This window comes from Stomoxys calcitrans, chromosome 3, assembly GCF_963082655.1.
Source record: "Stomoxys calcitrans chromosome 3, idStoCalc2.1, whole genome shotgun sequence".
In the NCBI taxonomy this organism is placed as follows: Eukaryota; Metazoa; Arthropoda; class Insecta; order Diptera; family Muscidae; genus Stomoxys; species Stomoxys calcitrans.
In genome coordinates this window covers 185,960,927-186,105,105 of record NC_081554.1, presented here as the reverse complement: position 1 = coordinate 186,105,105, position 144,179 = coordinate 185,960,927, and the positions used below count along the sequence as shown (strand labels likewise).

General features: G+C 39.1%; 1 protein-coding gene across 1 annotated transcript; it reads right to left on the bottom strand.

The window, feature by feature from the left end:
- Nucleotides 1-46,610: 46,610 nt before the first annotated feature.
- Nucleotides 46,611-130,080, bottom strand: LOC106085945 (protein obstructor-E). Its single transcript, XM_013250432.2, has 6 exons — nucleotides 130,029-130,080; nucleotides 129,773-129,827; nucleotides 98,849-99,035; nucleotides 83,071-83,189; nucleotides 48,205-48,601; nucleotides 46,611-47,007 (listed from the first exon to the last, which is right to left on the bottom strand). The coding sequence occupies exons 2-6, from the start codon at nucleotides 129,810-129,812 to the stop codon at nucleotides 46,857-46,859; spliced, it is 894 nt and encodes a 297-aa protein (XP_013105886.2). The 5' UTR covers nucleotides 129,813-129,827; nucleotides 130,029-130,080; the 3' UTR covers nucleotides 46,611-46,856.
- Nucleotides 130,081-144,179: the final 14,099 nt, after the last annotated feature.

Here is a 144,179-nt window from a genome sequence, read left to right as displayed (position 1 = left end):
AGGTATTCAAACTACCCTTTTCCAGGGGAAATTGTATTAATACTACCCTGCCCTACACGGTATTCTAGCTACCCTTTCCCTGTGGAAAGATTATTAAAACTACCCTTTCCCAGGGGAAAGGGTATTAAAACTACCTCTTCCCATGGGAAAGGGTACTAAAACTAATCTTTCCCATGGAAACGAGTTTAAAGCCACTCTTTTTCCAGGTGATGGTATAAAAACAACTTTTTCCCAGGGGAGAAAGGGTATTAAAACTACCCTTTTCCGTGGGAAGGGGTATTAAACTACTCTTTTCCAGGGGAAAGAGTATTAAAACTAATATTGCTACCTTGGGTAGCATTGATATGGAAACTACCTTTCCCAGTGGAAAGGGCATTAAAACTACAATTTTCCAGGGAAAGGTATTAAACTATTTTTTTCGGGGGAAAGGGGTACTGAACTACCCCTTTCCAGAAGAAGGGGTAATAAAACCATCCATTTTCGGGAATGGATACCTTTTCCAGGGGATGGGATGTTAAAAATACCCTTTTCCTTATCCAGGGGAAAAGGTACTAAAATTAGCCTATTCCAGGGAAAGGGTATTTAAACTACCCTTTCCCAGGAGAAGCTGTATTTAAGCTGCCCTTCCCCAGTGGAAAGACTATTAAAACTACCCTTTCCCCTGGGAATTTAAACTACCTTTTCCCATGGGAAAGGGTGTAAAAACTACTCTTTCGCAGGGAAACGAATTTAGAGCCACTCTTTTTCCAGGTGATAGGGTATAACAACCATCCTTTCAGAGGTGAGAGGGTATAAAAAAAATTCTTTCCTAGGGTAAGGGTATTAAACTACCCTTTTCCAGGGAAAAGGGTACTACTAAACTACCCTTTTCCAGGGGAAGGGAAATTAATACGACCTTTTCCTAGGGTAAGGGTATTAAGCTACCCTTCTCTGGGAGAAAGGGTAGCTTAATACCCTTTCTTACCCTTTCTTAATTGTAAGGGTATTTAAACTACCCGTTCGCATTGGAAAAGGTTTGGAACTACCCTTCACAGGAGAAAGGGTTTTAAACTTCCCTTTCCAAGGGAAAACTATGCTTTCCCATGGGCAGTAGAAGTTTTAATAATCTTTCCCTTGCGAAAGGGTAGTTTTAATATCCTTTCCCCTAAGAAAAGGTACTTTTAATACCCTTTCCCCTTGGGAAAGGGTAGTTGTAATACCATTTACCTGGGAAAGGGTAGTTTTCCCCTGCGAAAGGGTAGTTTTGAAACACTTTCCCCTGGGAAAGGGAATTAAACTGCCGAAGAGGATACTAAAACTTCCCTTTCCCAACTGGAAAGGGTATTAAAAGTACCTTTTCTTAGGGGAGAGGATATTAAAACTACCCTTTCGCAAGGGAAAGATTATTAAAACTTATATTTCCCATGGGAAAGCATATTTTTCCCCTGGAAAGGGAAGTTTTAAACCCTTTCTCCTGTGAAGGGTAGCTTAATACCCTTACCCTAGGAAAAGGTAGTTTTAAACCCCTTCTCCTGTTGTAGTTTCAATACCCTTTCCCGCATAGTTTCAATACCCTTTCCCGTGGGAAAGCATAGAAATGATATTGAAGCTACCATTTTCTATGGGAAAGGATATTGAGACTATCCTTTACCACGGGAAACGACATTGAAACCACCCTTTCCTAGGGTAAAGCGTATTAAATATAGCCCATCCCATATACAAGGGTATTAAAACTACACTTCCCCAAGGAAAAGGGACATCAAAAAGGACCCTTTTCAAAGGGAAAGTTCATTAAATTTACACTTTTCCTTTGGAAAGGGTACTAAAATCAATTTTCCAGGTGAAACTGTATTTACCGGAGGAAAGGGTAGAAACACTACCTTTTCCCTGAGGAAAGGGTAAAATCAATATGCTTTACTAAAGGAAAGAGTAAAAAGACAAGCATTTACCAGAGAAAAGGGTAAATAGACTACCCTTTACCAAAGGAAATCGTATTAATTCTACTTTTCACAGAGGAAATAGAATAGAGACTACTCTTTCCCTGAGAAAAGCGTATAGAGCCAACTCTTTCCCTGAGGAAAGTGTATAAAAGCTACACTTTCCGTAAAAAAAAGTGGTATAAACACTACCGCTTTCCTGAGGAAAGAGTACTTTTCCCCGAGGAAGTGGTATAGACACTACTCTTTTCTTAAGGCAAGATTATAGAGACTACGCTTTCCCTGAGGAAAGTCAAACGACCGTGCGAAGACAAACCCCCTTCAGAGTGCAATGGCAGTCCAAGCACACCTAAAAGGGAATCGGTCGACTCAAAGCAGTAAATATTTGGTATACCGCCTTAGGACCATAGCCCTATGGCTTTCACCCACGCACACTGGTGCATTGTGAAAGAGGAGATCGGTCACTTGCCATATACACCTGTATTAGTAACGACTTTCCCTCTCCCATCCTCAAGGAACCTGAGAATCCCATTGATAACATTGGTCAACTAAATGGACTTGGGTGCGTATGATTATAATTTGATAATTATGCTCACATGGCCATACGTCATACGCCACATTGGCCATCAATATCAAAATATTTGACAAATAATGGATTTGGTAATAATTATTTGCCAAAACAAGGCAATTAGGATATCCATAAGCATTACTTTAAATTTCAAAAAGCGTTACTAAAATTACAACCATTTTTTGGAGTTTAAATTTTCTTCAGTCATGAGAATTGTGTCAAGATTTTGAGAAATAAAAAATCGGAAAAAAGTTTGTTTACCGATGATGACATTTGCATTCTCCATTTTTATACCCCCCACCGAAGGATAGGGGTATATTCATTTTGTCATTCCGTTTGCAACACATCGAAATATCCATTTCCGACCCTATAAAGTATATATATATTCTTGATCAGCGTAAAAATCTAAGACGTTCTGAACATGTCCGTCCGTCTGTCCGTCTATCTGTTGAAATCACGCTACAGTCTTTAAAAATAGAGATATTGAGCTGAAATTTTGCACAGGTTCTTTTTTCGTCCATAAGCAGGTTAAGTTCGAAGATGGGCAATATCGGACTATATCTTCATATAGCCCCCATATAGACCGATCCTCCGATTTAGGGTCTTAGGCCCATAAAAGCCACATTTATTATCCGATTTTGCTGAAATTTGGGACAGTGAGTTGAGTTAGGCCCCTCAACATCCTTCGTCAATTTGGCCCAGATTGGTCCAGATTTGGATATAGCTGCCATATAGACCGATGCTCCAATTTAGGGTCTTAGGCCCATAAAAGCCACATTTATTATTCGATTTTGCTGAAATTTGTGACAGTGAGTTGTGTTAGGCCCTTCGACATCCTTCGTCTATTTGGCTCAGATCGGTCCAGATTTGGATATAGCTGCCATATAGACCGATCCTCCAATTTAGGGTTTTGGGCCCATAAAAGCCACATTTATTATCCGATTTTGCTGAAACTTGGGACAGTGAGTTGTCCTTGGCCCTCCGACATCTTTCTTTAATGTGGTCCTGATCGGTTCAGATTTGGATATAGCTGCCATATAGACCGATACGCCGATTTCAAGTTTGGGTCCCTTAAAAGGCGCATTTATTGTCCGATTTCGCCAAAATTTGCGACAGTGAGTTGCGTTATGCTCTTTAACAACTTTTTACAATTTGGCCCAGATCGGTTCACGTTTGGATATAGCTGCCATATAGACCGATCTCTCGATTTAAGGTTTTGGGCCCATAAAGATGCATTTAATATCCGATTTCGCCGAAATTTGGGACAGTGAGTTGTGTTGGGCCCTTCGACGGCCCTCTTCAATTTGGCCTAAGTCGGTTCAGATTTGGATATAGCTGCCATATAGACCGACCTCTCGATTTAAAGTCTTGGCCCCATAAAAGGCGCATTTATTGTCCGGTCTCGCCGAAATTTGGGAGAGTTAGTTAATTTATTCCGCTCGATATCATTCTGCAATATGGCACAGATCGGTTCAGATTTGGATATAGCTGCCATATAGACCGATATCTCGATTTAAGCTCTTGGGCCCATAAAAGGCAGTTAGTTGCGTTGGGTCCTTCGATATCCTTCTTCAATTTCGCCCAGATCGTTCTAGATTTTGATATATCTGCCATATAGATCGATCGCTCGATATAAAGTTTTGGGCCCATAAAAGGCGCATTTATTGTCCGATCTCGCCGAAATTTGGGACAGTTAGTTAATTTATTCCGCTCGATATCATTCTGCAATATGGCATAGATCGGTCCAGATTCGGATATAGCTGCCATATAGACCGATCTGTCGATTTAAGGTTTTGGGACCATAAAAGGCGCCTTTATTGTCCGATTTCGCCAAAATTTGGAACAGTGAGTTGTGTAAGGCCCTTCAACATTCTTCTTCAAATTTGGGTCGGATTCCAGATTTGGATATAGCTGCCATATAGACCGATCTCTCGGTTTAGGTTTTGGAGCCATAAAAAGCGCATTTATTGTCAGATGTTGCCGCAATTTGGGACAGTGAGTTGTGTTAGGCTATTCGAAATCCTTATTCAATTTCACTCAGATCGGTCCAGATTTGGATATAGCTGCCATATAGACCGATTGGTCTAGATCGATCAAGATTTGCATATAGCTGCCATATAGAGCGATATCTCGATTTGAAGTCTTGGCCCCAAAAAAGGCGCATTTATAATCCGATTTAACTGAAATTGACACATTTGGCGTTTTGGACATTTATGTTGTATGTGGTTTAGATCGGTTTATTTTTAGATAAAGCTACTAAAAAGACCAATTGAACAATGACAGTTAGTATTTGATCCAAATCGGATCATATTTCGATATAATTGCTATGGGACATAAGGTATGCATTTTTTACCGAATTTTGATGAAAGGTGGTTTACATATATTCCCGAGGTGGTGGGTACTCAAAGTTCGGGCCGGCCGAACTTAACGCCTTTTTACTTGTTTATTTTAAGTTTCATCATTTGGAGAAGTTTTGGGTAATTTTGTCTAAATTTTTGGGAACTAAATTCGTGCTGGCTGTCATTTTACAATGTACACAGACGTTAGTTGCTCCCCCATTGCCGGCACCTTTGGCAAGCAAATTCATTGTGTTTTTCTTCTCCTTCATTTATTATTGTGTTTTTGTGGGGCCAAAGGATTTTCTTGTCCTGGATTTCATGCAGTTTTTAGTGACTTAATGCATTTATTTGCTAGCGTTTTTTTTTTCTTTCTGCATATTTTATGACTTTGTAGTATGAAAGTAGAAATAAAATGACGTTAAGTCTTCTTATCCACTGCGAGTTATCAGAGTTGCTGCGTTGGCTGTTTGCTATCGTATGGTCGGAGGAAAAATGGCTTTTGACAGTTTCATTTTCTTCATATTATTTGAGTTGGAAAATAAAGGAGAACAGTTTTCATAGCCTCCACCATAGGATGGGGGTATACTAATTTCGTCACTCGGTTTGTAACACCTCGAAATATGCGTCTAAGACCCCATGAAGTATATATATTCTTGATCGTCGTGACATTTTAAGTCGAACTAGCCATGTCTGTCCGTCCGTCTGACCGTCCGTCTGACCGTCCGTCTGTCTGTCGAAAGCACGCTAACTTTTGAAGGAGTAGAGCTAGCCGCTTGAAGTTTTGTACAAATACTTCTTATTAGTGTAGGTCGGTTTGGGATTGTAAATGGGCCAAATCGGTCCATGTTTTGATATAGCTGCCATATAAACCGATCTTGGGTCTTGATTTCTTGAGCCTCTAGAGTGCGCAATTCTCGTCCGATTTGACTGAAATTTTGCACATATTGTTTTGATATCACTTCCAACAACTGTGCTACGTATGGTCGTAATCGGTCAATAACCTGATATAGCTGCCGTATAAACCGATCGTGGGACTTGACTTCTTGAGCCTCTAGAGTGCGCAATTCTCGTCCGATTTGACTGAAATTTCGCACATAGTGTTTTGATATCACTTCCAATAACTGTGCGAATTATGGTTTAAATCGGTCAATAACCTGATATAGCTGCCATATAAACCGATCTTGGGTCTTGACTTCTTGAGCCTCTAGAGGGCGCAATTCTTATCCGATTTGACTGAAATTTTGCACATAGTGTTTTGATATCACTTCCAACAACTGTGCTACGTATGGTCGTAATCGGTCAATAACCTGATATAGCTGCCGTATAAACCGATCGTGGGACTTGACTTCTTGAGCCTCTAGAGGGCGCAATTCTTATCCGATTTGACTGAAATTTTGCACATAGTCTTTTGATATCACTTCCAACAACTGTGTCAAGTGTGGTCCTAATCGGTTCATAACCTGATATAGCTGCCATATAAACCGATCTTGGGACTTGACTTCTTGAGCCTCTAGAGGGCGCAATTCTTATCCGATTTGACTGAAATTTCGCACATAGTGTTTTGATATCACTTCCAATAACTGTGCGAATTATGGTTTAAATCGGTCAATAACCTGATATAGCTGCCATATAAACCGATCTTGGGTCTTGACTTCTTGAGCCTCTAGAGGGCGCAATTCTTATCCGATTTGACTGAAATTTTGCACATAGTCTTTTGATATCACTTCCAACAACTGTGTCAAGTGTGGTCCTAATCGGTTCATAACCTGATATAGCTGCCATATAAACCGATCTTGGGTCTTGACTTCTTGAGCCTCTATAGGGCGCAATTCTCGTCCGATTTGAATGAAATTTTGCACATAGAGTTTTGATATCACTTCCAACAACTGTGCTTCGTATGGTCCTAATCGGTTCATAACCTGATATAGCTGCCATATAAATCGATCTTGGGTCTTGGTTCCTGAGCCTCTAGAGGGCGCAATTCTCGTCCGATTTGAATGAAATTTTGCATATAGTGTTTTGATATCACTTCCAATAACTGTGCGAAGTATGGTCCTAATCGGTCCATAACCTGATATAGCTGTCATATAAACCGATCTTGGGTCTTGGTTTCTTGAGCCTCTAGAGGGCGCAATTCTCGTCCGATTTGACTGAAATTTTGCATATAGTGTTTTGATATCACTTTCAACAACTGTGAGAAGTATGGTTCAAATCGGTTCATAACCTGATATAGTTGCCATATAAACCCATCTTGGGTCTTGACTTCTTGAGCCTCTAGAGGGCGCAATTTTCGTCCGATTTGACTGAAATTTTGCACATATTGTTTTGATATCACTTCCAACAACTGTGCGAAGTATGGTACTAATCGGTCCAAACCCTAATATAGCTGCCATATAAACCCATCTTCGGTCTTGACTTCTTGAGCCTCTAGAGAGCGCAATTCTCATTCGATTTGGCACAAATTTTGTACAACGGCTCCTCCCATGGCCTTCAACATACGTGTGCAATATGGTCGGAATCGATCTATAGCTTGATACAGCTCCCATATAAACCGATCTCCCGATTTCGCTTCTTGAGCCCCGAATCGGACTATAACTTGATACAGCTCCTCCTCTGTCCTTATTCATTATTTTTTGTTTGCCTAAAAACAGATACTGCGCAAAGAACGCGACAGATGCGACCATGATGGAGGGTTTATAAGATTCGGCCCGGCCGAACTTCGCACGCTCTTACATGTTTTTTCTTGTGTAGATATATGAGTGGAATGGAAATGTTAAGGAAATTTTAAAGAAATTTAAGAAAATATATCAAATTTGAACAAAAATCGAGGAAATTTGTTTTAAGAAAATGAGGAAAAATTTGACTTTTTAAAACATATTAATTTTTTAAACAAGTCACCTTACCATTAAAAAATGACAGTTCAATTATGACTTTTTTCTTAAAATTCCATAAAGATTTGTAGGTAAAATCGAAAAAATATTCGTTCCCATAAAAAAATAAGGCCATGTGTCATTTTCAAAGACCACCATGATCAATCAATGGTCTATTTGCTCATTGCATCCTTATACTCATTTACTTCACATATATTCTTGTGAAGTATAACTAGAATGCAAAACCTATTGCCCTTACCTACACACTTACACTCTGTTATACGTTTATTAAGGATACTTGACTAGAGTATGCTTTTCTTCAACATATGCTTATTTTGTGTGAAAGTAACTTGTCAAAATTTGTTTTCAGGGCATTTAAATTTTGGCTTGAGACCAACTCGATGTCAGTTTTTCAAAAAGAAAACTCTACGTAATGAAAGAAAACTCTAAAGAAGCAGTAAGCATAGTTTAAGAATAAAATCAAATTTATATTTTCGACATGTTTTTAAGGCCACATTGTGGTACTTACTTACTTTCCGTTAGGACAGTTTAGTGATGTGGCATAAAGTGCAGTAGCTGTGTCAGTCAACAAAAAGTATGGAAGCGTTACATAAGTCAAATTGGGGTCACATAAGTCAAATTCAATCAGCTCTTTATGACAATAAAATTATTTTCAGCTTACATCCCATTCAAGAATACAAGGGACGCTATTCCATTAGTGAGTGATAGCCGAAGCAAATCGGAACCAACCGAATGATAACTGAATCAAATCGGAAGCAAAGAAAAATTCATGAAATCTTTATTCGAATCGATAGTACGGTGCATATAATTTCGTGTTTTAAGATTATTTCATACAAATATTGACAGTGACTGTGTCTCAAAAGTCCCATTCGCATACTCTTTCCATCATTTCGGCCGGTATCCCACGAAAAAATGCATCAATGTGTCAATTCAGGCGGGTTTAACTGTATAGACACAAGCTTTAACATAGCCCAACAAAATAATCTAAATGCGTTAAGTCGCACTATCTGGGCTGCTAACTGACCTGTCCTCAACGTGAAATAAAATGTTCACCGAACTCGCCTCTCAACAAGTCGATTGTTGCGAGAGCTGTGTGGCATGTGGCACTGTCGTGTTGAAACCACATGTCATGCAAGTGAATCTTTTGCACTTTGGGCAAAAAAAGTTGGCTATCATCTTACGATAGCGCTCACCATTCACAGTTACGTTTCGATTCGCATTTTCTTTGAAGAAGTACGATCCAATGATGCCACCAACCCATAAACCGCACCGAACGGTTTGCATTGATGCATTGATAGCTCTTGCAATGCTTCTGGCTGATCTTCGCTCCAAAATCGACAACTCTACTTATTTACCATTTTCCATTGAGTAAAAAATGAGAAAAAACTAGTAACGAGTAAAAAGGCAATAAGTTCGGCCAGGCCGAACTTAGGACACCCACCTCGGGTATATATGTAAATCCCTTTTCGTCACAATCCGGTGAAAATTGGATAACTTTTTTTTTTTCCAAATTCGGCACGGACATTTAGTGGTCTAATATATATGTCACTATTCAATTTTTTAGAAAAAAAATATTGGTCTTTTTGGCAGATATATCCAATTTGAAACCGATCTGAACCATATTAAGGTCGGATATCGTGAGGCTCAGAAAAACTCACTGTTCCGCATTTCAGCGAAATCTGGTAATAACTAAAGCTTTTATGGGCTTCAGTCCCCTTATCGGCATGTTGGGAGGTCTTAACCTACTCACTGTTTCAAATTTCAGGGAAATCGGATAAAAAATAAAGCTTTTATGGTCTTCAGATCGTCTATCAGGAGAACGGTCCATATGGCAGCTATATCGAAATATAGTCCGATCTAAACCATATTTGGGTCAGATGTCGGGAGGCTCAAGATTACCAATTGTTTTGAATTTCAGCAAAATCGGGTAGTAAATAAAGCTTTTATGGCCTTAAGACCCTTTATCTGGAAATCGGTCTATATGGCAGCTATATCTAAATATAGTCCGATCTGAACCATATTTCGGTCAGATGTCGGGAGGCTTAAAATAACCCACTTTGGCAAATTTCAGCGAAATCGTGTAGTAAATAAAACTTTTATGGTTTTCAGACCCTTTATCGGGAGATCGGCCTATATGGTAGCTATATTTAAATATAGCCCGATCTGAACCATATTTACGTCGTTAGGCTTAAAATAACACACTGTTGCAAATTTGAGCGAAATCGGGTAGTAAATGAAGCTTTTATGGTCTTCAGACCCTTTATAGGAAGATCGGCCTATATGGTAGCTATATCCAAATATAGTCCGATCTGAACCATGGGTCAGTTATCGGGAAGCTTTAAACTACTCACTGTTTCAAATTTCAGTAAAATATGATGAAAAATAATGTTTTAGTGGGCATTAGACCCTTTATCGGCAGATCGGTCTATATAGCAGCTATATCCAAATATGGTCCGATTTGGCCGGTTCAAGAACTTTACCAGCGTGCATCAAATCTGTATCTGTGCCAAATTTCAGCTCAATGTCTCAATTTTTGAAGGCTCTAGAGTGATTATAACAGACGGACGGACAGACACATGGACATCGGTTAATCGTCTTAGAATTTTACGACGATCCAAAATATATATACTTCGATATTTCGATGTGTTGCAAACGGAATTACTAAATGAATATACCCCTTATCCTACGGTGGTGGGTATAATAACCCTTTATTTGTCATACGCATGGTAGTACCAAAAATTAATATCAGTCATACGCACTATGGCACTAACAATTAATATGAGTCATACGCACTAACGCACAGTACAAAGCCTATTTCCAATTTTTTAAACCATTTCTCTCAATGGCAGAAAATAAAGAGGCTTTACATCAATTCAATACTCAAAATCTTTAAAGTTTTTCAACATTTTTATGACCTTGAGCCAAACAAACCAAACAACCATTAAGAAAAGGCTTAAGTCGGGCACAGCCGACTATAGAATACCCTATATCACTGAGTCTACCTTATACTTTTAATGAAAAGAACCTGTGTCCTAATCTTATTAGAATTTAGTTCTGTATACATACTGACATAGCGAATAGAACAGCAAGATGTTTTTACAATAGGACCCAAATTCTGGCTACGGCGGTTTAAAAGACAAATATCGGCAAAAAATTTATATGAGAATTGCATATAATTATGAACCGATTTTAATGTAATTTATCACATGTATTGGGACGTCAAATAAAACACGATCGGACCAAAATTGTGGCTTCTACAGCCCTAGGGCCAAAAGTGTGGATACTAAAGGCATAAAAAGCCACATCGACCATATCTAAATCTGACCCGATTTTGCACAGGTATTAAGACGCCAAACGAAACACCTCTTGCTAAATTTTGTAAAGATCGAACCAAAATAGTGGATCGGGGAGATTTAAAAGGCCACATGGGGTGAAAGATATATATGTGAGCTATATCTAAATCTGAACAGATTCTGATATGGGATAGCGTTTGTCTTCGGACCAAAAATTTGCAAAATTTGTTGACAATCGGACAAAAAATGCGACCTGTACCTTGATTACAAGGAAACATGAACAGACAGACAGAGGGGCAGACGAACATAGCGAATCAGAGAGTGATTCTAAGCCCATCGGTAAACTTTTCGGTGGGTCTAGCTTTTCTCTTTCTTAGCATTGCAAACAAATACATAAAGTTAAAAAATCATGTACAAAAGTGGTGGTGTATGGTATAAAAAGGACTGAAGGACAAATAATTCGGAAAGAAAACACGGACATACGCAGATGGCTAAATCGTAAAGAATTCAGTTCGTTTTTTAATGATAAATCCCTGAATATCATTGAAGGTATTGAATATATACCTTACTTCCTTGCTTACTTAAAATGACTACTCCCACTAGGGTACTGGAGACTATTCTAGATATATATGACCCATTAAGTGCGAGGCAGCCACTACGGCTATGAGACTTAAGGCAATAGGAGAGTGGATTGAGGATAGGAGAGCTCATACAATCGCGGTATAATCTATGCGGCGATAGGAAAACTGGAAGGTATGCGAAAGGTTTCTAATCGGATACCTGAGAAGCCATTTAAGGTTGCGTGAGAGGCACTGGGGCACAGTCTTTAATTTCCATCTGGAAGATCATGTTAGATCTGCTAGAGAACAGAGTGAGCCTGGGGGTCTACATTGAGAACCCAAGGACCGAGTTCTGTTTTAGACTACCTGACCATATTAGGGTCCTGCGGAGATCCGTACGATCACAGAATGCGTGTGGTGGTATGTTGCTAACGCGAGGACGTCGAGTATGAACAGCTTTACGGAGAGTAAACATAAGGGCATTAACAACCAGGACGATAAGATCACGAACAGTCTTGGAATATAAGAAGGAGATTAACGCCTTCTCTGATAAAGCACAATCCGCATCGTTTTGATGCCTGGCCATAACGGAGTAAGGAGGAATGAAAGGGCATACGATTTGGCAGAGAAGACCAGACGACTGCCGTCAATAAACTTGGATAACACGAATCTTTTCGGGTCGACGCAGTCCGATTTAATGGCGTTGGCAACAAATGCGCAAGTAACACTGTGGAACAGCGAAACAGTCAGTAGGACGGCGAAAATCCTTTGGGGTGATCCGGGTTGTAAGAGGAAGAGGCTATTACTGAAAAAAAGTAAGAAGGAGGTCAGTATGGCTATTGGTATCATAACGAGACATATAGGACTACAAGCTCACTTATGTAAAATCGGTGCGGCAAGTGGTAGCATGTGTAGGGCATGCGAGGAAGATGATGAAACGTTGGAGCATTTCCTATGTCATTGCCTGGCTTTTGCGGCTAACAGATACCGCCACTTAGGTGGGGACACAATACCAGACATGAACCAACATAGGGGCGTGGCATGGAAAACAATGAAGAATTTTGTAAGTAGCAACTTAGATTTTCTCTTTCGAGGTTACTTTTTTTTAGTATTTAGAGCACACAACAAGCCGATTACTGGTTAAGGTGTACATCCATGTCATAGAGCGGATTAAAAGCTGCACCCTCTTTTCAACCTAATCTAACCTAATCAGGCCCTTAAGGACTACCAAATCTACAGCTGAAGTACATAGACGGGTCTGCCACTCGCCTAACCTATTCAAGACACCCCGTTCCACCCCTTAGTACTTAACCAGATCTCCCCGTTGAATGCGGAATAGTCGTTTGTCTCCATCTGCCTAACCCCAGCGAAGGGAGGAAACTCTTCGTTATAACTTTCAATAACCTGATATAGCTACCATATAAACTGACCTCCCGATTTGACATTTTCAGCCTTTGGAATTGTCGGCCGATTAGGCTGAAGTTTTTCTTGTAGCGTTTTATGATCCAACACCCATGGCAAGTATCGTCGAAATCGGTCTACACCCTGATATAGGTCCCATATAAACAGGTCTCTCAAAAAGTCTTCCACGAAACCATATGTCTATCTGTCTACCTAGCCTGCCTTTCTGTCTGGCTTTCTGTCCGTCTGTTTATCCGTCTGTCTGTTCATCTGTCTGTCTGCCATTCTATCTGTCTGTCCGTTTGCTTATCTTTCTCTCTATTTATCCCTCTGTCCGGCTGTATCTGAGCATTTCTGTTTTTCTGTGCGTCTGTCTGTCTGTCCGTCTTTCTATCTGTCTGTCGGCACGTTAATCGATCTCTCTGTTCATCTGTGTGAGGATCATTTTGCATGTCTTGCGGTATTCCTGTCTTTTTGCATGTCTGTCTGTCTGTTCGTCTCTCTATCCAGCGTTCTGGGAGTATTTCTGTCTTTCCGTGCGTCTATCTGCCAGTCTTCTGTCGGTTTTTAGGTCTGTCTGCCTGTTTTTCTATCCGTCTTTCTTTCTGCCTGTATTATTGTCTGTCTGTCCGTCAGTTTATCCGTCTGTCTGTTCATCTCTCTGTCAAGCTTTCTGTGCATATTTCTTTTTTTCTGTCCGTCTGTCTACCAGTCTTTCATTCTGTCTGTCTTTCGGTCTCTCTGTCTGTTTTCCTGTCTGTCCGTTTGTTTATCCATCTCTCTGCGCATTTTTGTTTTTCTGTGCATCTGTCTGTCCGCCTGTTTATCTGTGTGGGCGTCTTTCTGCCTGTCTGCCTGTCTTTATGACTGTCTGTCCGTCTGTCTGTTCATCTCGCTGTCCAGCTTTCTATGCGTATTTATATCTTTCTATGCGTCTGTCTGCATGTCTTTCTGTCTGTCCATTGGTTTATCTGTCTGTTCATCTCTCTACCTGTCTGTCTGTGCGTATTTCGGTCTTTCTGTGCGTCTATCTGTTTATACTAATTTGTGCATGTGTAACATGTCGAAAATGGTCAATAAAGCCTAAAAGTAGACAATATATTTTTTATGACAAAAAAGGTCTAACGAGAGAATGGTCAGATAGATATAAGAATGAAATCAAAAAGAACATTGGGACGGATTACAGACTACCGAATGATGGTGAGATGTGTGGTAAACATGTTTACGACAATTTTAATTTCCATATAATTATAAGATCGTGGTAAATATTTTGGCAGATAAGCAATCCGTTCAAAACTCCAAAATTGTTTTCTTGCCGACCATACCTCTCAAAGTTTTTCACCTTTCTCTTTAAAATACGTTATTTTAAACGACTTCTTTAAAACATCCATTTATCTCTTCAGATTTTTTTATCACTCAAACTTTTCTCTAATGTATGTTCAACTTAGAGGCTATGTTATTTGATTTTCACTTTCGATTTCATAAAATCCTTTGTTCCCCCTCCGCCTACACAAAGTCAAATTTGTCGAAATTCACCTACACAAAACACATATGGAAGTTATTTTAGGAAATTCATGGCCAAATTTTTTATTTCGTTTTTTTTACAGCCTCCTGTGTCACAGAAATTCAGCATGTTATTACTTTGTTTGTTTTGTTGATATCAAAGGACAATAAATATCTTCATCACCACAAAGGCGAGACTAATACGAAAGTGTGTGTGTGTGTGTGTGTGCTGCAAACCCCTGCCAAGATACTACCCTTGGGTATTTGCAGCCTAAATTTGAATAAATCCTAAGCACCTCTGTGGTGATTTAAATTTGGCCATTTGCCACAGATTACCAGGGTCTGGGCTCTGCAAACGGTTTTGATTTGAATTCCAAATAGTAGGAACAATGATATATTTAATGTGGAGATTTATGTCTCATTTGTAAGGTTGTGATTTGTGAGTTTTGTGTGTGTAAATACAGAAAAAAAAACACACTCACACTCAAAAACACACTCAAACACACACACACACACATCCAAATCAACAAAACAAATGAAAGTCCTTCTGTTAGAAATGGCATCAATGAAATTTATAGGCGGCCAAATATACTTCCCAGTCTCTCCCCTTGCTATGTGGCTAGACGAAATTTTCAGTAAGACACATAAAAAAGTCTGTGAATGTGTCTGCCATAGACACCTAAACTCTCCGCACACACACACACACACACATCTGCTGTACATATGAAAAACATCCTACATGTACCCTTATATTTCTGTGTTAAATATGTATTTGTATGTGTTTTGTAGTATTTACATATGAACAACAATTCTTGTGTTAAAGCTTCTGCCCTTTCTACTATGTTCCAGCGGAAAGGAAGATATGCTGCACAATGAATGCCAATAAACATGGAATAAAAATCATGACAAATTCATTTATTCCTTTGCCATTCTTAGCCGCTCTGTTGCATAGTCGCAATTTGAAAATGAATTCTATACAGCTATTCTTCGATTTGATTCCCCTTCTTGTATCATGGCAACCAATTGTAGGGTTGTCAATGAAAAATTTGATTTTTCAGACAAAAACTGGGTTGTTGTAAACAAAATGTAGTGGAAAAGTGATAACCAAAGAAAATTTCCCTTGAAACATGATTTTCTTAATCAATATCTTCGAAATGGTCAGATGGTTAGGTGGTTCGGTTAGGTTAGGTTGGAAGAGGATGATGCCAAGTTTTATGTCTTAGCATCCGTGTAGACTACATCATGTGACCCATTGAGATTCCTCGTGAACTCTACCTCTTCTATGATCATTAACAACCGCTTAAAGGAGACAGGTTTCAATGCTCGTTCTCGTTTGACTGGGTTAATGACTCTGAGTTCAACTACTGCCTGAAAGAATAAAGAACCAAGTATCTTATTTTTTTAATACTTTGGGATAAAGCAAGGCGGAGGCCACAGAGGTTAGCATGTCCGCCTATGACGCTGAACGCCTGGGTTCGAATCCTGGCGAGACCATCAGTAAAAATTTTTAGCTGTGGTTTTCCCCTCCTAATGCTGGGATCATTTGTGAGGTACTATGCCATGTAAAACTTCTCTCCAAAGAGGTGTGGCACTGCAGCACGCCGTTCGGACTCGGCCATAAAAAGGAGGTCCCTTATCATTGAGCTTAAACATGAATCGGATTGCACTCTTGATATGTGAGAAGTTTGCCCCTGTTCCTTAGTGGAATGTTCAAGGGCAAAAATTTGCAAAATTTGCAAATTTGATAGAGCAAGGCATTGACATAGGAAATGAAAGCTGTCCTCTGTAGCGTGTGTATCGTGACACCATCCGCAGATGCCATCATTTCCAACACCTATGAAAGACATGTGTCTACTTAACTTGTTTTGCCCAGTTATGATCCCAATGAATGCAGAAAAATGCATTTTCTCATTGACAAAAAAGCTGCTTCGAACGTTTGGCCCACGTCAACTTTGTTTGCTTTCAACCTTCACTCGCATTCCAGGGATTTAACCAAGTTTCTATGTAGCGCTCCTTGAGACTGATAACCAAACTGATAAACATCCATAACCTACCCAAGGGGGAGGCCAGATGCATAACCCTAAACCAACCTGGTGATGGTGTTCAGAGTAGCAGTAACCTGGCAGCAGGAACCGATGGTTCACCAGCTGAATTATTTCAGACCGAAAGTAACACAGCATGATGCGGATTAATATCCGCACTCTCTATTCAACCTAATCTAAGCTAACACTCTTTTTAGAAAAGGTTGCATCCAGTGTATTTGTCATGCGGTGATAGGATTTGGTTAGGTTAACATAGGTTTAAATGGCAGTCTGCCATCAGTCTCACGTTTTCGTCCATTGTAATACCACCGATGCCTGCCATCGTGACCCAAACCTTCGAGGCCCAAGGGTGAAGATAATGCATCTACCAACACCCCCACCTGTAGTAACCAGACGTGTTCACCTTCTTGATTAGGAGCGGAGCACTATCTAAAACTCCTACCGTTCTATGGGTCGCGGCACCCGGCTGAAAACGCAACTCCAAGCGGAGCTTGCTCTATATCTGCGGCGTGGATCCATGCCACAGCCACGCTGCTCACCACTGGGCCCTCACCATTGTCAGGCTGGAACAAAAGTTCCAAGGGCCCATGGCCAGTGCTGTTTTTTTTGGAAGTTTCCTACTAAAATTGGTTGGTTTGTGATACCAAAGATACCTGCCATCGTGGCCCAAGCCCTCGAGGCCCAAGAGTGAATATAATGTATCTACCTACGCCCCCACATGTAGTAACCGAACGTGTTCACCTCCTTGGCTAGGAGCGAAGCACTATCTAAAACTCCTTACGTTCTATGGGTCACGGCACCCGCTTGAAAACGGAACTCCAAGCCGAGCTTACGCACTACCCGCGATTTGGCTACAAACTACAGCTACAACGGTGCTCCTGGCAAAATTGGTAGGTTGTTATTCTCTTGGTAGGTTGGTATACCGACCTCAATTTTTGGTAGGTTTTCCAACATACCAAGTTATTTACCGAAAAAATTGCTGGGGTTGGCTTAAAATTAATTCACTTCGTGTTTTTTTCTGTGTATTCGTTAAGAGTGCAGAATTAAGGCAGGAATAGCGAGGGGCCAAGTTGGTCACAAAGGGTGTCATTGCTTCAAGAAAAAGGGCGTAAGTTCTGATTTTGACCGCGACTGCTGGTACGAGTGCTAAAGGATATCTACCAAGCTTCGAAAATTGATACAATATTCGATGTTCCAGTCAGTGTGGATTACACTCTACCAGAGCCGCTTTTTGATAAAAGTACTGTACCACTATTCCTGATAGAACCGATTGGAACTACGATGCCCCTGGTAACAGAAGTTACAAAGACTTCTATACGGATGGTTCCAAACTAAACGACCAGATGGGCTTTGGGGTGTACTCTAAAGATCTAGAACTGATCATATCGAAAATGTTACCCGACCACTGCAGTGTATATCAAGCGGAGTTCCTTGAAATTAAGAAAGCAGTGGAATGGCTAGGATATAATGCCATAACGACGATCGGCATAAATATCTTCTCAGACCACCAGGCAGCCATTAAAACCCTGGAGAACGTATTTCTGAACACAAAAACTGTCCCCGACTGTCCCAGATCTCTTAACGAGGTGGCTGAACAGTTCAAAACTCACCTGTTCTGGGTGCCGGGTCACAAAGATATCCCAGGGAATTGAAAAGCGGACGAGCTTGCGAGACTAGAAATTTCCCCACACATTCCAGGGACACAGGAATCTGTGGATAAGCCATTAGCGACATGTAAGGACCAGGCCCGAAGGACAACGAATGATAGATGGTCACAAAGTGGGAGCTGTGAGCATTCCAAAACTATGTGGCCTACTCTAAACTCGAAGAGGTCTACCGCCTTGCTGTCACTGACGTCTCAGTCATTGTGTCCGTCATATCTAATCGGAAAACATGCTGTCAGATTGAGGGTTGTCAGCAACGACACACAAGCTTCTTTCTGTGTGTGTGTCCCAGAAGGAGTTCCACTTTATGTTCTCATTTCTTTAAGAACCTGTCTGATTTAGCGGATGTGAACATTCGCAAGTTATTGGTCTTTATAAAGGGATCTGGATGGGTTAACGGTAGGAACTAGAAGGCATCTTCCTTCTTCTGTTGCTGTGATATCACAATGGACGAAAACGTCTGAGTGAGTCTGATGACAGACTGCCACATAAACCTAACCTAACCTAATCCTAGGGAGGCATGGAAAACAATTAAAGATGTTATAAGTAGCAACGAATTCCTAACTTAGATTTTCTTTTTTCGAGCTTACTTTTTTAGTATTTAGAGCGCACAACAAGCCTATTTCTGGCTTAGGTGTATGACCATAGTGGCATGGGAGCGGATTAATATCCCCAGCCTCTAACCTTGATTTCTCCAGAATATTTCATCTCTCTTCGAAACATTTAAGGCAATTTTTCAAACCGGCAACACTGATCACCCTGATACCATCATATCGCCCTAGCACACGTCATCGACAAGGAGATTCAATCCGCCACCAAAAACATTGCCTTATCATGTTGCAATGTTGTCGTTACAATTGCCGAGTAACAAATCACCATCAAGCACACAACTCATCCATATTCAGGATGGGGCCACAAATATTGCTGTTTGTTCCTTTGAGTTGAATGGGTCGCAGAGATTTTTGATATCAAATGTCTTCTTCCTTTTGCAAGAATGTGTATGCTGGAGAAGTACTAGTTAGCCTAAGTTTTCGTGTCTGTGTTTGTTCGTTTATCCTTGTGCCTTGCCTGTCTATGGTTTGTTGCTTTGGTATGCAATCATCGAAAACGAGAACGGCATGAATGTATTGCAATTCAATAATACTTGTACAACTATTGGGTTATTCCACTTTTCTTTCGTTAACATTTTCTTATATATACATTTTTTTTCAGCCGCTTTAGTGTGCTGAAGTTCTAGCGATTTTTTGCGATTTTTTTTTTTTGTTATTTTTTGCGACTTTTTTTTCTCAACTTTTTGCTTAGTGTGCATAAATTCAATTTATAGGGTAAAGCTAAGCATGTTGCCTCCCTAAAATATGCAACATTGTTGCTCAATAATGTGTGTGTGTGTGAGTTTGCACGATATTCACCACTCAATGTTTATTGGTTACACTCGAAGAAAAATGTTGACATATAGAGAAAGGGATATAAAAAATAAAAAAATTAGGCAAAAAATAAAAAATTAATAAAATAATAAAACAAAAATATAAAAAATTATATGAAAATATTTTTTTTAAATCAAAATAAAAAAAAATTGAAAAATAACCAAATAAAATAATAAAAAAAAATTTATTAGTAAATATTTTGTAAATCACAGAGTACAAAAAAAATTTAAAATTGTCTTACATGAAAAACTTATTTTTCTTGAGTGTATGTCCTTGCAAACCTCTTCTTTCTCGTTTTTTTCTCTCAGCAGACTTTTTTCGTTTCAACAATTTTTGATAAAGTTTCTTGGCCAATTTTCCCCAACATACTCTTCAATGTGTAACTAAACGATGACTTCGCTCCTCATCGAATTTGGTAAAGCGATGAAGAGAAGGAGGAGTACGTCTCCCTTTTTTCTGCTACACTAAAAATCAAAGCAACTATAGTTTATAGCTACTTTTTGCCAATACATGTTGTTGGTGGTGTTCGAAAATGGTTGAAAGACATGTTAACATTTCGTTGCACAATTTTTCATTCAAAAAGGCAAAGATAACAAAAAACAAAACCGTAGATAAACGCAACAACTAGCAACGTCTTAGTCCTCTACAGCTTCTCTAAGAGATTTTCATATTTATCGATAAAGCTGAAGTTTAGCAAGACATAAATAAAACTAAAAAACCCATAATAAAATGTGTTGAAAGACTTAAACTTCATGTGAAGCCAAAGCAAATCTACAACATAAAGAACTTTCCAAAAAAAAAACAAAAATGTAGAAAAAAAGAAAAGAGGACTAAAAAGTTCTAAGAAATGAGGAAAATGTATCAAATTTTATTACCGTTTCAATGAGTGCAACATTTATGAAGATCATGATTTTAGAAATAGAGGGATAGAGAAGGGGCTATGGTCAGAATAAGGAGTTCTTTGTAGCTGTCTTACCTTCGAGTTACCCAAAGATTTTGTTAAAGTTTTTTTCTAAACTTTTTTTTTTGCCAAAACTCATCTTTTAGTATTTAAAGGGTCTGAAAATTGTAGTTGAATAAACAAAAAAGACTTAAGAGCCATCTGAAGTTATTTTAAAAGTTGATTTTTTGTTGTTGCAAAAAATCGATTATTTTTCTAACCCATAGACAGTTCATTATGAGAGTTTATTATTAAATGAGATTAACCAACCATGCACAATAATGGACATTTTTATTTGTCCTATCTTTTCAAAGTAAATCAAATCATTTGTCAGGGATTGTTTTCTAAACTTTGTGATTCATATGGCCAAAATTGATTCATTTATAAATATGCCAATGAGTTATTGACATTAATGCAAATATTCTACGTATATATTGAGTAAACATTGGTATGTGTAGGAGACTGCATGCATATCGAATGGTAAATGGCATAAAATACCAAATGATATTTTGAACAACTAAAAAAGAAAAAGTTCAAGACCAAAAAAAAAAAAAAAACAAGAGGACCCACCACCATGGATCGCGTTTGTACATTTCTTTTCCCGGTATTTCTTTTAAGGCTAACAAAAGATAAAAGAAAAGATATGCTATGCTGAATTGAATTTTGAGAACTGTAGTAGACGTCATTGTGTTAAACTTCAGCCAATTCTAACAAGAATTCCGACCTTTAGGGGCTCAAGAAGTAAAATAGGGTGATCGGTTTATATGGGAGCTGTATCAGGCTATAGACCGATTCAAATCATATTTGGCACGTATGTTGAAGGTCTTGGGAGAAGCCATTCTACAAAATTTCTGCCAAATCGGATAATAATTGCACCCTCTATATGCTCAAGGAATCAAGATCCCAGATTGGTTTATATGGCAGCTATATCAGGTTATAGACCGATTTAAACCATTTTTGGCGTAATGGTTGAAAAATTAAAAATTTCAGCTAAATCGGATAAGAATTGCGTCCTCTAGAGGCTCAAGAAGTCGAGATCCTAGATCGGTTTATATGGCAGCTATATCAGGTTATAGACCGAATTAAACTATATTTGGCAAAATGGTTGAAAATCATGACAACACACGTCATGAAAAATGTCAGCTAAATCGGATAAGAATTGCGCCCTCTAGAGGCTCAAGAAGTCAAGACCCCAGATCGGTTTATGTGACAGATACATCAGGATATAGACTGATTTAAATCATACTTAGCACAGTTGTTGGAAGTCATAACAAAACACTTCATGTAAAATTTCAAAACTCCTTTTTACAGCCGAATCCGAACGGTGTACCGCAGTGTGACACCTCTTTAGGTAGAAGTTTTTACATGGCATAGTACCTCACAAATGTCGCCAGCTTTAGGAGGGGATAACCAACTCTGGAAAATTATTATCTTATGCTCTCGCCAGGATTCATACCCATGCGTTCAGCGTCGTAGGCGGACAATGTAACCTCTGCGCTAAGGTTTGAATGACGCACTCCACTCACAAATATCTATCACTTGATCTCCCATTATTTAAATGGGTCAAATAACCTATTTGAGGCGATTTTACGAGGTAGAGCACCACCTAGATGCTTGGACACAAAGTTTAATGTCATTTTTGTTATCTGCTACCAAATACCTTTCATTTGAGTCTCATATAGGTATGATCGAATAATTTTAACATTTGGGGGTGGGGCGACCCCCTATTACTTGGACCTAATTTTGTATGTCATATTCGTAGTCTACTCCCGAATATCCTGAAGCCTCTAGAGGGTGGAGCTCTTATACGTTACAAAGTACAGGCAGCAGTTTTTATCCGATCGATTTTTAGTAATACTGCAATAAAAAGGTCATTTGACAACCGATTCTCTCAAAATTTGGCAAGAAGGATTTTTGTATGACTCTGGACATTATTGATGAATTTCAAGGAAATTGGATCAGATTTATATATAGCTCTCATATATGTATATCGCCCGATTTTCACTCCTAGAGCCACTGCAAGCGCATTTATTGACCAATTACTCCAAAACTTAGTACAACGCTTTCCTTGACGACTATCACAGTATATGAGAAGTTTGCTCGAAATCGGTTCAGATTTAGATACAGCTCCCATAAATATGTTCGTCCGATTTGCAGTAATATTGCAATAAAATGTACTTTTTTTAAGCGATCGATCTCGAAATTTGGCAGGAAGGATTTTCTTATGACTCTCGACATTACTGGTGAATTTCATGGAAATCGGTTCAGATTTAGATATAGCTCTCATATATGTATATCGCATTATTTGACCAATCAAGCCAATATTTTGTACAACGCTTCCCTCGACGACCACCACATTATCTGAGAAGTTTGTTCGAAATCGGTTCAGAATTAGATATAGCCCACATATACATTTTTATTTTATTTTATTATACCCACCACCGAAGGATGGGGGTATAATCATTTTGTCATTCCGTTTGCATCGAAATATCCATTTCCGACCCTATAAAGTATATATATTCTTGATCAGCGTAAAAATCTAAGACGATGTAGACATGTTTGTCCGTCTGTCTGTTGAAATCACGCTACAGTCTTCAAAAATAGAGATATTGAGCTGAAATTTTGTACAAAGTGTTTTTTTTGTTCATAAGCAGGTTAAGTTCGAAGATGAGCTATATCGGACTATATCTTGATATAGCCCCCATATAGACCAATCCGCCGATTTAGGTTTTTTGGCCCACATTTATTATCCGATTTTGTTGAAATTTGAGACAGCGAGTTTTGTTAGGCCCTTCGACATCCTTCGTCAATTTGGCTCAGATCGGTCCAGATTTGGATATAGCTGCCATATAGACCGATCCTCCGATTTAGGGTTATAGGGCCATAAAAGCCACATTTATTATATTATTTTGCTAAAATTTGGGATAGAGAGTTGTCTTAGGCCCTTCGACTTCATTCTTCAATTTGGCCCAAATCGGTTCAGATTTGGATATAGCTGCGATATAGACCGATCTCTCGATTTAAGGTTTTGGCCCCATAAAAGTCCCATTTATTGTCCGATGTCGCCGAAATTTGGAACAGTGAGTTGTGTTAGGCCCTTCGACTTCATTCTTCAAATTGGGTCAGATCTGTCCAGATTTTGATGTAGCTCCCATATTGACCGATCTTTTGATTTAAGGTTTTGGGCCCATAAAAGACGCCCCTCGACATTTTTCTGCAATATGGCCTAGATCGGTCTAGATATGGATATAGCTGCCATATAGACCGATCTCTCGATTTAAGGTATTGGGCTCATAAAAGGCGCATTTATTGTCCGATTTTGCCAAAACTTGGGGCAGAGAGTTGTGTTAGGTCACTTGAAATTCTTCTTCAATTTGGCTCAGATCCGTCCAGATTTGGATATATCTGCCATATAGACCGATATCTCGATTTTTTTTTTGGGCCCATAAAAAGCGCATTTAGTGTCCGATTTTGCCTAAATTTTGGACAGTGAGTTGTGTTAGGCCACTTGCCATTCTTCTTTAATTTGGCCCAGACCCGTCCAGATTTGTATATAGCTGCCATATAGACCGATCTCTCGATTTAAGGACTTGGATCCACTTACTGTCCGATGTCGTCAAAATTTGGGACAGTGACTTATGTTAAGCTTTTCGACATCCGTATCCAATGTGTTTCAGATCGGTCTATATTTCGATATAGCTACTAAAAAGACCATTATTTGGTTATCAAAAAAATTGAACAATGACTTGTACTTATTAGATCACTCAATGTCCATGACGAATTCCGTGCAAATCGGACCATATTTCGATATAACTGCTCTGGGGACATAAATTATGCATTTTTCACCGGATTATTACGTTAGGTGGTTTATAACCCGAGGTGGCAGATATCCAAAGTTCGGCTAGGCCGATCTTAATGCCTTTTTACTAGTTTTATTTTATCGACTTAGCTCCTTTCCTTTTCATAGCCACAATGTATTGTAATGTCAGAATATGGGCAAAAAAATCTATAGCAAACAAACCATCATTGTAAGGAGAGTAGGAATATATCTGTGAATGGTTGAATATTTTGCCAATGCACGCCTTCACTTCGCCGCCAGTAATACAATTTAACCAATTTGTATGAATTGGATTTAACCTTGTTTACAATCAAACGAGTGCAAATGTCAGCGCGACTGACAGTGGCAAGTGAAAAACAGACACTGACATCAAGGATATGAGTATAACACACATATTTGTACATTTCATTAACTAAACACATATAGAATCACTCACACATTTACCCACACCAACACACACACTCAGACAATATCATGCATAAAGGATGTTAAATATCTGCGCTGTTAAATAGATTGCAATGTGCACTGTGGAGTAAAGGAGAGAAAAAGAAGCAACTGAGATAAAAAGGAAAATTTTAATGAAAAGAGAGTTTAAAGTTCGGCTGAACCAAAACCACCATCAGACATATTTCCAATTTTAAATACATAAATCTTTGAAACAAATATCGTAGACATAGGGATATGGTTTTCAGATTCAAAAATTTATTCGGAGAGTTAGTTCAGATGATCTTGCTAGATAGTTAGGTGTGATCTTGGACAGGAAACTGCATTGGAAGTGTCACATTCAGGAGCGTACTAAGAAGGCTCACAGATGATGGGCACTATGTGGGCGGGCCGTAGGCTCGAAATGGGGCCTGAATTAGAGTATAGCCCACTGGCCCTACAGGAGCGTAATTAGACCAAACTTACTTACGCCTCAGTAGTTTGGTGGACTGCGGTGGAGAAAAATTGCAACATGTTGTCTTGGCATAGGCGGAGCAATGAGGACCACGTTCACTAAGGCACTGGAGACTATTCTGGATATCCGACCCATTGACATACAGATTAATTGTGAGGCAGCAACTGCAGCTATGAGACTTAAGGCGATGGGAGAATGGATTGAGGATGGGAGCAGCTCATACCATCGCGGTATAATCGAGGCGACGATAGGAAACCTGGAAGAGGAGGAGGTGGTTAAGAGGTTTCTGATCGGATACCTGAGATGAACCTTGAAGTCGAGTGCGAGGCACTGCTGCCATCGGCACAGTCTTGGATTGACAGAACCCTAGTATTGCCATCTGGAAGATCATGTTACATGGATGGATCAAAGCTAGAGGACAGAGTGGGCCTGGGGGTCTACATTGAGAAAACAGGGACTGAGATCTGTTTTAAACTGCCTGACCATAATACGGTCCTGCAGGCGGAGATCCGGACAATCAGGGAGTGTCTGAAGTGGTGTGGTGCTAACGCGAGGACGTCGAGTGTGAACATCTTTACCGACAGTAAAATTGCCATAAGGGCAATAACAACCAGGACGGTAAGGTCGCGAACCGTCTTGCAGTGTAAGAAGGAGATTAACGACTTCTCTGAGTATGGCAAAATCCGCATCGTTTAGACGCCGGGCCACAACGGAGTAAGGGGAAATGAAAGAGCAGATGATTTGGCGGTGAAGGCCAGAGGACTGGACTGCCGTCAATAAACTTGGTTAACCCGAAGCCTATCGGGTCGACCGAGTCCGAGTTAAGGGAGTGGGAGACGAATGCGCATGCAACATTGTGGAACAGCGAAACGGTCGGTAGGAGGGATAGAGATCGTAAGAAGACGAGGCTATTACTGAAAGGAAGTAAGAAGGAGGTCAGTTTAGCTCTTGGTATCATATCACACATAGGACTACGAGCTGACTTATGAAAAATCAGTGCGGCAAGTGATAGCATGTGTAGGGTATGCGGGGAAGATGATGAGACGTTGGAGCATTTCCTTTGTCATTGGCCGGCTTTCGCGTCTAACAGATACCGGCACTTAGGTGGAGACACAATGAACCAACTTAGGGGAGTGGTATTGAATACAATTAAGGATTTTGTAAGTAGCACGGAATTCCTAACTTAAAATTTTCTTTTTAGAGGTTACTTTATAGTTTTTAGAGCGCACAACAAGCGGATTACTGGCTTGGCTTTTGGTTAAAAATGCGCATTTAATGAACTTTAGAAGTACTACAAAGTCCATGTGGCAGCTTTATTGAATATAATAGGTTTTAACCTGTAATTATCAAGGATTTCGATGAGTCTAAGTTCCAGTAAATTCTAGAAAAAATTTCGTCTTTTATGAGGTTAAGATGACAACTCGGCATATATTGGTAATATATCCAAAAGAGGTGTCACACTCGGCTACCGTAGCGCAGAGGTTAGCATGTCCGCCTATGACGCTGAACGCCAGGGTTCGAATCCTGGCGAGACCATCAGAAAAATTTTCAGCGGTGGTTTTCCCCTCCTAATGCTGGCAACATTTGTGAGGTACTTTGCCATTTAAAAATTTCACTCCAAAGAGTTGCCGATTATGAATTTTCTTTTTATTATGTTCGCTGTTATGCATTATCTTCGACCCACTGTATCTTATGTGTGGGGGGGGAGACATGTTGGCACTTTGTCGCATTTTGACGTAAAATGATTTAGAGTAATGAATGCGATTCATACGTTAAATAATGCAAAATCAGCTCAAATGTTAACCTCATCACATTGGCAACAACACTGAGCGGCGATAATCACGTTGTGAAGGATGATAACAACATTCATACACTAAACACACTCATAACACAAAGTACGAGTATGGTGATGAAATTGGTACAACGTTGATGCTTGGCATGCATGAATGTATCAATGAATGAATGGAGATTCTTTGCAAGACAGAGACGCCGACAAACGCAGACAAGGCGATGTTAAATGTCAATACATGTAAGCTAAAGTAATGTCCTTATGTTGGTTTAAGGATATGACATAGCATGTGAGGAATTAATGCCAATGGAGTTTTAGACGAAATATTTGGTTTGGACATATATGGTGCGGTTTGGACAGTTCAAGAACTTAATCTGCATATGGAAAAAGTATGGATCTGCGCCATATTTCAACTTAATATGTTTAATGACTGTAATGTGAAAACAACAAACGGAAGGACAGGACGTACGCGTTACGTTACCAACACACATCCACTACTTTGGTTGCATACCATAAAATGCAACCATGTTAATAGATGCATTTTATACCCTTCACCAGAGGATGGGGACATACTAATTTCGTCATTCCGTTTGCAACACATCGAAATATTAATCTGAGACCCAACAAGTAAAAGCGTCCTAAGTTCGACCGGGCCGTATCTTGGGAACCCACCACCATATATTCTGATAAAAATTTATACAAAATAAATCTATTTTATCAAACCAGCAAGAATGAAAGCTTCTAGGAACCGAATAAGGATGATCTGGATACCGGTTTAAATGGGAGCTATATCAGGTTATAAAACGATTTAGAGCGTATTTGGTACAAATTTTAGCCATCGTACAAATATTGCGGCTTGTAAGGGCTCAAGAAATCAAATCGGGAGATCGGTTTATATGGGAGCTATATCAGACTATAGACCGATTTGGACCGCACTCGGCGCAGTCATTGGAAGTCATAACAAAACACTACATGTCCAATTTCAGCTAAATCGGACAAAAATTGTGGCTGGTAAGGGCCCAAGAAATCAAATCGGGAGATCGGTTTATATGGGAGCTATAACAGTTTATAGACTGATTTAGACCGCATTTAGCACAGTTGTTGGAAGTCGTCACAGAAGACCGCATGCAAAATTTCAGGCAAAATCGGACGAAAATTGTGGCTTGTAAGGGCTCAAGAAGTCAAAACGGGAAATCGGATTATATGGAAACATCAAGAAGTCAAATCGGGAAATCGGTTTATATGGGACCTATATCATGTTATAGACAGTTGTTGGAAATCATAACAGAACACTATGTGCAAAATTTTAGCCAAATCGGACAAACATTGTGGCTTCCAGTGGCTCAAGAAGTCAAATCGGGAATTCGGTTTATATGGGAGCTATATATAAATCTGAACCGATATGGCCCAGTTGCAATTCCCAACGACCTACATCAATAGAAGGTTAGGTAAGGTTAGGTTGAAAAGCGGGTGCAGATATAAAGCCAATAATCGCATTGCTGTGCCCTCTAAAAATTAAAAAAAAAACAAGTAAAAGCGTGCTAAGTTCGGCCGGGCCGAATCTTATATACCCTCCACCATGGATCGCATTTGTCGACTTTTTTTCCCGGCATCTCTTCTTAGGCAAAAAAGGATATAAGAAAAGAGTTGCTCTGCTATTAAAACGATATCAAGATATGGTCCGGTTCGGACCACAATTAAATTATATGTTGGAGACCTGTGTAAAATTTCAGCCAATTCGTATAAGAATTGCGCCCATTGGGGCTCACGATGTAAAATAGATAGAACGATTTATATGGGATCTGTATCGGGCTATAGACCGATTCAGACCATAATAAACACGTCTGTTGATGGACACGAGAGGATCCATCGTACAAAATTTCAGCCAAATCGGATAGGAATTGCGCCCTCTAAAAGCTCAAGAAGTCAAATCCCCAGATCTGTTTATATGACAGCTATATCAGGTTATGGACCGATTTGAACCATACTTGGCACAGTTGTTGGATATCATAACGAAATACTTCGTGCAAAAATTTATTCAAATCGGATAAGAATTGTGCCCTCTAGAGGCTCAAGAAGTCAAGACCCAAGATCGGTTTATATGACAGCTATATCAGGTTATGAACCGATTTAAACCATACTTGGCACAGTTGTTGGGTATCATAACAAAACACGTCGTGCGAAATTCCATTCCAATCGGATAAGAATTGCGCCCTCTAGAGGCTCAAGAAGTCAAGACCCAAGATCGGTTTATATGGCAGCTATATCAAAACATGGACCAATATGGCCCATTTACAATACCAACCGACCTACACTAATAAGAAGTATTTGTGCAAAATTTCAAGCGGCTAGCTTTACTCCTTCGGAAGTTAGCGTGCTTTCGACAGACAGACAGACGGACGGACAGACGGACAGACGGACGGACATGGCTAGATCGACATAAAATGTCACGACGATCAAGAATATATATACTTTATGGGGTCTCAGACGAATATTTCGAGTAGTTACAAACAGAATGACGAAATTAGTATACCCCCCATCTTATGGTGGAGGGTATAAAAACAAACAAATATCGTCGAAAAAGATTTTTTTTAAGTAAGGAATTCCGTGCTTCTTACAAAATCCTTAATTGCTTTCCATATCAATCCCCTAAGTTGGTTCATGTCTGGTATTGTGTCCCCACCTAAATAACGGTGTCTGTTGGCCACGAAAGCCGGGTAATGACATAGTAAATGCTCCAACGTCTCATCATCTTCCCCACATGCTATCACTTGGCTATGACAGAACATTTGTTCCACTATCCGAGTGTTGAATAGCGTTCCAAGCGCCTCGATCTTCTGCGCTCATTCTAAAATCTGTGACACCAAGTTTCGAGATGTCTCCCACCACTTGATCTTTCCGTCGTGCTTTTGGTCTTCCCGGTTTTTGCCTTCAAAAGACTTCTTTGCTGGAGCTTCTTCATCCATTCTGACAACATGATCTAGCCAACGTAGACGTTGTATTTCGATACGTGTAACTATGCTATCGTCATCATATAGCTCATACGACGCCTTTATTCTCCATTAACGCAAACTGGTCCATACATTTTACGAAGAATCTTTCTCTCAAATACTCCAAGCACTGCCTCGTTTGCTTTCACAAGTACTCATGCCTCGGAACCATATAACAGCACTGGTAGTATAAGTGTCTTGTATAGAGTAATCTTCGTCTGTCGAGAGGTGGCCTTGTTTGTAAACTGCCAAAGTAGCATCTCTTTGCCAGCATTATTTTTCGCTTTATCTTAAAGCTAGTGTCATTCGTTTCGGTTACGGCGGCAGATAAAGTTGCTGACTATCTCAAAGTTGTGGTTCCCAATTTTATCAATTTTCTTTATCTGCTCGGTTGTAAACGGCGTTTTGGGAAACCATCCATTTCGTCTTATCTCCATTTATTACCAGATCCATTTTCACTGATTCTCTTTCAATTCTTTTAAAGGCTGCAGATACAACTTCCGGTGACCGACCTATGATATGATGTCGATGTCATCGGCATAGGCGAGTAGCATTTGTTGTCTTGTTAATAGTGTGCCATATCTATTCACATGTGCATCTCGTATAATCTGCTCCAGCAGGATATTAAAGAGATCATACAATAGGCTGTGTTCTTGTCTGATACCTCGTTTGAATTCGGTTCGGAGAGATTATTTCCTATTCTTACTGAGGAACGCGTATCATGCTATCACTTGATGCACTGATTTTGAATAAGTGAGCTCTTAGTCCTATGTGTCCCGTTATGACACGAAAAGTTATACTGACCTCCTTCTTATTTCCTTTCAGTAATAGCCTCGTCCACTCACTATCCGTAACACCCCATACGATTTTCGCCTACCAACCGACAGTTTCGCTGTTCCACAGTGTTGCATAAAGTTTATCGACGGTAGTTCTCTGGCCTTCACTAACAAATTGTCTGCCCTTTCATTCCCCTTTACTATGTTATGGACCGGCACCCAAACGATGTGGATCGTGCCATCCTCAGAGAAGGCGTTTATATCCTTCTTACAATGCAAGACTGTTCGTCCCCATACCCTCGTGGTTGTTATTGACCTTATGGCGATTTTACTGTCCGTAAAGAGGTTTACACTCGAGGTTCTCGCGATAGTACCACACCACTTCACGCATTCCGTGATCGCCCGGATCTCTGCCTGATGGACAGTGCTATGGTCAGGCAGTCTAAAACAGATCTCAGTCCCTGGTTTCTCAATGTAGACCCCCCGGCCCTCTTTGCCCCTAGCTTTGATCCATCCGTGTAACATGGTTTAACAGACGGCAATACTAGGGTACCGTCAATTCAAAACTGTGTCGCTGGCAGCAGTGTCTCGCACTCGACGCCAAGTTTCATCTCAGGTATCCGATCGAAAACTTCTTCCAGGTTCCTTCCAGGTTTCCTATTGTGGCCTCGATTATACCGCGATTGTATGAGCCTTAAGTCTCATAGCCGCAGTGGTTGCCTCATATTTAATCTGTATGTCAATGGGTCGGATATCTAGAATTGTCTCCAGTGCCCTAGTGGGCATGGTCCTCACTAGGGCACTGAAGACAATTCTAGATATCCGACCCATTGACATACAAATTAAATATCGCTCCGCCTATGCCAAAACAACATGTTCTCTGAATCTGTTGTATGGTCTTTATGTTGCACTTTTAATCCATAGCAGCACACCAAACTACTGAGACGTAAGTAAGAATTGGTCTAGTTACGCTCCAGTAGAACCAATAGACTATCCTTGGATTCAGACCCCATTTCGAGCCTACGCCTCATCTACATAGTGCCCAACACCTGTGAGCTTTATCGATGCGCAACTAAATGTGACACTTCCAAGATCACTCCTAAGTATTCGAAATCGTCCTATTCAGAAAACTTGGAGCTTCAAAGTGGCCCTCCTTCGTCTTCCTCGTGAATAGGCATATTTCAGACTTCTCTGAATTAACATTGAGACCCTTGGGTCTACCCCAGTCATATACCATATGCAAGACCCTTTTGCATAGCTGGTTCGTATCCTTTCCTTACATCAAAAGTAAGTATCTGGGTAAAATTTCAAGCGGTTAGTTTTACACTTTCGACCGCTATCATGATTTTGACAGACGGACGGACATGGCTAGATCTTCTTAAAATGTCGAGACGATCAAAAATATATAAAGGGTGATATTTTAGCAATTATCTTTTTGGCAACACTGGTTTTATCAGCTCCCGTACGTTTCGTGTTTTGTTTCACTGTCAAACATCTTAAGTTTGGTCTATAACATAACCATGAATCGTTTTAAGAAAGTTCATCACGCGCTTCTTCCATTCAGCGACGAAGCCCACTTTTGGATCAATGGGTACGTCAAGCAAAATTCTCAATTTGGGAGTGTACATCAGTCAGAAGTATTGCAAGAGCTACCAATGCATCCAGAAAAAGTCACAGTTTGGTGAGGTTTATGGGCTGGTGGCATCATTGGACTGTACTTCTTCGTAATGTAACTATGAATGATGAGCGTTATGGTGAGATCATACCCAACTTTTTTTGTGCCCAAAATGCAAGAGCCTGACTTGCATGAAATGTGGTTTCAATAAGGCGGTGCCACATGTCACACAGCAGGCGTATCAATGGAGTTAATGAGAGGCGAGTTTGGTGGACATTTTATTTCTAGTTCGGGACTGGTCAATTGGCCGCCTAGATCGTGCGATTTCACGTCTTTAGACTATTTTTTGTGGGAGGCCACCGTAGCGCAGAGGTTAGCATGTCCGCCTATGACGCTGAACGCCTGGGTTCGAATCCTGGCGAGACCATGAGAAAAAATTTTCAGTGGTGGTTTTCCCCTCCTAATGCTGGCAACATTTGTGAGGTACTATGCCATGGAAAACTTCTCTCCCAAGAGGTGTCGCACTGCGGCACGCCGTTCGGACTCGGCTATAAAAAGGAGGCGCCTTATCATTGAGCTTAAACTTGAATCGGACTTCACTTATTGCTATGTGAGAAGTTTGCCCCCGTATGAAATAATCTTCAAACAGGGGTAGGGTCTAAAATACATATATCGATGCATTGCTAACGGAATGACAAACGGAATATACCAACGACCTTCTGTGGTGCGTATAAAACAAAGCTTTAAAATAGGATATTTAAAATCAAGAGCCATCGCATAACCCACATTTTATGCCAAAACGAAAGTCCTATAAATTTGTCTTGCATTTCCTGCACTATGAATCAAAAAAATTTTTTATAAATCTCCTTTTGTTATAGAAACTCTATCCATATTCCTTGAAGGCACCACAGTGATGTATGATAATCGCCATATAATAATCCCTCCCTTGCAAAATTAATTGCACTGTTTTTTTGTACATAAAATTTTCAACTTCCAACTTTCCGAGAAAGCAAGAAACAGGCCATGTTGAAGGTCATCAGTCGCAGCTATATTTCGGCTAGCACCATTTATCATAAAACTCTGCATAGAAAAAAAGTGGTAGAAGCCAATTTCTAAATTGCCCATAAATTAATACCAACGGCGTTGAAGAACAAAATTGTTTTGAAAACTTTCGAGACATGGCGAAACGATTTTTTTTTTTTTTGGGCAAACTTAAGAAATTTTTCATAGCTTCAAAAAAAAAAAATACAAATCACTTTTAGATTCTTTGCACCATTAGCTTACAGAATAACAAAAAAAAGAATAGGCAAAACTTTAGCAAATGAAGCCTGCCAGCCACTACAGATGACACAATTCAAAAGTCAATAGACGATAGTAGGAAAAACGTGTTAGGTGACCAGTTTTTTGTTCTTGTCATGCACTTTTCATCCAATTAATTATGAATAAATGAAAATTTATGTCACTGGCTCAGTGAGTTAAAGAGGACATCAGGTCATAAGGACGAAAATTGACTTTGCAGTCACACAATGACCATGAAGCCAAAGAAAGAATAACATTGAGAGAACCTTAACTAGGAGGCATAGCTATTGGGTTGCCCAAAAATTAATTGCGGATTTTTCGGCGTTGACAAATTTTTTCACATTTTGCATTTACTTTCTTTTAAAAAATCCGCAATTACTTTTTGGGCAACCCAATACAACAAGTAAAAGCGTTCTGAGATCTATTATAGACTGCCTGACCATAAAACGGTCCTGCAGGCGAAGATCCGGGCGATCACCACTCGATGCGTGAGGTGGTGTGGTGCTAAGGACGACGAGTGTGAACATCCTTACCGACAGTAAAATTGCCTTAGGGGCAATAACAACCAGGAGGGTAAGGTCAGGAACAGTCTTGCAGTGTAAGAAGGAGATTAAAGCCTTCTCTGAGGTTGGCAAAATCCATATCGTTTGGGTGCCGGGCCATAACGGAGTAAGGAGGATTAAAAGGGGCAGACGATTTGTTAGTGAAGGCCACAGGATTGCCGTCAATAAACCTGGTTAACCCGAAGGCTTTTCGGACGATGCAGTCCCAGTTAAGAGAGTGGTCGATGAATGCGCTTGCAACCCTGTGGAACAGCTAAACAGTCGGTAGGACGCCGAAAATCCTATGGGAGGATCCAGATCGTAGGAAGATGAATCTAGGGTTGCCCAAAAAGTAATTGCGGATTTTTTAAATGAAAGTAAATGCATTTTTAATAAAACTTAGAATGAACTTTAATCAAATATACTTTTTTACACTTTTTTCTAAAGCAAGCTCAAAAGTAACAGCTGATAACTGACAGAAGAAAGAGTCACAAGCTGGGAAAAAATTGGCAACGCCGACTATATAAAAAATCCCCAATTACTTTTTGGGCAACCCAATATTACTGAAAGAAAGTAAGAAGGAGGCCAGTATGGCTTTTGGTATCATAAAGGGACACATAGGACTACGAGCTCACTTATGTAAAATCGGTGCGGAAAGTGATAGCATCTGTAGTTCATGCGGGGAAGATGATGAGACGTTGGAGCATTTCAAATGCAAATTTGCCCATGAATATTCCATTTAGGAACAGGAGAAAACTTCTCACATATCAATGAGTGCTGTTCGATTCAAGTTTTTTTTTTAAGCTCAATGATAAGGTGCCTCCTTTTTGATAGCCGAATCCGAGCACGGCATGATGCAGTGCGACACCTCTTTCTAGAGAAGTTTTTACATGGCTGCCATACCAAATGGCAGGCCACCGTAGCGCATAGGTTAGCATGCCCGCCTATGACGCTGAGTGCCTGAGTTCGAATCCTTGCGTGACCTTCAGAAAAAATTTTCAGCGGTGGTTTTCCTCTCCTAATGGTGGAGTACTATGCCATGTCAAACTTCTCTCCAAAGAGGTGTCGCACTGCGGCACGCCGTTCGGACTCGGCTATAAAAAGGAGGCCCCTTATCATTGAGCTTAAACTTGAATCGTACTGCACTCATTTAAATGTGAGAAGTTTGCCCCTGTTCCTTAGTGGAATGTTCATGGGCAAAATTTGCAATTTTGATCTACCGGAGGCCACCGTAGCACAGAGGTTAGCATGTCCGCCTATGACGCTGAACGCCTTAGTACGAATCCTGGCGAGACCATCGGAAAAAAAATTTAAGCGAACTTCGGACTCGGCTATAAAAAGGAGGCCCCTTATCATTGAGCTTAAACTTGAATCGTACTGCACTCATTGATATGTGAGAAGTTTGCCCCTGTTCCTAAGTGGAATGTTCATGGGCAAAATTTGCATTTGCCATACCAAATGGAGGTACTGTACCCGCCAAATGTCGCCAGCATTAGGAAGGGATAACCACTGCTGAAAATTTTCATGATATTCTCACCAGGATTCGAACCCAGGCGTTTAGAGTCATAGGCGAACATGCTAACCTTAGCGCTACGGGGGCCTCTTTGGAGCATTTTCTTTGTTTTTGCCCGGCTTTCGCCTCTAACAGATACCGGCACTTAGGTGGGGACACAATACCAGACATGAACCAACTTAGGGGCGTGGCATGGAACACAATTAAGGATTTTGTAAGTAGCACGGAATTCCTTCATAAATCTTTTTTCGAGGTTACTTTTTAGTTTTTAGAGCTCACAACAAGCCGATTACTGGCTTAGGTGTATGTCCATAGTGGCATGGGGCAGATTAATATCTGCACGCTCTTTTCAACCTAACCTAACCTCAAAATCGTTCTAAGTTCGGCCGGGCATATTCTTATATACCCTCCATCATAGACTGTATTCCTAATCGTCTCGACATTCTGAGCCGAACTAGCCATCGAACGCGAAAAGCTAGCCGCTTAAAATTGATGTAGGTCGGCAAATGGGCCACATCGGTTCAGATATGGATATAGCTCCCATATAAACCGATTTAACTTCTTGAGCCCCTGAAAGCCGCAATTTTTGTCCGATTTGGCTGAAGTTTTGCACATATTGTTCTGTAATGACTTCCAACAACGGTGCTTTGTACGTTCCAAATCGGTCCAGAACCTGATATAGCTCCTATATTTTAGCAGAATCCATGGTGGTGAGTACCCAAGATTCGGCCCGACCGAACTTAGCACGCTTTTACTTGTTTTATATGACCCAGGTCGGTCAAGGTTTACATATAACTGCCATATAGACCGATCTCCCGATTTATTGTTTTAGGCCCATAAAAGGTGATCTCATTAATCCATTTCGCTGAAATTAAGCACAATGAGTTCTATTAGGCCCTTCGACATTCGCACCGAGTATGGTCAAGTTGAGGTTATTTATACATATAGCAGCCATATGTGCCGATCTTGCAATTAAAGTTCTTGGAGCAATAATGTCACGTTTATTAGTCGATTTCGCTGAAACTTGACGCAGTGGGCTGTATTAGGCTCTCCGACATTCGTATTCAATATGGTTCAGATCGATCTATATTTCGATATAGCTTAAGTTCTTGGGCTAATTAGAGGTGCATTTTTTAACCGACGAATTTGGTACAATGAGTGTTTGACCCTAATATAGCCTTCCTGCATATGGTGGAAATCGGACTATATTCCGATGGGTTCACCATAGCGCAGAGGTAACTATGTCCGCTTATGATGCTTAACGTGTTGGTTCGAAACCTGGCTAAAACATCAGAAAATTTTTCAGTCAAGGTATCGCCGGACGATTCAGTCCCATCTCCATCTGGCCTGTGCCACTTACCCATTAACGAGGCGCCCTTTGCCACCAGTTTCCAATCCCAAATAACCAAATCCTCCGCCAAGGCATCTAAGCCATAGTCCTCTGCCGCCTCTAATTCCCTTCCATCCTCACCCGCAAGACCGCAGCCAGTAAAGTGTGATTGTAACAAATGAGTCAAGGTATCGCACGACGATTCAATCCCATCTCCATCTGGCCTGTGCAAATTTCCCATAAACGAGGCGTCCTTTGCCACCAGTTTCCTAAGCCTCCAAGTGTCTTTGACACTTGACAACTTGTCTATCAACCTTATAAAATACTCCATTTTGGACCTTCCCAATTCCTTCTTATAAGCCCTTAGTTTCTCCCTATATACCTTACATAGCTCCCTGCTGCCACTGCTATCGGCTGAATTGAATGCCTTTCTGGCATCCATTCGGAGTATTTTTAGATCCTTGTTCCACCATCTTTTATTCTTCCTCTTCCTGGGCCTTCTGGCCGTACAAGCCGCTTTATAATCGGATGTCATCCCAACCACAATGGTCTGGACCGATGTCCTCTGTACCCGAAATCTGGGCCGGACCGTAACGAATTTTTTACCAATCGCTGCATTAAACTTCTCTCAGTTCGTCCGACTTGGGTTTCTGTCCACACTAATTTCACGCGAAATCATATGTATCGACAAACTCGCCTTGTTTAGTACTTCCCACCCAAAGATTGAGTACCTCTGAATGTTGCCTAAGGTAAGGTCTAAAACCTCCTTTCTATTCGAAATCACAAAGGAGGCATCCACCCCTGCGTTATATGTAAACAAACGCTTCTCCAAAATTAACTCCAGAACACTTTTCCCTCTTAGTAGAGATGTGCGAGTAAGTGAATTTTCACTCACGCACGCTTACGAAAAGAAAAAAGTTACTCACGCACTACCTTTTTATGTCGACTAACCTTCACGATGAGCTTGTGAGCGTGCACAAGACAAAAATTTTTCTCACGAGCGTTTCGTGAGTGTCTCGTGAGTCGAGATTTTCTCATGAGTGGTGATTAGTGTCGCGAGCTTGATTTCACTCACTTACGCTCACGCACGAAGAATTTTAATTCAACCGCGGTCACGCACGATCACGTGATCACTCACGTGACATGTGATTTACGCGTGACACGATAACTCACGACTTACGTGCACATCGCTACCTCTTTGGTTCGTGTCCATACTACTCCAGAAATCATGATGAGCTTTGGCGTCACAACCCAGCACAAAAAAGTTATTGCTTTCCTTACAAAAACTTAATATTTTTGTAAATTTTTTTCCTTTAAAGGCTTTTATTCCCTCACTCACATTTAATTTTTTTTTGCTGTTTAAAACTCATTCCACATTTGCCAAAAACTAGCCAACAGCTATAAAATTTTTTTAAGATTATTTTTCTAAGAACTACAACAATTCGAGCATGTATGGTTTTCTATTAGGATTTTTATTTGATCATAGAGTAACGTGGTGATTGCAGCAAGTCATTGATGTGATTGTTGGTTGTTAGTTTTTTCTTCTTAGAGTGGAAATAGATTCTCCTTGAGGCGAATGGCATACAAGTTCAGGTTAGTTTTAGTCTTTACTTTAAAATTCAATAACATTAGGGAAGTCTGGTGCGGAAGGAGTGCAACAACAACTACTAAGAAGATATGGTTGTTTTTGTAAGCATTCCGTACGATAAGCAGCCAATATATCGTATGACGTAAATTCGTTTTATACATTGGGTATTCGAAAAAGTCAGGGTAGGGAGATTGTTCCAATAAGTCGAAGGAATCATAAGTGAAGCATACTTTTAGGGGCATGATAGCGAAACAATTACATTAAAAACAATTAAATTAACAAAATAAATAAAATAAAATAAAATAAAATAAAATAAAATAAAATAAAATAAAATAAAATAAAATGAAATAAAATAAAATAAAATAAAATAAAATAAAATAAAATAAAATAAAATAAAATAAAATAAAATAAAATAAAATAAAATAAAATAAAATAAAATAAAATAAAATAAAATAAAATATAATATAATATAATATAATAAAATGAAATAAAATAAAATAAAATAAAATAAAATAAAACATAACAAAATAAAATAAAATAATAGAAAATAAAACAAATTAAAAAACAACAACTAATCCATTCCATTTCTCTACCTGAAAATACCATACAAAGGTTTTTAAAATCTTTGCTTATCTACCTACCCTGCCCCTTAAGAATCAACTTTCCCTGAACAGCAATAATAACAAAATCTTCACATAAAAATTCTACAAACCTAGTTAAGGCTATACCATATTTTCCCCTCTCTCTTCCCTTATTCAAACCCCCCATTCCTGTTTCTGCTCTAAAATAATCTTTAACATAACGAAAATTTCCTTCCAGAGAGATGTATTGCCAATGGGAGAAAAAAAACCCTCATCTAAAGTAATGAAAAGATGAAAAAACCCAAACGAAACGATAACAATTTCTTTTGCTGTTAGAGGGATGATGCGAAGAGTAAACGTTTTGAATGGTGAAAGTAGGAATACAGGACGCCAACAAGCTTATCGGTGTAGAAATTGCTAAAGCGTTATTGTGAGTGCGTGCAAAATAGCAAACAGTTGCAGTAGCAGCAATAACAACAACAATAACAACAATAATAACTAGAAGGAGGGGGAAAGCAACAAGCTTGAAATACTGCTGAAGTAATGCAACAACAGCAAGAACACACAGCTGCTCCCTTTGTCAGTCAGCAGAGTAAGCAACGATATACGGCATAGAGCAACTGCATTTTGTGTTCTATATTCTTTTTAATGCAGGTATATAGAGTTTGTCATTTCGTTTGCAATTTTTTAATTAAACACAAAATTATAAAGTCTTGAAACTCACTATTGGTGGCGGTATTTGCGTTCGCGGCTGGAAGGACGGACAGAAAGGTAGATGGAAGTAATGATGGAAAGGCAGACAGATGGACAGACAGAAGAATGGCCTGAAGAATCGACAGATTGAACTACGGACGGAAGGCCCGTCTGAATCGTTAACGGGCAGAGGGAAGAATGCACAAACGGAAGAAAAAATGGACGGAAGTAAGGACCAACAATGGATCGAAGGGCGGACTGTAGGAAGGACAGGCGAAATAATGAATGGACAGTCGGGACGATGGAATATAGACTGACATAGGACGGACAGTGGGGAGAATGGGAAGAACGCACTGAAGGAAGAATTGACGGAAGAAAGGACCAACAGATGGATGGAAGGGCGGACTAAAGGAAGGACAGGCGAAGTATGGAAGGACTAACGGAAGGATATAATACAGACTGACATAGAGGGGACGGAGGGAAGAAAGGAAGAATGCACTGAAGGGAGAACTGACGGAAGGAAGAACCCACAGATGGATGGAAGGGCGGACTGAAGGAAGGACAGGCGAAGTATGGAATGAATGACGGAAGGATGGAATGACATAGAAGGGAAGAAAGAAAGAATACACTGTAGGGAGAACTGACGGAAGCAAGGACCAACAGATGAATCGAGGGTGGGACTGAAGGAAGGACAGGAGAAAGAATTGAAGGACACACGGGAGGATGGAATATAGACTGACATAGGAAGGACAGAGAGAAGAATGGGGAGAACTCACTGAAGTAAGAACTGACGGGAGGAAGGACCAACAGATTGATAGAAGGACGGACAAGAGGAAGGGAAGGCAAAATAATGGAATGACAGTCGGAAGGATGGAATACAGACTGACATTCGGATGGTAGGAGGGACGAATAGACGTTAGGACTGAAGGATGGATGGACAGAAAGGCGGAAGGACAGGTGGAAGAACACACGGAAATATGAATGAAAAACGGATGGAATGATCGATAGATGGAAAAGGAAGAATGGGCTGAAAGAAGGACAGGCGAAAGAATGGAAGGACAGACGGAAGGGCGAAAACAGACGGACGGATTGACGAAATTCGACAAATGGAAGGACAGATGCAAGAAAATAAGAAAAATAACGGATGGGCAGGAGAATGAATTGAAGGACAGTCGAAAGCTGATGGAAGGAAGAACAAACATATAGATGGAAGGGCGGACTAAAGGAAGGACAGGCGAAACAATGGAAGGACAAACGGAAGGATGGAGTACAGACTGACATACGGAGGGTAGGAGGGAAGAATAGACGTTAGGGCTGAAGGATGGGTGGACAGAAAGACGGAAGGATAGATGGAAGAACAGAAGGATATATGAATGACAAACGGACGGAATGATCGACAAATGGATAGACGGACGGAAGTACAGATGGAAGAACGGACTGAAAGCAGGACAGGCAAAAGAGTGGAAGGAATTAATGGAAGAATGGACTAAAAAAAGGATAGTCGAAAGAACCGAAGGATGGACGGTAGATCGAAAGGATCGATAGATGCAAAAACTGATGAAGAGATGAGCAAGGGCCGGACGGAGGGACGGACGGAGGGACGGACGGAAGGACGGACGGAGGGACGGACGGAGGGACGAACGGAGGGACGGACGGAGGGACGGACGGAGGGACGGATGGAGGGACGGATGGAGGGACGGACAGAGGGACGGACGGAGGGACGGACGGAGGGACGGACGGAGGGACGGACGGAGGGACGGACGGAGGGACGGACGGAGGGACGGACGGAGGGACGGATGGAGGGACGGACGGAGGGACGGAAGGACGTACGGAAGGACGGACGGAAGGACGGACGGAAGGACGGACGGAAGGACGGACGGAAGGACGGACGGAAGGACGGACGGAAGGACGGACGGAAGGACGGACGGAAGGACGGACGGAAGGACGGACGGAAGGACGGACGGAAGGACGGAAGGACGGACGGAAGGACGGACGGAAGGACGGACGGAAGGACGGACGGAAGGACGGACGGACGGAAGGACGGACGGACGGACGGAAGGACGGACGGACGGAAGGACGGACGGACGGACGGAAGGACGGACGGACGGAAGGACAAACGGAGGAACGGACGGAAGGACGGACGGAAGAATGGACGGAAGGACGAACGGAAGGACGGACGGAAGGATGGACGGACGGAAGGACGGACGGACGGAAGGACAAACGGAAGAACGGACGGAAGGACGGACGGAAGGATGGACGGAAGGACGGACGGAAGGACGGACGGAAGGACAAACGGAAGAACGGACGGAAGGACGGACGGAAGGAAGGACGGAAGGACGGACGGAAGGACGGACGGACGGAAGGACGGACGGAAGGGACGGATGGAGGGACGGACGGAGGGACGGACGGAGGGACGGACGGAGGGACGGAAGGACGTACGGAAGGACGGACGGAAGGACGGACGGAAGGACGGACGGAAGGACGGACGGAAGGACGGACGGAAGGACGGACGGAAGGACGGACGGAAGGACGGACGGAAGGACGGACGGAAGGACGGACGGAAGGACGGACGGAAGGACGGACGGAAGGACGGACGGAAGGACGGACGGAAGGACGGACGGAAGGACGGACGGACGGACGGAAGGACGGACGGACGGACGGAAGGACGGACGGACGGAAGGACAAACGGAGGAACGGACGGAAGGACGGACGGAAGAATGGACGGAAGGACGAACGGAAGGACGGACGGAAGGATGGACGGACGGAAGGACGGACGGACGGAAGGACAAACGGAAGAACGGACGGAAGGACGGACGGAAGGATGGACGGAAGGACGGACGGAAGGACGGACGGAAGGACAAACGGAAGAACGGACGGAAGGACGGACGGAAGGAAGGACGGACGGAAGGACGGACGGACGGAAGGACGGACGGAAGGGACGGATGGAGGACGGACGGAGGGACGGACGGAGGGACCGACGGAGGGACGGACGGAGGGACGGAAGGACGGACGGAAGGACGGACGGAAGGACGGACGGAAAGACGGACGGAAGGATGGACGGACGGAAGGACGGACGGACGGAAGGACGGACGGACGGAAGGACGGACGGACGGAAGGACGGACGGAAGGACGGACGGAAGGACGGACGGAAGGACAAACGGAAGAACGGACGGAAGGACGGACGGAAGGAAGGACGGACGGAAGGACGGACGGAAGGACGGACGGAAGGACGGACGGAAGGACAAACGGAAGGACGGACGGAAGGACGGACGGAAGAATGGACGGAAGGACGGACGGAAGGACGGACGGAAGGATGGACGGACGGACGGAAGGACGGACGGAAGAATGGACGGAAGGACGGACGGAAGGACGGACGGAAGGACGGACGGAAGGACGTAAGGACGGACGGAAGGACGGAGGGAAGGACGGACGGAAGGACGGACGGAAGGACGGACGGAAGGACGGACGGAAGGACGGACGGAAGGACGGACGGAAGGACGGACGGACGGAAGGACGGACGGAAGGACGGACGGAAGGACGGACGGACGGAAGGACGGACGGAAGGACGGACGGAAGGACGGACGGAAGGACGGACGGAAGGACGGACGGAAGGACGGACGGAAGGACGGACGGAAGGACGGACGGAAGGACGGACGGAAGGACGGACGGAAGGACGGACGGAAGGACGGACGGAAGGACGGACGGAAGGACGGACGGAAGGACGGACGGAAGGACGGACGGAAGGACGGACGGAAGGACGGACGGAAGGACGGACGGAAGGACGGACGGAAGGAAGGACGGAAGGACGGAAGGACGGAAGGACGGACGGAAGGACGGACGGAAGGACGGACGGAAGGACGGACGGAAGGACGGACGGAAGGAAGGACGGACGGAAGGACGGACGGAAGGACGGACGGAAGGACGGACGGAAGGACGGACGGAAGGACGGACGGAAGGACGGACGGAAGGAAGGACGGACGGAAGGACGGACGGAAGGACGGACGGAAGGACGGACGGAAGGACAAACGGAAGGACGGACGGAAGGACGGACGGAAGAATGGACGGAAGGACGGACGGAAGGACGGACGGAAGGATGGACGGACGGACGGAAGGACGGACGGAAGAATGGACGGAAGGACGGACGGAAGGAAGGACGGAAGGACGGACGGAAGGACGGACGGAAGGACGGACGGAAGGAAGGACGGAAGGACGGACGGAAGGACGGACGGAAGGACGGACGGAAGGACGGACGGAAGGACGGACGGAAGGACGGACGGAAGGACGTAAGGACGGACGGAAGGACGGAGGGAAGGACGGACGGAAGGACGGACGGAAGGACGGACGGAAGGACGGACGGAAGGACGGACGGAAGGACGGACGGACGGAAGGACGGACGGAAGGACGGACGGAAGGACGGACGGACGGAAGGACGGACGGAAGGACGGACGGAAGGACGGAAGGACGGACGGAAGGACGGACGGAAGGACGGACGGAAGGACGGACGGAAGGACGGACGGAAGGACGGACGGAAGGACGGACGGAAGGACGGACGGAAGGACGGAAGGACGGAAGGACGGAAGGACGGACGGAAGGACGGACGGAAGGACGGACGGAAGGACGGACGGAAGGAAGGACGGACGGAAGGACGGACGGAAGGACGGACGGAAGGACGGACGGAAGGACGGACGGAAGGACGGACGGAAGGACGGACGGAAGGACGGACGGAAGGACGGACGGAAGGACGGACGGAAGGACGGACGGAAGGACGGACGGAAGGACGGACGGAAGGACGGACGGAAGGACGGACGGAAGGACGGACGGAAGGACGGACGGAAGGACGGACGGAAGGACGGAAGGACGGACGGAAGGACGGACGGAAGGACGGACGGAAGGACGGACGGAAGGACGGACGGAAGGACGGACGGAAGGACGGACGGAAGGACGGACGGAAGGACGGACGGAAGGACGGAAGGACGGACGGAAGGACGGACGGAAGGACGGACGGAAGGACGGACGGAGGGACGGACGGAGGGACGGACGGAGGGACGGACGGAGGGACGGACGGAGGGACGGACGGAGGGACGGACGGAGGGACGGACGGAGGGACGGACGGAGGGACGGACGGAGGGACGGACGGAGGGACGGACGGAGGGACGGACGGAGGGACGGACGGAGGGACGGACGGAGGGACGGACGGAGGGACGGACGGAGGGACGGACGGAGGGACGGACGGAAGGACGGACGGAGGGACGGACGGAGGGACGGACGGAGGGACGGACGGAGGGACGGACGGAGGGACGGACGGAGGGACGGACGGTGGGACGGACGGAGGGACGGACGGAGGGACGGACGGAGGGACGGACGGAGGGACGGACGGAGGGACGCCCGACCTCTAACTGAGACTCTACGCTCGATACCGCTGAATGTCCGCAACTGCAGTACATTTCGATTGGAGGCCACCGTGGCACAAAACTTATCATTGCCGGCTATGAAGCTAAAAGAAGGTTCGAATACTGGCGAGAACATCAGAAAAATACATTTTAGCGGTGGTTATCTCCTTTCTAATGCTGGCGACATTTGTGAGTTACAATGCCATGTAAAAAATTCTCCCCAAAGAGGTGTCGCACTGCGGCTCGTCGTTCGGACTCGGCTATAAAAAGGAGACCCCTTATCCCTGAGCTTCAACTTGAATCGGACAGCAGACATTGATATGTGAGAAGTTTCGCTCTGTTCCTTCATAGAATTTTCATAGGCCACTTTGCATTTGCATTTGACTACGAGTGGAAGATTCATGTAACTCAACCAACTCTGTGGTATACCAGCAGCAAAGGTCATGTTACGATCAAGACCTCATTACTGATAACTCGTCAGTGTTGTCCAGCTTTGACCACTTACACTTCAGGATCTATCAGCAGACAAAAAAGTGTCCAATTGTCGACCATACCAATTGCAATTTTGTCTTTAACTTTTTCCCTTCTTTCATTCTTTTTTTGTACTCTTGGCAATTTTACTTACCACTATGATCATTCTCTTTCTCTAGTTTCTTGATAGTCTAATAACGCCTTAGAATATGCAACTATTTAAGTTTTTACAGCACCATAATGCGGACATCAAAATCTTTCTTCAGAAGATGTCGAGCATCAACCCCTGTATTGGCCTTGCAAACTGAGTTGCAAAGATTTGTGCATTTTATGCAAACTTTCACTTATTTTTTCTCAAAGTCATGGGGAATAAACTGGAAAGGCATGAAGGGAAGTGCTGGTAAAAGAGGGGGCGTTCAAAAAGATGTTGCTTAGCGATTATTATAATGATGGTAATGACATTGCTTTGTGATGATAGGGAATTTATAAGAGTCATGAATAGATGGATGGTTGAAAGGATGTATGGGGGACGAATGGAAGGATATATAGGGGGATGGATTAAATATATGTATATCCCTTTGGTTCTTTTGTTAAACGGATTTTGGTTTTTTCTCTTTGGTGGTGGCAAAAATTCCTAGTCATCTTCATGTTAACTTGATGACTTAACGCGATTTACTTTCGCTTTCATTTTCTTTCGTTTTGATTTATTAAAGTTTTTGCAACTTTTAGAATTTCTTGAGCAAAAAAACACAAAGATTAAAGCTTTAGGAACAATTTACTTCGTTCGGTAATGGGTAAGTAATTGATTGATATCTTAAATCGTTTAATTTTCAGTTTATTTTTCCTTTATTTTGGTTTTTTTAATCCGATTTTCAATCATTTTATTTTTTTCTCTTTTTCTTTTTTGTTGCTTAGATTTTTAAAATATTATTCTCTTTTTTTTATTAGCAAATCTTAAAGCTAAGAGTTTTTGTTTGTTAAAAGCTACAATGTGTCAAGCTCTTATTCATCATCCTCCTCTTGCTCTTCTTGGCGGGCAGGTTTACGCCTTGATTGGCCACGGGTACGTTGGGGTTTCTTTTCCTTTTTGGGTTTGGGATTTTCCAATTCTTCCAATTCAGCATCAGTCAAACGGTCCTTGTACCAATCGGCACTTAAATATAAAAAAATAAAAAAAATTATAAAATATGAAAAAGGTAAATTATAAATTTTCTTTTTCTGATATCTCCTTAGAAACAAACAAAGGATAATGGATAGGAAATGCTATGCTGAAACTATACCCAGTTATGTACCGATTAGGGCCGTACTTGGTCTGCTGTTGGAGACCAAAGTGGAATTCATTGTGCAAAATTTCAGCCAAATCGGATAATAATTGCGTTCTCTAGAGGCTCACGAAGTCAAGATCCGATATCGGTTTCTATGGGAGCTATATTGGGTTATGAACCGATTTGAACCATGCTTGGCGCAGTTGTTAGAAGTTAGAACAAAACACTTCATGCTAAATTTCAGCCAAATCAGATAATAATTGCGCCCTCTAGCGGCTCAAGAAACTATGATCCGATATCGGTTTCTATTGGAGCTATATCAGGTTATGAACCGATTTTAGCCATACTTGACGCAGTTGTGGTTGGTCGACGCAAATCACTTCATACAAAATTACAGCCAAATTGGATAAGAATTGCACCCTCTAATATCTCAATAAGTCAAGATTCAATAAATGCGCCTTTTATGGGACCAAAACCTTGAATCGAGGGATGGGTCTATATGGCAGCTATATCCCAATCTGGACCGATCGGGGTAGAATTGAAGAAGCATGTCGAGTGACCTAACACAACTCACTGTCTAAATTCCAGAAAAATCGAATTATAAATGCGTCTTTTATGGGCCCAAAACCTTGAATCGAGAGATGGGTCTATGTGGCAGCTATATCCAACTCTGGATCGATCGGCACCAAATTGAAGAAAGGTGCGGAGGGGCCTAACACAACTCACTGTTCCAAATTTCGGCGAAATCGGACAATAAATGCACCTTTTATGGGACCAAAACCTTAAATCAAGAGATCGGTCTATATGGCAGCTATTTCCAAAATTGGACCGATCGGGTCTAAATTGACGAAGCATATCGAGTGGCGTAACACAACTCACTGTCCCAAATTTCAGCTAAATCGGATAATAATTGTTGCTTTTATCGGCCCAAGTCCCATAATTGGTCTATATGGGGGCCATCTTCGAACGTAACCTGCCTATAAGACATTCGTGTGAAAAACGATAAAATTTTGAATTTTTTCTTCAAACATTTCCTCCAAAAAGTAAAATTCTCAAAAATAGTTCCAAAGTTCCCCCTCACTTACCATTCGGGCACCAAGCGTGACCATTCACAATGTTTCTTGGCATCATCGAATACCTGTCCCAATTTGCAACCATTGCGACGTGGTGTATCTCCGTTAACACATACATAGAAGAATTGACAATCATCAGGATCAGCATAACGGGGATGTGTCACAGCGATAGTCTCATTTACGGCAGGGCATTCGAATTCAAAAATATCCTCAGACTTGCAGCCACTTACGCCCACCTCATCGGGCCAGGTGCAAATGCCAGTTTTGGGATTGAATACCAAACCAGCGGGGCAGGTGATCATATTGAATTGACCATCGACGCAATAATAAAATTTATCACATATGCCTGGCTTCTCGTGGCCGAAGTAGCCGTTTTTGCGGGGACAATGTTGGGAGGGTTGAGGGGTTTCTGTAGAAAATAAAGAGTTGAAAAGAGATGTTAAAGAAAGAGTCAAGCAGTGTAAAAATGTAAGTTTATGATCGAAACATTTTTATGAATTAAAAAAAAATATATAAAAAATTTAAAAAAACAGCTCTTTGTCTATGTGCCTTCAATACAATATATTTTTGTTTGGTAGTTTTTTTTAGTTTTTGTAATTCAACCAACATGCAGGGGATTCCCCCTATGTATTCAGTGCTCATTTTCACACTCACAAATATCTTTATTCGTTAGTATGATATTTGTTTCTCAGTGTACACTTGTCAACCATTTAAAAAATACAAGAAAAACCCCCATTGCCTTTGGTCAATAACCCACATCATTGTTTTATATGGACAACAACGACTGCACATCAAAAGCCAATGAACGAACTAACGACCAACGACGAATGCAAAACAACAACATAATAATAACAACAAAAGTGCAAAAAGCCCATCAAACGTTAACTACATTACCCATGGCATTTCTCACAGAGTTTTCTCAGCCTCTGTCACAGCTGCTCTTTCGGTCGGTCACTCTTGTTGTGGATTTGTTTTAGACAACAACAAAGCATGTATTGTTTCATATTTGTATACACACATACATGCAGACATACATAGACAAATCATACACTAACGCGCGAAGGCAAACACTGCAGACGGCATACTGGTTAAATGGCTGGGCAATAGAGAGAAATTTGCATAACAATAGGGTTGTCGATCATATGCAGAAAAAAAATAGAATAAAATAAAAATAAAATAAAATAAAATGAAATAAAATGAAATAAAATAAAATAAAATAAAATAAAATAAAATAAAATAAAATAAAATAAAATAAAATAAAATAAAATAAAATAAAATAAAATAAAATAAAATAAAATAAAATAAAATAAAATAAAATAAAATAAAATAAAATAAAATAAAATGAAATGAAATGAAATAAAATAAAAGAAAAAAAATAAAATAGAATAAAACAAAAAATAAAATAAAATAAATTTTTCAAAAGTTTAATAGTTTTTAGGTGTTGAAAATGGAGTGATAATAGTTTCACATCAATCTTGCATCTGCACTGTCATTTGGTTGTATTTATTTCTTCTACGACTTGGCAACTCTACTTAGCAACTTTGAAAAAAAATCCATAAAAAGCATTCTATGCATCCAATACAAGCGCTGGACATAAAACCAAAATGGGCGGCAAATGTTGACAAAAAACAACACAAATACACACGATAAATGTATACATTCAATGATGTTAGCCCACATACATACAGATTGCTCTTAACTACATTCAGTGTCAACTTAGTACTTTACGGCATAGAATGTGTGTCCTGCCTGCATGCACATAACAACATACGATATCGTGGTCGTTAGAGCAACTTCACTAACAATCATTAGACCACATTAGATTTACTTTACAGCCAGGGTGTAGTGTTAGCAGCACACTGCATAGTTGCATACTCTGGATACCATGGCAACCAGAGAGCAGGGTGGGGGGAGGTGTGATGATCAATAGTTTGTTTGTTTTTTAGAAAAACTTAGTTGGCATTTAAAGAGTTTTAAGAATTTTTTTTTTTTTTTTTTGAAATAAAATAATAATAGTAACAAATAAAAGCGTGCTAAGTTCGTCCGGTCCAAATCTTGGAAACCCACCAACATGGACTCTGCAAAAAATGTATACAAAATAAATTTAGTTGAATTTTATTCTACCTACAAAATTTCAAATTTTCAAACCAGCAAAAATTAAAGCTTCTAGGAATCGAACAAGGATGATCGAGAGACCGCCTTACGCCGCGCAGAATGAGTTGACGCAACTTGTGAATGAACCTACACACATTCCGTATGTCGAAGGTCAAAAGATGAATACTCTTGATTTTTTCTTAACTTCATATCCTGAAAAGTACAAAGTTTATGTATTTGCACCTCTTGGAAATTCCGATCATTGCATTATTTCAGCATCTTTTTCGTATTCTACCATTTGTGCCGCTTTATCTAGAGCCCCAAAGCGGACAATCTTTATGTACGAAAAAGCTCTTTGGGCTGAGCTCAATAATTTCTTCCGCAATTTCAATTGAAAGCTTTGCTTTCTAGATTGTGACGTAAATGCGGCAGGTGAAACTATGGAGAAGGTAATCTTAAATTAAATTAAATTGAAATGGAGTTATTTATACCAACCGAAATAATTTCGATTTAATTAAAGGACAAAAGCTGGTTTAACCAGGCGTATAGGAATGCAGTCAGATTGAAAGAGGAGGCATTCAGAAATAGGCGTTCAAATAAAAATGCCAGTAATGAATTGCTGCGCCAACAGCCAAGAACTTCGTGTGCCAGAGTACTTAGACGCGAAAAGTTTCTGCAAGAACAGCGTCTTCGTACCAAAGTCCTTGCTTCTCCAAGGGGAAGTAAAAGTTTTTTGTAGTTTGTGAAAAGTGTGAGGGGCAACTCACCGGCTATCCCGTATATCATTAAAGACGACCAGATATTCACTGACCCGGTTGATAAGGCTAACCAGCTGGCTGACATGTTTGCGGGAAATTCCTCCGTGCCGGAAAGCGATCAACCACTTCCCATTTTCATTGCTTCAGATATATTTTTGAACACGTGGAGTCAAAAGGTTTCTTGCAGATTTCGATGTAAATAAATCCCCAGGTCCAGATGGCATATCGTCACTTGTTTCATGGAAGTGTTCTTCGACGCTCGCTTGACTTTAGGTTAGGTTGAAAAGAGGGTGCAGATTTTAATCCGCCCCGTGGCACTATGACATACACCTTAGCCAGTAATCGGCTTGTTGTGCGCTATAGAAACTATAAAGTAACCTCTTAAAAGAACTCGCTCGTCCTTTACGCAACCTTTTCAACCTTGCTTACCGTGCGGGTGTTGGAAGATTGCGAACGTGCAGTCTATCCCCAAGAAGGGTGAGGCAAGCGACCCTGCGAATTACCTACCAATAGAGCTAAGGCTATGGAGAGCATGATCAATTACGATCTTGTGAGATACTTAGCGTCCAATGATCTTCTTAGCGGTCGACAATATGGGTTCCGCAGAAATCGCTCTACGGGAGACCTAATGGCATTTTTGTCAGAACGATGGAATTGCTCTATCCACCAGTTTGGTGAAAGTAAGGTCGTGGTTCTCGATATATCCAAGGCATTTGCTAGAGTCTGGCACGGTGCACTCCTTTCAAAGCTTGTCGCTTTTGGTGTCGGTAATAACTTCGCTCGATTTATATCGAGTTTCCTCAGAGATCGCAGTTGTTGTAGATGGGTTCTCATCCGATGAGTATACATTGATCGCAGGTGTGCCACAAAGCTCTATTCTTTCTCCCTCTCTTTTCCTTATTTTCATTGACGATCTACTGTGACTTCGAATCCGTTCTACTCGTTCGCGGATGACAGCAACCTCTGCCATTCATTTTCATTCGATCATAGGCCGCGTCTTCGAGAGATTGAACACAGGAGGTGGATTATGGACGTAACACTCTGCCAGGATTTGCTGGCGATTTCTGAGTGGGGTCGAATAAACAGAGAAGATTTTAATACACGCAAAAAGCAGTGCTGTTTGTTGTCCCACAAACTATTTACTGACACTTTTCAATTGTCAATATCTATCGACAGTGTAGATATCAAGCAGTCAGAGGCTCTTGCTGCTCTGGGAATGAATATTCAATCTGATGTCCGTTGGTCAAAACATGTATTCGAAGTGTCGAAAGAAGCATTCAAGTGCTTGGGCTTTCTTAAGCGGTGTTGGAAATATTCCACTCCTGCTGATCTTCTTAATATCTACACTATGAACATCAGTCCTAAGATGGAATATAACTCGCATATACGAGTTGGAGTTCCAAAATTATACTTGGAGCTGCTTGACCGTGCCCAGAGGCGGTCGTTGGTGTTAGTTGGGGATGATAGGGTATCCAACTCTATTGTTTTCCTTGACCATCGTCGAAATGTGGTTTGTTGGCAGTGTTCTATTGATTCTTCGACGGTGTGTGTTCTTCGGAAATCAGTCTTCTGATTCCTGACTAGGTTGCTGTTCAAAAATACAAAATTTTCTAGAAGTGCGCACTGGTTTGTAATCGATTGGCCAGCTGATCGGACCACGCACTACCGAGAGAATTATTTTTTCGCAAGGACGGATCGTATGTGGAATCGACTTCTGGCGACATCCAGAAATTCAAAGCTAATGTCAATAAACACTACTCCCTCTTTCCCCGCTCCTATATTGAACTATCCTCTCCATCTCAATGCACTGCATATAAGGGGACATCCCCTGGGTGTTGGTTGGTTGAAAAAAAAAAACATGACAGCTATATCGGGTCATTAAATGATTTGGGTCGTACTTGGCACAGTTGTTGAATGTCATCATAGAGCACCACATGCTCAATTTCAGCCAAATCGGGTGAAAATTGCGGCTTGTAAGGGTTAAAGAAGTCAAATCGGGAGATCGGTTTATATGGGAATTATATCAGGTTATAGACCGATTCGGACCGTATAAAGCACAATTGTTAGAAGTCGTAAGAGAACACTAGATGCAAATTTAGGCCCTTCGACATCTTTCTTCAATTTGGTTCAGATCGGTCCAGATTTTTATATAGCTGCCGTATAGACCGATCTCTCGATTTAAGGTCTTGGGCCCATGAAAGGCGCATTTATTGTCCGATTTTGCCAAAAATTTGGGAGAGTGAGTTAAGTTAAGCATCTCGACATATTTCTGCAATTTGGGCTGCCGTATTGACCGATCTCTCGATTTAAGGTTTTGGGGCCAGAAAAGGCGCATTTTTGTGAGATTTTGCCGAAATTTGGGACAGTGAGTTGTATTAGGCCCTTCGACATTTTTCTGCAACTTGGCCCAAATCGGTCCAGATTTGGATATAGTTGCCATATAGACCGATCTCTCGATTGAAAGTCTTGGCCCCATAAAAGGCGCATTTACAATTCGATTTCACTGAAATTTGACACAGTGACTTATGTTAGGCTTTTCGACATCCGTGTCGTATATGGTTCAAATCGGTTTATTTTTCGATATAGCTACTAAAAAGACCAATATTTTGTTATACACAATTGAACAATGACTTGTACTTATTAGTATTTGGTCCAAATCGGAACATATTTCGATATAGCTGCTATGTGGCACAAGGTATGCATTTTTTACCGGTATATGCAATTTCTACATGAGTGGAACCTTAAGATTTGTGTTTTTGTGTGTTATTGTTTTCTCATCCTAAATCCATTTTTAATGTTGTGTAGCAAATTCTTGTCTTAACTACAAAAAGTTCTAATTTTATTTTTTTTTATTTTATTGTGTTGTAGTTAAAACCAAAATTGTCAAAAACAAACCTAAATACCATATTTTCTCCAAACTTAATATGCACAATGGTACTTCATCTCTGTCCCATTTTTATTTTGTTGTGGCCAACTTTGCATGAACTCAAAATTATTATTTCGTTTAGTATGCCTAGCACATATGAACATGCGTTAATTTGTTTGTAGTTATTTTCAAATTCAAAATACTTGTTCCAACAAAATTCCACTCCCAAGAAGCTTTCAAATTGAGCAAATTGTTAAACACAAACGGCCCAGAAAAAACTTAACTTTCTTCTAACAAAGGTTGATATACATATTTTTAATATTTTAGAAAATAACTCAAAACAAAAGCACACATATATGTAAACAAGTACCTATTCTTTGTAAAGAAAAAAATTTTAAATAGTCTAGCTGACTAAAAAGTATATGGACCTCGAGAAATACAATGTTCTACTTACGACAGCTTTACACAAAGCCCCTAAAAGTATGCAATTAACTTCAAAAGTTTTGTTAAATAATATTTTGCTAACTAAAAATGGGAGAGTATATCAAGAAGATGCATTCATTTGTTCAAAGTGAAGTATACATAACTAATAGGATAATAATAATAAAACAGTCAGAAAAACGATGCTACTGTTATCAGCAAACAATGTCTAAATATTGGTAGAAATGTCCAAAAATAATTTTAACAACATTTTCTATAGAAATATAATTTTGCCTAATTTTTCTATATAATAAAACTTTGACAGAATTTTTTATAAAAATAAAATTGTCCGACTTTAGACCATTATTTAATGCTTTCTATTCAAAGAATAGTACAGCAAAAAGCATTTAAAAGTCAGCAAAATGTATGTTGTTGCTAGAAGCATTTGGCTGGTTTCCTGTATCGCGCGATTTCATTTTCGACCAAGAAAAATCATCAGTAGGAGATGTCAAATGGATAATGGAGCTTTTCAACTATTCCAACTAGAGTTAGTTGTAAAGCACACTTCTGAATTTGAACAGGGCTCTTTAAGACGACTTGATTCGTATGTGTGCCTTACAACTTACTCTAGTTGGAATGGTTGTAAAGCACCGTGATCCATTTGATATCTCCTGCTGATGATTTTTCTTGGTCGACATTTAATTTTGATTTTCTTTGGGGGAAGTGGTCCGACCGATTTCGACCAAACTTCTCCGATACTATGACATTCGTCGAGGAAAGCGTTGTGCAAAATTTTGAAAGAAAAGGAAAAAAGTGCTAATAAATGCGCTCGATGGCCTAGCTTGCATATCCAATGTGGTGTAGCGCATCAAAAGGCCGGCTTCGCCCTATTTAGCCCGTCGTTACTTGTTCTATTTAAAAAAATTTATACAAAATTAAATTTTTTTTGCCTTAAATTGTCAAGTTTTTTTCTTCCTTAAAATCATTTATTTTGCATACACGTACCTAAATGTGTGCATATGTGTGTGTAACGCTTCAATAAGAATTGTTGTTTTCGTATTGTATTTGCAGATAACCGACTACTCGATGTCTGGACCAAAGAAGTCAGTCAAAAACCACGATAGAGATAGAGTGAGCTGCAAAAGCAAATATCAATTTGTGGTTTTTCTGCGGATTGTGTGGTCAATGAAATTTTATATCATTGTTTTCAATAACAAAGAAAATTAAAATATAAAAAAGTGCATATAATTGACAAGACAGACGGAGGGTAAATGGACACATGAATGGATAAAAGAAATAAAAAATAACAAGTTAAAGCGTGATAAGTTCGGCCGGGCCGAATCTTGTGAACCCACCACCATGGATTCTGCTCAAAATTTATACAAAATAAATTTTGTTGAAGGGCAAAGGTTTATTCTCCATACCAAACTTCTGACAAACCAGCAAAAATTAAAGCTTCTAGGAATAGGAACTAAGGATAATCGAGAGACCGATTTACATGGGAGCTATACCAGGTTATAGACCGTTTTGGACCCTACTTGACACATTTGTTGGATGTCATAACCCTAATACTATCTGCAAAATTTCAGCAAATCGTAAAAAAAATTGTGGGTTGTATAGGCTCAAGAAGGCAAATCCGGAAATCTGTTTAATGGGAGCTATATCAGGCTATGAACCGATTAAGACCGTATTTGAAACAGTTGTTGAGAGTCATAACAGAACAATAAATGACAAATTTCAGCCAAATCGAACAAAAATTGCGGTTTGTAAGGGCACAACAAGTCAAATCGATAAACCGGTTTATATGGGACCTGTATAAGGTCGATGAAAAATTTCAAAATTTCAAAAAATTTCAGCCAAATCAGACAAAAATTGCGGCTTGTAAAAGCTCAAGAAGTCAAATCGGGAGATCGGTTTATATGGGAGCTTTATCAGATTATGGACCGATTTGGGCCGTACAAGCCATAGTTGTTGGCAATCGTAATAGAAACGGACAAAAATTTCGGCTGCTATGGGCTTAAAAATTCAAATCGGGAGATCGGTTAATATGAGAGCTATATCAGGTTCTTAACTAATTTCGATCGTATTTGGCACAGTTGTTGGAAGTAGGAAGAAGGAAGGAATAACAGAACACTATATGCAAAATTGCAGCTAAATCGGATGAAAATTGAGCCTTCCAGGGGCTCAAGAGTTGAAATCGGAAGATCGGTATATATGGGAGCTATATCGAAATCTGAACCGATATGGGCCATTTGCAATCCCCAATGACCCACATCAATACTAAGTATCTGTGCAAAATTTCAAGCGGATAGCTTCACGCGTTCGACCGCTATCATGATTTCGGCAAACGGACGGACGGACATGGCTAGAACGATTCAACATTTCGAGACGATCAAGAATATATATACTTTACGGGGTCTTAGATGAATATTTCCAGGTGTTACAAACGGAATGATTAGATTAGTGTACCCCCATCCTATGGTGGTGGGTATAAAAAAATAATATAAAATTGATATTTTAAAAAAATTTTCTATCACAACAAGTAAAAAGGCTATAAGTTCGGCCGGCCCGAACTTTGGATACCCACCACCTCGGGTATACATGTAAACCACCTTATGTCATAATCCGGTGCAAAATGTTTTATCGAGATATGGTCCGATTTGGACCAAACTTGACACGGGGGCCTTTAGGGGCCCAAAACCTTAAATCGAGAGATCGCTCTATATGGCAGCTATATCCAAATCTAAACCGATCTTAACCAAATTGAAGAAGAATGTCCAAATTGAATGCCCGACACAACTCACTGTCCGAAATTTCGGCGACATCGGGCAATAAATGCGCCTTTTATGGGCTCAAAAACCTTATATCGAGAGATCGGTCTACATGGCAGCTATATCCATATCTGAACCGATCTGGACCAAATTGAAAAGGATGTCGAAGGGCCTAGCACAACTCATTGTCCCACATTTCATCAAAATCGGTATATAAATGTGGCTTTTATGGACCCATGACCCTAAATCGACGGATCGGTCTATATGGCAGCTATATCCAAATCTGGACCGATCTGGATTAAATCGAAGAACGATGTTGAAGGGCCTATTACAACTCAATGTCCCAATTTCGACGAAAGCGCACAATAAATGTGCTTTTATGGATCCAGAACCTTAAATCGGGAGATCGGTCTATATGGCAGCTATATCCAAGTCTGGACCGATCTGTGTCATATTTCAGGAAGATGTTGAGGGGCCTAACGTAACTCACTGTCCCAAATTTCGGCGACATCGGACAATAAATGCGCCTTTTATGGGTCCAAAGCCTTAAATCGAGAGATCGGTCTATATGGCAGCTATATCCAAATCTAGACCGATCTAGGCTAAATTGAAGGAGGATGTCGAAAGGCCTAACACAACTCGCTGTCCCAAATTTCAGCAAAATCGGATAATAAATTGAGCTTTTATGGGCCTAAGACACTAAATCGGCGGATCAGTCTATATGGTGGCTATATCAAGATATGGTCCGATATAGCCCATCTTCGAACTTAACCTGATTATGGACAAAAAAAGAATCTTTCCAAGGTTTCGGCTCAACATCACCATATTTAACGACTGTGGCGTAATTTCAACAGACAGACGGACGGACATGGCTAGATCGTCTTAGATTTTTACGCTGATCAAGAATATATATATTTTATAGGGTAGGAAGTGGATTCGACGGAATGACGAAATGAATATACCTCCATCCTTCGGTGGTGAGTATAAAAATGTTAAAGTTTTATTTTTATGCCCATCACCATAGGACGGGGGTATTTTAATCAAGTCATTCCGTTTGTAACACCTCGAAATATTGATCTAGGACCCCATAAGGTATATATATTCTTGATCGTCCCGAAATTGTGATTCGCACTTACCATGTCCGTCCGTCCGTCTGTCGAAATCACGATAGGGGTCGAACGCTAACTACTTGAAACTTTGCACAGATATTTTATATTGATGTAAGTCGTTGGGGACTGAAAATGGGCCATATCGGTTAAGATTTGGATATAGCTTCCATATAAACCCATCTCACGATTTGACTTCCTGAGCCCCGGGAAGCCACAATTTTCATCCGATTTGGCTGAAACTTTGCATGCTGTGTTCTGTTATAACTTTGAACAACTGTGTTTAGTACGGTCCAAATCGGTCAAGGACCAGATATAGCTCCCATATAAACCGATCTCCCGATTTTACTTCTTGAGGCCTTGGGAGCCGCAGTTTTTGTCCGATTTAGCTGAAATTTTGCACAAAGTTTTCTGTTATTATTTTCAACCATTGTGTTTTGTATTGTCCAAATCGGTCAAGAACCTCATATAGCTCCCATATAAACCGATCTCCCGATTTGACTTCTTGAGCCCTTACAGCCCCAATTTTTGTCGGATTTGGCTGAAATTTTGCACGTGGTGTTCTGTTATAACTTCCAACAACTACGCTTAGTACTGTCCAAATCGGTCAAGGACCAGATATAGCTCCCATAAAAACCGACCCCCCAATTTGACTTCTTGAGCCCTTACAAACCGCAATTTTTGTCCGATTTAGCTGAAATTTTGCACAAAGTGTTCTGTTATAACTTCCAACAACTACGCTTAGTACTGTCCAAATCGGTCAAGGACCAGATATAGCTCCCATATAAACCGACCCCCCAATTTGACTTCTTGAGCCCTTATAAGCCGCATTTTTTTTCCGATTTAGCTGCTGTGTTCTGTTATAACTTTCAACAACTGTGCTTAGTACTGTTCAAATCGGTCAAGTACCTGATATAGCTCCCATATAAACCGATATCCCGATTTGACTTCTTGAGCCCTTAAAGCCTTAATTTTTATTCAATTTGGCTGAATTTTTGAATATAGTGTTTTTTCACGACTCTCAGCAATTACGGCACAATTCAGTCTATAACCAGATGGGCTTTCATATTTTAGCAGAATCCATGGTGGTGGGTTCCCAAGATTCGGCTTGGCCGAACTTAGCACGCTTTTACTTGTTTTTTGCTCCTTACCAATGTTGCCCCCACAAAGCCCCAATACTCAATTTCAATTGTCCACAATATAAATACGTATTCAATAACAGCCTGCTGGGAGTCTCCATTAACTATCACCATTCAAGTTACTAGCCTACGAACCAACAAACATTCATTCATTTGTTAATGAATTGATAAATTGTCTCTGGAGAACACTCAAACTGTCAGGTGGCCTTAGCCGTATGAGTGAGAGAGGGAGAGAGTGCTTATGTGTGGTTGAGCAAAATCATATGCCTGTACGATATCATAGCAAACATCAATAAATTGCATTCCCCAAAGTAACATAAACCAATAAAAGTCAACTCAACTAAGTTATCGAGAGCACACACAAACACATGCACATGCACACTTGCATAGTAATAAATATTTAAGGGCATAAATGTGTAACATATGTTACAATATGACATTGTGATATACATGGGTAAGTATAACGAAATGCTTAACAAAAACTTTTTGAGAGACAAAGAAAATGATTTCCAAGAAACACATTTCTTTGCAGACTAATTCTTCGAAAGGAAAAGACAAATATTTAGTGATTTGGCCAGACTTGCTATACAAATTATCTCTCCCCTTATTACCAACAACAATTTTCACTCTTTCAACATTTTTGGCAAATAAATGCCTTCACCATGGAGTTGCCCATATTCGTTTAAATACATATTGATGGACGAGTCAAAGGAAATGTGTGTCACTCTTGGCAAACTGCAGATATGATATGTTGGCCCGTATGTCTGTCTGTCCTCACCTCTGTTGGTAAAGACCAAAGCAAATAATGTTAAACTAAACCAAAGCAAATTCAGGAGAACTTACAAAAGAGCAAAAACCAAACCAAAAAAGCTACAACAAATCTCCATGGTGTGAATGAAACGAACGAAGGGGTAAACGGCACTTTATTGAATATTAATATGCATAACACATCATAGTATCACCGACTAGTGATGAGACACAACAAAACTACACAAAACCTCGATAATAGGGTCTAACATAGCCATTGGCAACCCCATGGCTGGATAACTAACAGACCAAATGCTACACAACAGCCAAAGCAACGCTCATGCACGCGCCCCTGGACACTTGTTAGTAAATGTAGACGACGACGACGACGACAAACTTACAGACATGGCTAGGCAGGCACACCATGTAGGAGCCATTAGAAATATGTAATACAAAAACAACCACAGGCATATAGGCTTCATGAAAAAAAAAAAAACTAAAACAAAGCTGTGAACATTTGCTTTTTGTCAAAGCCAATGTGATGATTTTCTCTGTGTAGACCAACTGTGTGAGTTACAATAGAAGGGGGTATTGTGGGTAACCATAGTCTCTGTAGAAATAAGAACTCCCACACTTTTAATCACCCAATATAAACTACCAACAATTCTAACAGCAAACGGTAAATGATAAACGAGCTCTCGTACTCCTAGTTGAACAACAAATTTCTGCTGTAGTCAATCATGTTAACGTTGTATGTGCGATACCACAACAAAATAAAGAGACTGTGCGTAACAAAGTACGGAGAACATGAAGGTTTTTAACCACATACAACTCAATTAGTATTCAATAGAGAAATGACAAAAAGGCTACAAACGTACAAACAACGCACACATATAACAAAGCGATGAGGCAAGGTTGCCAATTTGTTCTTTTGTAAGAGATTTGAAGGGGGAAAAGAGAAAGTTTAAACTTGAGAAGAGAAAATAAAATGAAATAAAATAAAATAAAATAAAATAAATTAAAAAAATAAAACAAAATAAAAAAATAACATAAAAAAATAAAATAAAATTAAATAAAATAAAATAAAAAAAATAAAATAAAATAAAACAAAGTAAAATAAAATAAAATAAAATAAAATAAAATAAAATAAAATAAAATAAAATAAAATAAAATAAAATAAAATAAAATAAAATAAAATAAAATAAAATAAAATAAAATAAAATAAAATAAAATAAAATAAAATAAAATAAAATAAAATAAAATAAAATAAAATAAAATAAAATAAAACAAAATAAAAAAAATTAAACAAAATTATATAAAGGTAGAATCATGAAAATTCGCACGAATGTTAGACTTGGGTCAAAGGCACGAGATAAGACTGGATATGGTGATATTCGTACGTTTAGGTACTAAAAAGCACCAAAAAGTACAAAATGGTAAATATTTGCCCAGCGAACGGAAAGTGCTATGATTATGTTTTTGAGCTCAAATTAAAGAGCGTCTCGAAAAAAAGTATGGTAAAAAAAATTGGGAGATCGTACCGGAAGTGGGAGAAATTGTACGTTTAGTAACGCAATTGGTACTATTTGGTACTTTCCTTGTACATTGAGCTAGAACTTTGAATTTTGGAACTTAGGTACATTTTGCCAACCATAATTGGGTGACCATAAGAATTTTTGGAAATTTGTACATTGAGGTACTAAAAAAGTAACAAAAAGGTATGAAATGGGTGAACTTTGTACAGGGCGGATGGATAGAGATAGAATTTTGAAATTTGACTTAAAAGACATCTGGTGCTGAAGGATGAGGGTTAAAAGAAAAAATGGAAAAACAGTACTGGTAACGGGAGGAAACGTACATTTAGTACCGCAATGGGAACCATTTAGTACTTTCATTACAGATGGAGCTAGAGGTCTGAAATTTGGCATGTAGGCACAACTAAGAAATATATGATGGGCGACTAAGTAATGTGATCCAAATTCGTACATTTTGGTACCAAAATTGGTATCATTTGGTACTTTCTTTAACGATGGAGCTAAAAGTCTGATATTTGGCATGCAGGTACTTCCTAGTTGTAGTTAATGATGGGTGACTATGATCATTTTACAATTCGTACGTTTAGGTACCAATATTAGTACAATTTGGTACTTTCGGTGCAGATTGACATATAGGTCTGAAATTTGGCATGTAGGTACAACTAAGAAATCAATGTTGGATGACTAAATGATCTATTCAAAATTCGTACTTTTTGGTAATAAAATTGGTAACATCTTGTACTTTCTGTGCTAGTGGTCTGAAATCTGGCATGTAGGTACATATATAAAAAAATGGTCTATTTACCATTCGCACATTTTGATACCAAAATTGGTGCCATTTGATACTTTTTGTTCAGATGGAGCTAGTGGTCTGAAATTTAGCATGTAGGTCCACCTTAGAAATATATGATGGGTAGCTTAATTATCTATTCACCATTCTCACAGTTTGGTACCAAAATTGGTGCCATTTGGTACTTTCTTTACAGATGGAGCTAGAGGTCTGAAATTTGGCATGCAGGCACAACTAGGAAAAATATGATGGTTGACTATGATCTTTTTACAATTCGTACGTTTATGTACCAATATTAGTACCATTTGGTACTTTCTGTGCAGATTGAGATAGAGGTCTAAAATTTGGCATGTAGGTAAAACTTAGAAATATATGATGTCTGACTAAATGACTTTTTCACAATTTTAACACTTTGGTACCAAAATTAGTACGATTTGGTACTTTCTATGTAGATGAAGCTAGAGGTCCGAAATTTGTCATGTTGGTACAACTAAGATATACGAGATGGATGACTTAGTGATCTACTCAAAATTCGTACATTTTGGTACCGAAAATGGTACTATTTTGTATTTTCTGTTCAGATGGATCTTGAAGTCTGAAATTTAGATACAATTAAGAAATATATGAGAGGTGATTAAATGCTCTATTAAAAATTCGTACACTTTAGTACGTTTAGGTACTTTCTATTCAGATTCAGCTAGATGTCCGAAATGTGGGATGTAGGTACAACGAAAAAATAACTGATGGATGACTAAATGATCATTGTCTGGCTTTCGAGGCTAACGAACACCGGTACTTAGGTGGCGATACGATACCAGCATGAACCAACATAGGGATGTGTAAAACATGTAAAGATTTTGCAAGTAGCACGGAATTCCTAACTTAAAATTCTTTTTCGAGGTTACTTTTTAGTTTTTAGAGAGCACAACAAGTCGATTACAGGCTTAGTTGTATATACGAGGATTGACTAAATGTTTTACTAAAAATTCGTACATTTTGGTACCATTTGGTACGTTTTGTTCAGATAGACCAAGAGGTCTGCTCTAAGGTTCCATTAGGAAATATATGATGGGTGGATAAATGATCTTTTCATAATTCGCACATTTTGGTACCAAAATCGGTACCACTTGATACTTTCTCCATAGATGAAGCTAGAGGTCTGAAATTTGGAATGCAGGTACAACTAAGAAATATATGATAGGTGACTAAATGATCTATTAAAAATTCATAAATTTTGATACTAAAACTGGTACCTTTGGATACCTTCTTTCCAGATGGAACCAGGGCTCAGAAATTGGGCATGTAGGTACAAGAAGGAAATATATAAAAACAAGTAAAAACGTGCTAAGTTCGGCCGAATCCTATGTACCCTCCACAATGGATCGCATTTGTCAAGTTGTTAGAACGGTTTCTCTTTATAGGCAGAAACTAAAAAGGGATAATGGAAGGTCATAAAAAGAAATCCCGATGGGTTTTTTTATATGCTAGGATAAAAATTGCGTCCTCTAGAGCCTCAAGAAGTATATTCGGGAGATTGGTTTATACAAAATCTATTTCCGGTTAAGGACCGATTTGAGTCAAACTCTGTAAATCTGTTAGATGTCATAGGAAAAGTCTATGTACAAAATTGGGAGATCGGTTAATATGGGAGCATACATGGTACCTTGGTAGTATGTAATAAGAAAAATCACTGTACCAATTTTCAGCCAAATCGGATAAGAGTTTGCGGTCTGTAGCGGCTCATGAAGTATATTCGGGAGACAGGTTTATATGGGAGCTATATCAGGTAATAGACCGATTCAGACCATATTTGGCACGCATGTTGAAGGTAATAGGAGTAGTCATTGTACAAAATGTCAGCCAAATCGTATAAGAACTGCGCCCTCTATAGGCTCAAGAAATATAATCTGGAGTTCTTTTTTTAGGGGATCTACATCAGGTTTTGGACCGTTTCAGACCTACATCGGCACATGAATTGAATGCCATAGAAAACGTCATAGTACAAAATTTCAGCCCTTAAGAATCGAGAAGTTAAATCACCAGAACGGTTTATAAGGTAGCTATATCAGATTCATGGAGGCCACCGTGGCGCAGAGGTTAGCTTGTATGCCTATGACGTCGAACGCTTGGGTTCCAATTCCAGCGTGAACATCAAAAGCTATATCTGGTTTTGGAACAATTTAAACCATACATGTTATGTGTCATAGAAAACGGCATATTACAAAAATTCAGCCAAATCGGATAATACTGCACCATCAAGAGGCTTAAGAAGTCAAATCAGGATATCGGTTAATATGGCAAATATACCAAAACATGGACCGAATCAGCCCATTTACAATCCCAACTGGACTTAAGAAAGAATCTGTGAAAAATTTCAAGCACCTATTTAGCTTTAATTTTTAGAGAGTAAGCGTGCGTTCGACGGACGGACGGACATGGCTAAATAGACTTTGAATTTCAAGACGATCATGAATATATGCATATACCTTGTCGGGTCTCAGATCAATATTTCGATGGGTTTCATTACGGAATGACTACGTTAATATATCACAGGTCGGGTATAATAAAATAAAATAGTTATACAAAATCTTTCTCAATGTTAATGAGCGATTATGACCGTCTTTTGGGCCATAATTGAAAAATGTTTTTTTGCTGCTGGCAACTCTGGTCTCTCTAATAACATGTGTACATGGAAAATGGACAACTACGCAACAATCTATGTTGCTGACAACAGCAACATGAGCAAAGTCTACTAACCGTAATTCAAACTTGTAAATTGTGCACATGTTAGAATGTTTGGAGAGTGAATAATATCTACATGAATACCAAAGTCACTACAGTGGCTTGCAGCGCTACAAGTAATGAAGGGTATAAATAAAAATTTGATTACAACAAAGTTAAAAAAACAACAACAAACCCCAAAAAAATTCTTGTTTGATGTCCAAAAATGTCAGCCATTCCAAAGGGTTCTTGCCTCAATCATAACCATATTATTTTCATATCTTTTGTAATATAATTTTTCGTTTCGATGCACTGTGTCCTGATTTCATAAACATCGACTATCAAGTATCTTGTTCAAAACCACAAAAACCTCATGCTTTTCAATTTTTTAAGGATATTACAAATATTGTTTTTTGATCATTTGCCTGAATAATGCTTAAATGTCAACAAATTGTTCGAAATGAAAGCAGAAAATAACATAAGCTATGATTTCTTGCTATATTTGAAGGCCTTGGTGCTTATAAGGCACTCTGCAACAGGAAAACAGTTCATTGAAATAATCAAAGGCGCTATAAGGCCAGACTCTAAATAATGAATATTTGAAGTTTCATCAAAATCGAACAAGGGAATCTGGGCTCAGGCGTTAATGGGTTAATTGAGTAAAAGTGGTCCAAGAGGCTAAAACTCCCCCCGTTCCTTGTAGGTGGAATGGGGGTGTTCTTAACTGAAGTTTTTATTGAATAATTGAAATTTTTAAAATTAAGGCATAATTATTTTCATTTGAGTTTTGTTTTTCTTTTCTTCTTTATACTCGCCCTCTTATATTTCTCTAAAACACTCTTAAAACCAAAATTTTTCTATGTCCTTCCCTCATTTTGCCATCTCAAGTTTTAAATGTGGTTTCTTATCCTTTCATTTGCAGGGATTTAGTCGAGTTCCCATTGGTCTTTTCAAGTTTTGTTTTTTTTTCTCTCCTTATGGTCATTTGTTAATCTTTCATTGTGTACGTGACAATGACAAAATGTCATGCAACATCAATTTTGCTCTCATCACCAACAACACATACACTCAAATGAACGAATGACTGAATGGGATGTTCATAGTAGTCATGAAAAATTAAAATAGAAAAAAACCGACATTGTCAAAAACAAAAGACAGGCAAGAGCAAACAAAAGATAATAAAGAAAGTATTCCACTTAAATTGACAAATTCACAACACCAAACAATGGAGCATAGAAAATGCAACAAAAACTGGGAAGCTGCACTGCAAGTGCCAGCACACACTCACACATGTGTGTGTGTGTGTGCTATAAATATAAAGCAAAGTGATAATGTCCATTAAGGTCGTCATGGGAAGAAAGCAACAACTTCTTGTATTGCACTAAGAACAGCAATCTTGTGGTTGAGATATGGCCCAGCATGAAAGGAACAACAGCGTTTGGCCGAACACTACTAGTTGCTGGAGGAGTAGAAGATAATTCTATAGTTGCCTCAATGGGGATAAGTGAAATAATGTTTAGTGGGTAGCTTAAAATGGTATAACAGATTGGGGGGCTCAAAAGGGCAGACAATTGAAAAAAATGTTTTTCTATAGAAAATTTAGGCAAAATTGTATTTTGATAAAATTTTTTACAAATTTTTTCAAAATTTTATTTCCAACAAATTTTCTGGAAATTTGTTTTAGATTAGGTTGAACAGAGGGTGCGGATATTTATCTCTAAGAAAAAAAAAACATTAAAGATCTCTTAGTAATTCTTTTTCAATATTGCAAATAAATGTGTCTTTAAATAACCAAAAATAAATTTTGCCCTATTTATTTTTCCAAATATCCCCAAAATACCCCTTCCGGGCAAAGATGGTTAGAAATCAGCATTTTTTAGTAACTTTGCTGTGGAGGCTACAAATATTGTTATGGGCAAAAAAATGTTTGCATGGGCTTAGAGGACATATGGAGTAAAAAACCATACGCCCAATTGTGGGATCTGAGTTTTGGAATTTTCGAACTCGAGAGGGCTATATCGGACTATATTTTGATATAGCCCCCATAAAGACAGATCCGCCGATTGAAGATCTTAGGGCAATAAAAGCCACAATTATTATCCGATTTTGCTGAAATTGAAGACAATGAGTTGTGTTAGGCTACTCGATATCTTTTTTCAATTTGGCCCAGATCTGTCTAGATTTGGATATAGCTGCCATATAGTCCTATGTCTCGATATAAGGTTTTGGATCCATAAAAGGCACATTTATTATTCGATTTTGCTGAAATTTGAGAGAGAAAGTACTGTTAGGCCACTAGACATCATTCTTCAATTTGGTCCGGATCGGTCCAGATTTGGATATAGCTGACATATAAACCGATATCTCGATTTTAGGTTTTGGGCCCATGAAAGGCGCATTTATTGTCCGATTTCGTCAAAATTAAGGACAGTGAGTTGTGTTAGGCCCTTCGAAATCGTCTTTCAATTTGGCTCCGATCGGTCCAGATTTGGATATAGCTGCCATATAAACCAAACTCTCGATTTAAGGTCTTGGGCCCATTAGAGACGCATTTATTGTCCGATTTCGTCAAAATTTTGGACAGTGAGTTGTTTTAGACCCTTCGATATCTCCTTTCAATTTGGCTCCGATCGGTCCAGATTTGGATATAGCTGCCATATAGACCGATCTTTCGATTTAAGGTTTTGGGCCCATAAAAGGCGCATTTATTGTCCGATGTTGCCGAAATTTTAGGACAGAGAGTTAACCTAAGCCCATCCACATATTTCTGCAATTTGGTTTAGATCGATCAAGATTTGCATATAGCTGCCGTATAGAACGATCTCTCGATTTAAGGTCTTGGGACCATAAGAGACGCATTTATAGTCCGATGTCGCCGAAATTTGGGACAGTGAGTTGTGTTAGCCCCTTCGATATCCTCTTTCAATTTGGCTCCGATCGGTCGAGATTTGGATATAGCTGCCATATAGACCGACCTCTCGTTTAAAAGTATTGACCTATTTCGGTTAAATTTGACACATCCTTATCGTTTATGGTTCATATCGGTTTGTATTTGGCTAACACACAGACCAATATTTTGTTCTGCAACCTTGAACAATAACTTGTCTCATTAGACCATTCAATATCCGTGTAGAATTTGACTTAAATCGGACCATATTTCACCGAATTGTGACGAAAGGTGGTTTATATACCCGAGGTGGTGGATATCCAATGTTCGGCCCGGCCGAACTTAACGCCTTTTTACTTGTTTTAGCTCGTTTCAATACCTTTTTAGCTGAATTTAAGGGAAGGTTACTACGAATCGGACTGGCCCAACTCAGTAAGTCTATTACATTTAAAACTTTTGTACCCTCCACCGTAGGACGGAAGGGTATACTAATTTCGTCATTCTGTTTGTAACACCTCGAAACTTATATTCTTTATTTTATTGTCATGACATTAGCTATGTTCGTCCGTCTGTCTGTCGAAAGCACGCTAACTTTTAAAAGAGAAAAACTGGGAGCTTGAAATTTTTCAAAAATACTTCTTTTTAGTGTAGGTCGGTTCGGATTTTAAATGGGCCATATCAGTCCATGTTTTGATTAGCTGCCATATAAACCGATCTTGGGTCTTGACTTCTTGAGCCACTAGAGGGCGCCATTCTTATTCGATTTGACTGTAATTGTGCATGAGGTCGTTTGTTATGACTATCAACAACTGTGCTAAGTATGGTTCAAATCGGTAAATAACCTTATATAGCTGCCAATCTCCCAGTTTGACTTTTTGAGCCCTTGAGAGCGCAATTATCACTCGATTTGCTTGAAATTTTGTAGGTTGTGTTTTCCTATGATTGGTGTTTTTATACCCTCCACCATAGGATGGGGGGTATACTAATTTCGTCATTCTGTTTGTAACTACTCGAAATATTCGTGTGAGACTCCATAAAGTATATATATTCTTGATCGTCGCGACATTTTATGTCGATCTAGCCATGTCCGTCCGTCTGTCCGTCTGTCTGTCGAAAGCACGCTAACTTCCGAAGGAGTAAAGCTAGCCGCTTGAAATTTTCGCAACTACTTCTTATTAGTGTAGGTCGGTTGGTATTGTAAATGGGCTATATCGATCCACGTTTTGATATAGCTGCCATATAATCCGATCTTGGGTCTTGACTTCTTGAGCCTCTAGAGTGCGCAATTCTTATCCGATTGGAATGAAATTTTGCACGAAGTGTTTTGTTATGACATTCAACGAATGTGTCGAGTATGGTTCAAATCGGTCCATAACCTGATATAGCTGCCATATAAACCGATCTTGGGTCTTGACTTCTTGAGCCTCTAGAGTGCGCAATTCTTATCCGATTGGACTGAAATTTTGCACGACGTGTTTTGTTATGATATCCAACAGCTATGCCTAGTATGGTTTAAATCGGTTCGTAACCTGATATAGCTGCCATATAAACCGATCTTGGGTCATGACTTCTTGAGCCTCTAGAGGGCGCAATTCTTATCCGATTTGCCTGAAATTTTGTGCGACGGATCCTCTCATGACCATCAACATACGTATTTATTATGGTCTGAATCGGTCTATAGCTCGATACAGCTCCCATATATATTAATTTCTCTATTTTTCTTCTTGAGCCCCCAAAGGCCGCAATTCTTATTTTCTTCTTAAGCCCCCAAAGGGTGCAATTCTTATTCGAATTAGCTTACATTTTACACAGGTCTCCAACATATAATTTAATTGTGGTCCAAGCCGGACCATATCTTGATATCGCTCTAATAGCAGAGGAAATCTTTTCTTATATCCATTTTTGCCTAAGAAGAGATGCCGGGAAAAGAACTCGACAAATGCATTCCATGGTGGAGGGTATATAAGATTCGGCCCGGCCGAACTTAGCACTCTTTTACTTGTTCTATTTGAAAAAGTCAATCAAAGAACTTGACTAAAGCGATCCATGGTGGTGGGTTCCCGAGATTCGGCCTGGCCGAACTAAGCACTCTTTTACTTGTTATTTTTAATCAACTTAACATATTTGTAAAAAATTTTCTTCATTCTGCTCTTTTGATACCAGCCCATTAGTCTAGTCACAATTTTGAGGTTAACCCTGTGTTATGCACTTTAAAATGTCAGTGACAAATCCAGTTAAAAACACTTACATGCACACATTCATGTCCCCCACACGTACACGCACACATACACACACATACACCTAACAAAAATTGTTGCAGTGTTTCTCTAGTTGTTATATGCAATTTTCACTTGATAAAAGGACAACACACTTTGGCAAAATCCATTCCACATGCATGTTCGGAGGCGAAAACGTGGCAAATCTCATCAGCAAAATTTTTCAAAATAAGCGAACAAAAAGAAAGCTTAACAAACAAAGTGAGATAATGTTATTGTTGTTGGTGTTGGCAAGCAACGAACGCAGCAATTGCTGCTTGCTGTTGTGTTTTAAGTGAATTTTTTTTCTTCTCCTTTTTTGTTGGTGTTTCGACAAAGTACAAGGACAAGAGTCGAAAAAGTCTGTCAATGGACAAGGGTCTGCTCTCTGGGCTCAATTCATAGTAAAGACCACTTAAAATGCCGTTTAACAATCATCCCAACAGGCAACATAAATGAAGGCGCTAGAACTCACATGCATACACTCCGATTAGTGAGAGTAGTGTTGCTACTACATACACATGCACATGCACACGTATAGGGAGTGGGAGATTAACACTGTTATAGCAACACTCTCTCATATAAGAGAGACAGTGAATGTCAGAGCAAAGACAAGACAAGCTGTACAAGCAAGAGTAAGCATTTTGAAAAAATGAGCATAGTTGATACTTACGACAGTAAAGGGGATGTATGTGATCTGCGACGCATCGTTGTGATTAAATCATTTCTAATAAATGTCTGTCCAACAAATGATCATCGATCGAGCAGGGCTGCCAGATTTATCGATTTTTCAGCACTGCCGATTTTTAGCTTCAAAAATAGCAAAGTGCGGATTTTCCGATTTTTACTCTAAAAATGCTTTAAAGATTTTTCAAAATTTTGCATTTTGCTGAAAAATTCCGCTAAATTTTGAATTTTTTTATAAAACCCCCATTTCCTTGCTACCAATTCACTGTATCCATGAACCAAATGCTGTACTTGAGGTGTGTAAGTGCAAAATGTCTGCCTATATGCCCTTAACCGTTTGTCAACTTGTCTCGTACTGTATCTGCTCTGTATAGACAGTATCTCTGTTACATGGGCAATGTCCTGTGAGTGGTTGTTTTGAGTCTCCCATTCACTTTCCGAGTGGTTGACATTAACGTACGATAACAACAACATTCAATATTTTCCCAGTAATAGCGGCAGCGAAAGCAGTTGATGCCCCGGCACAACACAAAAAGGAATTCTTTGAAAACATGTTGCGGAAGTTCGAAGTCTTTACAAAGCCTCAATTGCTATGTTCCTGTGTTCAATACAGGAAGGCTAACCAATTTAGTTGTTGTTGGGGACCCTTAAGCACTGCTGCTTTAAAGTGCGACCACTATGTTGGCCTTTGGATTTTTTTTTTGTGGTACTCACAAAAGCTGAATGATGCAGATGGGGTGGTGTATTTGCAAATGCAATACTTTGTCCATGGCTTATGTTTGCTCTAGAAGGGGGGACGGGATGCTGATGAAGAAGTACTAGGGCTGGCTTTTAAAGTATTTTATACCACATAGCCTTAAAACTGAACACATTGAGAAAAGTAGAGTTTAAATGGAGCACTACGTGCAAAATTTCAATCAAATCAGACAAAAATTGCGGCTTCCAGGGGCTGAAGAAGTCGAATCAGGATATTGGTTTATATGGGAGCTACATCAGGTTCTTGACCCATTTGGACCGTACTAGGAACAGTTATTGGAAGTCATAACAGAACACTATGTGCAAAATTTCATCCAAATCGGATAAAAATTGTGACTTCCAGGGGCTCAAGAAGTCAAACCGGGAGATCGGTTTATATGGGAGCTATATCAGGTTATAGACCGTTTTGGGCCGTACTTGGTACAGTTATTGGAAGTCATAACAGAACACCACATGCAAAATTTCAGCCAAATGGGATGACAATTACGGCTTCCACGGCCTCAAAAAGACAAATCGGGAAACCAGTTTATATGGGAGCTATATTCAAATCTGAGCCGATATGGCCCATTTGCAATCCCCAACGACCTACATCAATATTAAGTATCTGTGCAAAATTTCAAGTGGCTAACTTTACGCGTTCGACAGCTATCGTGATTTCGACAGACGGACGGACCGAAGAACGGTGGGACATGGTTAGATCGACTCAGGATTTCGAGACGATCAAGAATATATATACTTTCTGCGGTCCTATATCAATAATTCACGGTGTTACAAATGGAATGACTAGATTAGTATACCCCCATCCTATGGTGGTGGGTATAAGAATGAATTTGCGTTTGTTTGTATGTTTTGCCGTACAGACTCAAAATCGACTGAACCGATTTCCTTGAAATTTTCACATATCGTGCTTAATGATCCCATGGTGAAAATTGGGTTCAACATTTTTTGATACCTGAAGAGGGGGTGGACCCTCCCCCTTATCCTACTTTTCAGAAACGCCAGATCTCGGATATGGGTGGTGCGATTAAAGAGAAATTTTGTGTACCCTCTTATTGTTACCTAAAAACTAAAATTTAGTATCCAAATTTCGGATGGGGTACCTAGGGGGACAGCCCCACCCCACGACCTGGTATCCAATTGTCGGGCCAAGTGTGTAGGAGGCCATTAACCGTCCATGGCAATATGGGACTCAAATGAAAGGTATTTGCGAATACAATACGAATATGACATCTAAATGTGGGACCAAGTTTCTGGGGGTCCACCCCTTCCCCAAATCAACCCCCAAACAGGACTTATTTACTGGCCATGGCAATATGGGGCTTAAATAAAAGGTATTTGAGTGTAGAATACGAATCTGATATCCAAATTTGGGACCAATTGTTTGGGGGCTGCCCCTCCCCGAAAACACCCCAAAAAGTACAAATTTACGACCATAGCAATATGGGGCTCAAAAGTGTCTATGAGACCATCCCACTCCCATACCACCACCCAAATAGCAAGTATTTGCTGACCATTTCAATATGGAGCTCAAATAAGAGGTATTTTAGAGTAGAACACAAGGCTGATATATAGTTTTTGGGCCAAGTTACTAAGTGCGCACCTCATCCCCGAAAAACCCCCCAAACCGGTCATGTTTGGCGACCATTTGACCATAGGGCTCAAATGAAAGTTATTTGTTAGTAGACTAGGAATCTGATATAAACATTCGAGACCCCCCCTAGACAGTTGTCTAGGGGACAAATACGCAGTGTTTGCTCACCATGACAATTTGTGACTTAAAGAGAGTGGAGCTCAATGCTGATAGTTCTTAGGGCCCTTTGAACTGAGAGAAGAGCACGATGCTGATTTATTTTCAGGGCTAAGTGTTTGGGGGACCTCCCCACTTCCGAAACTCCCCTGAATCGGTCATATTTACAGATCATGCCAATGTGGGGCTCAATTGAAAGTTACTTGGGAGATGAGCACGGAATTGAAACCCACTTCAGGGACCAATTTTCTGGGGGTCTATCCCCTCCCCAAGACACAACACAAACAGCAATTATTTACTGACCATCGCAATATGGGGCTTAAATAAAGGTATTTGGGAGTTGAATAACCAAATGGGACCATGTATGTGGCGCACCAACCCTTCCCCAAAACACCCCCCCCCCCAAAGAGTAAAAATTTACCGACCAGATATATAAAAACAAATTGAAAAATTTTTACAATATTTCCATTGAAAAATGTTGTCGAAAATTTATTTTTGAAGAAAACTGGCCGGTCCTGCTTCGTTGCGCCTTCGTTCGCTCTCTTAATTATTGCTTTGGGCGGTATATAAGTCCTGTGGGGGGGGGGGGGGGTTTAGGTTTGCATTGCCCCTCAGACATTTCGCCCCAAAAGTGCATTTAAAATTCGTCCTCTACTCCCAAATACCTTTCATTTTGGCATGGTGGGGACCTATGTCCGTTTTTGAGTGATTTTTGGAAGTGGGGTTGTCACCCAGATACTTGGTTCCGAACATTGACATTGGTTTCGTGCTCTATTCATAGATACCTTTTACTTGAACTCTATATCGTCGTGGTCAGTAAATACATCGACTTTGCGAGAATTTTGGGGAATGGGGCGGGCCCCCAGACACTTGGTTCCTAAAATGTACGTTGGATGTGTGCTCTACTCTAAATGACTTTTCATTCATGCCTCATATTGCCATAGTCTGACAAAATGTGTCTGGTATGTGGGTGTTTTGGGCGTGATGGCCCCCAAATTGCTCCAAAAGTGGAAGCCATATTCGTTTGTGCCATTTTTGGTTTGGGGGTGGGGCAGTCCCTTCAGGTACCTCTCTCCAAATTTCGATCCAAATTTTTGTATTTTGGGCGGTGTGAGCTAGGGCTGGCCCCCTAGATACTTGGACCCAATTTTTAATATCATATCCCAACTCTACTCAGGAATATCTTTTATTTGAGCCTCATATTGTACACTTTTAATTTTTGGCGGTACTTTTGGGGCGATTTTGGGCTCGGGCGGTCAATTAGGTACTTGAACTTATATTTTGATATGGCATTCATACTTTACACGCGAATACCTTAAATTTGCCCCGATCGGTACACTTTTGATTTTGGACGGTTCTTTTGGGGCGGTACTTTTGGTGCGCTTTTGTCCTCGGCGTGGCTAGCTTGATTCTTGTACCATATTTTAAATATTATATTCCTTCTCTAGTACCGAATACCCTTTATTTGAGTTCCATATTGTCCCAACTGGTGTAGTTTTGATTTTGAGAGGTATTTTTTGGGGCGGTTTGGGCTCGGGTTGGCCCCTTAGATACTTGAACCCAATTTGAAATATCATATCCGTACTCTACACTCGAACACCTTTTATTTGAGTCCCATATTGTCCCGATCGGTTCACTTTTCAATTTTGGCGGTACTTTTGAGGCGATTTGGGCTCGGGGTATCTCTAGGTGGCCCCCTAGGTACTAAGACACTATTTTCAATATCATATTCCGATTCTACTCCCGAATACCTTTTATTTTAGTCCCATATTGCCCTGATCGGACCATTTTTGATTTTGGGCGGTACTTTTGGTGCTGTTTTGGGCTTAGGGCGGCCAACTGGATACTTGAACTTATCGGCGCGGCTCCCTAGATTCTTGTACCATATTTTGTATATCATGTTGCTACTCTACTACCGCATACCTTTTATTTGAGTCCTATTTTGTGCCAACCGCTTTACTTTTGATTTTGAAAGGTATTTCTTGGGGATTTTTGGGCTCCGGTTGGCCCCCTAGACACTTGGACACCATTTTTAATATCATATTCATACTCTAACCCCGAATACCTTTTATTTGAGTACCATATTGCTCCGATCGGTAGACTTTTGATTTTGGACAGTACTTTGGGCGGTTTTGGACTCGGGGTGTCCACCTGGGTACTTGGACCCAAATTTTAATATCATATTCCTACTCTACCACCGAATATCTTTATTTGAGTCCCATATTATCCCGAGCGGTCCACTTTTGATTTTGGACGGTTTTTCTGGGGCGGCCACCTAGGCACTTGGATCATCGTTATTATCGCCTGCGTGCTCTACTCCCGTATACCTTTCGTTTGAGTTCCTTATTGTACCAATTAGTAAACTTTTGATTTTGGGTAGTATTTTTCTTCTTTCACACAGTCTTTCACCCAATTTTCAATATCATATTCCTACTCTACTCCCGTTGTCCCGACTTTTGAATTTCATCGGTACTTTTGGGCTATTTTGACTCGGGACGGCCACCTAGGTACTTTGATCAAATTTTTTTCATCATATTCGTACTTTATTTCCGGTTACCTTTGATTTGAGTCCCTTATTATCTCGAGTGGTCGACTTTTGATTTTGAGCGGTATTTTTGGGGCGGTTTTGGACTTGGGTCTGTCCCCTTGAGACTTTGACCCAATTTTTATTATCATATTTGTACTCTACTTCTGAATACCTTTCATTTAAGTCCCATATTGTGCCGATCGGTCCACTTTTGATTTTTGGCGGTGCTGTTGGGGTAAGGGGGAAGGTCCGTCCCCTTTTCAATATCAACAAATTATATAGCCTTTTGCTCCTTCAAGACAAACTTCCACAATCTGTGATCCCGCTGAGAATTGACCCTGTAATTATACCCACGACCATAGGATGGGGGTATAGAAACCTATGCCTTTCAACAACTGTGCAAGGACGTCGCAAAACGGTCTATAACCTGATTTAGCTCCCATATAAACCGATCTCCCGGTTTGACTTCTTGAGCTCTTACTAGCCGCAATTTTTTTTTTTAACACAATACATGGTAGTCGTTTCCAAAGCTTCCACTTCCAACAACTGTGCTAAGTATGGTTTAAATCGTTTCATAACCTGGTAACCATACAAACCGATCTTGGATCTTGACTTCTTGAGCCTCTAGAGGGCGAAATTCTCATCCGATTTGGCTGAAATTTTGCATGAGGTGTTTTGTTGTGACTTTCAATAACTGTGCCAAGTATGGCGTAAATCGTTACATAACCTAATATAGCTGCCATAAAAACTGATCTGGGATCTTGACTTCTTGAGCCTCTAGAGGGCGCAATTCTCATCCTATTTGGAAATCCATAGATATTCACTCATCTTAACCTCATATATGTATGTACCTTTCTCTTGCACTGTACACATACCCCATTCCTATGTAGTTTGTTTACTCAAACTTACATTAAACCAAAGTCACAGTTCATTACCTATGACAAACATAGTCAGAACTTGGATATATTGGGTCGAAAATGCTTTCAGCATTCCAAAGGTACACCTAGGAACACACCTCTTTGGCAAACCTCCTAATAAGTGTGGAAGCCAAGTATTGCTTCCAACTCTTTGGGTTAATGACATTTTATGCCTTTACTCGAGAACGAGTCATGAGAAAGGAGTCTGCTAATGTCATTCTGTCAACACATTCCATATCCTTTAGCCATTAATAATGGAGGCTACATATACATATGTATGCTCCAGTGTTTGTGCGTAAGTGTGTGTGTCGGTCTCGTTTGCTTTTGAAAATGATGCGGTTATAAATGTCTCCATTGGCCATGTCAGCCTCGACTTGCCAGCCTGTGCTGGGAGGACTCATTTCTGCATCATTTTTTTATTTTTACTTCCAATTTGGTTGGAGTCATCTCTGTGTCGTTATCGTGTCTATTATGTTGTTATCAACATTGATTGGCAGACAGTGTTTGTATACTCATCTCTTTCTGGCTCTTCTTTGGGCTCTCTTAAACGTTCGTCTTCAAACTCTTGAGTTAAGGCACGTCCAGGACCACAATCGCTTGGTGCGAAAATGGAATGAAAATGAATCGACATGAATTTGTGGTAAGTTGGGAAGAAAATTGAATGTGACAAATAAAATTATGACATTAAAGATGACACCAAAGGTTATATGCAGAAAAATATGCAGGATATACGATAGCAATGAGTAAAAACGAATTTAATATCCTGCCAGATTGGCGAAAGTGGTTTATTGAAGAAAGCTAAGAGAAATCAATGATTAAGTGAAGAATTAAAACAATAAAAAATTATCGACCCTGAGGATAATTGTAATATTATCCACCTTGAGGAGTTTGTAATCCACGTTGTGGATAAAATCATTCACCTAATGCATGCACTAATTAATGTTATGGGCGGAAATATTCTAGCTGTGGTGAAAATTATTCACTTTATGGATAAAATTGTCCAATTGTGGATAAAAATATCAACGCTGCGTACAAAATTATCCAAGTTTTAGATTAAATTATCCACGTTGCACATTAAGTTATCCACGTTATGGATAAAATTATGCATGATGAAAACAAAGTTATCCAGATCATGGATAAAATTATCCATGATGAAGATAAACTTATCCACGATGTGGATAAACAAACCCACGATGTAAATAAAATTATCAACAATGCGGATAAAGTCATCCACGATGTGGATAAAGTTTTCCACGGTGTGGATGGATAATCAGATTGAATATTAAGTTATTCACATAGCAGGTAAAAGTTATCCACGCTGTGGATAAAGTTATCCACTTTGTTGATAAAGTTATCCACGTTGTAGAAAAAGTTATTCGCGTTAAGGATAATTCACAAAACGGATAGAGTTATCCACGTTGTGTGTATAACTATTCACGTTGTGGATAAAGTTAACTACGTTGTGGATAAAGTTATCTATGCTGTGTATAAATTTATCCACGTAATGGATATAGTTGTCCACATTGTGGATAAATATATTCACATTGTGGATAAAGTTATCCAAGTTGTGGATAGAATTTTCCACGTTGTGGATAAAGTTATCCACGATATGGGTAAAGTTATCCACAATTTGACTAAAATTATACACGATGTAGATAAAGTTCTCCATGTTGCGGATAAAATTATCCACGTTGTGGATAAAGTTTTCTACGTTGTGGATAAAGTTATCTACGCTGTGTATAAAATTATCCACGTTATGGATATAGTTATACACATTGTGGATAAAGTTATAGATATAACTTTATTCCCAACCGAGTTGCGGATAAAGTTATCCACGTAGGAACAAAGTAATCCACGTTGTGGGTAGAGTTATCCATGGTGTGGATAAAGTTATACACGTTGTGGAAAAGTTATTCACGTTGTGGATAAAATTACCCACGATGTAAAAAAACGATGTAAATAAAGTTATCCACCATGTGGAAAAGTTATTCATGTTATGGATAAAGTAATCCACGTTGTGGATAAAGTTACCCACTTTATGAATTAAGTTATCCAAGTAGTAATCTATGTTTGGGATAAAGTTATCCATGTTGTGGACAAAGTTATTCATGTTGAGTATAAAGTTATCCACGTTGTGGAAAAAGTTATCCACGTTGTAGAAAAAGTTATCCACGTTGCGGATACAGTTTTACACGTTGTGGATAAAGTTATCTACGCTGTGTATACAATTATCTACGTTATGGATATTGTTATCCACGTTGTGGATTAAGTTATCCTCATTGTGGTTAAAGTCATCCACTTTGCGAACAAAGTTATCCACTTTGCGTATAAGATTATCCACGTTGTGAATAAAGGTATCCACGTTTTGTATAATGTAATCCACATAGCGGATAAAGTTTACCACGTTGTTGATAAAGTTATCCACGTTGTAGAAAAAGTTATCAGCGTTGAGGATAATGTTATTCACAAAGCGGATAGAGTTATCCACATTGTGTTTTGAACTATTCACGTTGTGGATAAAGTTAACTACGTTGTGGATAAAGTTATCTATGCTGTGTATAAATTTATCCACGTTATGGATATAGTTGTCCACATTGTGGATAAATATATTCACATTGTGGATAAAGTTATCCAAGTTGTGGATAGAATTTTCCACGTTGTGGATAAAGTTATCCACGATATGGGTAAAGTTATCCGCAATTTGACTAAAATTATACACGATGTAGATAAAGTTCTCCATGTTGCGGATAAAATTATCCACGTTGTGGATAAAGTTTTCTACGTTGTGGATAAAGTTATCTACGCTGTGTATAAAATTATCCACGTTATGGATATATTTATACACATTGTGGATAAAGTTATAGATATAACTTTATTCACAACCGAGTTGCGGATAGAGTTATCCACGTTGTGAACAAAGTAATCCACGTTGTGGGTAGAGTTATCCATGGTGTGGATAAAGTTATCCACGTTGTGGAAAAAGTTATTCACGTTGTGGATAAAATTACCCACGATGTGGATAAATTTTTCCACGATGTAAATTAAGTTATCCACCAAGTGGAAAAGTTATCCATGTTATGGATAAAGTAATCCACGTTGTGGATAAAGTTACCGACTTTATGAATTAAGTTATCCAAGTAGTAATCTACTATCCACGTTGTGGAAAAAGTTATCCACGTTGTAGAAAAAGTTATACACGTTGTGGATACAGTTTTACACGTTGTGGATAAAGTTATCTACGCTGTGTATACAATTATCTACGTTATGGATATTGTTATCCACGTTGTGGATTAAGTTATCCTCATTGTGGTTAAAGTCATCCACTTTGCGAACAAAGATATCCACTTTGTGTATAAGATTATCCACGTTGTGAATAAAGGTATCCACGTTTTGTATAATGTTATCCACATAGCGGATAAAGTTTACCACGTTGTGGATAAAGTTATCCACTTTTAGGATAAAGTTATTCGCTGAATGGATAAAGTTATCCACGTTGTGGATAAAGTTTTCCACGTTGTGGATAAAGTTATCCACGTTGTGGATAAAGTTATCCACGTTGTGGATAAAGTTATCCACGTTGTGGATAAGGTTATCAACATTGTGGATAAAGTTATTCACATTGTGGATAAAGTTATCCACGTTGTGGATAAAGTTATCCACGTTGTGAATAAAGTTATCCACGTTGTGGATAAAGTTATCCACTTTGTGGATAAAGTCATCCGCATTGTGGATAAAGTTTTCCACATTGCGGATAAAGTTATCCACGTTGTGGTTAAATTTATCCACGTTGTGGATAAAGTTATCCACGTTGTGGATAAAGTTATCCACGTTGTGGATAAAGTTATCCACATTGTTAATTAAGTTATCCATATTTTGGATAAAGTTTTCCACGTTGTGGATAAAGTTATCCACATTGTTAATTAAGTTATCCATATTTTGGATAAAGTTTTCCACGGTGTGGATAAAGTTATCCACATTGTGGTTAAAGTCATCCACGTTGTGGATAAAGTTATCCACATTGTGGATAAAGTTATTCACATTGTGGATAAAGATATCCACATTGTGGATAAAGTTATCCACTTTGTGGATAAAGTCATCAACGATTTGGATAAAGTTTTTCACGATGTGTACAAAGTTGTCCGCATTGTGGATAGAGTTATCCACGTTGTGAATAAAGTTATCCACGTTGTGGATAAAGTTATCCGTGTAGTGGATAAAGTTATCTACATTGTGGATAAAATTATCCACATTGTTAATTAAGTTATCCATATTTTGGATAAAGTTATTCACGATGTGGGTAAAGTTATCCACGTTGTGGATAAAGTTATCCACATTGTGGTTAAAGTCATCCACGTTGTGGATAAAGTTATCCACGTTGTGGATAAAGTTATCCACGTTGTGGATAAAGTTATCCACATTGTTAATTAAGTTATCCATATTTTGGATAAAGTTTTCCACGTTGTGGATAAAGTTGTCCACATTGTGGTTAAAGTCATCCACGTTGTGGATAAAGTTATCCACATTGTGGATAAAGTTGTTCACATTGTTGAAAAAGTTATCCACGTTGTAGAAAAAGTTATCCGCGTTGAGGATCATGTTATTCACAAAACGGATAGAGTTATCCACGTTGTGTATAGAACTATTCACGTTGTGGATAAAGTTATCTACGCTGTGTATAAAGTTATCCACGTTGTAGATAAAGTAATCCACGTTGTGGACAAAGTTATCCACGTTGTGGATAAAGTTATCCAGATTGTGGATAAAGTTATCCACATTGTGGTTAAAGTCATCCACGTTGTGGATAAAGTTATCCACATTGTGGATAAAGTTATCCATATTTTGGATAAAGTTATCCACATTTTGGATAAAGTTATCCACATTTTGAATAAAGTTATCCACGTAGTGGATAAGGTTATTCACGAAGTGGATAAGGCTATCCACGTTGTTGATAAAATTATCCGCATTTTAAATAAAACTTTTCGCATTTTAAATAAAATTATCCACATTATGGATAACATTATTCACGCTTTGATATTTTGATTGTTATGGATAAAGTTATGTGCCTTATATATAATATTGTGCACATTGTGGATAATTGTATCCACTTTTAACGTAAATTTATCGACGTTGTGCATTAAGTCACTCACTTTTTGCATAAAGTTATACCCGCTGTGGATGAAGTTATCCATGTTGTGGATAAAATTATTCATATTTTGGATACAATTTTCGTTATTATCCACATTTTGGATAAAATTATCCAAATTTTGGATAAAATTGTCCATATTGTGTATAAAATAACCTACTTTGTGAGTGAAACTGTCTATATTGTAGACAATTGTCATATTTGCCACTTTTACTTTCCGAGAATTTTCCTTTCCTATTGTTTACTGTCAATATTTGAATTTTTTACCTTCTTTCTTAGTCTCATAATACAACTTCTCTCACCTCATTAAATATTCACTTTATCTGTGACACCTTATGCTGCCGGGGAAAAATCTGGCTGATGCCTATTCACGAGGGCGTATATGGCTCATTTAATAAAAAGTAATTGCCTTATTTCAGTTTCAATTAATTTCGTCTCTTTTCCCAATGTCAACCTTTACGATTAAATTTTTAATTAGCTTGACGTGACAGGTAGATAACCATAATTGTTGCTTTCCTTCACCACAACTCCCTCCATGTTTCAAGCCATTTGAAGAATAAAGTTCAGTAATAACTTAATGTGTTTTCTCCCAAAAGAAAAAAAAAAAGATTCCGAATAGAACACCATAAACGAAATTGAAATGGACAGCTTAAATAGTTTGTGGTTATGCAGTCAATGACCCGTGTGGCAAATCGATAGGAAATAGCATGGGAAGTAGGGGGAGGAACTAGAATATCACCGGTAAAGAAAATATAAATGATGAGTAGGGGGAGGAAATACAATAACATTTAACGACCCTATTAAGGCCTTTTCCAGGAAAATAGGCCCATTATCTAAGGAGTTGCAAAGTAAAATAAAATTTAAGTCTTGGTTGTTGGTTGGTATGATACCCCCAGGTAGCCTTATTGCAGGAAATTATGTTTTTTTTTAGTTCATTTAAAATTAGTTGCTTTAGTGATAACCATTATTTGGATAGATGGGGGCGGTTTTTGTAGTAGCTGATTTTACTTACGCAATTTGGAACGCTTGGTACAATCAATGTTGTAGGGCAAATCACATTTCTCTTCAAGGGGGCTGTAGTCGTTGAACACCATGCCGTCGGCGCATAAACGCTCCGTTGCTACGCCATCACTGAAAATGCCACCGGATGTTAACGGAAACGAAAGTAAAATAAGAAAAAAACAAAAGAAATCATTAAAAATTGAAAATGAGATTCATATGTGGGAGCATTTGGATTAGGATGTGCAGAAACAAAAGAGGGGAGTTTTAAAATTCTAAGAGGTGACCAGGTCATGATTGAATACGAAATGTTAAAAAAAGAACTTAAGACGATAAACTGAAATTTGAGTCTGATATCAAACAGACACAGTTATGTAACCAAGGATAGGTTAGGTTGATTGGGTTGCTCACCAAAGGTGAGTTCACTCGGAGGCCAATTTGGCTCATTGTGGTACCCTCGAGACAAAAAGAAAATGTAAGACCTCGTATTAAAGGTTATTCATGAAAAAGACAGGAGGAGTGAAGAAACCCAAGCGGGGGGTGAATAACCGCCCGTCCCTATGCAAGCATGAATCTACCTACTACGGAGCTTGTGGCACCCTCCCGTTGGAACCATCCTGTTCCCTCAACAAACCTCAGGAGAGATACCAGACCTACGTTTGCAAGTTCACCCAGATCACTGAAGAAACGACTCCCCAGAAAGGAGAGCCTATGTCTCTGCAGACCCGAAAAGGAACACAGCAAGTCCTCAATAGTCTCTCCTCATCCTCATCGAGGCAACTCCTACAGAAGTCTTTGTGCGGTATCCCCATGCGCGCCGCCATGCGCCCTTGGGCACAGTGTCCGGTTATGACCCCTGTCAAAGCACTCATAGACCTCTTATTGAACGTCAGGAACTCCCTCGTCCTCCTCCGGTCGATGACCGCCCATAGCGCCTTCACAGTCCGTCAACCATCTACCGAGTTACACCTCACCACCCACACCTCCCTGGCCATCCCCTCTACTGTGTTCAGTAGCTCGACAAATGGCACGTAGGCAAGACCGATGACTGGCCCGCCCGGCGCAGACGAACCCCTCCTGGCGCACTCGTCCGCCCTTTCATTCCCTGTAATCCCCTCATGGCCCCGGGAACCCATGTCAGCGTCACATCGTGGGCCCGGAGCCTATCCAGGGATTACAAACAATCCGTCACGCACCTCGACCCCAAGGCCTTGAGCGCCGCCATACTGTCCGCATAAATTCTGAGTTTCGAGGGCGGTAAGCCCCTTTGCCAGAATTTCTCTTACGGCCACTGCAATGGCACAGACCCCTGTCTGAAAGACCATACACTCGCCAGGTAGTCTCAGAGACATACTGATATTGAGCGCCGCCATACTGTCCACATAAATTCTGAGTTTCGAGGGCGGTAAGCCCCTTACCAGAATTCCTCTTGCGGCCACTGCAATGGCACAGACCTCTGCCTGAAAGACCATACAGTCGCCAGGAAGTCTCAGAGACATACTGATATTGAGTGAATCAGAGTAGACCCCCAATCGAGTCCCTGACTCCATTTCAGAGCCATCTGTGTAGATAGAGGTCCCATCCTCCTCAAGTACACCTGTCGCCCTCCATTCGTCCCTCTCAGGAAAAAGAATAGCGAATGCCCTCTCTCCAGTCGGCACTGGTGCCAGGTAATCGAAGATCCTCCTCAGTCTACCTTCTGTATCCATAACACCCAGAATCGAATTGTGGGCGCAACCATCCTCCTTCAGCATGCCGAGCTCACTCAGCCTAAGCGCGAACTCGGCGGGTCGCGACAATCTTTAAAAAAAAAAAACTATTTATATCTATTGTATAAAAAAGTAAGTGTTGCACTTTTTTGTTTGTTTGTTCGGAGTAAAATCAAAAATAAGTGAACCGATTTTCATGAAATCGGTGAAAATGGGGAGCTTCATTTTGTGATATAAGCGAGGGGGGGGCGGACCCTCCCCTTAACAAAATTCTTCAAAAAAGGTGAAATCTCGAATATGGGTTCATCGATTTAAGCGAAATCTTCTATGCTCCCTATGATTACCCAATAACACAAAATTGGTATAAAACGTTGGGGTCAAATAACCGTGGGGAACGCCCTACCCCAAAACCGACCCAAACGGACATGTCTACCGATTGGGACAATATGGGTATCAAATGAAAAGTATTTTAGAGTAGAGTACGAATTTGATGTAATAACTTCACCCCAAGTGTCGGAGGGCCCCCCAAAAATGATATTTGTACCGATTGGAGCAATAAATACGAAAGTTATATTAAGGAAAAGAATACGAAAGTTATATAAAAATTTAGAGTGAAGTTCCGGGGCGGCCGGCCCAACCCAAAAACCCCCTCTAAACGGGTATGTAGGCTGACCAGGACAATATGGGATTTAAACAAAAGGTACTTGAGAGTAGAATAAAAAACTTATATCAAAATTTGGGGTCTATAAACACGCGGGTCGCCGATTTGAGTTTTTTCGTTTATTTGCTCATATTTATGCCTGTTTTAGGGAGTGGTCTAAAAGGAACAATAGGTTATATCATGTCATATTATAATATTGGAAGGGACGGGCCCTCCCCCATACCCCAAAGCACCACCCAAAAATAAAAGAGTACCGATTGGGAGAATATGTGACTTAAATGAAAGTTATACGGTTGTAGTGTACAACATTAAAAATTGGGTCCAAGTACCTTAAAGCTGCCCCGACCCAAAACCCTCTCAAATAGGCATATTGGGCGATCACGACAATATGGGACTCCAACGAAAGGTATTAGGGAGTAAATTACGAATATGGTGTAAAAGCGGAAATGGGGTTTATAGATTGGATACGTATGTTGAAGGTCATGGAAGAAGCCATTGTACAAGATTTCTGCCAAATCGGATGAAAATTGCGTCCTCTAGCGGTCCAAAAAGTAAAGATCCAAGATCGGTTTATATGGCAGCTATACCAGGTTATGAACCGATTTGAACCATACTCAGCAAAGTTGTTGGAAGTGATACCAAAACACCACGTGCAAAATAACAGCCAAATCGAAGAAGAATTGTGCCCTATAAAAGATGAAAAAGTCAAGACCCATGATCGGTTTATATGGCAGCAGTATCAGGTTATGAACTGATTTCAATCATACTTAGTACAGTTGTTAGAGATGATACCAAAACACCACGTGCAAAATCGGATGAGCAATGCGCCTAAGAAGTCAAGACCCAACATCGGTTTATATGACAGCTATATCAAAACATGGACCGAATTGGTCCATTTACGATCCCAAACCGACCTACACTAACAAAAAGTATTTGTGCAAAATTTCAAGCTTTACTTCTTCGAAAGGTAGCATGCTTTCGATAGACAGATGGAAAGAATGACAAAATTAGTATACCCCCATCCTATGGTAGAGGGTTTAAAAATAGTATGGCAGCCATATAAAAAAAAACTTATCTCGAAAGAGGTGTAGCTCTATGGCAAGCCGTTCGGACTTGGCCATGATAAGGAGGTCCCTTATCATTGAGCTTAAAGTAGAATCAGATAGCACTCATTGCGATGTGAGAAAGTTGCCCCTGTAGTCCTATGTGTCCCGTTATGATACCAAAAGCTATACTGACAAACTTTTTTTCAGTAATAGCTCGTCTTCTCATGATCAGGATCCCCTTATAGGATTTTCGTCGCCCTACCAACCGTTTCTCTGCTCCACAATGTTACATGTTCATCGCTCATAGTCCACGCCCTTAACTCAAACTACGTCGCCCCGAAAGGCTTCAGGTTAACCAAGTCCTCTGGCCAAATCGTCTATTTTTTCATTCCCCCTTACTCCGCTACGGCCCAGCACCGAAACGCTGCGGATCGTGCCATCCTCAGAGAAGACGTTCATCTCCTTCTTACACTCCATGACTGTCGCAGCTATACCGTCCTTGTTGTTGGCAATACCAGAGTTCCGCAACACAATGCCGCTGACAGCACTATCTCGCATTCTACCTCAAGTGACGTCTCAAGTATACCATTGGAAACTTCTCCCATTCCTTGCAGGTTTCGTATTGTCGTCTCGATTATACCGCTATGGTATGATCTTCTCATATCTTCCAATGCATTTTCCCATCGCCATAGGTCTCATAGCCGCAAAGGGTGCGTGTGACTGCCTCACACTTAATCTGTATGTCTAGGGGTCGGATATCTAGGATAGTCTCCAGTGCTCTAGTGGGCGTGCTCCTCATCGCTCCGCTTATGCCAGGACAACTTTTTCTCTGAACCTATTGTATTATCCTTTTGCTGCACTTTTTCCCCATCGCAGTCCACCAAACTGCTGAGGCATAAGGATTGGTCTAAGCACGCTCCTGTAGAGCCAGTTGCACTTTTTCCCCATCGCAGTTCACCAAACTGCTGCGGAAAAAGGATTGGTCTAAGCACGCTCCTGTAGAGCCAGTGGCTCCTGTAGAGCCAGTTGCACTTTTTCTCCATTGCAGTCCACCAAACTGCTGAGGCATTGGTCTAATCACACTCCTGCAGGGCCACTGTACTATCCTTGGATTTTGGACCCATTTCGAGGCTAAGTCACATCTACATAATGCCCAACATCTGGAAGCCTTTTTGGTACGCTATTGAATGTGAAACTTCCAATTCAGTATCCTGTCCAACATCACTCCTAAGTATATGACCTTGTCAGATATAGAAATCGTTCTATTGAGGAAGCGTGGTACGTCAAATTGGCTCCCTTCGTCTTCCTCGTGGACAGGCAAACTTCAGTATTCTTTGGATTAACATAGAGACCCCCAAGTGTAGCCCAGTTGCATGCCATCTGTAAGACCCTTTCGGCCCTTCTGCATAGACCGTTCGGATCCTTGCCCCTTAGAAGCATAATAACATCATCTGCTGCGCGCAGATGGGTTCAAATCCCTCCTCAATCAACATCCGCAATAGGTTATTTGGTCACCCATAGGAGTGGTGATAAAATGTCCCCCTGTGGTGTAGCCAGTTCCACTCTCTTCTTTATGTAATGGGACCCAAAAATTGTCCACCTGTTCTTTAGCATATGGTTTGTCCAGTCTCTGAGAACCCGGTCCACCCAGCATTCATCTAAGAATTGAAAGACTTAGCTGTAACATGCAAAAGCGCGTTAAGTTCGACTGGGCCAAATTTTATAAACCCCCCCCTCCATGGATCTCAGGGGATAAGTTCTTTGAATGACAGTTTCAAATATTTAAGAGCTATATCAAGTACAGTTGTTGGAAGTCATTTCATCATAATTGAAGATCGGTTTATATAGCAGCTATATCAGATTATGAATCGATTTGGATCATACTTGCCACAGATTTTGGAAGTCAAACGAACTCATCCAAAATTTCAGACAAATCGGATAAAAATGTCGCCCCCTAGAAGCTGAAGAAATCAAGATCCAAGATCGATGCATATGTCAGCCATATTAAAAAGGTGGACCGATATGGTCCCGTTTACAATCCCAAATAATGGATTATAAATGCGTCTTTTTTGGGGCCAAGACTTTAAATCGAGATATCGGTCTATATGGCAGCTATATCCAAATCTTGATCGATCTGAGTAAAATTGAAGAAGGATGTCGAAGGGCCCAACACAACTCACTGTCCCGAATTGCGGCGACATCGCACAATAAATGCGCTTTTTCTGACCCCAAAACCTAAAACCGAGAGATCGGTCTATATGGCAGCTATATCCAAATCTTGGCCGATCTGTGCCATAATGCAGTCCCAAATTTCGGCGACATCGGACAATAAATGCGCCTTTTATAGGCCTAAGGCCCTAAATCGGTGCATCGTTCTATATGATAGCTATATCCAAATCTGGACCGATCGGAGCCAAATTGGCGAAGGATGTCGAAGGGCCAAATATAACTCACTGTCCCAAATTTCGGCAACATCAGATAATAAATACGTCTTTTATGGGCAAAAAACCTCTAAATCGAGAGATCGGTCTATATTGCAGCTATATCCAAATCTGGACCGATCTGGACCAAATTGATGAAGGATGCCGAAGAGCCTAACACAACTTACTGTCTTAAATTTCATTAACATCGGATAATAAATGTGGCTTTTATGAGCCTAAGACCCAAAATCGGAGGATCGGTCTATATGGCAGCTATATCCATATCTGGACCAATCTGGGCCAAATTGACAAAGGATGTCAAAGGGCCTAACACAACTCACTTTTCCAAATTTCAGCAAAATCGGCTAATAAATGTGGCTTTTATAGGCCAAAGAATCTAAATCGGCCGATCGGTCTATATGAGGGCTATATCAAGATATAGTCCGATATAGCCCATCTTCGAACTTAACCTGCTTATGGACAAAAAAAGACTCTGTGCAAAATTTCAGCTCAATATCTCTATTTTTGAAGACTGTAGCGTGATTTCAACAGATAGACGGCCAGACGGACGGACATGTCTAGATCGTCTTAGATTTTTACGCTGATCAAGAATATAAATACTTTATAGGGTCGGAAATGGATATTTCGATGTGTTGCAAACGGAATGACAAAATCAATATCCCACCCCATCCTTTGGTGGTGGGTATAATAAGCAATCCGACACTGAATGCATCCATTAAGATATATGGCGCCTATAGAGGGCCCAATTTTTCGTCTGTCTATCGAAAGCACGCTAACTTCCGAAGTAGCAAAGCTAGCCGCTTGAAATTTTGCACAAATACTTCTTATTAGTGTAGGTCGGTTGGTATTGTAAATGGGCCATATCGGTCCATGTTTTGATATAGCTGCCATATAAACCGATCTTGGGTCTTGACTTCTTGAGCCTCTAGAGTTCGCAATTCTTATCCGATTGGAATGAACTTTCGCACGACGTATTTTGTTATGATATCCAACAACTGTGCCAAGTATGGTTCAAATCGGTCCAAAACCTGATATAGCTGTCATATAAACCGATCTTGGGTCTTGACTTCTTGAGTCTCTAGGGGCTCAATTCTTATCCGATTTTAATAAATTTTGGCACGACGTGTTTTGTCATGATATCCAACATCTGTGCCAAGAATGGTTCAAATCGGTCTATAACCTGATATAGCTGTCATATAAACCGATCTTGGGTCTTGACTTCTTGAGCCTCTAGAGGGCTCAATTCTTATCCGATTTGAATGAATTTTGGCACGACGTGTTTTCTTATGATATCCAACAACTGTGCCAAGTATGGTTCAAATCGGTCCATAACCTGATATAGCTGCTATATAAACCGATCTTGGGTCCTGACTTCTTGAGCCTCTAGAGTGCGCAATTCTTATCCGATTGAAATGAAATTTCGCACGACGTGTTTTGTCATGATATCCAACATCTGTGCCAAGAATGGTTTAAATCGGTCCATAACCTGATATAGCTGTCATATAAACCGATCTTGGGTCTTGACTTCTTGAGCCTCTAGAGGGCGCAATTCTTATCCGATTTGAATGAATTTTGGCACGACGTGTTTTGTTATAATATCCAACAACTGAGCCAAGTATGGTTCAAATCGGTCCAAAACCTGATATAGCTGCTATATAAACGATCTTGGGTCTTGACTTCTTGAGCCTCTAGAGGGCGCAATTCTTATCCGATTTGAATGAATTTTGGCACGACGTATTTTGTTTTGATATCCAACAACTGTGCCAAGTATGGTTCAAATCGGTTAATAACCTAATATAGCTGTCATATAAACCGATCTGGGATCTTGACTTCTTGAGCCTCTAGAGTGCGCAATTCTTATCCGATTTGAATGAATTTTGGCACGACGTGTTTTGTCATGTTATCCAACATCTGTGCCAAGAATGGTTCAAATCGGTCCATAACCTGATATAGCTGCCATATAAACCGATCTTGGGTCTTGACTTCTTGAGCCTCTAGAAGGCGCAATTCTTATCCGATTTGAATGAATTTTGGCACGACGTGTTTTGTTATGATACCCAACATTTGTGCCAACTATGGTTCAAATCGGTTCATAACCTGATATAGCTGTCATATAAACAGATCTTGGGTTTTGAGTTCTTGAGTCTCTAGAGGGCGCAATTCTTATCCGATTTGAATGAAATTTCGCACGACGTGTTTTGTCATGATATCCAACAACTGTGTCAAGTATGGTTCAAATCGGTTAATAACCTGGCATAGCTGTCATATAAACAGATCTGGGGACATGACTTCTTGAGCCTCTAGAGTGCGCAATTATTATCCGATTTGCCTGAAATTTTGTACGACGGATTCTCTCATGACCGTCAACATACGTGTTTATGATGGTCTGAATCGGTCTATAGCCCGATACAGCTCCCATATAAATCGATCTCTCTATTTTACTTCTTGAGCCCCCAAAGGGCGCAATTCTTATTCGAATTGGCTGACATATCTTGATATCGCTCTAATAGTAGAGCAAATCTTTTCTTATATCCTGTTTTGCCTAAGAAGAGATGTCGGGAAAAGAACTCGACAAATGCGATCCATGGTGGAGGGTATATAAGATTCGGCCCGGCCGAACTTAGCTCGCTCTTACTTGTTAGTTCTCATTTCGATAGTTCGATAGCATCGATAATTATTTGTAAACTATCGAAAATATCGAATGTTGCGAGTATCCATAGTTTGCCAGCTCTATTTTGTAACCCTCTGAGGAAAATTGTACTATAGGGGCTTCTCCTTAACGGTATCTCATCCCAAAGAGTCAATCAGAGAGTAATCTATGCCATCCATGCAAAGGTGTAAGAGCTGCTAAGTAAGACATAAGCCAGGACTCCAAATCCTAAGATATAGCCTATAAATCTCATCATTTCAGTTACGAATCCAAACCCATCCATCCATTAGTCATTTTATTACCTAGTATGAGTCGGCAGACTCTAATAGACATCAAGCCGCTGTATATTTGTTATATTTGGGTTGCCCAAAAAGTAATTGCGGATTTTTCATATAGTCGGCGTTGACAAATTTTTTCACAGCTTGTGACTCTGTAATTGCATTCTTTCTTCTGTCAGTTATCAGCTGTGACTTTTAGCTTGCTTTAGAAAAAAAGTGTAAAAAAAAGTATATTTTATTAAAGTTCATACTAAGTTTTATTAAAAATGCATTTACTATCTTTTAAAAAATCCGCAATTACTTTTTGGGCAACGCAATACTACCTAGTATGAGTCGGCAGACTCTAATAGACATCAAGCCGCTGTATATTCGTATAGATATATAAGAAAACCATGTGAAAATGTGGTTACTCTTCTCGCCCCTCACCCACACTTTTCAATGGCAGCAGGTATTTAGCCACAAACTCCAGCCAATTTCATACCTTAAATCACCACCTGTGTTGTAATCATTGACGATATGACCCAAAGGGCTTCAAGATAAATGAAGATCCAAAGGTAGAAACGGTAATACAACGTTTAATTGAGTGTTTCTCTTATTTAACATTAGCCACAGGGGGAATATCGTTAATGTGTTTTGTAACACAAACAGACACAGACATACACAGAGATTCCGTGGCACATGGCATACACCAACACATAAATACCCCTCTGACACATTCGAGGTTGATTTGTGTCCGCGTTCATGGCACTGCTACACCTACTCATACCACAACTAAGGATGGTAACAGGAAATACTTGAAGGCCATTAAGGAGTGTTAAGGGAATTGAGGGATTGCGGATGGCGGAATTCTTCAACACTTCATCATATATGGCGTGGAAATGGTCTCAGTTGGGGAATGTCACTAACGTACAGGGCCAAAATCAATTCCCTCACACGCACACACACACACACATATATTTGAAAAGGTGATGTTTTTCGGCTAGTAATAAACTTTACTTTCAGGCTATACCTAGCCCATTTGCTGGGGAAAGGGGCGTTGAAGGCGTATCCGCTGACATGAAAGTGTTAAAGTAATTATTTGTATCAAGTGTCACATATAATTGATATAAAATTACTCTAGAGCCAACTAGTTGGGCGGGGGAATTGAAATTGAAACGAAATTTATGTTGCTCCAGGGGGGATTGGGCCAGGACATAACATGTGTAGGTCTATGTGTGTGTGTGAAAAAGATTGATTGGCCCAAATGTGGGGCAATCAGGCAAATACATAAATATTGCTAATTTATAATCCTATGGAATTAAAAAGGACTCTAAGGACCATCGTTAAATGTAAGCAAGATTTTAAAACGACTGTTTATAGGAAATGTGCTACTAACGAAAGTTGAATATCCAAAGGAGCAGCGAAAGAAGTGGGAAAAGAAGTTCAGCAGAAAGTTTCTGCTGGGAGAGTGGGCTTGGGGTTTAAGCAAGGTGGTTATATTGGGTTGCCCAAAAAGTAATTGCGGATTTTTTAAAAGAAAGTAAATGCATTTTTAATAAAACTTAGAATGAACTTTAATCAAATATACTTTTTTTATACTTTTTTCTAAAGCAAGCTAAAAGTCACAGCTGATAACTGACAGAAGAAAGAATGCAAATACACAGAGTCACAAGCTGTGAAAAAATTTGTCAACGCCGACTATATGAAAAATACGCAACTACTTTTTGGGCAACCCAATATATGTCGCAGTTAAAATTCAGAAGGCCACTAAGGAGAAGAGGATAGCATGAAAGCCACTAGGGAGAGGAGGATTAAGCAAGAAACAAGTAAAAGCGTGCTAAGTTCGGCCGGGCCGAATCTTATATACCCTCCACCATGGATCGCATTTGTCGAGTTCTTTTCCCGGCATCTCTTCTTAGGCAAAAAAGGATATAAGAAAAGAGTTGCTCTGCTATTAAAAACGATATCAAGATATGGTCCGGTTCGGACCACAATTTAATTATATGTTGGAGACCTGTGTAAAATTTCAGCCAATTCGTATAAGAATTGCGCCCATTGGGGCTCACGAAGTAAAATAGAGAGAACGATTTATATGGGATCTGTATCGGGCTATAGACCGATTCAGACCATAACAAACACGTTTGTTGATGGTCATGAGAGGATCCATCGTACAAAATTTCAGGCATATCGGATAATAATTGCGACCTCTAGGGGTCAAGAAGTCAAGATCCCAGATCGGTTTATATGGCAGCTATATCAGGTTATGAACCGATTTGAACCTTATTTGACACAGTTGTTGAAAGTAAAAATAAAATACGTCATGCAAAATTTCAGCCAAATCGGATAGGAATTGCGCCCTCTAGAAGCTCAAGAAGTCAAATCCCCAGATCTGTTTATATGACAGCTATATCAGGTTATTAACCGATTTCAACCATACTTGGCACAGTTGTTGGATATCATAACGAAATACTTCGTGCAAAAATTCATTCAAATCGGATAACAATTGTGCCCTCTAGAGGCTCAAGAAGTCAAGACCCAAGATCGGTTTATATGGCAGCTATATCAGGTTATTTACCGATTTAAACCATACTTGGCACAGTTGTTGGGTATCATAACAAAACACGTCGTGCGAAATTCCAATCCAATCGGATAAGAATTGCGCCCTCTAGAGGCTCAAGAAGTCAAGACCCAAGATCGGTTTATATGGCAGCTATATCAGGTTATGGACCGATTTGAACCATACTTGGCACAGTTGTTGGGTATCATAACAAATTTCATCTCAATCGGATAAGAATTGCGCCCTCTAGAGGCTCAAGAAGTCAAGACCCAAGATCGGTTTATATGGCAGCTATATCAGGTTATGGACCGATTTGAACCATACTTGGCACAGTTGTTGGATATCATAGCAAACCACGTCGTGCAAAATTTCATTCCAATCGGATAAGAATTGCGCACTCTAGGGGCTCAAGAAGTCAAGACCCAAGATCGGTTTATATGGCAGCTATATCAAAACATGGACCGATATGGCCCATTTACAATACCAACCGACCTACACTAATAAGATGTATTTGTGCAAAATTTCAAGCGGCTAGCTTTACTTCTTCGGAAGTTAGCGTGCTTTCGACAGACAGACGGACGGACGGACAGACGGACGGACATGGCTAGATCGACATAAAATGTGACGACGATCAAGAATATATATACTTTATGGGGTCTCAGACGAATATTTCGAGTAGTTACAAACAGAATGACGAAATTACTATACCCCCCATCTTATGGTGGAGGGTATAAAAATGTACAGCGATGCTTAAACCGTCACTTACCCTAAAAGTACTACCCGAAAATAAAAGCGAACCGATCGGGACAATATTGGATTCAAATGAAAGGTATTCAAGGGTAGAGTATTAATTTCATAATAAAAGTTGGGTCCAAGTACCTGGGGGGCCGACCAAGCCCCAAACCCCCTTAAAATAGGTTTATTTGACGATCATGACAATATGGGACTCAAAAGAAAGTTATTCGCGAGTAGATTACAAATATAGTCAGGAAGCAGGAATAGGCTTTATAATTCATTGATAATGGAAGGGGGCGGACCCTCCACCGTTACCCCAAAAACACCACACAAAATCAAAAGTGAATCGGTAAGGACAATATGGGTATCAAATGAAAAGTATACGGGAGTAGAGGACGAATCTGGCAAAAAAAAATTCATGTCGAAGTATAGGGGGTCACTCCACCCCTCAAAAACGCCCAAAATGGGCACATTAGCCAATCACAGATATATGGGTCTCGGTGTGTTTGTTCCGTATAGACTGAAAAACGGCAGAACCGATTTTCTCGAAATTATTTCCATATTGTGTAGGTTGGTCTGGAAGGAAACATAGGCTTCAAAATTCTTCGGTATCGGAAGGGGGGCGGACCCTCCCCCCTATGCCAAAAACACAAACCAAAATCAAAAGCGGACCGACCCGGACAATATAGGTATCAAATGAAAGGTATTGGAGAGTAGAATACGAATATGGTATTAAAATTTGTGTCTAAGTACCCATAGGGCCGCCCCAAACCCAAAACTCCCCAAAACAGACATATTGGACGTTCATTTCAATATGGGGCTCAAATAAGAGGTATTCGGGAGTAGATTTCGAACCTAGCATACAAAATCAGATTGAAGAATAGGGAGTCACGCCACCCCTCAGAAACGCCATTAGACCCATTATGACTATATGATGCTTGGCTGCATAGATTTTCTTAAAATTTTCATTCAGATTGTGTACGTTTGTCTGGAAGGAAACATAGACTATATAATTTTTAGATATCGGGTGGGGCGAACACTCCCCTTACCCCAAAAACGCCACCCATATCCGAAAGTGGTCCGATGGATGGTCCAATGAAAGATATTAGGGTGCAGATTAAGAATGTGGCATTAATATTTGTGTTCAAGTCTAGATGGCGCTTTTCCTCCTAAAAATACTTCCATGAGTTATTTGACCCATTATGACAATATGGGACTCAAATAAAAGGTATTTCAGAGTAGAAAACAAATTTGATATTCAATTTTGGAGCCAAGTGTTTTGGGGTACGCCCTAAAGAACGCCCTAAGCTGAACTTCATTTCCGTTGGGAATAAAGAACGAATTTGATATCTATTTTCAGTGCAAAGTGCCGGTGGCCTACCCAGCACCAAAACACCCTCCAAACGGTTCATATTTACGCGGCTATGGCAATACGGGGCTCAAATTATATGTCCGTCCGTCCGACAGGAGTAAAGCTAGACGCTTGAAATTTTGCACAAATGTTTCTTAAAAGTGTAGGTCGATTGGGATTGTAAATGGGCCATATCGGACCATGTTTTGGTATAGCTGCCATATAAACCGATTTTGGGTCTTGATTTCTTGAGCCACTAGAGGGCGCAATTCTAATCCGATTTGGATGAAATTGTGCATGAAGTGTTTTGTTATGGCTTCCAAAGACTCTGGTAAGTATGGCTAAAATCGGTACATAACCTGATATAGCGGCCATATAAGCCGCTCTAGGATCTTGACTTCTTAGGCATCTAGAGGGCTCAATTCTTATCCGATTTGGCTGAAATTTTACATGAAGCTTTCTGTTATGACTTCCAAAGACTGCGCTAAGTATGGATCAACCTGAACCATAACCTAGTATAGCTGTCATATAAGCCGATCAGGGATCTTGACTTCTTAGACCTCTAGAGGGCGCAATTCTTATCCGATTTGGCTGAAATTTTGCATGAAATGTTTTATTATGACTTCCAAAAGCTGTGGTAAGTATTGGTCAAATCGGTATATAACCTGATATAGCTGCCATATAAACCGATCTAGGATCTTGACTTCTTGAGCCTCTAGAGGGTGGAATTCTTATCCGATTTGGCTGAAATAGTGCATGAAGTGTTTTGTTATGACTTCCAAAGACTGCGCTAAGTATGGATCAACCTGAACCATAACCTAGTATAGCTGTCATATAAGCCGATCAGGGATCTTGACTTCTTAGGCCTCTAGAGGGCGCAATTCTTATCCGATTTGGCTGAAATTTTGCATGAGGTGTTTTGTTATGACTTCCAAGAACTGAGCTAAGTATGGCTCAAATCGGTACTTAATCTGATATAGCTGTCATATAAGCTGATCTGGGATCTTGACTTCTTAGGCCTCTAGAGGGCGCAATTCTTTTCCGATTTGTCTGAAATTGTGCGTGAAGTGTTTTGTTATGACTTTCAAAGACTGTGCTAAGTATGGCTCAACTCGGTAGCTGCCACATAAACCGATCTAGGATCTTGACTTCTTAAGCCTCTAGAGGGCGCAATTCTTATCCTATTTGGCTGAAATTTTGCATGAAGTTTTTTGTTTTGGCTTCCAGAAACTATGCTTAGTATGGTTCAACTCGGTTCATAACCTGGTATAGCTGCCATATAAACCGATCTAGGATCTTGACTTCTTAGGCCCTAGAGGGCGCAATTCTTATCCCATTTGTCTGAAATTGTGCGTGAAGTGTTTTGTTATGACTTCCAACAGCCTTACCAAGTATGGTTGAAATAGGTCTATAACCTGATATAGCGGCCATATAAGCCGCTCCAGGATCTTGACTTCTTAGACCTCTAGAGGGCGCAATTCTTATCCGCTTTGGCTGAAATAGTGCATGAAGTGATTTGTTATGACTTCCAAAGACTGCGCTAAGTATGGCTCAGCTCGGTACATAGCCTGATATAGCTGCCATATAAGCCGCTCTAGGATCTTGACTTCTTAGGCCTCTAGAGGGCGCACTTTTCATCCGATTTGGCTGAAATTGTGCATGAAATGTTTTATTATGACTTCCAAAGACTGCGCTAAGTATGGCTCAAATCGGCACAAAGCCTGATATAGCTGCCATATAAGCCGTTCTTGGATTTTGACTTCTTAGGTCTCTAGAGGGCGCACTTCTCATCCGATTTGGCTGAAATTGTGCATGAGGTTTTTTGTTATGAGTTTCAAAGACTGTACTAAGTATAGTTGAAATCGGTCTATAACCTGATATAGCTGCCATATAAGCCGATCTTGGATCTTGACGTCTAAGGCCTCTAGAGGGCGCAATTCTTATCCGATTTGGCTGAAATTGTGCGTGACGTTTTTTGTTATGACTTTCAACAACTGTGCTAAGTATGGTACAAATCTATCCATAACCTGATATAGCTGCCATATAAAACGATCTCCTGATGATGCTTCTTGAGCCCCCACAAGGCGCCATTCTTATCCGAATGGACTGAAATATTACCCAATGTCTTCTATTATGTTCATCTACATTTAATTCATTTATGGTCCGAATCGGACTGGAACTTGATATAGCTCCAACAGCACAACATTTCTTATCCATTATTCTTAGTTTGCCTAAAAAAAGATACCGGGCAAACAACTCAATAAATGCGGTCCATGGTGGAGGGTATATAAGATTCGGGTCGGCCGAACTTGGTACTCTCTAACTTGTTTAATATTAAAATCATTTTTTACTTGGTTATCATAAATTTATTTTGCAATACTTACGAACAAGCATAATATTTGTCACATTGCTCGCCATCGGGAAAGAAACCATCTGACTGGGGACACTGTTCGGTGGGTACATATTCTTCTTTGCTTGGTGGAGGATCTGTGGGTCGCTTGGGTAAATGGCGTTGCGATTTTGGATGGCCGGCACCGATTTTGAAACCAGGACGCTGGGCTAAGGTGCAACCTGAAATAAGTAATGGGGAAAAATTAATATAAAAGCAGTAAGGAAAGACAAATGTCGGATAGTGCCGACTGTATAATACCCTACACCTTCCCTATAGTACAATACATATATGTTCAAACTGTAATAAATATGATTGACAAATGACATCACAATTGCAAATTACCCAAAATCTGGTGAACATATATATGGGAGCTATATCTAAATCTGTGTAAAAAATCTGTAAATGGTGTAAAACAAAAAAAAATTGGGCTCAAAGACGCCAATGTTGATCATTCAAATCGTTTATCAGTTGAAGAGTTGAATAGATTAAATGAGGGGTTTTTGAATATTGAAACACCTGTTGCTAGAAAAGATGAAAGTGACAGCGAGATGATTTCTAGTCAAGTAGACCCTAATATATCTTACAGCTTCCATAGTGTTTATCAATGTGATGTACTTTAAGCTTTCTTCAGTGTCAAATCTTCCGCTACTGGTCTCGACGATATTAGGCCTTCGTTTTTAAAACCTTTCATACCTAAATTTTTAACCTTATTTTAATGACATCATATTTTCCAAAAAATTTAAAGAGGGCGAAAATAATTCCATTGCCGAAATCGAATAATGAATTCCGCCCGATTGCGATATTACCCTACTTAGAAATGCTCATGCATGGACCGATGAAGTTGTTTCTCGAAGAACATAGGCTACTAACTGAACGACAGTGAGGCTTCCGAGCTGATCATAGCTGTGTCACTGCTCTAATCGATGTTGTGGAAGGTGTGAGATGCAATATTAATAGCAATCTTGTCAGTTTCATTATCCTTTGGGATCATCCGAAGGCATTTGATTCGGTCGATTACAAGATGATAATTCTTAAGCTCAAACGATTCTTTAATTTTGAAGAATCAGCAGTGGCATTGACTCTATTTGAGTCCGATATTCTCATGGGGTCTCTGGAAGTGGGAAGGCCTTCAGGGTGGTGGGTTCAGGGGGTGGTGTGGACCCCCAGAAATGTGGTTCTGAATATAGGTATGAATTTCGTACTCCACTCCCAAATTCCTTTCATTTGAACCCCATGTTGCCATGACCGGCCAATATGTTTGTCCGATTTAGAGGTGTTTTCGGGGGTGAGGTGGTAACCCAGACATTTGGTCCTGAAAAAAATATCAGCATCGTGCTCTAATCTCAAATACCATTTATTTAATCCCCATACTGTCATTGGTAAAGAGGATTTTATGTAATGAGACATCTACCAAACACTTGGCCCAAAGTTGGTTATCAAATTCGATTTCTTATTTCAAATTACCTTTTGAGCCACATATTACCATGGTCGGTGTATTTGAACTATTTGTGGGTTGTTTTGGGGAAGAGGCGGTACCCCAAATACATGGTCCCACATTTGGATATCAGTTGGTCAGTAAATTATTGGTTTCTTGGGGAAGGAGGAAGACCCCCATAAAATTGTTCCCGAAAGTGGGGATCAATTTGGTGTTCTAATCCCCAACTTTCATATAAGCCCCACATTGTCATGGTCGGTAAATATGTTCGAGTTAGAGGTATTTTGGGGAGTGGCCCTGAAAATATGTCATCATAATGCACTACTCTCAAATATCATTTATTTGAACCCCATATTGCAACTGGTCTAAAAACGTCCCCTAGACAGTTGATCTCGAATGTTCCTATCAGATTCATGGTCTACTCCCAAATACTTTCATTTGAGCCCCATATTTCTATAGTCGGCATACATGTCCGGTTTGGGGAGAGTTTTTGGGGACGGAGCTTGACTTGGCCTTAGAAATATATATCAGATTCGTGTTCTACTCTAAGCCCCATATTGCAATGTTCAGCAAATACGTCATATTTGGGTGAGGTTATGGGTGTGAAGTAGCCCGGTATACAGTTTTTCCCGAATATTGCTATCAGATTCATGCTTTACTCCCAAAGACCTTTCATTTGAGTCCCATATTGCCATGGTCGCAAATTTGTCCCCTTTTGGAGGTTTTTTGGGAGAGGTGAGGCCCCCCTAACATTTGGCATCATATTTGGATATCAGATTCGTATTCAAATCGCAAATACGTTTCATTTGAATCCCATATCGACATGGTCTTTGGGGATTGGTGTGGTCCCCCTAACACTTCGTTAGGGGGACCACCCATCTCCGAGATCTTCCGTTTCCGAAAATTAGGTTAAGGGGAAGGGTCCACTACAGACTTTACAAATAGAGATATTGAGATGAAACTTTGCACAGATTTTTTTTTTTTGTTTAGAGCAGGTTAAGTTCGAAGATGGGCTATATCGGACTATATCTTTATATAACCCCCATATAGACCGATCCCCGATTGGCCCGATCGGTCAAGATTTGGATACAGCTGCCATATAGACCGATCTCGCGATTTGTGGTTTAGGGCCCATAAAAGGAGCATTTATTGTCTGATTTTGGCAAAATTTGGGACAGTGAGTTGTACAAAGCCCTTCGACATCCTTCTTCAATCTGGATCAGATCGGTCCAGATTTGGATACAGCTACTATATAGACTGATCTCTCGATTTTAGGTTTTGGGCTCATAAAAGACGAATTTGTTGTTTGATGTCGCCGAAATTTGGGACATTGAGTTAAAATAGGCCCCTCGACATCTTCCAGAAATATGGCATAGATTGGATCAGATTTGGATATAGCTGCCATATAGTCCGATCTCTCGATTTAGGGTTTTGGACCCATAAAAAGCGCATTTATTGTTTGATGTCGCCGAAATTTGGGACAGTGAGTTGTGTTAGGCTCTTCGATAACTTTCTGCAATTTGGCTAAGATCGGTTCAGATTCGGATATTGCTGTCATATAGACCGATCTCTCGTTTAAGGTTTTGAGCCCATAAAAGGCGCATTTATTTTTCGATTTCGCCGAAATTTGGGATAGTGAGTTGTGTTAGGTCCTTCGACATTTTTCTTTAATTTGGCTCAGATCGGTCCAGATTTGGGTATAGCTGCTATATAGGCCGATCTCTCGATTTAGGGTCTTGGGCCCATACAAGGTGCATTTATTGTCCGCTTTCGCCGAAATTTGGGACAGTGAGTTGTGTTAGGCTCTTCGATAACTTTCTGCAATTTGGCTAAGATCGGTTCAGATTCGGATATTGCTGTCATATAGACCGATCTCTCGTTTAAGGTTTTGAGCCCATAAAAGGCGCATTTATTTTTCGATTTCGCCGAAATTTGGGATAGTGAGTTGTGTTAGGTCCTTCGACATTTTTCTTTAATTTGGCTCAGATCGGTCCAGATTTGGGTATAGCTGCTATATAGGCCGATCTCTCGATTTAGGGTCTTGGGCCCATACAAGGTGCATTTATTGTCCGCTTTCGCCAAAATTTGGGACAGTGAGTTGTGTTAGGCTCTTCGATAACTTTCTGCAATTTGGCTAAGATCGGTTCAGATTCGGATATTGCTGTCATATAGACCGATCTCTCGTTTAAGGTTTTGAGCCCATAAAAGGCGCATTTATTTTTCGATTTCGCCGAAATTTGGGATAGTGAGTTGTGTTAGGTCCTTCGACATCCCTCTTCAATTTGACCCAGATCAGTCCAGATTTGAATTTGAATATTTTTATCCATTTCACAGTTACAGAAGGATTTTGAGAACTTTTCGATTTCCAACCACAGTGAGGTGGCCCCCTCATTTTAAACTATTTATGGTGTTGAGTGATAAGTTAAGGATGTGGTATGTTAAATTCCAGATCTACAAATGTATTAAATTGCACCAACCATCTCTTGTTCAACAAAATGACAGACACATATATTTTCACTTGATTTTTGACAACTAACAGCATATTAGTTAGGACATGGCAAATGGGGACATACACATGTTGGTATGTTCCATGGCACGCTTGGACAAAAAAAAACAAATATTTAATTTGAAATTTTGACCTTTGTTTTTTTTTCTATGTTTCTATAGAAAAAAAGAGAGAAGCATACAAAACACATGTCAAAAATGTTGAATGGTAATTCCTTTGGATGTTACACATAGTTTTGGTGTGTTTTTTTTAACAATGCAATACACTCAGAAAACGTTAAAAAATATATAAAATAGAAAATTCATAAAAAAAGTTTAAAATAAAATAAATACAATATAAAATTCTATAACAGCTACTAAAAAGTTTTGTAGACAAAATTTTACCTTTAAAATTTTTTTTTTTTTCTTTCGCAATTTTTTTTTCTTTGAGTTAACTCAAACTGTCACGTTATTTATAAACGACATACAAATGATAAATATAGCACCATATCGAGCAGAACACAATCACAAACACACAAACGCTTATCTATCCAGTAGTTGGATTCTAACATCCAAGTGAGAAAATAGATATATTGTTGCTGGATGCTGCTGGATGAATGACAGCAAATGTTGTTGATAATAATAGTATCAAAAGAAACATTGTTTCCTTCCAAGTAGAATTTAGAGTAAGGAATTGTGTAAACTTCAAAAAAAAAAAATTCAGAACATTACGAAACGTTATTTTAATAAATACTGCTCAGCTAGAATGATATTGAACAGCTGCTATGTTTCAGTAGCTAAATTTTGTAAGCCCTAAATGGCAATGCTGATAAGTTACTTGCGTGCACACATGAACTTGTGACTTACTTTAGGACAGCTTGATTCCACGGCTGTTTAAAACCGTTTAAGACTTTGTCATATCAATTAGTTTACAAGAAATAGATAATATTTAGTAAAATAAGTCAAAAAATTATTATTACTTATACGCTACCATTGCCCAATTCTCATAAAAATATGGTTTTTAAAGACATAAGAATTGATATGTTTGAAATAAATTATAAAATAGTTTATCAACGATCTAAGCAAATGTGTTGTCAACGAATTTTTTATGTGTGCAGAAAAAAAACTTCCTGGCAGGTTTTTTAATACAATCTATGGAGTACACACACATGAAATTGAGACTTTTTATATCCACCACCAAATGAGTTTTATTTCGTTGTCATTTCATTTGCACCATATCAAAATATTGATTAACGACCCTATAAAGTATGCAAATTCTTGGTCCTAGTAAAAATCTAAGACGATCTAGCCCTGTCCGCCCATCCGTCTCTCCGTCCGACCCTCTGTGTTTTGGAATCACGTTACAGTCTATAAAAATAGAGATAATGAGTTGAAATTTTCCACAGATTCTTTTTTTTTTGTCCATAGGCAGGTTAAATTCTACAGTGGGCTATATCGGACTATATCTCGATGTAGCCCCTAGTTCTCGTTCCTAGTAAAAATCTAAGACTCTCAAGCAATGTCCACCCATCTGTCTCTCCGTCCGTCCGTCGGTGTGTTGGAATCACGCTACAGTCTTTAAAAATGGAGATAATGGGCCGAAACTTTGCACAGATTCTTTTTTTGTCCATAGGCAGATTAAGTTCTAAAATGGGCTACATCGGACTATATCTTTATGTAGCCCCCATATAGACCGATCTCCCGATTTGGAGTTTTAGGCTCATAAAAACTGCATTTACAATCTAACTTGGATATAATTAGGCACAATGATTTGAGCTAAGAACCCCGACATCTGTGCCAAATATGATCCAGATCGGTCTGTAACTTAATATAGTACCCGTATAGACCCGTCACCCGATTTAAGGTCCTAAGCCCACTTTTCACTGCTAGAGCCTGACTGCAAGCACATGCAACAAGGAAAGCCTTATAGCAGGACATTGTAAATTAAGTAAATATGGCAACCCTTTGCCCTATGCATTACTCCACAAGGAAAACCTTATAGCAGGACATTGTAAATTAAGTAAATATGGCAACCCTTTGCCCTATGCATTACTCCACAAGGAAAGCCTTATAGCAGGACATTGTTAATTAAGTAAATATGGCAACCCTTTGCCCTATGCATTACTCCACAATAAGTAAAATCCCAAGCGTTGCAGCATCATAAAAGCTTCTCAACATTTTTTTTTGTCAGCTTGCTGTGTCATGTAAGAAATTTATGGATGGATCTTTAAGGCAAGAATTATTTTCCTCAAAATTTTCCCTTTATTTATCTTCACTTAACCTATTTTACACACCCATAAGGCTGCAAAATTGTTCTTCTTTTAGATTGTATGTCACAACATCTTAAGAAGCTTTCAATTTTGTTCAAAAGTCAATTTCGTGGAAATTCTATTGCCATAGTTTGGCTGGCAATTTTCATTGGTGCAGAGCAATTGCTTGACCATTTTTCAAATATTTTTGGCATTTGCAGTGAAGCTGGTAAATGTCAAAGCATATTTATTGGTTTTCGTATTTTTTTCTACTTGCCTTTCCATCTCATGGAAAATAATTACATTACCAAGGAGTAGATATGGGGCAAAAATGAAGAGTAAAGTGATTTAAGTGATGATGGTGTTTAGTAAATAGAGAATATCCATATTGAAGCAATTGCTTAAATAAAACTGTTTGAATGCTTGTTATGCTAGAAAATTGAGTTTCCACAAAAATTTAAAATTTTTTTAATATTATTCCTAAATCCTTTTATACCCATCATAGGATAGAAGGTATATTCATTTTGACTGAACTTAATGGGTTTTTCCTTGTTTTATTTTAAAGAGCAATGACTCAAAATACTCCAAGTCGAGTCTTTGGCACTTCTCTAGTTTAAGATCATTGCCTCAATTGTGGTCTTAATTTCATTGTTAACCAAAACTCATCCTCACTTCCTTAGCTAACAACGTCATCTTCACGCTGTGTCAACAAATTTCCAACAGTTTTTCCTATGCTTCTGCCATATGTATAGGTAATGCATAAGCTTTGGTGTAAACTTTTTGACATTTTCAAGTGCCAACTAATTAATCCCTTAACGCTAATTTTCTAAGCTCTTAATTTAAGTCATAAAATATGAGTTAATGGCAAAAGGAAAAAAAGAGAAATCCGAGTCTGCTTCATAATAAACTAACACTTCTGAGAAAGTCTTTGCAATGAAGCATAGAGGCACTCATGCAAACACACATACGAGGTCGCGTATACACATACTATACTGGTATATGCATATGTATGTGCATGCCTGTGAACAATCTCTGTGGGGGTTTGAGTGAGTGTCACGTCATGGTGCTCCGTTATACAAATTTGTGTTTTTCATTTACCACCGTTGGTTTTTCTCTTGAGGTTCGCTAGACATCCCCATTTAAGAACTCATCGTTATTCACAAATTTTCGTAAGTAAATGTTGAGGTTTGAATATACATCCTGCTGAAAGATATGCTCACATATATATAAGCACAAACACATACCCATGTATGATATGTGTGTTATGTATACATTGATATGATTTTGTTTACCAACACAGGATCATGCTTGTTACACATTGACACGAGGACAACATTAACAATTTGTTCGTTGTTGACTTTGCCATTGTGGCTGCAGCCACAACATCCGCTTGAAAAACTGTTTCCTTTTCCTAGTTAGTGGCAACTATGACAATATGTATGTGTGTGTATGCATATACGAATACGTAAGAGTGCATGTATCTGACTCCAATTTAAAAGATGCCTTCAAGATATGGTTTGGTTATGCGTATGTAATTGTGTGTTGGTGTATGTATTCTACATATGTGTTGAATATAGAAAACTGAGCAATGGTAAAACATAAGGTCGATCGAAATAATATAAAATAAAATAAAATAAAACAAAATAGAATAGAATAAAATAAAATAAAATAAAATAAAATAAAATAAAATAAAATAAAATAAAATAAAATAAAATAAAATAAAATAAAATAAAATAAAATAAAATAAAATAAAATAAAATAAAATAAAATGAAATAAAATAAAATAAAATAATATAAAATAAAATAAAATAAAATAAAATATAATAAAATATAATAAAAAAATAGAATAAAATAAAACAAAATAAAATAAAATAAAATAAAATATAATAAAATATAATAAAAAAATAGAATAAAATAAAATAAAATAAAACAAAATAGAATTAAATAAAATAAAATAAAATAAAATAAAAAAAATAAAATAAAATAAAATAAAATAAAATAAAATAAAATAAAATAAAATAAAATAAAATAAAATAAAATAAAATAAAATAAAATAAAATAAAATAAAATAAAATAAAATATAATAAAATAAAATAAAATAAAGCAAAATAAAGCAAAATAAAATAAAATAAAATATAATATAAAATAAAAAAAATAAAATAAAATAAAATAAAATAAAATAAAATAAAATAAAATAAAATGAAATAAAATAAAATAAAATAAAATAAAATAAAATAAAATAAAATAAAATAAAATAAAATAAAATAAAATAAAATAAAATAAAATAAAATAAAATAAAATAAAATAAAATAAAATAAAATAAAATAAAATAAAATAAAATAAAATAAAATAAAATAAAATAAAATAAAATAAAATAAAATAAAATAAAATAAAATAAAATAAAATAAAATAAAATAAAATAAAATAAAATAAAATAAAATAAAATAAAATAAAATAAAATAAAATAAAATAAAATAAAATAAAATAAAATAAAATAAAATAAAATAAAATAAAATAAAATAAAATAAAATAAAATAAAATAAAATAAAATAAAATAAAATAAAATAAAATAAAATAAAATAAAATAAAATAAAATAAAATAAAATAAAATAAAATAAAATAAAATAAAATAAAATAAAATAAAATAAAATAAAATAAAATAAAATGAAATAAAATAAAATAAAATAAAATAAAATAAAATAAAATAAAATAAAATAAAATACAATAAAATACAATAAAATAAAATAAAATAAAATAAAATAAAATAAAATAAAATAAAATAAAATAAAATAAAATAAAATAAAATAAAATAAAATAAAATAAAATAAAATAAAATAAAATAAAGTAAAATAAAATAAAATAAAATAAAATAAAATAAAATAAAATAAAATAAAATTAAATTAAATTAAATAAAATTAAATAAAATTAAATAAAATAGAATAAAATAAAATAAAATAAAATTGATACAAAATAAATTTAGTTTAAGGCCATAATTTTACTCTATGTACCAAATTTCTGCCAAACCAGGCAAAAATGAAAGCTTCTGGGAACCGAACAAGGATAATCGAGAGACCGGTTTATATGGGAGCTACATCAGATTAAATAACGATTTGGACCGTAGTTGGCACAGTTGTTCGAAGTAGTAACAGAACACCAAGTGCAAAATTTTAGCCAAATCGGACAAAAATTGCGGCTTTAAGGGGCTCAAGTTTGCAAATCGGGAGATCGGGTTATATGGGAGCTAAATCAGGTTATAAACCGATTTCAATTTATTTCGATTTATTGGAAGTCATAACAAAACATTACATGCAAAATATCAGACCAATCGGATAACAATTGCGGCTTCTAGGGGCTAGATATGCAAAATAGGGAGATCGGTTTTTATAGGAGCTATATCCAAATTTAAACCGATATGGCACATTTTCAATATCCAATGACCAAAATCGATAACATGTATCTGTGCAAATTTTCAAACGGCTGGCTTTATGAGTTCGACCAATATCGTGATTTCGACATACTGACGGACGTGCATGGCTAGATCGACTCAAAATGTTCAGACGATCAAGAATATATATACCTTATGGGGTCTTAGACGAATATTTAGAGATTTTACAAACGGAATGACTGGGTTAGTTATGTGGAATCCAGGCAATATGGAATCCACACTGTTTAGAACATAGCGCATTAGATCAGAGTTCAGGGTAACACAGAGTTCGTAGGCTCTGCATGACCAAAGAGAAAGCTCCCTTAGCCTCGCAGCAGTAGTTTCAGCGAATTGTCTAGCCACTGTGTCCAGAGACATAAGGTGTAGCAATAAATTCGGTGCATTAGATGGTGTCGTCCTTAGTGCGGCTGTGATGCACAAACAAGCCTTACATTGGATACGGTTGAGTATTCAACAGTCGGAGGACTTTCCATGCCCCGTCCACTAGACCACAACACCATATAGCCCTGCACGGAATAGCAGTGAGCATCACACAGGCTGGAACATTGGAACAGTCAGCAACGCCAGACTTTCGCCTTCCCTTACTGGAAAGGCAAATTCCGGCGTTATCTGTAATTCAATGAACCTCTTCCCTTTGTTGTACCCTCCACCATAGGATGCTGGTAGTCATTTCATCATTCCGTTTGTGACACATCGAAATATTGATCTGAGACCCAACAAAGTATATATGTTCTTGATCGTCTTGACATTCTTAGTCGAATTAGTCATGCCTGCCCGCCTGTCTGTCGAAAACACGCTAACTTTGGAAGGAGTAGAGCTAGGTGCTTGAAATTTTGCACCAATACTTCTTATTAGTGCAGGTCGGTTGGGATTGTAAATGGCCCACATCGGTCCATGTTTTGGAATAGCTGCCATATAGACCTATCTGCCTATCTGGGATTTTGACTTCTTGAGCCTCTAGAGGGCGCAATTTTGCACCAAGTGTTTTGGTTTGACTTTGAACTACTCTGCTAAGTATGGTACAAATCAGTTCATAAACTGATATAGCTCCCATATAAACCGATTGCGGATATTCCGCCGCTAGAGGGCGCAACTATTATCCGATTTAGGCGAAATTTTGCGTGAATTGTTTTGATTCGACCGTCAAAAACTGTGCCGACTATGGTTCAAAGCGGTTCATAACCTAATATAGCTCCCATAAAAACCGATTTCGGATCTTGACTTCTTGAGCCGCTAGAGGGCGCAATTCTCATGCGATTTGACTGAAATTTTGCACGAAGTGTTTTGTTTTAACTTCTAACTACTGTGCCAAGTATGGATTCTAAATGGCTTCATTACCAGATATAACTCTCATTTTAACCGATTTCTGAACTTGACTTCTTGAGCCGCTAGAGGGCGCAATTCTCATGCGATTTGGCTGAAATTTTCCACGAAGTGTTTTGGTTTGATTATCAGCAACTGTGCCTAGTATGGCCCAAATCAGTTTATAACCTGACATAGCTCCAATATAAACCGATTTCGGATCTTGCCTTCTTGAACCGATAGAGGGCGCAATTATTATTCGATTTGGCTGAAATATCAAAACGACTTCTTGTATGACTTGTAGGTTAGGTTAGGTCAAAAAGAGGGTGCAGTTATTAATCCGCCCCATGCCACTATGGACATACACCTAAGCCAGTAATCGGCTTGTTGTGCGATCTAAAAACTAGAAAGTAACCTCTAAAAAGAAAATTTTAAGTTAGGAATTCCGTACTACTTACAAAATCCTTAATTGTTTTCCATACCATTCCCCTAAGTTGGTTCATATCTGGTATCGTGTCCCCACTTAAGTGCCGGTATCTGTTGGACGCAAATGCCGGGCAATGACAAAAGAAATGCTCCAACGTCTCATCCTCTTCCTCGCATGCATACGCATATGAATTGTAACAAACGTGTTAAATATGGCCTGATTCAGTCCATAACCAGATATAGCTTCCATATAAACAAATCTCTCCATTTTACAATAGTTCTTGAGCCACTATAGGGCTCAATTCCCATTTGGCTGAATTTTTGCACAATGAATTCCACTTTGGTCTCCAATAGCCAAACCAAGTATGGCCCCAATCGGTTCATAACTTGGTATGGCTGAAATAGCATAGTAATTCGTATCCGTTATTCTTTGTTTGGAGGCTCACATATGGCGGCTCGGTGGTTAGCATGTCCGCTTTTGACGCCAAACGCCTGGGTACAAATCACTGCGTGAAAATCGACAGAATTTTTAACGGTGGTTATCCCCTTACTAATGTTGGCTACATTTGTGAGGTATCCTGCCATGTTAAAACTTCTCTACCAAGTGGTGTTACTATGTGGCACGCCGTTGGGGAACGGCGTAAAAAAGGAGACCCCTTATCACTAAGCTTTAACTTTAATCGGACTGCACTCATTGATATGAGAGAAGAATCCCCCTGTTCCTTAATGGAATGCTCATGGGAAATTTAGTATTAGTATTCTTTGTTTGTCTATAAAGGGATAAAGGCCAAAGAACTTGGTATATAAGATTCGGCTCTGCAGAACATAGCACGCTTTTAATTGTTTAATTTTAATATTCTCTGCCAAGCATGTTGAGGGAGAGGTTAACTCCCATGTGGTGGGAATGTTTATAACAAGGCCATATACTTTGTTCACAAATTTAATCATTTTGTAATTTGACTTGTCTAGTCTATGTAAGGGCTCTACTTACTCACCTTAAACATAAATGTGGTGAGAAGGCAGACATACACATGTGTATGTTATATATGTAGTAAATGTATGTATGTATGTGTGTATATAAATGATTTATATTACATTTTAAATATTTTTGCGGTTTTAAGGAAATTGATTTATGTTGGTTTTTAGAATTTTTGATTAATAAACACAAAAACCACAATCAGCAAGAAAGTCATTAAAACGATAAAACTGAAATTTTTAAATTAAAGAATTTATAACATTAAACATAATTAAACCAGTAATGTCGAAAGTCAAGAGAAAATCCTTCGTAGCATATTTCAAGGGATTTGGTTAACAAATGACCATTTTATTGCTTTTTACTGCAAATCGGACGAACATATATATATATGGAAGCTATATTTGAATCTGAACCGATTTCGAGCAACCTTCTTAGATACTGTGGTAGTCGTCGGGGGAAAGCGCTGTACAAAATTTTGAGAAGATTGGTTAATAAATGCGACTGCAGTGACCATAGATGTGAAAATCGAGCGATATATGACAGCTATATCTAAATCTGAACCGATTTCCATGAAATTCACCAGTTACGTCGAGAGTCTTAAGAAAGTTCTTCCTGCCAAATTTCGGGAGAATCGGTTAAGAAATGACCATTTTATAGCATTATTACTGCAAATCGAACGAACATATATATGGGAGCTATATCTAAATATGAACCGATCTGGAGAAAACTTTATGGATATTGTAAAAGTCATCGATGAAAACGTTGTACAAAGTTTTGGCAAGATTAGTCAATAAATGCGCTTGCAGTGGTTCTAGCAGTGAAAATCGGGTGATGTATATATATGAGAGCTGTATTTAAATCTAAACCGATTTCTATGAAATTCACCAGTAATGTCGATAGTTAAAACAAAATCTTTCGTACCAAATTTCAAGAGAATCGGTTAACAAATGGCCATTTTATTGCAGTTTTACTGCAAATCGGATGAACATATATATGGGAGCTATATCTAAATCTGAACCGATTTCTATGAAATTCTCCATTATTGTCAAAAATCATAAGAAAATCCCTCCTGCCAAATTTCGAGAGAATCGGTTTACAAATGACTATTTTCTTTCATTATTACTGCAAATCGGACGAACATATATATGGGAGCTATATCAAAATCTGAACCGATTTTTTCCAATTTCAATACGTTTCATCTCTAGGCCGAAAAATATGTCTGTACCAAATTTGAAGGTGATCGGATGAACATTGCGACCTGTAGTTTGTACGCAAATTAACATGGACAGACGGACAGACATGGCTAAGTCGAATCAGAAATTGATTCTGGGTCGATCGGTATACTTATCAATGGGCCTACCTCTCTTCCTTCTGAGTGTTACAAACAAATGCACTAAGTTATAATACCCAGTACCACAGTAGTGGTGTAAGGTATAAACATGAAGTAGGGCATTTAGTACGGCCACTGCATACTTTGGATACCCACTTTCAAAGAATTATTTCGTAAACTTAGACTATCCACTGTTTTAGACTGTCTACTGCATTTCAATAATATCCACCTATAAATGTCTTTTGGCCGCTTAACAATATATCCAATCCAATTGGGCCCAAACCCCTCCGAACATGTGAACATACAGTCTGGCTAGATCATCGAGAATTTCCCCTTTATTTTTTTTGGGTTATATGTATAACACTCTACCACAATTGTGTTACTGGGCATAACATACCACGAAAAATGCCATCGAAACAACGAAATGAACATCATTAGTTTTAAAATTTAAAACATCACTAAACCATATTCACAATACGATTATATGATGACCCAAAAATAGCCGCTCAACAACAACGGGTGGGCATGTAAATGCATAATCAGATTATGGTCCCTATGACAACACATAAACATCAATAAACAACCAAAAAAAAAGCATAGTTTTGCAACAAACATGCAAACCGAGTTCAATACAAATATCCAAAACAAATAACAGGCCAAAACAAAAAAAAAACCCAACTATAGGCCCAATATGTTGGTTAACTCAAGCACAATAGCTAGCAAGCCCTTCCATGCCAACCCCCCTACAATTTTCAAATGTTGTGATATTTTCATTTTGATTTTAACGCCATTACAATATAAGCCTAACAAAATAAACAAAATGCCATAGATAGTGGAGTTTATCTATAATACATGCGACAGTATTCAACACTATAGCCGTTGACAAAAAAACAAACACTAAACTAAAATGTTTGGGATATTGATGCAGGGATGAGCTTCATTTGTCCCAACTGAAAATTTGACATGATTTTGCTTTATTGTATTTGCATAAATTTGAAAACTCATTGATGGATATGTACAGGGTGGCTGATGAAAGCCGCTACCAAAAAAAAATGTAATAACTTTTTTTCTATTTAATAATAATAATTTAATAATTAATTTAATTAATTAATTAATTAATTTAATTAATAATAATTTAATAATTAATTTAATAATTTAATTTAACATGAATAAAAGAAAAATGTATTCCATACACCGAAAAAAAAATGTAGCAATATTCATCATTGTAGCAATATTCATCAGCCACCCTGTATGTGTATGCATGCACAAAAAAAAATCCTAAAAATAGCACACCATATTTTGGAAAAGCATATCATTTACATTATATATTATGTTTGGTTTTAGCATATTGCCCTAATTGTTATAAAAATATACAAAAATCATATGTACAATGCCATTTTAATTAAGTATCAATACTCAAATCGATATTATCCCCTCCCACTCCATGCGCCAATTTTCATACATTCTCACAGAGTTTGAGAATACATTTATATTTAAAATATAGTTTTATGTTTCAATTGTCGCTGTTGTAATTATAAGGGGATTACAGCAAAAAAAGGCCTATAGAGAGAGACAAAATAAACATGAGCCATGCATTTGAGAGATTTGTTATGGTTTAATGAAAATCACTGTAATTAGAATGTGTAAAGTTCAGCTGGGCCAAATCTTATATACCCTCCAGTTTTGTATTAACTGAGCCTAAATGTAGGCAATGGTTTTTTGTTTTCTACACAAGGGGTTTAAAATTGTTATAAAGGCCATGCATAAAGGCGACTAATATATAGCAAAATTAAATGAAATAGCATAGAAAGAAATTTGCGAAAATTCATAGCGCTTGTCTTTGGGCTAAAAAGGTGATATTGAAAATTTTTAAATGATTGGGTGTTGTAATTGTCGCTGTTGTAATTATAAGGGGATTACAGCAAAAAAAGGCCTATAGAGAGAGAGAAACAAAATAAACATGAGCCATGCATTTGAGAGATTTGTTATGGTTTAATGGAAATCACTGTAACTAGAATGTGTAAAGTTCAACTGGGCCAAATCTTATATACCCTCCAGTTTTGTATTAACAGAGCCTAAATGTAGGCAATGGTTTTTTGTTTTCTAAAAAAAATGGGTTTAAAATTGTTATAAAGGCCATGCATAAAGGTGACTAATAAAAAGCAAAATTAAACGAACTAGAATAGAAAGAAATTATCGAAAATTCATAGCGCTTGTCTTTGGGCTAAAAAGGTGATATTGAAAACTTTCAATTGTCGCTGTTGTAATTATAAGGGGATTACAGCAAAAAAAGGCCTATAGAGGGAGAGACAAAATATACATGAGCCAAGCATTTGAGAGATTTGTTATGGTTTAATGCAAATCACTGTAATAAGAATGTGTAAAGTTCAACTGGGCCAAATCTTATATAGCCTCCACTTTTGTATTAACAGAGCCTAAATGTAGGCAATGGTTTTTTGTTTTCTAAAAATAAGGGTTTAAAATTATAATTAAGGCCATGCATAAAGGCGACTAATATATAACAAAATTAAATGAACTATAATAAAAAGAAATTAGCGAAAATTCATAGTGCCTGTCTTTGGGCTAAAAAGTTGATATTGAAAATTTTGTAATGATTGGGTGTGTAACACATGCCATCTCCAAATTGATTACAAAAAAAGCACAGACGAACAAACGGCACAGAGCGGAAACGCGGACACATAAATGGCTAAGACGAATTAGGAAGAAGTTCTGAGTCAAGTCGTACATTCTACCTAACCAAATTAAGAGGCACAGGGTACAGTGGATGTTTTAGCCACAAAATTCCAGAAATCACTGAAATTAGAATGTGTAAAGTTCAACTGGGCCAAATCTTATATACCCCCCATATAATGGGAGGATTTTACTGTGAATGAGAATGAATCCCTCTAGAGGCTCAAGAAGTATATTCGGGAGATCGGTTTATGTGGAAGCATTAATAGTTTTGAAGCGATTAAGGTCATAATTGGTACATCCGTTGGAGGTCATAGGAAAATTCCTCGTTTCAAATTTTTAGTCAAATCCGATAAGAATAGCGCCCTCTAGAGGCCCAGGAAATACATATATGTTAGAGATCAGGTATATGTGGAAGCTATATCAAGTTTTAGAAAAATTGAACCCATACTTAACAAACCTTTTTGAACCATAATTACCAAATCTGTTAGTAGATCTGTTGGAGGTCAAAGGGAAAGTCTTCTTACAAAATATCAGTCAAATCGGTTAAGAATTACGCCCTCTAGAAGCTCAAGAAGTATATTTTGGAGATCCTATTACATGGGAGCTCTATCAGGGTTTAGACCGACTGAAACCATGCTAAACACATTTTTGGAGATTATAAAAGAAGTCAAAGTGCAAAATATCAGACAAATCGGATAAGAATTGCGCCCTCTATAGGCTCAAGAAGTAGATTTTGGAGATGAGTGAATATGGGAGCTATCATCCGAATAGTCTAATATCCGAACCTTACTTAGTACAGTTGTAAAATGTCACAGGAGAAGTCCTATTGCAAAATTTCAGTCAAATCGGTAAAAAAAACAATTGCGCCCTCTATAGGCTCAAAAATGATATTTTGCAGATTGGTTTATTTGGGAGTTATATCAGGTATTGGACTGATTGGAACCAAACTTAGTGCACTTTATTAAATTTACAGGAAATGTCCTCGTGCAAAATTTCAGCCAAATCTGAAATTTCGATTTTTAAAGAAATTTCGATGGAGTCACGAATGAAGGGGATTTCCCTTACAACGCGTAGTTTAGGAGATACAGCTATTTTAAGTTTTCCAAGTGAAATTTCGATTTTTAAAGGAATTTTGATAGAGTCACAAATTAAGGCCCATTTCCCTCTACGACGCATAGTTTAGGAGATACAGCCATTTTAAATTTTCCAAGTAAAATTTCTCTCTACGACGCATAGTATGTAATTGCGCCCTCTAGAGGTTCAAGAAGTACATTTGGGATTTCGGTTAGTATGGGAACTATATCAGTTTTTAGACCGATTCAAACCATACTTAGTACAGCTGTTGGAGGTTATAGGACAAGGCATCGTGCATACCTTCAGCCAAATCGTACGAGAGGTGCGCCCTCTATAGGCTCAAGAAGTATATTTGGGATAACGGTTTATATGGAAGGTCTATATGGTTTTAAACCGATTAGAATCATACTCTGTACATTTGTTTAAAGTTATAGGAAAAGTCCTCGTGCAAAATTTCAGTCAAATCGGTTTAGAATTGCGCCCTCTGGAGGCTCAAGAAGTATATTGTGAAATTCGGTTTATATGGGAGCTACATCAGGCTTTGAACCGATTCAAACCGTACTTAGTACATCATCTGAAGTTCATAAGAGTCTTCCTGTAAAATTTCAGCCAAATCGGATAAGAACTGCGCCCTCTAATGGCCCATGAAATATATTTTAGAGATTGGTTTCTATGAGAGCTACATCAGGTATTAGAATGATTCAAACTATACTAAATACAGCTATTGGAAGTTATAAGAAAAGTCATAGTGCATAACTTCAGCCACATTGTATAAGAAGGGCGCCCTCTAGAGCCTTAAAAAGTATACTCGGCAGTAGGATTTATATGCGAACTAGTATATCCAAACGTGAAGCGATTTGGCTAATTTACAATCCCAACTGACCTGCATTAATGAAGTTCAAAGTTCAAAAGTTCATTTACCCAGCTTTACTCCTTCGAAATTAATGAACATTCGACAGACGGACGGACAAGGCCATATATAGTTATATAGTTTATGCATCATAAATGAATATTTCAAGGTCTAACAATGGTTTAATACCAGACATAAACCAACTAAGGGGCGTGGTATGAAAAAAAAATTGGGATTTTGTAAGCTGCACGGAATTCCTGACTTAAATTTTTTTTCCCGCTTACATTTTATTATTATGGTCGCACAACAAACCGATTACTGGCTTAGGTCTATGTCCACATTGGCATGGGGCGGATCAATATCTGAACCCTCATTTCAACCAAACCTAACCTACAAATCGAATGACGAAATTTGTATGCCCCCATCTTAGGTGGAGGGTATAAAAATATATGGAATTTCGACTCATTAAATTATACTATTATGTTTTGTATTAACAGAGCCTAAGTGTATGCAATGATTTTTTGTTTTCTAAAAATGGGGTTTAGAATTAATGTTAAGGCCATATATTAAGGCTATTAATAAATGGCAAAATTATATGAACTAGAATAGAAAGAAATTGCAAAAAATTCATAGCGCTTGTGTTTGGGCTAAAAAAGGTGATATGCGGAAAATTTTATAATGGTTTTTTGCAGGCATCTTTCCTCAGCATTGAGATTTAGGGTATTTTCACCAAAAAAATGTGCCCAAATTTTTAATTTATTGTTTTTGAGGAGATATTCGTCTACCAAAAAACTAAAAAACTAAAGTGATATCTTTATTGGTTTCGATTTTATGATAATATCGCTTTGAATTTTGATTTTCAAAAATGTTTACATTTCGGGCTCATTTTGTGTTTTACTTAAATAAACCAGCCAAAAATAAATATATTTTGATTTCAGCTTGGTCATTATATTGTAAAGCAAGTCCTGACCTTTCCAAAAGTATGTATTTTTTATATCAAAAATTTTAAAATACGGACAAAAGTGTCTACCCAATGGAGACATCACGGCTATTTTTCTATACAATCTCGCCAAATCACGCATTCCAAAGACTTAAAGGATGTGAAAATCAGTCTGTCATTTGAATGAATTGACATATCTTTATTAAATTTGAAACATATAGAGTGGAAGTGTTTGTTAGACGATATGCAAAATGTCAGATCCCTAGAAAGCCTGAGCCGTAGTGGGCCCTCTGATTAAGTCATTCCCTAACAATTCTTGTTTGGGCTGCGAAATTTCCATTTGTGGAGTGATTGTTTGTTAGACCATATGCAAAAATTTCAGATACCTAAAAAGCCTGGGTCCTATTCGTGGGCCCTCTGATTAAGTCACCCCCTAACAATTTTTGTTTGCGCTGTGATATAAATGTCCATTTGTGGAGTGATTTCAAACTAACTACCACTAAACTAACTGCAACTAACTACTAACTTTCAAACTAATTTATTTATTTTTTTTTTTTTGATTTTTTTCCCATGGCTGACCTCGTATTTTGCGAAGACCTTTGAGAACCGATTTTTAATGTAGGTACTGATTTAGATATCTTACAAAATTTACAATAATTTTTCCTGCATAATAGAAAATCCGTCTCTTTAGTTAAAAGAACTAGAATTCGTTTCCTCAGCCCTCGTCTCGAAGCACTTAAAAGCCGGTCTTTATGACATTTCCTTTTCCTTTATTCTCCCTTATAGTTCATACAGTTACTCTTACCCACTTGAAAGTGGAGTTGCAAACTTATTTAAATTTTATTTTGAGCTCTAGCAAACCCAGAAAAAAAGAAACAAACTTAAATGACCAACTTTGACTTTGTCAATCAAGGACATTGAAAACTTCCTCAATGATCTTCATTAAATCCCTGTCACCTTTTGTGGTATCTCTTCCGTCATATCAAAAAAAGGCATGCGAACAAGAAAAAAACAACAACACCAACAAACAAAACCTCATTCACTACTCGTAACAAGTACTTCGGTGGCCTCTGGCTACCTAGTTTTGCAAATTCTCTTTTCCTATGCCTCTCTCTCTCTCTCGCTCTCAACATGTCCCCTTCTTCAATTGAAGCTCTTACATTCATGGTCAACAGGTTGTTAAAAACGATAATAGAATTGGCAAAAGTCACAAACAGCAACTGCAGCAGCACCTTATGCTGCTACAGACAAACAAACAAAGATGCTGGCAACATTTCAAGTGGTGAATACGTTCAAAAGAGAGAGAGAGAGAGAAAGGGAGACGAAATACATATGAAAGAAAGAGGGGTGCCATGCTGTTATCCAAGGCAGAGATATGTATTTGAATTTCAACTGTCAAACAATTAGTGCAGAACTTGCTTGCCTTTTGTGTTTTGCCATCCCCCCCCCTTTCCACGACCCCAGAAACAGCACACTTGTGACAAATCTGTTGGTTGAAGTATGCAGTACAGGTAGATGAGGGCAACAACTTAAAAGTGACAACAACATCAGTTAACATTGAAAACAACTTGAGTTGAGCCAGTAACTTAAAGACAAACTCACCGAGGGGAGTTAAGAGGGGGGCAGACGAAAAAAAAAGACAATCAAGGCAGACAGACAACAAAGAGCTTCAGCTTACATCAACCATACCAATGGAGATGGATATGGCCAATGTTGTCTCTTCTTTGGTATTGTCATGCCAATTATGCAGTAAAGAGAAAGAGGGAGAAAGATAGAGAGAGAGAGAGAGAGAGAGAGAGTGAACAATGATTATGTTGTGATAACAACAATTGAATTGTTGATTGTTTTGTTTGCTTTGCTTTATCTCGTTCGGTTTCTATTGTTTTGTTGGGTGTGAACTCGGTATTAAAGGTGTCTAAGTCAAATCTTAGCAAAACATATGCTGTGAATTACACTAAGCTACAAAAAAAGAAAAAACAAAGTTTGATTAGCACAAGGTCATGAAGCTCTAAAGTGACGTGACATGAAGGTTTTTTTAGCATCATTTCGTCTGATTTGTCATGAACAAAATTAAAATTTTTGAAAATCTCTGATGTTTTGAGCTTATATGAGTAGTGTTTCCATAGAATTTTGCAAAACAGCGGATTGTTTAGACAACATTCTAACACCCATAAAAAATTTTAACTCTCTTATCATATAAACTAAACTGCTGCCCTTTCTTTACTATTTTTATACTCTCCACCAAAGGATGGGGGTATAATAATTTCGTCATTTTGTTTGTAACACCACGAAATATGCGTCTGAGACCCCATAAAGTCTTCTTGATCGTCATTTTAAATCGATATAGCCATGTCCGTCCATCCGTCCGTCTGTCTGCCGAAAGCACGCTAACTTTCAAAGGAATAAAGCCAGCCGCTTGAAATTTTGCCCAAATACTTCTTGTTAATATAGGTCGGTTGGGGTTGTAAGTGGGCCATATAGGTCCATGTTTTGATATAGCTGCCATATAAACCGTTCATGGGTCTTGACTTCTTGAGCCTCTAGAGGGGGCAATTCTTATCCGATTGGAATGAAATTTTGCACGACGTGTTTTGTTATGACTTCCAACGATTGTGCCTAATATGATTCAAATCGGTCCATAACCTGATATAGCTCCCATATAAACCGCTCTGGGATCTTGACTCCTTGAGCCTCTAGAGGGCGCAATTCTTATTCGATTTGGCTGAAATTTTACACAATGACTTCTACTATGGTCTCCAACATTTTATTCAATCAGCATAGCAATTATTTTCTTTTGTCCTTTGTTTACGTTAAAAGAGATACCGGGAAAAGAACTCAAATCGGTCCATAACCTTATATAGCTGCCATATAAACCGATCTTGGGTCTTGACTTCTTGAGCCTCTAGAGGGCGCAATTCTTATCCGATTGGAATGAAATTTTGCACAACGTGTTTCGCCAAGACTTCCAACAACTGTGCTACGTATGGTTCAAATCGGTCAATAACCAGACATAGCTGCCATATGAACCGATCTAGGGTCTTGACTTCTTGAGCCTCTAGAGGGCTCAATTCCTATCCGATTTGGCTGAAATTTTGCATGACGTGTTTTGTTATGACTTCCAACGATTGTGCCTAATATGGTTCAAATCGGTTCATAACCTGATATAGCTCCCATATAAACCGCTCTGGGATCTTGACTCCTTGAGCCTCTTGAGGGCGCAATTCTTATTCGATTTGGCTGAAATTTTAAACAATGACTTCTACTATGGTCTCCAACGTTTAATCCAATCAGCATAGCAATTATTTTCTTTTATCCGTTGTTTACATTAAAAGAGATACCGGCAAAATAACTCAAATCGGTCCATAACCTGACATAGCTGTCATATAAACCGATCTTGGGACTTGGCTTCTTGAGCCTCTAAAGGGCGCAAATCTTATCCGATTGGAATGAAATTTGGAACGAAGTGTTTCGCTACGATTTTCAACAACTGTGTAAGCTAGGTTCAAATCGGCCAATAACCTGATATAGCTGCCATATAAAACGATATTGAATATTGACATCTTGAGCCACTAGAGGGCGCAATTTTTATCCGATTTGAAATCACGAAGTATTTTGTTATTATATCCAATAACTGTGCCAAGCACGGTTCAAATCGGTAGATATCCTGATCTAGCTGCCTTTTAAACCGATCTTAGGTGTTGACTTCTTGAGCCTCTAGAGGGCGCAATTCTCATCCGATTTGGCTAGAATTTAGCATGACGTGTTTTGTTATGACTTCCAACGATTGTGCCTAAAATGATTCAAATCGGTCCATAACCTGATATAGCTCCCATATAAACCGCTCTGGGATCTTGACTCCTTGAGCCTCTAGAGGGCCCAATTCTCATCCGATTTGGCTGAAAATTTGCACAACGGCTTCTCTCGTGACCCTCAACATAAGTGTTCAATATGGTCTGAATCGATAAATAGCTTGATACAGCTCCCATATAAACCTATCTTCCGATTTTGCTTCTTGAGCCCCTACAAGACGCAATTCTTATCCGAATGAACTGAAATATTACACAATGACTTCTATAATGTTCTGCATTCATTTATGGTCCGAATCGGACTAAAACTATATATAGCTCCAATAGCATAACAGTTCTTATTCAATATTCTTTGTTTGTTTGGATCGCATTTGTCGAGTTCTATGCGCTGTATCTCGCATAGAACTCGACAAATGCGATCCATGGTGGAAGGTCTATAAGATTCGGCCCGGCCGAACTTAGCACGCTCTTACTTGTTGGTGATCACTTGCCACGAATCATAGACACCAGTTTGTGTGTTGCATAGTGTCAGATAACGAAAGACTGACTTAACGCAACCACTCCCTTTTTGCTGCTACCTTATGGCTAGGAAATCAATATTTATTTAAGATCAACATTATAAGCAGCTTGTTGCAAATCTCTCTGGCAAAAGTAAAACAAGTTTTTCAGCTAGTTATAATCCCTTATAACTATATGTAATGCTAATGTTTTAGTTCCTGGAACCCATAATTACTCATACATTCTCGAACCTCCCCCCAACACGTGTGGTTTAGACAGCTATGTTACTTTTTTCAAAACATCTAATTAATGAATTTTGTGATTCGCATTTCATTACCGCCTGGTGTTTGGTTGAACTTAATTATGCAAATTAGATTTCATTCTAACATAATTAGCTGCCAACATATTCACTAATAATCATATCAAAATTATTGGATTATTATGAGTAATGGGTTAAGGGGATGTGTGGATATGGCTATGTGCAATCCATATGCATTTAAATCACTTTCACTTTAGATGGCCTTAAATATATTCGTAGAAGATTTTGAAATTACCCAAATAGCTTATAGAATATAGAAAAATGGAAAATAATGTACGTAAGTAATAATAAAAATTAAAAGCGTGTTAAGTTCGGCCGTGCCGAACCTTACATGCCCTCCACCATGAATCGCTTTTGTCGACTTTCTTTCCCGGTATCTCTTTTAAGGCAAACAAGGGATAAACAAAAGAATTGCTGTGCTGATGGAATTAAATGTTGGAGACCATAGTAGAAGTCATTGTGTAAAATTTCAGCCAAATCGAATAAGAGTTGAGCCCTCAAGAGGCTGAAAGAGTCAAGATTCCAGAGCGGTTTATATGACAGCTATATCAGGTTATGGACCGATTTGAACCATATTAGGCACAATCGTTAGAAGTCATAACAAAACAAGTCATGCAAAATTCGCGCCAAATCGGATAGGAATAGCGCCCTCTAGAGGCTCAAGAAGTCAAGACCCCTGAACGGTTTATATGACAGCTAGATCAAGTTGTGTACCCATTTAAAACATATTTGGCACAACTGCTGAAAGTCGTAACGAAAAATTTCAAAATTTCAGCCAAATCGGATGGGAATAGCGCCCTCTAGAGGCTCAAGAAGTCAAGACCCCTGAACGGTTTATATGGCAGCTATATCAGTTTATGAACCTATTTCAACCACACTTAACACTGTTGTTGGAAATCATTACAAAATACCTCGTGCAAAATTTCAGCCAAATCGGATAGGAATAGCGCCCTCTAGAGGCTCAAGAAGTCAAGACCCTGAACGGTTTATATGACAGCTAGATCAAGTTGTGTACTCATTTAAAACATATTTGGCACAACTGCTGAAAGTCGTAACCAAACACATCATGCTAAATTTCAGCCAAATCGGATAGGTATAGCGCCCTCTAGAGGCTCAAGAAGTCAAGACCCCAGATCGGTTTATATGGCAGCTATATCAGGTTATGCACCGATTTCAACCATACTTAAAAAAGTTGTTGGAAATTATTACAAAACACTAAAATGGCAGCTATATCAGGTTATGGAGCGATTTGGACTATATTAGGCACAGTTGTTGGAAGTCATAACAAAACTCCTTGCACAAAATTTCAGCCAAATCGGATAGGAATTGCGCACTCTAGAGTCCCAAGAAGTCAAGACCCCAGATCGGTTAATATGACAGCTATATCAGGTTATGTACCGATTTCAACCATACGTAAAACCGTTATTGGAAATCGTTACAAAGCACCTCATACAAAATTTCAGCCAAATCGGATAGGAATTGCGCCCTCTAGAGGCTCAAAAAGTCAATATCCCAGATCGGTTTATATAACAGCTATATCAGGTTATGAACCGCTTTGAACCATATTTAGCACAGCTGATGGAAGTCATAACAAAATTCTTTATGCAAAATTTCAGCCAAATCGGATAGGAATAGCGCCCTCTAGAGGCTCAAGAAGTCAAGACCCCTGATCGGTTTATAAGACAGATATATCAGGTAATTTACCGATTTTAACCATACGTAAAACAGTATTGGAAATCATTACAAAGCACCTCATGCAAAATTTCAGCCAAATCGGATAGGAATAGCGCCCTCTAGAGGCTCAAGAAGTCAAGACCCCAGATCGGTTTATATGACAGCTATATCAGGTTATAGACCGATTTCAAAAAAACTTAAAAAAGTTGTTGGAAATTATTACAAAACACCTCATGCTAAATTTCAGCCAAATCGGATAAGAATTACGCCCTCTAGAGGCTCAAAAAATCAAGACCCCAGATCGGTTTATATGGCAGCTATATCAGGTTATGAACCGATTTCAACCACACTTAACAATGTTGTTGGAAATCATTACAAAATACTTCGTACAAAATTTCAGCCAAATCGGATAAGAATTGCGCCCTCTAGTGGGTTAAGAAGTCAAGATTCAAGATCGGTTTATATGGCAGCTGTATCAGTTTATGAACAGATTTAAACCATACTTAGCACAGCTGTTGGAAGTCATAAGGAAACACTTCATGCAAAATATCAGCCAAATCGGATAAGAATTGCGCCCTCTGTGACTCAAGAAGTCAAGATCGGTTTATATGGGGGCTATATCAAAACAAGGACCAATATGGGCCATTTACAATCCCAACCGACTTACACTAATAGGAAGTATTCGTGTAAAATTTCAAGCGGCTAGCTTTATTCCGTCGAAAGTTAGCGTGCTTTCGCAGACAGACGGACGGACCGATGAACGGACATAGTTAGACCGACATAAAAAATCATAATGATCAAGAAAATATATACTTTATGGGGTCTTAGGTCAATATTTCGAGGTGTTTCAAACGGAATGACTAGATTTGTATGCCCCCATCCTAAGGTGGTGGGTTTAAAAAGTGCGCATAATGTCAGGTTAGTTTAAATTCACCACTGTGAGTATAGATGATTATAATCAGATGAGAAAAATCTGAAACTATGTATATAATTTATCTCTCTTGCTCTTTCAAATTTCTTTCAAATGAGATGAATGACATAATTAAAGAGAGGCTTTCTATGCTGATTTTTAATGAGCGAGAAAATATGAACTCATTTTAATCAAGCTAGACGTAGGTGTTGGAGTAAATGACCAAATTCCATGGCACTTTATCTCTCTCACCTTCTCTTATGTTAAAATTACAAAAATGATTTCTTTGCATGGCCTAACGTTTCGTCAATGAGAGAAGATGTGGCGAGATCTACATTTTGAAAAAAAAAACGTACATTTGCAAAATAAAATCGCTAAAATGGTAAAAAACAGAAAATAGTCTTAACTAATCAGAACAGTTGACACAATATGTGAAATAAATAAACAAAAACAAAAAGTGAAACCCGTGAGTCGGTATCTGTTGAATCGTGATTGCCTCGTGAGCCGTGATTTTCACATGAGTATGATTTCACTTACTCACGCTGACGCACGAAGAAATTTTATTCAATCACGATCGATCACGCACGATCACGTGATTGGATTTGGAACTCACTCACGAATCAAGTGAGTCGCGCGTATATGAAAATATACTCCAATCGTACTCAGCTATAACAAGACGAGCTAAAGTTTTCATCAAACATTTCTCATAGCTACGAAAACCGACTCCCTCTGATTCGATTGAGCCATGTCGGCCTGTCTATCCGTGTCTCCGTTAATCGCTCTGTATCTCGCTGTCTCTGTGTATCTGTTCTCTCACACGCGTTAACGCACGAAGAATTTTAATTCAATCAAGGTCACGCACGATCATGCGATCGGGATTGCATCTCACTCACGAATCATGTGACTCACGTGTAACACGACAACTCACTTCTCATGGGAACACCTCCAGTCTATAGCGCTAAGTTCGGTTATGTCTTCCGTCAGAGCGCTCAGTGTGATTTTTGCCGAGAACAAGCAGTTCATGCTATCCTTACCGAAATTAAAGCGTTGGGGCACAATTTGGTTCGTAGAGCTTTGTAGGCTGTCATGTAGAAACATTTTTAAGTGATTGCATTCTCATAAGAGGTACGTTCATCTCTCAGAGGTACGTTCATCGTACTAGGCCATAACAAGCAGATATCCAGTAAATGGTTATTTTTTAAAAACTATGGAAATATTTCCAAAAAAACACATAAATACAGAAAAACGTATGCAATCTTTATTTGAATCGATAGAACGGTCTATATTATTTAATGTTTGAAGATTATTTCATGCAAATGCCGACAGTGACTTCTTCACTCATTGCTACGAAAAAAGTTTCTCCTGATTCGATTAAGCCATGTCCGTCTGTCTATCCATGTCTCCGTTCATCTCTCTGTCTCTCTGCGTGTCCGTTCACTCTCACTCACGTTAAAGAACGGTAGAATTAATCTCAATCACGGTCACGCGCGATCACGTGATAGTTTTTGGATCACACTCACGAATCTCGTGACTCACGCATGATACAATAATTTATGTGCATGACTCTAGTCTATAGCGCTATGTTTGGTTATGATTTCCGTCAGAGAGCTTGTGTCGAAAACAAACAGTTTTTCCTTCACTTACCGGTCGATGTCGAGCCTAAATGATAGTTTTGAGACACAACTCGGATTAGAGACCTTTATAAGCTGCGTTGATACCTCATTTCATCTGTAAGCCTCTTAGCGGTACGTCCATCGTGCTAAGGCTTTAACCAGATATCACTCATAGCTACAAAAAAGTCCCCCTCTGATTCGGTTGAACCATGTGCGTCTGTCTCGTTACATGTCTGTTCATGTTGACTAGTAAGCAGATACCTTTTTATACCCACCACCGTCCATCCGTCTGTCCAAATCACGATAGTGGTCGAACGCGTAAAGCTAGCCGTTTGAAATTTTGCATAGATACTAAGTACTGATATAGGTCGATTGGGATTGCAAATGAGCCATATCGGTTCAGATTTCTATACAGCTCCCATATAAACCGATCTACCGATTTGACTTCTTGAGCTCCTGGAAGCCTCAATTTCTTTAACGACTTCCAATAACTGTACCAAATCAGTCTATAACCTGATATTGCTCCCATATCGATCATCCTTGTTCGGTTCCTAGAAGCTTTAATTTTTGCTGGTTTGACAGAAGTTTGGTATGTATAATAAAATTATGCCCTTCTACTAAATTTGTAGCAGAATATATGGTGGTGGGTTCCCAAGATTCGGCCCGGCCGAACTAAGCACACTTTTCCTTGTTATACCCTACATCACCACTGTGGTACAGCGTATTATTACTTAGTGCATTTGTTTGTAACACACAGAAGAAAGAGAGATAGACCCATTGATAAGTTTTCCGATCGACTCAGAATCACTTTCTGATTCGATTTAGCTATGACCGCCTGTCTGTATGTTCGTCAGTCTGACCATGTTAATTTCTGTACAAAGTACAGGTCGTAATTTTTATCCGATCGTCTTCAAATTTGGTACAGACAAGTTTTTCAACCTACGGACGAAGTCTATTGAAATTAGAAAATATCGGTTCAGATTTGGATATAGCTCCCATATATATGTTCGTCCGATTTTGAGAAATATTGCAATAAATTGGTCATTTTATTGCAATATTTGCCTGGTAGGATTTTCTTTTAAATCTCGATATTACCGGTAAATTTTATAGAAATCGGTTCAGATTTAGATATAACTCTCATTATATATAAATCGCCCAAATTTTTACTTCTAGAGCCACCGCAGCGCATTTATTGACCAATCTTGCCAAAACTTTGTACAACATATTCCTCGACGACTACCACAATTTTTAAGAAGTTTGCTCGAAATCGGTTCAGATTTAGATATAGCTCCCATACATATATTCATCCGATTTTGAGAAATATTGCTATAAAATGCCCATTTTTTAACCGATTCTCTCGAAATTTAGCAAGAAAGATTTTCTTATGACTCTTAGCTTTATTAGTGAATTTCAAAGAAATCGGTTCAGATTAAGATATAGCTGTCATATATGTATTTCGCCCGATTTTCACATCTAAAGCCACTGTAAGTACATTTATTGACCAATCTTGCCAAAACTTTGTACAACGCTTTCCTCGATGACTACCACAATATCTCAGAAATTCGGTCGAAATCGGTTCAGATTTAGTTATAGCCGCCATATATACATTCGTCCGATTTTGAGAAATATTCCAATAAAATTCACATTTTTCAACCAATTCTCTCGAAATTTGGCAGGATGAATTTTCTCTTGAATCTCGACTTTACCGGTGAATTTCATAGAAATCGGTTCAGATTTAGATATAGATATATATAATTCCCGATTTGCACATCTGGAGCCACTGTTAGCGCATTTATTGACCATTCTTGCCAAAATTTTGCAAAACTCTTTCCTCGACGACTTCCACAATATCTCAGAAGTTTGGTCGAAATTGGTTCAAATTTAGATATAGCTGCCACATATATGTTCGTCCGATTTTGATAAATATTCCAATAAAATTCACATTTTTCAACCGATTCTCTCGAAATTTGGCAGGTAGGATTTTCTTATGACTCTTATCATTGCTGTTGAATTCCATAGAAATTGGTTCAGATTAAGATATAGCTGCCTTATATATATTTCGCCCGATATTCGCATCTAGAGTCACCACAAGCGCATTTATTGATCAATCATGCCCAAATTTTGTACAACGCTTTCCTCGACGACTTGGTCGAAATCGGTTCAGATTTTGTTATAGCTCCCATATATATGTTCGTCCGATTTTGAGAAATATAACAATAAAATGCTCATTTTTTAACCGATTCTCTCGAAATTGGGGTATTACACAGTCGGCATTGTCCGACTTTTGCCTTTCCTTACCGGTTTTATCTTATTTTTTTCCTTAATACCCTTAAAGAACTTCAGCTACATTTTGAGCTCTTTCTTAAGAACTTTACACCAGTTCCCTTTAAACCAATACAAGGTCATTAAGGCAAGATTTAAAAGATCACCACTGTCTACTGGAAATACATGCATATATTTTTTTCCTCTTATTTTTTTAGCTATTTTAAGTTTGCAAAACACAACTCACTATACAAGTTTTAATGCAGGTTTTAAAGCTTAAATCTTTGAGTCTTTCAGCTGTATCAGAGTTTCAGAGTATCTTTCAGCTGATTACTTTTTATTGGGATATTAACATTTAAAGAAACAAGTTTGGATTATTGATAAATCGTTTCGAAAAAAAAATAGTATATGTGTGTATATACATATATAGATCAGTCCACAAGGTTAAAAACTGGACCCGGTAAGCATTGCATAACGAATGTAAGGCTTTTGTTGAAATAAATGGCGAATAAGGGAACATTTTAACATTATCCCCTGTTTGGGGGGATTCAAAATTTTGTAAAAAAAAATATTTGTAAAAAACACACAAATTTAAGATTTTGGAAACCAATTTTTATACGAGCACTTACCTATGACCATGGCGAATATGCACAATTTTATAAAAGCCATATTTTTATATTTTTGCTATAATTGAAAAATTTGAAAAAATACATTTAACTTTTATTTTTTTTTTGCAATTTTTTTTCTATATGAATATTATTTTATTTTTTTAATTTTGTTTTTTTGTTTCATATATATTTTTGGAAATTTCCTTTCTTTTTTGTTTCCACAAATTTTTTTTTTAAATTTTTTTTTATATGTATGTTAAACTATTTCTTTCTTTACTTCTTTTCCTTATACACTTTCCAACGATTCACAATTAATCCGTTAACGTTTTGCTCTCTTTGCGTTCACCTAAAAGACTAGAAGTCAATGAAGGTTGTATCCATGTTAAATAATGGAAAATAAAAATTTTTTGTTTAATAAAAAGAAAAAAAACCAAATGTTTAAGACACCACACAACTACAATTGCAAACATAAAACCAAACCTCAGCTTGACAATTTTTTCCCTCGCCGAGTATTTTTTCAAAAGCCAAGACGTCTCACAATAGCTGCGATGGTGGTATGATGAGTAGGTAAAAAAACTAAATAATAAAAAAAATAAATAGTAGTAAAAAAAAACAATAAAAACTGAAATAACCAAAAGAAAACCCCACAATCAGATTTAAAAAAAAAATATTTTTTGCAAAAAGATTTTTAATTTTTTTTAATTTGATCATATATGAAAACACCTGTTAACATAGAAAAGTTCCACAATGACTCCCTAATGAAGGGTTTGCTTAAAAAATGTTAACACCTAAGGGCGTTTGCAGCAATCCAATGCCATAACTGCTCCATATTTTCTTAAATATCGACTGTTATTCCTCTATTTCTCAGTCTCAACTTTTAACATATGATTTTTTTCCCTACTTGCCATACCACCCTCCTCATACGCTGGCTTAAATGCTTATTAATAGTCATCACAGCAGTAGTTTTTGTGAGTAGTTGTGTTACCCGTTTTTAAATCACGTTTTTTAATCATAAATATTTATTTCGGTAAGCTTTTGTTGTTTTTCAGCATTTGCTTTGTGTCTTTATTTATTTGTATGTTTTTTCTTCAATGCACTTCTTTGAGTATGGTTAACCTATGCAAAATGCAATTGTTTCTGTTTCAAAATAACAGCTAACTCAAAGCTACATCTTTTGGAGGTGTGAGAGTATGCAGTGACGGTGTTTATTATTTGTTATTGTAATTGTTGTTGTTGCTTCATAAATGGCTGGCGGCTGTTGTTTAAGTTTTATTTTTAGCGGTCGAACTCTTCTCTTTGTCATAATATGCGCCAACGCAACAAAGAGGTCGGTTGCGCTGCTCGACTGCGCAATGGTATTGGTTGTTGCGGTTTTATGTAAAATACATTAATCCCATAACTCCATCACCCCCCTCCCCCACTGCCGTGATATGAGGAGGCAACGAAACATTGGCAAAGCGGCAGCTAGGCTGTTCAAATAACAGGTTTTCTCTTTGGTGAGATATATAAAGCAAGAGAGTTATTGCAATGAGCATTGACATGAGTACGATAGAGGCTAGGTGGATAAGGTCTCAGCCGGTTTTGAGAACAGCTGGAATATATTGCCCATGCCACCCACATACACAAGGGAATTGAAAAACTATACACATAGAGAGAGAGAAAGAGAGTAACTTAAATGAACTATAGAGAATGTATGTTGTTAGTGGAAAATCATAAGGTTATTATAAAATAAATAAAAAAAAATATAAGATATTAAATAAAATAAAATAAAATAAAATAAAATAAAATAAAATAAAATAAAATGAAATGAAATAAAATAAAATAAAATAAAATAAAATAAAATAAAATAAAATGAAATAAAATAAAATAAAATAAAATAAAATAAAATAAAATAAAATAAAAGAAAATAAAATAAAATAAAATAAAATAAAATAAAATAAAATAAAATAAAATAAAATAAAATAAAATAAAATAAAATAAAATAAAATAAAATAAAATAAAATAAAATAAAATAAAATAAAATAAAATAAAATAAAATCAAATAAAAAAAATAAAATAAAACAAAATCAAATAAAATAAAATGAAATAAAATATGGGGCCAAGACTTCAAATCGAGATATCGGGCTATATGGCAAATCCAAATCTGGGCCGATCTGAGCCAAATTGAAGAAAGATGTCGAAGAGCCTAACACAACTCACTGTCCCAGATTTCGACGAAATGGGATAATAAATGCGCTTTTGATGGCCCCAAAACCTTGAATCGAGATATCGGTCTATATGGCAGCAATATCCAAATCTCAACAGATCTGAGCCAAATTGAAGAAGAATGTCGAAAGGCCCAACACAACTCACTGTCAATGGGGCATCTATTATGGGCCCAAAACCTTAAATCGGGAGATCGGTCTATATGGCAGCTATATCCAAATCTGGACCTCTCTGTGTCATATTGCAGAAGTATGTCGAAGGGCTTAACCTTACTTACTATTCTAAATTTCGGCAAAATCGGACAATAAATGTGAATTTTATGGGCGCAAGACCTTAAATCCACAGATCGGTCTATATGGCAGTTATATCCAAATCTGAACCGATCGGAGCCAAATTGAAGAAGAATGTCGAAGGGCCCAACACAACTCACTGTCCCAAATTTCGGCGACATCGGACAATAACTGCGCCTTTGATGGTCAAAAAACCTTAAATCAGGAGATCGGTCTATATGGCAGCTATATCCAAATATGTACCGATCTGGGACATATTGCAGAAATATGTCGAGAGACTTACCTTAACTCACTGTCCCAAATTTTGACAAAATCAGACAATAAACTAGTAGACCTTAAATCGAGAGATCGGTCTATATGGCAGCTTTATCCAAATCTGAACCAATCTGAGCCATTTTGAAGAAGGATGACGAAGGGCCTAACACAACGCACTGTCCCAAATTTCAGCAAAATGGGATAATAAATGTGGCTTTTATGGGCCTTAGACCCTAAATCGGCGGATCGGTCTATATGGGGGCTATATCAAGATATAGTCCGATATAGCCCATCTTCGAACTTAACCCGCTTATGGACAAAAAAAAAGAATCTGTGCAAAGTTTCAGCTCAATATCTTAATGTTTGAAGGCTGAAGAGTGATTACAACAGACAGACCGACAGACAGACAGACACACGGACTTCGTTAAAGCGTCTTCGAATTTTACGACGATCCGAAATATATTCGTTGTAGGGTCGAAAACTGTCAAATTTTTTGTTAAAATTTTAGTACTGTGGAACTCGGTGTAGTCAGCTTAAGGTTAATGGCCTTAAATAAGACAGCGTTCTCTAGGGATGATATAAACCCTAAGCCTCAATAACATTCGTCTTCCGATTTTGATAGCAAGAACCCAAGATCCTCACTGCAAGTCTCGTATATCAATCGCCTCCACCCAACTCTTCCTCTCTCTCTTCAGCTTATCAATCACCCTTCTCTACTTTGCTTACAAAAATTAGTTTCTGCCTCACCCCAGCTGCCCTTGCTGACTTTTGCACCACTAACCACAAATAACTATATAACCCTACACAAAATAATTGCATACTTTTAGGTCTCCATGTTATTCGACAAAAATTATAGCATATCGTTTAGATAGATCTAAGCATTGGCATTATCTCTTACAATTTATGAAAGCAATTGACAATTTCGCAAAATTGCATACTCACTACATCACTCCCTTGACACTGCACGCCCCCCCCCCCCCCCCCCCCACCCCTTTTTTTCATCTATTCAATGTAAATGAAATTTATGCTTACGCATAATCCTTTACTTTTAACTTGGCCAAACATGGCTAACCCCAAATAATGGAGGAGTTAAGATAACAAAATACACAAAATGTGAATACTAGCGCAACGATTATCATCATTAACATGGGGATTACGGAATTGAAAAGATACTCACACACACACACACATACAAACACACACAAGCATACAAAGACCTTAAGTCCTTGGAGGAAAACTGCAACCGAGCGCAAGTCAATAGTTGCCATTTTGGCCAATTGACTATATCACTAAAGTCATCTTTATTTGGTCTTTATCGACCATAGTCATTGTTAGTTTTCGAAAAAAAGGGGGAGGGGAGGGAAGGGGTGTGTAAGGCAGAAAAGGCCACTATACCTAGCTTACTGTGTCGCTTTGTGCTTACTTTGGGCATTAAATTCAATTACAATGATTGTACTGATGGTAGGTATGTGTCGGTGATGTTGCCCTCAGCTGTAGCGGTGGGATAAAAGCTTCCTGTTGCTGCTGCTGCTGCCTTCTACCTACCTACCTATCATGCTCTAGTTCTAGAAAGAGAGAGAAAGAGAGAGAGAACAACAACATGATGCAACAAATATTGCTGCCATTGCAAAAAGTGATGATTATTGTTCTGACTTGTAAGATAATGACGTTGGCCATGGTTGAAATCACCATCAACTTCCACAGCTACAGCTACTTGTGATGATGGCCATGCCTCTCGATAATAATGGGTTATAATAAACCTTTTCTTTTGTTGGATTTTGTAGTCCTTGGATTTTCATTTGCCTGCATTTAGCAGAACGTGCCGCATTCTAAAGGCTAAACTAAGCACCAACACAATGGAGTCTGTCTACAATGAAAGTAATGGACATGTTGAAGCTCTTGACCATATGGCCAACTTTGTGGCACACTGAAGTAGAAGAATAAGGCCATAGTGTTGATAATGTCGATTATAATGTCTACATTGTTCTTATATTGGGAAACTAGAAAAGATTAAATAGATGTTTCAATTTTAAGCTCTTTTATATGAGGAAAACTACGAAAGTTTGTGACTTTATGTTTAGGGAAACAAAAATAAGACTAAAATTTCGATTTTGGTTAGCAGTAAACATTAAAAAAATAAAAACAAAATTTTTTAAAAATTTATTTTTTTTAATGGTGAAAAAAATTTCTTTACCTTTTTTAAAAATTTCTATGGAAAATGTTGTAGAAAATTTAGAAAATTTTGTTGGAATTTTATTTCTGTCTACAATGCTTCTTCAGGTACTTTGTAGCAGGACATCTCTACATTGGGAATGCAAGGAACCTGATAGTAAAGGAATGGGACTATGCAATAACTGCGGCAAGAGTGGACACAAGATGAAGGAGTGCACTAGCCCTCGGAAATGCTGTATTAACTCGCACAGAGGAAATGGCCCGACAGATCACCTTCCTAGTTCAGGAAGATGCACAGCAAGCATGCTAAGAATACTACAGGACAACATGCCCTGGAGTAAGGTCGCACATGATCTCCTATCACCAATAGTCGCAGAACAGCATGCTGGCATGCTGTAAGCGACAATATGGAGGAAGAAATTAAGGGTCCTGGCTTGAAGATCGAACGAATACAGCTGCTATCTGGATTCCAAACAGCAATGACAACTCACCAGTAAGCAGTGGAAATGGAAACAGATACACCGATTCAAATTTAAGCTCAAAGATAAGGGGCCTCCTTTTTATAGCCGAGTCCGAAGTTCGCTGAAATTTTTTTCCGATGGTCTCGCCAGGATTCGTACCAAGGCGTTCAGCGTCATAGGCGGACATGCTAATCTCTGCGCTACGGTGGCCTCCGGTAGATCAAATTTGCAAATTTTGCCCATAAACATTCCACTAAGGAACAGAGGCAAACTTCTCACATATCAATGAGTGCAGTCCGATTCAAATTTAAGCTCAAAGATAAGGGGCCTCGTTTTTATAGCCGAGTCCGAACAGCGTGCCGCAGTGTGACACCTCTTTGGAGAGAAGTTTTATATGGCATAGTACCTCACAAATGTTGCCAGCATTAGAAGGGGAAAACCACCGCTGGAATTTTTTTTCCGATGGTCTCCCAGGATTCGTACCCAGGCGTTCAGCGTCATAGGCGGACATGCTAACCTCTGCGCTACGGTGGCCTCCGGTAGATCAAAATTGCAAATTTTGCCCGTAAACATTCCACTAAGGAACAGAGGCAAACTTCTCACATATCAATGAGTGCAGTTCGATTCAAGTTTAAGCTTCATGATAAGGGGCCTCCTTTTTATAGCCCAGTCCGAAGGGCGTGCCGCAGTGCGACACCTCTTTGGAGAGAAGTTTTACATGGTATAGTACCTCACAAATGTTGCCAGCATTAGGAGAGGAAAACCACCGCTGAATATTTTTTTCTGGTGGTCTCGTCAGGATTCGAACCTAGGCGTTTAGCGTCATAGGCGGGCATGCTAACCTCTGAGCTACGGTGGCCTCCGGGTGCAGCTAGAGCACTTCTTATGTAGCTGCTATCTCACCCCTAGTGACAGTATCGACGCCTTTGAGAAAAAACTCGATGAGATCGAATACCCAAAGCGATGATTAGATGGGTCTTACATAGTAGCTGGCCATTTCAACTCTCGATCGGTAGAATAGGACATGCCAACGACTAAATCCAGAGGAAGACGATTTCTAGACATAGCCGCAAGAACTGGTTTACTCGTTGTGAACAGAGGAAACATGACAACCTTTAGTATATCACCTTAGGTCCAAGGAAATCATCAAACAAGTAAAAGCGTGCTAAGTTCGGCCGGGCCGAATCTTGGGAAGCCACCACCATGAATTCTGCTAAAAAATGGGAGCTATATCTGGTTATAGACCGATTTGGACCATACCTGGGACAGTTGATGAAAGTCATAACGGAACACTATGTGCCAAATTTCAGCCAAATCAGATGAAAATTCGGGCTTCCAGGGGCTCAAGAAGTAAAATCGGGAGATCGGCTTATATGGGAGCTATATCAGGTTATAGACCGATTCAGGTAGGAGGCCACCTTAGCGCAGAGGTTAGCATGTTCGCCTATGACGATGAACGCCTGGGTTTGCATCCTGGCGAGACCATCAGAAAAAATTTTCAGTCTAGTTTTCCCCTCCTAATGCTGGCAACATTTCTGAGGTACTATGCCAAGTACAACTTCTCTCCAAAAAGATGTCGCACTGTGGCACGCCGTTCCGACTCGGCTAAGGAGGAACCTTATCATTGAGCTTAAACTTGAATCGGACTGCACTCACTGATATGTGAGAAGTTGGCCCCAGTTGCTTATGTGGAATGTTAATGGGCAAAATTTGTATTATGCGTATGTGCGTCGAACTTGGCTAGGAGCAGGGGTGGTTCGAGCATGTTCGTATTCCATCTGCGAGCGCCTTTGTCCTTTTTACTGATATGACACCTCTGGGCCGAAAAGAGAAGTCGATGTACAGTTGTCGATCCTATTAATTGCGAATCTCTCAGACACAAGCGTTATGTCGGGAATTGTGCATTTTCATCCGGGGTGTCTGAATGTAGGTAGGCTCCTACTATTGGTCATAACGATTCCCGCCCTGGTTGCCATCTGAAATATCCTTCTATTTCTCTAGTTGGTCGATTGCATGCATGGCTTCATCGTTCTTGTTATTATTTCCCTAATGGCTAACTTACCGTTCGTAAAGTCAATAACGCTTGTCGATCTCTTGTCAAATCTATGTCACCTCGCGCTCAGTGTTACCGCTAGGAATTCCATCTGCAGGACTGTGTTATGGTCTTCCGGCTGCCTAACCATAACACAATCCTGTAGACGGAACTCCTAGCGGTCACACTGAGCGCGAGGTGACAAAGATTTGACAAGAGTTCGACAAGCGTTATCGTCTCGGGTCTTTAAGGAAGACTGCCAGGCCTATTCTGTCATTTAGATTTGAGGCATACATGTAGCATGAATTATCAGATGGCAGTAACAGAGATCAATTAAACCAATTCTACGCTGCTCGCACTAGTTTGTCGTGCTCAACCTCAAGTGCTGTATCAAGTATCAAGTGCTGTCTCAGCTAACATGTTCCAATCCAGATAGGTTACCTAACGCCACCTCTATTATCCCGCTATGGTATGCTCTGCTCATATCTTCTATTCACGCTCACAACGCCGTGATAGCTTTCATAGCTGCAGTGGCTGCCTTATACATGTCTATTAATGTCTATGAGTCGGATATCTAGAAATTTCTCCAGTGCCCGAGAAGACATGACCCTTATCACCCCTGCTATGGCAAGACATAGCACACATTCTCTGATCCGGCACAGGATCAGAGAATGTGTGCGTGTGTGTGCGCGTGTGTGTGCGCGTGTGTGTGTGCGTGTGCGTGTGTGTGTGCGCATGCGCGTGTGTGTGTGCGCTTGTGTGTGCGCGTGTGTGTGCGCGTGTGTGTGGGCGTGTGTGTGTGGGCGTGTGTGTGTGTGCGTATGTGTGTGTGTGTGCGTGTGTGTGTGCGTGTGTCTGCGTGTGTGCGCGTGGGTGTGCGCGTGTGTGTGCGCGTGTGTGCGCGTGTGTGTGCGCGTGTGTGTGCGCGTGTGTGCGTGCGCATGTGTGTGTGTGCGCGTGTGTGCGTGTGTGTGCGTGTGTGCGTGTGTGTGCGTGTGTGGGCGTGTGTGTGTGGGCGTGTGTGTGTGGGCGTGTGTGTGGGCGTGTGTGTGTGGGCGTGTGTGTGTGGGCGTGTGTGTGTGGGCGTGTGTGTGTGGGCGTGTGTGTGTGGGCGTGTGTGTGTGGGCGTGTGTGTGTGGGCGTGTGTGTGTGGGCGTGTGTGTGTGGGCGTGTGTGTGTGGGCGTGTGTGTGTGCGTGTGCGTGTGAGCATCACACAAGCCGGAACTTTGAGGTCTGATCATCGCTGTCACGAGAAGCTTTCCGGCGAGCAACGGGCGAGACCACATGTTGCGGATATTGGAATGCTCCATTCGGAATAGCTGCAACGGCAGTAGCGAATAATCAAGCAGAGAGTCTCAGTGAAAAACTTGGATAAATACTGAGTGCCTATGATGCTCGATATGGCGAGGTATTTGCTCATTCACTTACAGGAGCTTGACGAGGATGACAACCTTCACATGAAAAAGTGGCAACAAGAACAACAACACATTCTCGGAACCTGCTGTAATATCTTTATGTCACTCATTTGCCATGGTACACTGGCTCTACAGCAGTGTACCATTTTCAGATTCAAAACTCATTTTGAGCTTTATTATTCTCACCTCGGGACTCATGATGTGGTGGTATATTGCCGTGTACACTGTTGATATCGATAACCGCATGCTCCTCTTCTGTCACTCCTGACTACTTTGGTTGCCATGTCAATCATTTTAAACCTTAAATTCTATTCAATAACAACCATAGTTGTGATATTCTAATTCTGAAAAAAAGTTATCTCGTTTGAAACTCCATAGTTTCATTTTTTTGACATCACGTTTTGCTAACAGAAAAAACATACCAACTCGAAAAAAAGAAACTCTCATTTCTTGAATTTTTTCGCTCCGTAATCCTTAGATAAACAAGATAAGTGTTGTGAGTTTTCCTCCCCCTTTCATTTTTTCTCAATGGAAATTGGTGGCACACCAAAGGGGAAAAAAGTGCAGCGTAAAAAAAAAACTTAAAAGAAAACTGTTTTACGCTCATTTGAACACATTTACTTAAAAATTTCCCCAAAACTTCATAGCAACCAATTTTTCGTTTTTTTTTTTTTTTGCTGCTTTGTTACTTTTCCATAGGTCCCTAGTATGTGGTATGCGGTGGTGAATTTAGACACGTTTCTAGTTTTTCTAGAGTGCTATCCATAAATTTTGCACAATTTCAAATATTTGGTTTTTTCAAGGAAACCAATGAATAGAAAAACTAGAGTACAACAGACAGACACAAAGACAGCCAGACTGAGAGTCAAAAGTAGGAAGCAACGAACCAACACTTTTACCTTTTTTTTTTTTTGCCTGTCAAAAAGCAAAGTCACTTTCGCGTGAGAATGATGATGGTTTTTCACCTGGTTTTTTTTATGCTTAGGCAAACCAGCTGGAGTAACAGCAACCACACATAGAGTAGTGCTATTTGCCAACCCCCCGCCCCCACCACGAGCAAAGAAAGTTCGTTAAAAATGTTCTTTTCTAATGCCTTGCCCCTGAGTTGCGAGCAGCATCGCTAGGTGTCATCTCAATTCTTCTCAGCCATAGAGGGCAAAGAAGGTAATTGGTTTGAAAAAATTGTATCCCAAAAACTACGGCACATCATTTGTCAGCCTGGTTAAAGTACTCTTGTGTTACCCTGAGATGTGAGTGATTATGGGGCATAGAGGAAGAAGAAGAAGAAAAACCTTTGAAGGGCACAAAATATGTATGCATGCTTGTTAACTTGTCACTGTACCCACTATACATGCAGGTTTACAAGTTATTTGTCTGCTAAGTTATGAAGGGGGGTGCTGCGTATAACACACCACAGCAAATTGAAGTGCGGATGTTTTTTTTTTCGCAGATGCTTTCAAATTGAAAATTCAACAAAGACTAAAATGAAAAGGAGGAAAAATACTTTTTTAAGCATGAATCTTAGAAAATGAAGATATTTGGAAGGGGAATATAGCTCTTCAAGGAACATTTTGAAATGCCTACAAAAAAAAAAAAAAAAAAAAAAAAAAAAAAAAAAAAAAAAAAAAAACAATACAAATTTTTACGAAATTTTCCTTAAAAAAATCTCATTTTGACAAAATTTTTTTGTTAATGCGCCTTTTATAGGTCCAAGACCTTAAATCCAGAGATTGGTCTATGTGGCAGCTGTCCCAAAATTTCAACAAAATCGGATAATAAGTGTGGCTTTTATGGGCCTAAGACCGTATATCGGCGAATCGGTATACATGGGGGTATGCCAAAATTGTATTAAGCGGATGGGCGCAGTCACTGTCAATATTTCCATAAAATTTAAACCATCAATCAATCAATATCAATATTTCGATGTGTTACAAACGGAGTGACAACCATTTAAAAAAACTTCAACACATAATAGCTTTTAAAACTGAAAAAATAAATCAAAAATTTTTTAAAAATATTTTTATTCTTATTTTTTTAATCTAAGTTTCATTTGACTGGCACAACTATAAGAATTCTCATTATCCAATGAATATTTCCTAGTAATGCCTTATTACAAAAGAGGCAGCCTAAAAGTATGCAATATTTAGCATAACAACTTCTCTCTGCACATATTACAATCAAAGAAAGCCATGAATATACTCTACTCAGTAAATGTTGCTTGAGAACTCCTATTTGTGTGAATATGTATGAGTGAGTGTGCGAGAGAGCGTGTGCTACAGTTCAAGCCAGCAGTGTTGTGGCTTAACACAGAATTTACGCATTTTCATGCCATTTTATATATAAATGAAAATTCCAATGATCCAGCAGGTTCGTTGCAGCAAGTCGACAATGCATCTATGTATGCGTGTATGTATGTAGGCAGAGCACAGTGTTTTGGATAAAGTTTCAGTGGGAAAGTATGTGAGAAGTAAAAAAAAATATAGAAACAGAAAACCTTCAAATTTTAGAAAATCAATGAATTGAAAATATGTTTTAATAGTTATTTCTGATACTTCTTGTGATATTCAATTGAAATTTTGCACGACGTGTTTTGCTATGATATCCAACAACTGTGCCAAGTATGGTTCAAATCGGTCCATAACCTGATATAGCAGACATATAAACCGATCTTGGGTCTTGACTTCTTGAGCCTCTAGAGGGCGCAATTCTTATCCGATTGGAACGGAATTTTGCACGACTTGTTTTGTTATTATATCCAACAACTGTGCCAAGTATGGTTCAAATCGGTCCATTACCTGATATAGCTGCCATATAAACCTATCTTGGGTCTTGACTTCTTGAGCCTCTAGAGGGCGCAATTCTTATCCGATTGGAATGGAATTTTGCACGACTTGTTTTGTTATGATACCCAACAACTGTGCCAAGTATGGTTTAAATCGGTCTATAACCTGATATAGCTGCCATATAAACCGATCTTGGGTCTTGACTTCTTGAGCCTCTAGAGGGCACAATTCTTATCCGATTGAAATGAAATTTTGCACGAAGTATTTCGTTATGACATCCAACAACTGTGCCAAGTATGGTTCAAATCGGTCCATTACCTGATATAGCTGCCATATAAACCGATCTTGGGTCTTGACTTCTTGAGCCTCTAGAGGGCGCAATTCTTATCCGATTGGAATGGAATTTTGCACGACTTGTTTTGTTATGATACCCAACAACTGTGCCAAGTATGGTTTAAATCGGTCTATAACCTGATATAGCTGCCATATAAACCGATCTTGGGTCTTGACTTCTTGAGCCTCTAGAGGGCACCATTCTTATCCGATTTGAATGAATTTTTGCACGAAGTATTTCGTTATGACATCCAACAACTGTGCCAAGTATGGTTCATATCGGTCCATAACCTGATATAGCTGTCATATAAACAGATCTGGGGATTTTACTTCTTGAGTTTCTAGGGGGCCCAATTCCTATTCGATTTGGCTGAAATTTTGCATGACGTATTTTATTCTTACTTTCAACAACTGTGTCAAATAACGTTCAAATCGGTCCATAACCTGATATAGCTGCCATATAAACAGATCTGAGATTTTGACTTCTTGATCCCTAGAGGTCGCCATTATTATCCGATATGCCTGAAATTTTGTACGACGGATCCTCTCATGACCATCAACAAACGTTTTTATTATGGTCTGAATCGGTCTATAGCCCGATACAGCTCCCATATAAATCGATCTCTCTATTTTACTTCTTGAGCCCACAAAGGGCGCAATTCTTATTCGAATTGGCTGACATTTTACACAGGTCTCCAACATATAATTTAATTGTGGTCCGAACCGGACCAAATCTTTTCTTATATTTCCTTTTTTGCCTAAGAAGAGATGCCGGGAAAAGAACTCGACAAATGCGATGCATGGTGGAGGGTATATAAGATTCGGCCCGGCCGAACTTAGCACGCTTTTACTTGTTTTTATACTCAACGAACAAATAGTTCTGTGGTATGCCTTATCTATGCAGGTCTCAAATCCCATAAACGTATCTAAAGCAAATTACTCACCTCTATTTAACACACCACGGGCGGCAAACATTTTCCTCTAAGTCTCCCGACACCACCCTACAGCGTCGACTTTTAACACCCTATCAATCTCTCACCCCATCATATGCTTTGGAATCTACACAATCTCACCTCATCGTTAACCATATCTAATTGAAAAGTCTTACAAACATAATACTCATATTACACAATTCTTGCTCTCATAACTCAAGAATACACCACACCACTTGCCATATCAAAAAAATCTTCTTAGCGATTTCCACCTCACTTCACTCTCTGCTTTCATAACACGATCTCAATTCATTGCCGAGCATGTATAAATGATGCCCACAACATTAATGCTAGCGAATATTCAACTCTTTCTTAAAATCTCATACTCTCACTCATATCAGCACGAAATCTCCCTCACTCTCTCTCTCTCTCTCTCTCTTACTCACCTCGAGTAACAGGTCTCTCCATAGAATATGATCACGACTAATACAACGCATAAGGTAAGCATTGTTGTGATGGCAATACTGGTTTAACCATCCCCACACATACATGCATATGTATGCACATCAGAGAATAGCAGCAAGCCTTTTTAAAATGAGTGCACACGAATGACACGCTCACACCTAATACCAGCAATTGTTTTTGACCCTTACGACTCTCAAACACCAAAACATGAAATGTCATTTTATGATTGGTTGAGCAACTAAGTGTTTTTGCTAATGAGCATAAAATAATTGCTGGTCGTATTTTACATTTTGAGCAATACTCATGAGGCTCACATGGATCGCAACTGAATATATGACACACATACACACACAAAGCTATCGTTCAAAATGCGCGTTGACATTATTATTAGTGCTTTGTTATGGCTTGGATAAACCACTGAAACAAAGAGAATAAAAATGCGTGCAGTGTTGCCACAACAGAAAATAATTTCCGACCAAAATGATCACAACACCTACCAAATCTTCAATGAGCCGAGGCCACAATTTGAAATTTCTTAAAAATTTACTCTAATGACAAGATTTTGATATTTTCTATAAAACGGCAAAATTTTGATATCAATTACCCAAAGACAAAAATTTTTTCTTAAAAAAAAAATTTTCTAAATAAACATTTTTTCTAAAAAAGATTTTTGTCTAAATAAAAATTATTTCTAAATAAAAAATGTGTCTCAATAAAAATTTTTTACGCTATGCTACTAATAGAAAAAAATTGTGGATCACATTTAAAGTTTACCAAAATCGATTTGGGCCGTCCATCCCACCAAATCCTAAAATTTACAAATCCATCCGAAACCAAAATTTGAATTTCATCTGAGTAGTGCTCATTCGCAAACAACATACGATGCCCGACATTCAAATTGAAAGCACATCCACTGTACGATTGCTGAAATGTTCGATCAAAGCTTGCTCAATTGTCATATGGAGAGCGTTTCTAGCTTATATTGTTTTGATGTGGCAATTTTTTTTCCCCAAAGACAAAAATTTTTTCTAAATAACAAATTTTTTTTCCCCAAAGACAAAAATTTTTTCTAAATAACAAATGT

Excerpts from the sequence above, each read along its gene's own strand:
- LOC106085945 (XM_013250432.2), bottom strand. The coding sequence starts at position 129,812 with ATGGCTTTTATAAAATTGTGCATATTCGCCATGGTCATAG. Across the intron at positions 83,190-98,848 it reads GACAAATATTATGCTTGTTC|TGATGGCGTAGCAACGGAGC; the intron begins GTAAGTATTGCA and ends TGGCATTTTCAG. Across the intron at positions 48,602-83,070 it reads TACCAAGCGTTCCAAATTGC|AAACCCCTCAACCCTCCCAA; the intron begins GTAAGTAAAATC and ends TATTTTCTACAG.